This window comes from Sabethes cyaneus, chromosome 1, assembly GCF_943734655.1.
Source record: "Sabethes cyaneus chromosome 1, idSabCyanKW18_F2, whole genome shotgun sequence".
Taxonomy (NCBI): domain Eukaryota; kingdom Metazoa; phylum Arthropoda; class Insecta; order Diptera; family Culicidae; genus Sabethes; species Sabethes cyaneus.
In genome coordinates this window covers 36,147,463-36,291,641 of record NC_071353.1, presented here as the reverse complement: position 1 = coordinate 36,291,641, position 144,179 = coordinate 36,147,463, and the positions used below count along the sequence as shown (strand labels likewise).

Genomic DNA, 144,179 nt, shown 5'->3' with positions numbered 1-144,179 from the left:
GTGGTGCGGTCGCATACACACACGAACACGCAACAAAGCCGAGAAAATTTGGAGGCACGTCACCTGACAACCAGATCCACAAAGCCACAAAGAAGAATCTAAAAACCAACCACTGCACGGTTTGCTCCCCGCGATAGTGAAAGTGGTTAGAAACAACCTGGCATAAACTGGTACTGCCCTAGCCGACGATTCAGTGTTCCTTCAATCTCAGTTTTGGAGTGCGTGTCAGAAGTGCATTTACATAGGTATTTTCCCATTTAGCAGTATTTGTAAATGCACTATCTGGTACGACATTCCAGAATCAACAATCATCCTGAAGCTGCTGGAGAACAAACGATTCAAACTGTCCGACGATGTTTATTTCACAAAATAAAACACTTATTTTAAACTTTAATTTTTCAATAAAAGCAGATTGTTATTAATAAGTTCTTTTTTTTTTTACTGTAACAGTTCGTTTCAGATTGAAACGAACTGGTAACACTGATGACCTTCCCGTTTCTCCCATTGCAATCAAGAAACGTCAAACCTCGTTCTGCTGTAGCGTAGAATCTGTTTCGTATCTCCACCTGATGGCCGCTTAGAAACAATAAAATAGTTATTTTAATCACACCCAATCCCGAATCGCACCAAAATTAAAAACAGCTGAGACGTAGTTTTAGCACCCAATGATCTAATCTTTCGTCTTTCTTCGCTAGTCCCATTTGGTTTTCCCCCGAAATCCTCGTTCAATTTGGTTCTGATCCCGAAACCCCCTCCTCCGTCTTTATAAAAAATAAAACCACTAACGCTGCCAAAAAGGGAAATCATCGTAACCCCTACCAATCGCGGTGAAGGTGATCCAAAAAATATCCACAGCGTAATTTACCCCTTCCTTTCCGCTTCCCGGCCATTCCGTCGATCCCGAAGCCGGAAAGCCAAGTCGCGTGTCGCCTAGTTCCCTGCCGATCGCCAGGAGACGACCAGTCTTCTCAGTTTCAGCTCAACCGTTGTCAGCGCTAGAGAAATCCGCAAGGAAGCGAAAAGTGTGCACTTCCGTTCCGTTTGACGGTTCGATCCAAAGGGACCGCTTCCGTTTGCAACCGAGACGATTTTACCTAGCAGAAGGCAGTACGCTCTGGCAGTGTGGTTAGCTGGTTGTGTAGAAATTGCTTTAAGGGTGCGTCGTGGTCCAATTTCCGGGGCAGCCTTTCCGGGGCTTTTCGGGAAGGCGGACCACTGCCAGACGCGTTCGCGAGTTCACAGCCACTATCTGCCCTGCCGTCGCGATATGCCAGGTTCAGCGCATGAAGAAGTGGATAGTCCAGTAGTGTGATTTTCTTACGACGACGGCGAACGGAACTAGCTGAGCTGTGGAATTTGCGCCTAAAGGAAGGCTGTGACGTTACCGTGTGGCAAGAGTTTTGGTGCGTGCCGTTAGGGTGCGAATGACAGGTAAGCCGTAACGCAACTCGATAAATTCGTGTTTTTTCTAAGCCCATCTACTCAAGCCAAGTCATAGAATTGCCATGATTCGACGAAACTAACAACAAAAAAATTAAAACGTGATTGTTAGTGTGTAACTGACAGATAAATCAATGAAAATCAATGAAATTGAAAGAAAGCCCTTCTAGCAAAGCACGGTCAGTTTAACAAAAAAAAAAACAAGTAAGTATTTAAGTTTAACGCGAATGATTTTTGAACTGGACAAAAGTGACAGTTTACATTTTTGCATGTCGTTTGAAAGCTCCGGAAAATAACTACCTAAATGAGTACAAAGATGACATCAGTATTTTAAAATTAGATTGATCCAACCTATTGTATTTGTGTTGCTATATAAAAATCAGGACACTCGCATTATGCACAATCAATAAAATATAGGTACATATATCAGAAATTAATATCTGTAGTTTCCATGTGTCTGAGTGTAACTGCTATTGAATAGAAAAATTTCTAGGCTCAAACACACGTAGTTAATGTCACTATGATTCCAACAAGTCATTGGATGAGTGGGTGAATTGGCCGATATATCATAATTTGATATGATATTGATTCAAACAAATACTTGATTTTAAAGCAATCGTTAAAGCAAACATCAATTATTTCAAACGACTGGTTTGGCACGTGATAGTAAAAGTAGCGTACGCTTAAACCAAGCTTTAATTTATTAACAGGAACTACCAAAGTAGCGCAGAATCAATATAAAGCACGAAAACGGATATCACGTGAAATATATTTATGCCTACATTTACTTCCCCTGGAGTTCTTTAAGACAATGATAGCTTAAGCCGATCCCGAGTCAGGTGTTGGATGATATCTGAATCACATACAGGTGATGTAGCGTGTTTTCTTAAACAGTCTGATGTTTTATCAAGGACACACTCAATAGTATGTAGAACGTTTTTCAGGTGCGAAGAGAAAAAAAATGACAAATTATTAAAAAGCAACAAATGAAGAACTTGAAGTCAACAAATTAAAGTCCGATCAGATAAATACAGATCTTTGTGCATGCATAAATGGGTATCAACATCAATTACACAGGTCTGCATCAAAAAAACTGCAGACACATTCCAAGCGCATCTATCCCATGAGAGCAAATTTTGAAAGTAGTGATATTAAAAATATTTGTATGTAGTATGTTCAAACATACTATAAAGTTTACAAAAATCCTGAATTGTCATATTGTTTATTGACAATTCATTCTAAAATGCACCTTACAAGTGGGAGGTTAACAATATAGATTTTTTCATCATTTAGGCAAGGCTGCAATTAATTCTCTGTCAATAGTTTTAAGCCAAAATAATTTAAAACTGTATATCGTCAAAACATGTTTCATTACTAGGGTAACATTTTGTTCATACAGAGTTTTTTGGAAAAAGAATGCATTATCCAGATAAGCGGCCTTTAAAAACAGGTACTTTTATAATGGTGTCCCGTAACGAAAATTTTGCATTTATTTCCATATACCAGAGAGTTTAAATCCAAATTTTTTGAAACTATGGATTTTCTTTAATCATATATGTACAATCAAAATCGCACTGTGCTTGACTTTTGATAAGCATTTCTATGTAAAATAAAATAGGTGCTTCGAAATGGTGTCCCGTAACGTTTTGTTTAATGCAAAAAGTAATTGAATGAAAAAGCACTTATCACATCATGTTTCAACTAATCTTTATCGACGATAACAAATCTATTATTTTGATGACCGAATGCAAGTAAATATGTACTTACTATAAGTATGTATAAATATGATTACAATATAATAATATATTGTAATATCAAGGAATGTGCGGTAAAGACGGGCACCTCAAGATTAAAATTCAATATCTACACAAGTATCTCTGCTTGATATAGCCATACTACTAGTAAATTTTGTTCAAAACTTATACTTTAACATGAAAAACATTACCTAGTAATCATATTTTTTAGACATTGTACAGAAAAACGGACACATTATATGAAAGGTGGACACCGCAAAAAAAAGGTGTGATTGGTGATGAGTAATACCTAACGAGGTATGATACCAGTCATCGTATGTTCGAATTTCGACTGGATGGTGCTGCCAAAGTCAGTAGGATTTGGGCAGACGTTGCGCGTACGTTATTTTGGACATTTACGACAAAATCAAATAGAAGTGACCAAAATAAAGTACGCGTAAAGCCTAACCAAAATAGACAAATCAACCAAATTGTTTTGTTCTCTAATAACTAGCTGTAGAGTCTCTCGACAAAGGGTGGCTCCAGGCAAAGGGTGAACATGTGCATTCCATAACCTCTGTTTACTAACTTCTACCCCTACGTCCACGTGTTGCCGGCTGGGGTACGCAATCTCGGTTGCTGTAGGCTAACAGTGAAGGGGACAGAGTGGCTACCTCCCACCTTAAGATGGCAGCCACGTCAGTGAGATAGGGACCTGAGGCTAACAAACCACTGTACCCGAAAACAAAAAAAAGGTAATGAAAAAGAAAGAAAGTCTCTCGATAAAGAAGAAGGGTTAAGTCTTAAAGACATTTATACCTAACGCCGATTTCGACTTACTTGAATACTTTATCATTAAAATACTAGAATAGTCTAAAAACTTGGAATTCCGTTTCTGAAAGTTGTTTAGTCAGCTTTTTTAGCATTTATAGTGGCTTCGCTGAGCACACTAGCAAGAAAGCCTAGCCCAGAGAACATTTTTTAGCTTGCAAGATGCATAGTAAGTGTCGTACTTCGAACGGCATCATTTTCAGCTACTTTTTTAGCGTTTCTTTCTTGAAAGTTTTCATGACCCTTTTCAACTGTTTTATTTTTTCATATTTTATATAACTGTTTTATGACTGTAGAATAATTTGCAAGTTATCAACAAAGTTATTTTAAAGAATAGGCAAAATTAGACTTTTATAGCAAATTATGTTATAGTCAGAGGTGGGCACCGCTAATCAGCTAACCGCTAACATTTTAGCTAGCGAGTAGCTCGTTCGCTAGGTTTTAAATGTGCTAGCGCTTCTATTACCTTCCGATAAACATAAGTACTACTAAATAAACTACCAGCCACTAATTTTTGAAAATAATTTTTGGAAATAGTTCAACTAGCCATGAATGAACTATATTTGCTCGCGTCGCGAACAGCAGCGAGCGATTTTATCAATTTGTAAGAAACCGCACACTTATTTTTGTTATTATTTTCAAAAATTAGCGGCTAGTAGTTTATTTAGTGGCACTTTAACTTATCGGAAGCTAATGAAAGCGCTAACAGATTTGAAACCTAGCGAACGCACTACTCGCTGGCTAAAAGGTTAGCGGTTAGCTGATTAGCGGTGCCCACCTCTGGTTATAGTTATAGTTCGCAACATGAGTTGTTAATGTTGCATGAAATAGTAGAGTTGCTTAAAAACTTTTAAATTTATGCGTTATGATACGTTAACTGATACGTCTGAAGTAAAACAAAATACCTAATTTTCGAATATTTGCTAGGGTAGATGTACCAAATATGGTGGAGATATGTCGTCCGTTAAGACAAATTTACGTATAAATATCCAGTTATGAGTCAAAACGTCTATAAGTTTTCTAGTAATTTGGGATCAGTAGAAAAGGAATCAAGCTTAAGTTTTGAAGATTTTTCGATTATAGGTCTTAAAAACTTGATTTGAAAATATTATTGCAATGTCCCAAATATAGTAGCAGTGTTTCTGGCATTTCGTTATATGTGTACCAATTATAGTAATATACTAGAACATCAAAGACTAATTCGTGAAAATCAATTAATAATTGCAAATAAATTAAAAATGAGTAGCGAAAAATACATTACGACGTTTGTGTTAATTTTATTGCAAAAATAATTCATAGTTTACATAACGCATCTAAGGTGGAAGCGAAAGTAGCATTGCGACATGGAGCATTATCAAAAGCAGCTCGCATTGCCTAAAGCAGGAAGAAGTACGTAATTAGTGCACGCTGCCTCATATAGGGTTCGTAAATGACCTCTGGTGGGCGGATAGAAACCCGAGAATACGACACATGAAACCAGCCCTTCTTTTGTGTCCTGAAAATGAGTAACATATTTAGTAAGCATGGATAACGTTTCAGAACTTTTTGGGATCGGAAGGCTAATTATGATGAGAACTTTTATTAATCAGAGGTAACACCGCAATACGTGAGCACTAGAGATGGTCGGGTAGCGGAAAATTTGCCCGAAACCCCCACCTGTACCCGTACCCGCCGGGTTCGGGTATTGAAAAAAAAAATAATTTGCGGGTTCGGGTCAGGTACTGGTTCTTAATTTTAGTTTTTAAAACCGGGTACGGGTCGGGTCGGGTATCTCTATTGACCACATTTAACACTAAAGATGGTCGAAGACCCGGACCCGTACCTGCACCCGCCGGTTCCGGTCGGGTTCGGGTATAATAAAATTAACTTTCGGGTTCGGGTCGGGTACGGGCCTTCAAATTTTTTTCTTAATCGGGTACGGGTCGGGTTCGGGTATTCAAATTTTCATACCCGACCATCTCTAGTGTGCACCGTTTGCCTCACATAATTTTTCGACGGTTCTCTCGTGATCCCTACTGGTCCCAAATAGAATTCGTTACTTACAAGTGTCTTTATACTTGACCGATTGTTCCGGAATGGCGTAATCTGCTCATTTGACGTCAGGTACTCATTATCTTCAAACAGAAGGTGGGGGACAGCAAAATCCCGATCCAGCATACTGTTCAACCAGCCGATAATTTGCTGCTCCTCCATTTTTGACAGCACATTTCTCCTACATATAAACGATAGTAGACTTCGAAATCTCGAACTTGCGTAACTGAACTTGCGTTGCTTTCGCTGTGGACACATGTTGTAGAACGTAAATCAAATATTGTAGTTATGTGATAAGTAATATGTGACTAATTTTTGGTCATACCTGATATTTTAATAACAGCAAAAGCTAATGAAAGCAAATTTATTTTCAATCACACTCGGTAAACAACGCACTATGACCAAAAGTGACAGCGGAGAGAAATGGTGCTTTCGTATGCTACGATAATAGGCGTATACTACTAATAGCCTACTACGATGATAGGCGCATCGTAGTGAAATTTTACCAATCATGGTAATACAGAAAAATAGTTATTTTTGAATAAAGTCGTGTTATTTTTTTAATTTACAACGTTAAAAAGGTTATAACTAATTCCCCCATGTAGTTTGGTTTACGGAACATGTAGTTTAAATATCGAAAACATCTTAATTATGATTACGTGTACCTTAGCGAATTGCTAAGAATCAAGTCTTACATTAACACGAAATTTTCAAACTATGGTTTTTCACAGAAGAAACATATTTATCCTAAAAATAATTTAAGAAATTAGTACAGAAGAATTAGTTCTTGTTTTAAAACATATTTCAGGATCAAAAAAAGCATGTTATCCGTCCTAAAATTTTAAAAAACACTTTCGTATTACCATAATGGGTGCTACTACGATATTTGGTACTTCTACCCTATTTAATACCATTTTGGCGTGCAGCGCAAATAAAGCATACCTTTCGCAGTGAGACGAACCTTATTTACCGTTTTAAATTTTTTCAAATAAAATTTTTGAATTTTGTTGTTTTGGCCAAAATCATGCAAAATCTTACATAGGGGGAGGGGGCGATTAGTCAACAATGGGGAAAACTCGTTACATAATTAATGCACAGCCCCTACATTTTAATTACTAATATGTCAAAACCCTAAGATTAGGCAAGCATTTCATTATAATACTTCAGTGTAGTTCTCACATGGGTATTTCTCTTTACCTGGAAGTAAACTTTACCTTCCATATACTTCGTTACGTATGTCTTATTACCTGACTATCACACACCAAATCAGCACACTATTGTTACAAAATATAGTGAATTTAGACCAGATATAGAAAATATGACGGCCTGAACAGAAATCTAGAGAAAATAAACCATATAATGCAGTTTATTTTTTCCGTTACGGGACACCATTTGCAGAATACCGTTTGCCCAACAGCGCATGGTGTCCCGTAACGAAATGATTTTCATTATATCTTAAGAACTAAACACAAAACCTGAATATACTTTTACATTTTAAGTTTCAGGCTGCCTTCAGCTAAAAATTTTCGGAACATGTCGACTTTGAAAAACTTGAAACAGAGCAGAGTTTTGCAAAAGTTTGAATCATGTTCAGAATACGCATTTTCTGCGATGGTGTCCCGTAACGAAAAGTATTCCGCCACTATTCAATGATGCTTATTATAATAAATATTTCGCCCTCGTATTGAGAAAGTACTACTAAATAGCAGCTGAAAACACCTATTTTGAAAGATATTCGTCAGACTGTTGGTAAAATATGAACAAATTTGCTTCGAAAAAACGGTTGCTCATGGTGTCTCGTAACGCTGGAATGTGTCTGCATAGGATTTTTCAACTGATTCTTATAGATTTTTGTCCACTAAATTCAGAAAAAAATAATAAAAATTGTCCATCACGTCACGTTTTTATGCAATACTTGTTGAATAATCTTGAAAGTTGATTTTAGACATATAAAGCAGCAGAAATATCCCGGACGTAATTGACATTAAAAAATCAATTTTTACTTCAGAATTGTATTTACCAATTTATTAATGTTTGGAAAAAACCCATATATGAGCCGTTCCGAATTATAGTGGTCTATTGACCATTTTTGTCAAAAATGAGATTTTTGCATAAATCGCATCTTTATTGATAGATGTACTATATAAACACTAAAAATTACAAAATAGTAGGTTTCCAACCTGCTTTTTTTCATGATGAATTTTTGGTCCGGAACAGAATGACCATTCTGCTCCGCATTAAAGTGGTCTATGTGCATGGGACTTACTAGTGACAGAGATTGAGATAAAACTCCCTTAATTTGAGCATTAGGTAAAAGTAGTTAATAAGCGTAAATCGACTATTGTTTTTTTTTTTGGTGCCGATTGGACTCCCCCTCCCTCTATGGTAGAAGACCCCCACCCCCACCCCTAATCAGCAAAAGCCTTGTTTTCGTCAAATCCGCTAATTTTCGTTTGCTCATATCTCCGGAAATATTAAGTTTAGAAAGATACTATTTTCACATTTTCATAGAAAATTGCCCAAGGAATTCGAAAAAAGTAGTATTTTTTAGCACCAGTGCTGCCAAATATTTTTTAATTCGATTTGAAAACTAAAGTTCTATTTTTCTCTCAATGAATACATTTTAATCTCAAAAGTTTCGACTCCATCGTATTCCACAGATTTTTTTTACATTAGAATTACTTATCGTCACGAAGTATTCCTTGCCGATCCAGAGACAACGTTTTAAAGCAAGCGACCTCCAATTTCTTATGTTATTAGATAAAACCAAGGGCAAAATATTTTTTCAAGAAGCAGTGAGTCTCTATGCCCTGTTGTGAAAGTATGTATTCAATATGTAGTAACATTTTCCTGAGCAGTGTTGCCAGCTTTTTAGTTTAAATTTTGGAATTTGGAAACACTGTCAAATTTTTTTTTATTTTTATATAAAAAATCTGGCAAATACGATGGAGTTGGAATTTTTGAGATCAAATTGTATTCATTGAGAGAAAAATAGTTTTTAAATCGAATCGAAAAATATTTGGCAGCATTGATACTAAAAAATATTATTTTTTTCAAATTCATTGGGCAATTTTCTTTGAAAATGTGAGAATAGTGCCTTTCTAGACTTAATTACCCTTATTCTGCGAGGCGAGTGACATGACTATGTTGCAGTCACCGCGAATCAGGTGACAATTGTCACCTAGGTGACTCGCCTTGTCACTTAGGTGACAAGGGTTTCTTACCTAGGTGACACGATTGTCACTTAGGTGACTCGACTCGCCGTGGCGAGTCACGGCGAGTGACAATTGTCGTATTGAGTCATGTGACTCGCAGAATAAGGGTGAATGTTTTCGGAGATATAAGCAAAAGAAAATAAGTGGAATTGACAAAAAAGGCCCAAGTAACAATTTGGGTTTTATAACACTCTTATGATGGTTTATATGACTAATTTTGGCCTTAAAACCCGCAATAAGAGTGAAATAAAACTAACATACTTGAGACGGCTTTTGCATATAAAAACGGGGCATCAAACTTGGAATTCTGACCGAATTTGGTAAAAATCCAAGAAGGTCCATTACAATTTTTACTTTTTCTTGGTTACTTGATGTGGAATGACCCATTTTCAATTTATTCAATATTATTTTATATTTTAACATTATTTTCAATATAGTACAAGGAAAATTTGAATTGCAATTCAAACAAAAGTGTATGAGATAATTTTTCATTCAAACGAATATGAAATTACTCAGAGTAATGAAATGTACTGGTCCGCTTCAAGTTTACCCTCCATAGTCTATGAAAATAGTCTAGTTAAAGTATATAGATATAAAATCGTTTGGAAACTGTAATAAGATGTATTCTTACATAAATCTAAGTGTAACAGTGTAGTTATCTTTTTTCTTCACTTTATCGTCTATTTCATCTCTATCTCAATATTTTCCTGATTTTCATTCCGTTATCGAAACTTGACCTTCTGTTTTTACACGACAAACTTCGCAGCCAGCTGTTAGAGTACAGGACAATTGCAGGGCAAGTTGCTGCGACTATTGATTATTGACTCTAACAGCGCCTCCCAGCCGAGATTCGAATATACGACGATTAGTTTATTAGATCAGCATCGTACCTCGAGGCCAACTGAGAATGATCATCATTATCACCTCTGAAAAAATTATAACAAAAGGATTTTTATGACTCAAATTATAAAATTACTCTTACCTTCAAGATGGTATGGAAAATAATTAAGAATCTACACAATGGGCGGCGCTAGTGTCTTAGTAATAACTATAAGAAGCTGTTTTCTTTGGAAAGGGTGTTTAGGTTACAGTTGCTATTTAACTAGTTTAGAAATTAGTTAATATTTTACTATTTACCATTTATTTATTTATGTGACATAATTGCCTATTCAGTTCTTGCAAGTTTCGATTTAAAAGAATTAGTGAAAAAATGCAACAATTCGGCACCAACTTTTCAAAAGGGCCAATCTGCAAAGTGTAAACAAACCGAGTTAGGGTTATTTTTTGCTATGCTATTCCAGCAGAAAATAACTCTCACTCGGTTTGTTTACATTTTGCAGATTGACCCTTTTGAAAAGTTGGTACCGAATTTTCTATGATTATACAATTTTCATAAATCGTGCAAAATGTGTAGAAAGTAAACTGGGAATGTGTTCACGTGACTGAGACCAATAGATTAAGTGAGTTGGTAGGATTTTTCTGGCCTTCTTAGAAGTACCATTATTAGATGGTAGATGGATTTTTTACAGGCAGTTAACGCAGCTAGAGAAAAAAATTGAGTGTTGAAGTTAACTATTTCTCGTAGCCTTGTAGTAGTGAGACAATTCTGTACTATTTTGATATTATCTTAAAACTAGTAGTCATTGGAATGACCTTCCCGAAGACCGCAACTTTCTAGATAGTCAGCAGCGCAAGATACAGCCTGTATATGAATATTACATATACACTAGCGCCACGTAGTGAAACAATTCTGCGCTATTTTCCAAACCACCCTAAATCTGGTAGTCATTTGTATAACCTTCCCGAGGACCGCAACTTGCTAGACGGTCGGCAACTCAAGATACAGCCATTTACAAATCTTATGGAGATAGACCACTATGTTGCGGAACGTTTTGGGGATAACGGTGAAAATATATATGAAATCATAGTGATCTATGTACATTGGTGTGAATAAATCGTATATTTTGACAAAAGTTGGGATTTTTATGTATTCTCATGTTGAATCACTTTATACACTACACATTAGAACACTTGGTTTGGAGAAAATAATTGTATAGAATTTATTATAGAGTTTTTTAGACAATTGCGTCTCCTGTGTGAGACACTGCAGTTGAATATGCGTAAGTGAGCGTACGTGAGTACAGTAACCCTGTTTTGAAGAGAAAAAACCCGATTTAATCCACCTAGTGGTGAAAGAAACCTTTGTTATACGGTCTTACTTGCTATTTGAGAAAGAAATTTGGCAATTTCATACACAATAAATAAGATTTTTCTATCTTCGCTGAAGAGATAGAAGGTTCCTGACTTCAGCAAAATGTCTTGTTTTGAGATGCTCTAAAACTTTGCAGAACACATCAATGTGTTATATTGAAGCTGAAGAAAAATATTTTTCTTATCTCACTTTTAGAGGGATTGATCAAAATTTAAATTCTACCAGACGATAGAGCTTTCAATTTCAAGAAACTCTTCCAAAGGTTCGATAAACCTACAACAAAGTTTTCTCAATCAAAACTCTAGTGCGCACGTTTTTTTGGTTGCGGGCTATTGTGCGCGCGAGTAACCGTGTTACAAAAGTTGGCGCGGGTGTTCGAGGGTTAATATCTTTTGACCAGCAAAACCAATTCTTCTGAAATTTTTCAGATATATTTACAGCATTCAAACCTCTCATTTGATGCCGAAGTAATTTAAACTAGATAAATTATCTTAAATGTAATCGTTATAAATTATTTTAAATTTTATTGTGTTGTATACGATTGCTCATAACTTTCAAATTAAACGTCCAATCAAAAAACAAATCAACAGTGATCTATTAGGATATATTACCTTTCAAATGAGACTAATAGCGCATAAATCGGTTTGGTTATCTCTGAGAAACAGGCATTAATTATTACCTTGTCAAACGAGGTTTGTTAAGCAAAACTTTTAAACTACATGTTTGTTTTCAATCAAAATTCCTGAACAATTTAACGTTAACAAGAGCTTTCATTTGATACTAAGATCATTAAAATCGGTCATGTAGTTCCCGAGAAAATCGTGTCACGTAATTTTTACATTCTTACTCATAACTTTTAAACGAAATGTGGGACCTTGAAACAATTCAATAGTGATCTACTAGGCAATAATACCTTTCAAACAAAAGTAATAGCAAACAAATCGATTCAGCCATCTCCGAGAAACAGGCGAAAGAAAAAATAATCACATACATACATACATACATACACACGTACATTGCTCAGTTCGTCGAGCTCTATCGATTGGTACATGTGACTCGGCCCTCCGGACTTCGGATCAACTTCGTGTTTTTCGACCAATTTCTAAACCTTTGTTATATAGTATAACAAAGATAAAAATAGTAAAGATAAAATATTTCAGTTCAGTAGTATTTTTCCTGTATTTTATAAGTAAAAATTTAAGTAATTCACCTAAAATATCTCATGCATCTGAAAAAAAATTTTTTTGCAGACTTGTGTTATTTTAGTTGCTGTGATTTCTGGCTCTACTAATGTTCCTGAATTTTAAAGTACACCATAAACTATTTATGTTATTTAAAAGATTAGACCGAGAAATACTCCGGAGAAAACAGCAGGGTCTCAAATTTATGCATGCACAAATATCTGTATTTGTGGCTCTAGGCCCGATGCCATGAACTACAACGATTCTCAACGAAGAGTCATGCGACGTGAAGTTTCTAGATTTAAAGATTACTTAGATAACTAATCGATTGTAGATTCTGAATTTAAAAGTTTAGAAGAAGTAACATTAAATATTTACTGTAAAGCAATTTTTTAAGGTACTGGGTCGGGAAAAGCCGTCGAAATCTCCAATATCCAAAGTTTTAGCATTGCATTCACTCGATTCTGTCCAAATGGCTGATCAAAAATTTTCTCCAGGTTGTTTTTTTTGTAGTTGAAGCGAGCGGTATAGAGTGCGATAACAACCGTCTGCCCGGTGTAATGCAATCAGCACTTTCTCCAGAATCATAAAACAAATATAACACAGACTAACAAACGTAACACTTCGAACAAATTTTTTAGCAAAACGTCGATGATGAAATGATTATTCTAAATCTCGCAAAACCACTAGTAGCACCTGGTGCAGTCTTTGGGCTAGGCAAAATGGCTTTACTATAAATTTAGCTATGCTCGTATTTTATCTGCTAACAACGCCAGCGTATACAAACGACATTCTCGAGCAGCGACTGTTGTTTGAGTCTTGGATAGCGTGGAAATTTGAAAAGATAGTTTTTGTTGGTGATGAAACTACCCAAGCAGCATACTTTTGGCACTTGTAGTTCAAGAAACCTATTTACGACTGAAATTGGTTCTAAATCAGTTGCCACAACTGCTTTATAACAACTGTGCTAGTAGGGTATGCTCCAGTGATACGGCTGTTAGTCTGTGGTCAAAACTTAATCTAATCGGAACAAAGTTTGCGCAGAGTTTAACTCATAGCATAGCATAGCATAGTTTAGCTCATGGCCAAACAAATCAAATAAAGCAAAATTTATAATAAAGGGAGTATGTGAAACATAACTAAGAATACCTTATATTCACTGTATGAGAAAAATTCAACTAGAGATATCAATTTTTGTTTTTGATAAGCAGCATACATGTGGCGGTGGAAGCGATTATAGTTACTATATATATAGTTCGGCGGATAGAAAATCGGGAGCCAAATAAACGTCAAAAGCGGAGCCAAAAGCTTTTCAAAATCCAAAATGCAGGAGTAATGTTAAAAAAATACACTTTATTTTCATAGAACTAGTCATTTTCAACACCCGCCAGTGATTATTTTTCGTAAAAACCTGCACATTTCACCATAATTTCAAATTTAATTTCATAAATCAGGGATGCCAATTCGCCTGGTTTTCTATCCGCCGAACTATATATATAGTAACTATAGAAGCGATGCGTCCGAACTGCTAAAACATAATTACGTCTTTATCAATGTAAAGGGCTCCACATCAAATTGCACCACGGAAGAAACGCTGTAGAAAAGTACCTAATTGACCGATCCTTTTCAAACTTTCAGACAATAAAATATAACCCATTAGTCTTCGGCCAAGACAGTACAGACATATTTAATCTTAATTTTAACCCATTTCCTCCCAGCGTTGCGAAAACGCAACGAGCTTTCACTCGATTCTAGAGAAGGCCCAAATGAAGATATCAACTTCGACCCTGAGATACAAAGAAAGATTGGAAAAAAATCTAATCGACCTGTTTTTGCTCAAAGGTCAGTAACATAATTACAGCTGTGATAAAACAACAGGTTTTGCTATTTTTCAGACAGTTAAGGAAAAATGCTCATAAAACTCGATTTTATCTCTTTTAACGCCTGATCTATTAATCAGTGTTAGTAAGGATCGGTTGCTTGCCAAAAAAAACTTTATTTCATAATATTGATTATTTTCGTAATTTTAAGACAGGTTTTAAGCTTTGCGTTGCGAAAACGCAACGCTAGGAAGAAAGGATATTCAAAATTTGCAACGGGAACGTTTCTTTCGTTCGTTCGCTGCGGTGTTTCATTTGATATCGTTGCTTTTTAGTAAACAAATGAATGCAAATCTTAACCTTCACTTGTTCAAAATATCCCGGAAACATTATAAAAGTTTACATAACATAGAATTCGCAGCTACAAACACTGATGACAGATGGAGCAGCCGTCGCGATAAGAGCATAATAAAATCGTTATAGTAACTTTGCCTCCGAAATATCTGAAGGAATTGAGTGACAGCAACGACAGTATCATGGACCCAAATTTAATATTACAACCTTTCCGGAACCATTGTTGGTAGCCATTTAATCATCTTCGATGCCGTGCATTTGGCATTCAAACTGCATACTATGCGCCTACTGCAAAGATGGTCTCCAACCCAAATGCTTCGATATATTGCAAATTGCATCAAAAACGCGAAATGCAAAAATCTTGCAAACAGTTTACAAGTAAAATGCTAGCAGCGAGCTGTCAAATATTTATGTCAACTTATTGCAAGTGTCAATCCCAATAAATTGACATGAATAATTGACGGCTCACTGCTGAAATTTTGCTTGCAAAATGTTTGCAAGTTTCTTGCATTTCGCGTTTTTGATGCAATTTGCAATATATCATAAAACAGAACATGTAATACTCCTACTCGTTCATTTAATCTTTATTAATACTCAAAATCCCAAAGAAAATTTGTTTCCAAGTTTGATTTAATGATAGAAATGTTTGAAGTATTTATATGCACAATAATGAAGGTATGCAAAAACGGTATACCCTTAACGCCCAGCGTAGCGTTTTCGCAACGTAGCGTTGTGGGCAACAGGGTCAAAATTAAAAATACATGTCAGCGGCTTTTTCTTAGTTCCCCTAAAAGAGAATTTTCCTGAAAGTTTCAACTTTCTATCCCTGCTGGAAAAAGTGTGGAACTTAATGGGTTAAAATAATGTATATCTATTAGAGTGTCCCAAAATAGCACTATGTCAGAAAACCTGGGGGCTCACCCCTCAAATGATAGCTTAGGGTGTCACAACAAAACTTTTATATGACGTCAACATTGGTCGCCGCGATTTAGGGGTCGCACATTTGAATTTTATGAAAAAATGGCATTTTTCAGGAGTAAATTCAGAAAAATATTTTTAGAAATGTTAAAGTAGGTAAAAAAGGTAGGGTATTGTCGTTATCGTCGGTCCACTGTTATGGTCGGGCCATCTCGAATTTTACAGTGTTAGTAACTCATAATATCTATGAACAAGCATTGTAATACTTCTTACTGTGACAGCTAACTTTTAACAATATTCTGAGTTTCAATCGTTTATTCAAAACACGCGTACTGAATTCAGTGACTAAATCTGACAAAAAAAAAGTTTTGCAGGCGCAGTAAACTTTTCTTCGAAAAACGATTCATAAAATGCAATTTTCGAGATAAATGTTGAAAATGTATTAAGTGTGTTGTGCTTCACTCGAAGACTATAGAAATATATCCTCCAGTAAGGTGTTTGGTAAGGGTAAGGTGAAGTACTAGAAAAGCACTATTTGTAAAGGTCGGGCCACTTAAGTAGTCATGGTTGGGCCACCATAATTTTAAGCGCAGAAGCGCAATAATCGCTAGGGAATGTCAGTCACATAAAATGTGATGAAATAAAGCAAAGTTAATACGATAAAAACCTAGATTTTTGTTGTTTTTTTTTTTCATTGTAGTTGTACACTTCGGAAAAGGCGATTGTAGCAATGTTGATTTTACAAGATCGCCAAAGTTTCGCAAAAATGCAATTAAAAATAGAGTATTTGTACCTATATAAGCCGTTGTTCACGGAATTCACTCGTTTCATGTCTCTATATAGAAATTCAATACGTATGTCTTAGATTTTCTGCGGTAGCCCAACCTGTACAACATGGCCCGACTATGACAACATTTTTTGTCTTCACGTAAATACCTATAACTTTTTTATTTTTCAAGCAATCAGTTCAATACTTTCCAGAAATATACCTTATTCTTAGACCTTTATAACGATGTATTCAGATTTCTAAAATTCCTTTTGAAACGAAAGTTATGGGAGAATTCCAAAACGTGGCCCAACCACGACGACACTCCCCTACTTAACTATTTTTTTCACAATCATTGGGATCTGATACAATTATAAAAAAGTTATAGTGGCATGTCTGGAGTCATATTTGGTTACAAAAATTTATTGAATTTGCCAAAAATTTAAAATTTTCGAAATTTCATTTAAATAAACGTCAAAACAGGGTATCACTCTAATATCTATACCTATAAAAATGGATTTCTGTCTGTCTGCCCCTATGTTCCTTATCGAATCGAAAACTACTGAACCGATCGGCGTGAAAATTTGCATGTAGGGGTTGTTGGGGCCAGGGAAAAAAAGCAAAGCCATGGGTTTATACCGTCTATAGACATTACCCTTCTTTATCGACAGACTTCGCAGCCGGCTGTTAGAGTACAGGAAAATTACGGGGCCAGTGCAACAATCCTACTGACTCTAACTAGCAAGCACCGCCTAGCCGAGATTCGAACATACGACGACTGGCTTGTTAGACCAGCATCGTACCTCGAAGCTAGCTGGGCGGTTCCAGGGAAGGTTCCCTCGATGGCAAAAGACCCCTCTCTCCACTAAGAGGGGGGTTCTCATACAAATCTTTGTCTATAAAAATGGATTTCTGTCTGCCCTATGTTCCTTGTAGAATCGAAAACTACTGAACCGATCGTCGTGAAAATTTGCATGTAGGCGTTTTTGGTGCCAGGGAAGGTTCTTATGATGGTTAGAGAGCCCTTTCCCCACTAAGAGGGGGGGGCTCCCATACAAATGAAACACAAATTTCTGCATAACTCGATAACTAATCAAGCAAATGGAGCAAAATTTTACATGTGGGTGTTTTTGGCGACAAGAATTTTTTCTATGGTGAATTGAGACCCCTCCTCACTTTGGGAGGGGGGGCTCCTATACAAATGAAATACAAATTTCCTCATTACTCGAGAACTAATCAAGCAAATGGAACCAAATTTAGCATGTGGGTGTTTTTGAAAGCATTTTTTTTCTATGGTGAAATGAGACCCCCCCTCTCTTTAGGAGGGGAATAATGACCCCTCTACCTTTTAAGAGGGGGGGGGGCTTCCATACAAATGAAACACAATTTTTTTCATAACTCGAAAACTAATCAAGCAAATAGAACAAAATATGACATGTGGGTGTTTTTGGAGACAAAAATTTTTTCTATGGTGAATTGAACCCTCTCCCCGCTTCAGGAGGAAGGGCTCCTATACAAATGAAATACAAATTTCCTCATAACTCCAGAACTAATTAATCAAATGGAACCATATTTGGCATGTGGGTGTTTTTGTAGGCATGATTTTTTTCTATGATGAATTAGGACCCCTCTCCTAATCGTTTTTAGGATGGGGGGCTCCCTTACAAATAACATACAAATTTCCTTATAACTCGAGAAGTAATCAAGCAAATGGAACCAAATTTGGCATGTAGGGGGTTTTGAAGGCAGGAATTTTTTAATGATGGTTTGAGACCCCTCACCCCTGTGGTAGGGACTCTCATACAAATAAAACAGAATTTTTTGCGTAACTCAAAAACTAATCGGACTCGAGAAATTTTAGACTCTTTCATAAAACATTAATCAATAACAAGACCACCAAAAACTGTCAATAGTAACATTAGATAATTCAGTGCGAGACGGCCACAGGCCGCGAGTGTTGCCGGCGACCTGCCGTCGTAAGCGCCGGCCACTGCGGGGGGCAGTCCCCCGTAGAGATCACCTCTCACGCTATGTCCGAAGCCACTTATTATTTAACTTACATGCACCTCAGATTTCTCTTCACAGGATGTTAGTATTAAACAAAACAATTAATTTAGAGAAGGTCTTAAAATATTCTATCTTGGGTTTCTTGAAAAATTCAATTTTCATGGTTATTGAGGGGTCAACCCCTCTCAAGTGATCATATCCGTTGTACTCGACCATCTCCGATTTCAACCAAATTTGGTGTAATTGCTCATTCTGACCCCACATTCATTTTCCCAAAGTTTTGTACGGATTGTTCAATCCCCCTTGCGGTGACGCTTCTCTATTTTTCTCAGATTTTCGAAAATACTCATTTTTCACTGCTTGTCACTGCAAGGGGGATTGTTCAATCCATACCAAACTTTGAGAAATTAAATATTGGATTGGAATAGGCAATTATACCAAATTTGGTTGAAATTGGAGGTGGTCGATTACAACGGATATGATCTCTTGAGAGAGAATGACCCCTAAGTATCCTTGAAAATTGAATTTTTCAAAAAACCCAAGCTAGAATATTTTAAGACCTTCTCTAAATTAATTGTTATGATTAATACTAATATCCTGTGAAGAGAAATCTGAGATGCATGTAAGTTAAATTATTAGTACCTTCGGACATAGCGTGCCTCTATCTAGGTTTATTTGTTTTCCTAGATCTACTGACCTCTATTACTTTCCTTCAGTTGGGTCACCCCTGCGAAATGGTACTTTCTACGAAAAGATTTTCCGTGAAATGGTACATCCCGCGTAAGGTTTTTCGCGAAATGGTATTCTGCGAAACTCTATATTCCGCGTTATGGTCAACCGAGAATTGATGTTCCGCAAAATGGTATTCGGCGAAATGGTTTGTAATGATGGCGAATATTTAAATGCTATCCATTTTATTTTAACAGACTAAGCAATGGGTGGAGCTGTGTTCTATATTGCTGTGAGGAAAATTTATATATTAAAACACCCATGAATTCCCCAGAAACTTGCAAAACTCAAGATTGTGACAAAGGTCATCCGAGATTCACGATTTATGTACAACACAGTTTAATTTGTGACTATACGAAGTTTGTCGGGTCAGCTAGTTTTATATATGAATTTGATGACCAACTGCAGCAGACAAAATTAGACATGCTCTAAAGTCTCTTACTTTTATAAAAAAATAAATGGACATCTAGCACAGCTGTTAGGTACTAAGAATTATTCAGGATTTTCAAAATATTTCGAATGGATCGACAATAAATTTTAGGATTTCGGAAAGAATACTATTTCTAACCAATGGTTTTTTTATGCAGGTTTGAGAAAATCTTCAAAAGACAACATCTCCACGGTGTTGTGTAGGATTCACAAGGGACCAACATGCGCCTACCTACTAAAACTCTCCTGTTTAACTTTTCCTGAGTCCCTCTCGAATCTACCGTTAGATTTAACTTCGGGAGGGATGCGAAAAATCGACAGATTTCATACAAATTTCAAACATTTGACAATATTTTCTAAAAAAAGCCATGTAGCGATCCTCCAAGGAAAACCAGAATAATTTCGTGACCACGTGCTCTATATCTACGAGCGGTAGAAATTATGAAAATAGAAAAGAGTTTTGGGAAAATTCCAAAATTTGGTAAAAAAATATTGAAAGATTAAAAAGTTAGGGCTATTTTAGTAAATTTTGCGGAGATAAAATTGATGTAGACCTTAGAGGGGTTAAATAAGCCTAATAGTTGGACAATGACCGTTTGGCAGCTGTAAAATTTGACATCTTTTAACCAAACTAGCTGTCAATTGTATATGGCACTCAAATGTTTTTTGGTGAACGCACTCAAATTGCCGGGTATCAGAATAAAATAGGTCACATCAGTGGGGGTTCAGGGTAGCAAATAGACAAAAAGGATATGTTTTCTACTAGCGATCTGGGTTTGTACACTACACTTTAAGGGGATTTTGGGTACTTTCTGCCAAGTTTAAAGCACAGACAAACAGACATAACTCTTTCAAGAAAATCCAACAAATACATCGTCACGCACATTTTGGGTGCACTCTAGCACCATCTGTGATCAACGTGCGAAGAATGAAACAGTGAGTGTTATGTTTGTTTGTCTGTGTCTAAGGTAAGTCCAATCAGTTTGCAGATAATTTTTTTTTAAATGTGTACGCATTTGATTTTTACCGTTTGTACCCGACAAACACTTGAGATTTGATAGTAATTGTACTGTGTTTCAATAATTTCATGTGAGCCCTTTAGACACCCACTACTTCGCTTTCACATCCGTTTCGTGACGATAGAATGAATTGGATTTTTAGAGTTACCAAGCACAAAAAGTTGATAGTGCTTCCGAAAATATCGTCCTACTGCATAATTTGGCAGGCTTATCTGGTTTTAAAAGATTTATAGGAGCTTGGTAGACAGGGACTTCGGAAAAGTATAAATATTAAAGTTTAAAAGTATAAGCTCTTTATATATTTTTCCGTTTTGCTAACTGAAACTTTTCGTTATCTTGTTAAGTTACTTTGTCAAGTACATCCGGAAACATTCCTTTTAAAGAAGATCACATTTCACAACTAACATTTGAAAGGACCAATAAGCCTAACAAATCGTGTGAGAGTTATGTTTTGCTGGAACAGCATAGGAAAATGCACTCTCACTCGATTTGTTTTTCGTTAGGTTGATTGACCTATTTTCAAATGTTAGTCGAGATTTGCCTAGCATTGGAAAATTATGTCACACTAAATTCACACTGTCGTCTTCCTCTCCCAAAGGCCACTCAGTGTCCAATATGGTTTTTGTATCGAAAATCGAGATAGAATTCCGAAATCGCTCACCATCAGCACCACTTCGAGCATCCTGCTCGTTTAAACAGCAAACAACAGGATCTCGCACTTCAAAATAGCATAACTCCCGAAACACATTGAATCCGGCTTTCTGGGTGCGCAATCGAAGTCCGAATGTTCTGCAGTCATGCACACGCTGACAAGTTCCAACTCGGGTTATTTCTCCAACACGGCCGTAGTTAATTTCACACTGATCCCCAATTGCCTTTTCATTCAACGTGGGGAACACAAAGTCACGATTAAGCTCTTGTGCGACAATAGTTCTGACAATTACGCACATCACCAGAATAAAACTTACTTCTGTAGTAGACCACATCATCTCCGAGCAAAGTATTGTCGAAAAATGAAGAAACTGACGGAAGATCTTCTTTCGTAACCGAACACGATCGGGTACCGTAACAAAGTGCTGCTTCGAAAATGCAACATTTTCAAAGTAAATACTTGTTTCTAATGTAACCAAACTAACTCAGCACGTTGTACACCTTTACCAACAAGCTCATGATACTACGGTGTTAATTCCAGAACAGGTTTCGAATGAAGAAGGAATTCCCAGTGCTCTTCAACGCTCTACATCACGTCTTTTTTATTTGTAAACAAGTTTTCCCCATCGGCTAGTCATAATATCACTTCAACGCTTACCTCGTCATCATCTAATCGTTATTTGATCCCACATATTCTCGGTCTCACAGCTAGAACGATTTCCATACGATCGATTCGATCCAATCCAAATACCACGGGATGCGGGTGTAGACACCGGGAATGGCCGTACCGCAAACCTTGCCGAACGATGTGATGGCCACCAGATGGAAAATGCAACTTTCGCTGGTGTCACGTACCTGCAGCGCGCCACCGGAATCGCCCTGGCAGGTGTCACGCCCGCCAGCCGCGAACCCAGCACAGAGTTGACTCCCGACGATGCCCCGCGATAAAGTCGACTGACCGGCGAGGTCCCGATACAGCTGCTGGCACTGGCCGTTGCTGTACTGGTCGAGCATCACCTTCATCAGACGATTGATGTTGGCGCCGACTGATGGGAAAAGGAAACTCGGTTTTAGTACGTATTTAAAATATAATACCAAATTTGATAGGAATAACAATGTCTTTCTTTTTTAGGAATTGCTCCATAGCAGGGCATTTTGCATTGTGCATTAGGATGCTAACCTTCTCGCGACTTTCAGTTATAAGGAGTCACGCAATGAGCTCAAAGAAACGCATCAACATGTAATAAATATAAATTCATGTCACATCATATCATCATAATAAATAGCTAAATAGGATTTAAACTAAGTAACAGTGGGTCATCACCCAGACCCAATTGTTGTGGTTTAGATCCATTGTTAAAGTTTAACCAAGTATAAATTGATTTTATTAAGCTGAAAATAAGCACAACCTATACCATGGTATCGAAACACAGACTTGGTTATTTTTCGAAATAATACAATGAAGTCAATACTCACAACTCTCAGCCGCACCATACCCGATCGCAATTAGCTTCGATTCCGGCACTTCCGTCGACTGATACAAACAAGCCGGTCGAATTTCCGGACTCAACCGTACCGTGCCCGCCAGCTTGATGAGAGCAATGTCGTTATACTTATCCCGTACCGTATAATCCGGATGCTTGATGAACATTTCGATAGCGTAATCCTCCGGAGGAACCCCATCGCTAACAACGCCGTTCAACTGCAAACTACCCAACCGAACCAGAAAAGCGTCCCGAGTTCGACAATGAGCCGCCGTCAGTACGAAGTTTTCGCTAATAAGCGATCCTCCACAGTGGAAATCGATGCCGTCAGCTGAGTTATGTCTGCGATAACCAATCGCTGCCATGTGCGGAAATTCGCCCGGCTTAGCCGCTAGTCCTCCCACGATCAGCTTGTTGTCTTCGGTGCACGGTCTACCTCGCTTCTGAATCAATTCAGTGTCCGGTTTGAGCCAGCTCAGAATCTGAGTTGGTGTAGCTAATCGCGTGTATTCCTTGCATTCTGAAATAGATTAGCTTATGAAAATTTATGAAAGTTTAATTTCGTTTGTGTACTTTTAGCACTAATCCTTAGATCCGCTTCTTGTTTCTCCATCTTGTCCAAATGGTCCAGATAGTCGGACGGGCAGCACACCACGGCTTCTTGTGGATTGTAGGTACAAATGGTTATGCGGGCTCCCAATGATTCCAGCACCCGGCGGCAGTTACTGTAGCCAAGGCAAACGCCCGGGCCCTTCTGGAAGGAACAGGAATCACCCTCTGCGTAAACGAAAAGAGTATACTAATATGATCTTTATCGAATAGGTAAAAGGATCTTAATTCGGTTCAATGTCAATTTTGGTTTGACGACCTAATAAGAAGCTAAGGGTATGAATACATCGACTAGTTTTTCACTGTTTTCTAAAATAATAACTAACAAGAAAACACTCAACAAACATACAGCTCTAAAATGTTACTAAAGCTTGGAATCGGGAGGGGTATGAGTCAACAGATATCGGAACAATTAGGCGGTGATTTGGCGAAAACTTTCGATGCCGCCCGCTATATTATAACAATAATTTGCTTCCGGGAAGATTTTAGATCCTGCCGAAAGAAAGCAACCAAACCAGCCCCATAAATAGAACAATGTGGCCTAAATCCGTGATGAAATCGGATTTGTACAAGAAGAAGTGCTGCCACTACAGTAAGGATATACAGCAATAATAGTATGAAGTGAACGGGATGCAGTTTGTATAGAAAGACCCCAACCCGCCCAATCGTCTCCAGTTCAGGTCAGTTTAGAAACATTTTTTTTGCAACGAACGAGGCACGAAGTAAACGATGCCGAACTTGCATTTAAAACACGGGAGTAGCGTTTATTTGGGACCCGGACTAGACGAACCTAAATTTGAAAAAGTTATGTATGAGACACTCATAGAACTTATAATTATCTTTAAAATAGTTGAAATTAGTCTTGCTCTATCTGTTGTATTTACGGTGCATTCCCGGTTTACATTAAGTGCTACGCAAAATGAACTCTTTGTGCACCATCGGATGTGAACCGAAAGTGCACCGTAAGCACCTAAGATAGAGCAATTTCAGCAATTTTATAGATAACTAGATATAGATTATAGATATAGATAGACCCGACAAACTACGTATTGCCACAAATTGAACTGTGTTGCACATAATTCCTGAATCTCGGATGACCTTTCATATCGAGTTTTGCAAGTTTCTGAGGAGTTCATGGGTGTTTATACAATATTTTCCACACACTAAAATAGAAAACAACTCCCCCCATTGCTTAGCCTGATAAAATAAAGCGGATAGCATTTAAATATTCGCCATAATTACAAACCATTTCGCCGAATACCATTTTGCGGAACACCAATTCTCGGTTGACCATAACGCGGAATAAAAAGTTTAGCAGAATACCATTTCGCGAAAAACCTTACGCGGGATGTACCATTTCACGGAAAATCTTTTCCTAGAAAGTACCATTTCGCAGGGGTAACCCAACTGAAGGAAAGTAATAGAGGTCAGTAGATCTAGAAAAATAAATAAACCTAGATAGAGGTGATCTCTATGGGGGGCTGCCACCCTCTTCTGCACGTTTGGATTGGATTGGAAATCCTCGCGTCGTGGTAGGTTTGAAGAGACGTCATAAAAGTTTTACACCCCTATTCTGTACAGATCTTTATTGCATTCGACTTGTTTTGCCCATTTGATTTTGCTGCCCGAATAAAGAATACCATGCACTTCCGTTCGAAAAACTAATCCTAACTAAACTAATTTGAAATCGAATACTGCCGGCACGAGTTATTCCTTAATCGAATAGTTCAAAGAGGATAAAAAAAAGCGAATAATACCCATTAATCGTTCATAATCGTCCGATTAATCGAATTTTTAAGCAAAATATTCGAATATTTCTAGTCGAATGTCGAATACTACTAGCACGAATACTGAACTAATCGATTAGTGCGTACAACGTTTACCGATTAATCGGTAATCGAATAATTGAAAATTTCGGACATCACTGTTTACGACGATTAAACCTAGACCAATTTGATGTCTCTGCTTTGGGAGCACGCTAGAAAAAATTCAATGTCCCCTCGTCCCAACATCATTTCTTTCGACCGCGATTAAGCCTAGCCCCATTTAATGTCTGTGTTAGGAAAGTGTGCCCTAAAAAAGTGACAAACCTCTTCATTTCAACAGACCCCTTATTGTACGCCCGTGATTAAACCTATGCAAATTTGATGTGTGTGTTAGGAAAGTGCGCCAGAAAAAGTGATACGTTTTTCAACTTCTAGAAGACTTTGGGATCTTTTTTGCACTTACTCCTGGTGAAATTTCCTAACAAAAACCAGTATTTTTTGTTATTTTTGACGATTCTTGGCAAGAGTCAAAATCATTATGTGGGGCAAAACGCCAAAGCCCGTGAGCAAAACGCACCAAGCTTGCCCATCTAGACGTTAAATGCAACCAGCAAATTTACATATAATCACGTGTTGTACAAACTCCTAAAACTAGGCTGCCGAAATGGCGGAAGCGTTCGTTATAGAGTTTGTTACATACGTTACATCTCAACATAATTGGCAATAAAATTTAATCATCTACTTTTCTCCAACTGATGTGTGATGAAATATTGTAAGTTAAACAATGTACAATTAGGTTTAAGGCAAATTCTAAGTCCTATACAATACATAATATTGCAACATTTTTAATAAATAATCCGAAACAAAAGATGTACTGCAAATTAAAAAAATTTTAAAACTGTTCGATCCCGCTGTGGTGCACTCTACCCCTGTTTTGTATTTTGAAGTTTTTTGCAATTTATGTGAAAAACATGCCTAGTTAATGCCCTTTTTGTGATGAATCATTGAGTATGACAGTATATCAATTAGATAGACCGTGTTTATTATGAAATTTGCATACCGACTAGTGGTAAAAGCTTAAGAGAAAACCGTGATTTCTTACATGTGGAATGAGATCGCGAATAATCGCTTAATTTTATTGAATGTGGCAAATGTTTGCGGCTTTTACAGGCTACACAATTATGAACTAGCTTGTTTTACACCAAAATAAAATGCGCATTCATAATTTTACCAAATAGATTCCGTGTTTTTAAACAATTAATAGCATGGGCCATTCTTCTGTATACCTGAAGGTTCTGAAGGATGTTGTTGTCCCGTGGATGAAGAAGTTTGCTGCTGGCCGTCATTTCATCTTCCAACAAGACGGAGCACTTGCTCATAATGTCAACAAAACACAAATATGGCTTGCTGAAAATGCTCCGGAGTTTTGGGAGATGGAAATTTGGCCACCTAGCAATCCGGATATCAATCCTTTGGATTATTTAGTGTGTGGCGTTGTCGAGCGGAATACCAATAGGACGCCTCACACGACGCTTAGGTCGCTCAAAGCTAAGATCACTGAGGTATTGACATCTATGGATCGAAATATGATAAAACGTGCATGCGGCAGTTTCCGGAAGCATCTATCAACAGTCATTCAAAAGGAAGGCGATCTTTTTTTTTTGAATGAAATAATTTACAATTCCCATATGTTACGAAATAAAATAAACCACAAAACATTCCTTGCATATATGACTAACTGGTGTTAATTTTCTAAAACATGTCATTTACTGCAAAAATTCGTCACGCACCCTGTATGCATGCGCAAGGTTACCATTTCTTTAGAAGAGTAGAGTAGTGAAAAGAGAACGTATTGTGTTGTGAGAGGGACAATTTATTGTATTGTAATAAATGCTCTGAAATATTCCTATAAATTTGATACAAGAAGAAAAGTTTAAATTTCCCAAATGCCCGTGCTCTGTTTATCCGTTTCTTAGAGTTTGTAGTTCCACTAAGAGTTTCATGAGATCACAATCACATTTCTTCTGGTGATTGGCGATAATATCGCATTTTGAAAAGCTGTGTGTGACTTGTAGCACTAGTCAACCGCAGGTTACCGGTTGAAAAGGAATGTTAACTAGTTTAATGATCTTGTTCAAAACATAAAGCATTTGTCATTGGGCGCAAAATTTAAGAGTCAAGCAAAATGCTGCGACAAGGCGTCCATCAGCGTTCTTCTAACATTTTTTCTATGGGTTTACTGTCAAATTGATGCTGACTTGCTGACAGATGCGATGACGCAGCATACTGTTTGACCCTTTACGGTTGAACCGAAAATAGAAATAAATAATCTAGTTTATCATTTACCACTGGTTCACATTCGTCAATTTCCAGGAAAATAGTTGATATACAGTACCATATGGCACAATGAATTTTATTGTAACAGGTTGATTTGAAACATAATTGCCTTCCAACTAACATACAAACAACCAGTGATGCCAGATCTCCGGATTTAGGAATTTTCTACGGACCTACGGATCAAGTGCTCATATCTACGGATTTTCATAAACTTTGCGGAAAAGATTGAAAGTTTCATTTAGTGACAAAAAGTACATGTACGCTACATGCAATGAATAATATCCCGAAAAGCATAACTTTATTCTTTCTGAGGGACAGAAGCAAATAGTATACTTTTCTTTAATGAGAAGTGTATTAAAAATGGAAGATTTGCTTTATTGCTGTTAATAAAAACTAGCCTTTTTCGCTTTGACTGCAAATATTAATAGTAATACCGTGTACCCCCGTTGGTATAACCTTCTTTAATCTGAACATTTTTAATCTGTACCCAGGTGGTATGAATGCGTTCACATTAAAAACCGATCAAGCGTCACACACAATTGACGTTAAAGTTGACCGGTAAATTAAAAAAAAGCAAAAAATCTTAATGCGTTTCCTCTTGCTCAGGAGCTTTGGCAATAAAGCTCATATGCAACTTACCTCTCTCCAGCCCTCAAAATAGATCATTTTAGTCGAAACTGCCGAACCAATTTCGTCTTCTACAAACCGAACGTTTAGAATTCGCGCATGTTTGAAATGTTTTCAAAACGTTTGTTTTCGTCAAATCAAAACAACAAGCTCATAGGGTGTGCGTCTTGCGCGTATGTGAAAATGAATAGAGTTACCAAATATTCAGATTAAAAATGAACTCGCCCAATCTGAACGAGCTGTTTTTCATATTAGCGGGGGCTGAGTGTACTGATATTTTCCTGGTTGAAGTGCGGCAAAATGGCTAAATATTTTCATTTTTATTTTTTCCCACATTTTGGCAGCTTTGTAATTTGATTTCTGTAGTGCGATAGAACTTCAAAATCAAGCGAATAAGGTTTAATCAAGTAGATGGAATCCTTGTTCAATATGCATTAATGTTCAATATGCTCTTTTTACGTGACAAATAAATACTTATGGACCTTCAGAAAGCGATGAAAAGATGACTAAAATAAATCGAGAAGACACCGGCAAACGATAGCGGAATGTTGACGAAAATGTGAATAGAAGTCAATGGAACTGTGATAAAAAGATGGCAAAAATACGATAAAACGACGACAAAAAAAACTACAACAAAAAACACAACAGAAAATGGGAAAGAGACATTCAAAAACAAACAGTCAAACAGTCGGTAAAACATACAAAAAAATCTACAAAAAGATGGCGAATATATGTCGTCAAAAAGACGCCGAAATAACTACGAAAAAACAAGAAAAATTTTGTCTTGGCAACAAACAGGACGAGAGATAATAAAAAGATGACAATGAAAACGAAGAAAAGGCGGCAAAAGGTCATAAAACGAAAATACGATGGAAAGATGGCAAAAAAACCATGAAAAGACGATAAAAATATAACAGAGAAATGACAATGAGATGACGAATATGGAGAAAAGGCAATAAAGAGATTACAAAAAGACGGATAAATGGTTCCGAAAAAGCATGACGAACAGACAATGCACTGTCTGCGAACATACGATGAAAGAACGATGAAACTACAAAAAGATATGACGAAAAAGTGAAGACAAGTAGGCGAAAAGTTGAAAGACGACAAAAATACGGCTAAAAGACGCCAAAAACGTCACAAACAGCGACAAAATCGCCAAAAAAGCCATACAAAACCACGAAGACTGTAAATAGATGTTGCCTTTAGCTAAACATATTAGAGAAACAGTTAAAAGTCAGCAAAACAGTGACAGGCTATGGCAAAAAGTCACTAATGGCGATGCCATCAAACCAAAAACGCCACAAAAAGCAATAAAAAATGACAAACAAATCACTGAAAAGAGACAAAAAGGCTATGATAGAATACCAGATGTAAAAATAACGAAAAACGACTAACAAACGTTAAAAGACAACAAAAAAACGAAACTACACGGTGTAGTGCCAGTGGTTAGCATCCACGTCTCTCACGTCGAGGACTCGAGTTCAAATTCCAGTCCCACAGAAACCACGAATGACCCAAGCTGTTAAAGAGACAATAATTACATTAAAACAAACAAAAAACGACAAGAAGATGACAATAATGGCTGAAAAGTTGACGGAGTACACTTAGCAAAACAAAAAAAAACGAAAAATTAAAGACGAAATACAGAATAACCAAACGACGAAAAATGAAAGAATTCGGAAAAATAAAGGCTAAAGGCGAATGACGAAAGTGAAGATTATGCGTGCTTAAATAATATAGATGAAATTTGAAATGTATCATAAACTGATTCGATTCAAAAAAGTATCTATTTGTTTCAAATGCAATCAAGAATACCTAAAAATGTCACTTTTTAGCAAACTTCCATTTAAATCAAACGTTTCATTTAAAATTTGATTTAGTTTTATAAATTATAACCCTTTCCTCGGTGATTAAAACACAGATGGTAAAACTACGGATTTTTCTTCAGCAAAACCGGGCAATACTGCAAACAACGAGTTAAAATTACATCAAGTAGCAAACGTCCTCTGCACCTTAACAGTTGTTTTTGACACTCTGTTTATCAGTTATTTCACACTTTGGCACCAGTACAATCGCAAGTATGTAAACAACTACGTGCAACTAATTGTAAAGCAACAAATTCAATGCCCAAAGCCTATTTTCGGATCAGTAGCTAATTCGTCCTCACTTCAAAAATTGCTGCATCACGTCACATGCATGAATATTCCGTCAATGAGACCTCATATGGGACCTCAATTTTGAACAATTTCTTGCACCGCTTGCAGTATGTTTATAAAAAGGCGAAAGATAGGGTTGGTCGCACACTTTTCTATAAATGTTCACTTTCAGAACATCAATTTGGGCTAGGTTTATCGCAGTCCTAAGAAATCTTGTTGAAATGAGGACACTTATCACTCTTTCTGGCACACTTCTCTGACAAAGATATCAAATTGGTCTAGGATTATAGCGGTCCTAAGAAATTTTGTTAGCACGGGAGCACTTTATCACTTTTTCTTGCGTGCTTCCCAAGCACAAATATCAAATTAGTATAAGTTTAAACGCCGTAATTCGTAAAGAATATTCGACCTGTTGGGACGAGGGGGCTTCATCACCTTTTTTTAAAAAAAATAAAGCAATCAAAATCACAATAAGTTAAGTTTTGTATTTAACTGCCGTCCTTACCTGTGAAGCAAGGCGATCACGAAGAAAATGTATGGGGATGTTTGACCTTGAAACTTTTCGCTAATTTTCAATCATTCATAATTGAATAAGAAAATTATAATGGAAACCACACAATTGCTGCTTCTGTTACGAGTCGATCAGTATTTAAAGCATGAAAATCCATTCATAATTGGCAGAGCTATTAGCGTTCGAAATCTTTCATATTCTCGTGACGGTAACTAGAATCTAAATTATGGGCACTCTGCGGTAAGACGTAATCTTACGTTAAAATGTTCAAAAACTATAAATATTATTACTCTACAGCATTGACCAAGAGTTATTATAAACGTTATCAATAAACGTCATTAAATTAAACTTGGTACTTTAAACTGTTAGACAAATACCGTCAACACGATTTGTTTTAGCGTGGCCGTCAAGCAAACAGAAGCAAACGTCGTTGAGGCAACAACAATGTTGACAATTTACCACTCCTCTCTTTAAATGTAGATTGCACTATGCGTTCCATCAAAGTGTTAATAGGCACCAACTCAACCATCCTATGCATTATTGTGTACACCTACTCATTCTAAAAACTACTGACCTTCTAGAGCACGTGCACCAGAACATAAACAAAACAATGCGATCGCACATGTTACTGGAGACCACATCCTAAGTGCTTTCAGTTGATTTCACACCTTTCACAATTTTACTTGCCCGCAGCGAAACAAATCGCGCACCAGCTCGTTCCACAGTGAGCGAATCACTTCAAAATACTGCCAAATCTTGCTGCGGTTGATCCGGGAATCGGTAGAACATGTGCGAATTTTGTTTCACCAATACTACCATCACGACAGGCAGGTTTTTCGGATGTCACCATTCGTTCGTACCATGATTAGAATCATTCCTTATAGCCTCTACGGCACAACTGAGATTTTGATAATAAATTCTTTCCAGAAACTCAGAGAGTACGAGAGAGACAAACTCTATACCTATAAATTTGAGAAGAATCCACTCGTTTCGACAAAGATGTTTATTACCTGTTAAATCACACTGGATGGTGGCAATCAAACTACGTTAATTTACTTAAACCACTCGAAACTAGTTTGTGATCTATCATCGGAGCTGTCAGTATTCCCACTCTTCCTTACGTTTCCACAGCTCGGGCCAAACGGTTTCGACAATCCATGCCAGATAACGCGATACTCGGGTGTAAATCCCGTACTCAGCGGAACCACAAATTTTCCCGAAAGAAACTACGCCCACCACGTGGTACCGACATTTGCCTTCCTCAAACACCTGCAGCGGACCGCCGGAATCCCCCTGGCAAGCGTCCTGGTTGCCCTCGAATGAACCCGCACAAATCTGATGATCAATCAGCCGACTGCGACCGGGTCCACTGTTCATCTGAGCGCATTTTCTCCTATCCAGTAGAACGTCTAACGAAACTTTATTTAATTCGTTTGAAGTGCTTGAGCCTTAAAAATGCGCACAGTCGTTAGAAAAAGATTAATCTAGTTTTCTTGTTGATTTGCACGTACCAGAAGAAGTTTTACCCCATCCTGTAACTGTGGCACGTCTAATCTGTTCGGTACGTTCGGTCCCTAGACAAGCGGGCCGTACATCAAGCGTTATGTTTACATTACGTTCCAGCCGGAGTAAAGCAATATCGTTGTATTTCGTAACCGGGGAGTAACCTTTGTGTATGATTTGCTCCGCTATCGAATAATCCTGGCAGTCCGGATCATCTAATTCGGAAACCCCTAAGCGAGCAACATCCAATCTTCTAAAATTAAAAAAACCGATGTCGGTGTTATGGATTTGAACAGGATCAATTCACCCAAGTGATAGTTACTCATTAATGCAGTGAGCCGCTGTCAACACAAACCACTCACTGATCAGTGTTCCACCGCAGAGAAACTCGTACCGATTGCGATCACTTCCTCGGAAGACTCGGTAGCCCAAGGCAACCATGTGTGGAAATTCGTGCTTTTCAACCCTCCTGCCTCCGACCACGTATGGATTCTGCAGGGGACACTGAAGACTGTACACCTGCCGAACGGGTGAGTCCAAATCTAGCGTAATAATATCGTGCGAGGTAGAAACCATATTCATGTACTCATTCTGAGGCATTCTGAAAAGAGTTTTGTTTTGACAAAGCAAAAATGGAAACGAATTGGTGTTTACTAACTTTCGATTGCAATACGTCCAGCCACTTCATTGTCATCTGCCGCAGAACATTGCGCAATTACTACAATCAGGAATATTGAAAGCACACCTTTCATCGTTGCCGCTTGCTAGCTAAATGGCAATCGATATTTCTAATTACTGTTTTGAGTACAAATTTCACACTTGCGGTATAGAATGCAAAAATCCAATCATTTGCATCGCTGGCATTTGTTCATGACCCCAGAATTGCTTGCAACTTTGCATTACTTTCATGGGGTTGGTTCAATTGAAATCTATTTAGCAATTATCGGTTACAATATCATTTTTTTTAATACGTAGGGTACCGAAGGGTATTTTCAGCACGCTGCTAAATTCAGCCTACATTTTTGTTTTTTCGCTGCGCTTTCCAAAATACAGCAAAGTTTCGTTAATTGGTGGTTCGTTAATTGGGCGGTTCGTTAATTGGGTGTTCGCTAATTGGGCTATATGACAACTTGAATGTCAAAATTGTATGGAATTTTCGAGTTTAGAAATTTCTAACAACTGTCAGTCGGCCCAATTAGCGAATCAGCTGGAGTGCAATCGTGGCCCAATTAACGAATTCAGGCTGTATAAACTTTGTCGCCATAAAACAATACTGCAACGAATGTATCACTCATAGGCGTGTTATATCTATTTTCATTCGTAATCGACGAAAATTGCAAAAATCTTTTTGAACTATACCAAGAATCTTCCACACACCATAAAAATGCAGATGCAACATTTCAGCAAATTCTAGAGGGTTTTTCGAGGGGAATTTGAGTGTCTGTTCTGCCCTCTTTAAAGTCGAGAATTACGAATGAAAATGGATTTTCTATCATTTCTAAACCAAGATGACAGATATGTATGTGAAAAATAGTAAGTAATTATAAAAATAAAGGTTAACAAGGAAAGTTTTGCTCATTATGATAATTATTTCCGTTATTAAAAGCTTCCGAAAGCAACTCGTAATCTGTGCTAACATAATATATCTTATCGGTAGAGCCGAGTCGAGGATCGCGTGTTCGGGCCGAAGCTGATAATTAGTTCAGTCTTCTTATTCAGTTTTCAACTAAAAAGAAATCCTAATTTCATACATTTGACTGCATAAATAACTATCGATCAAACTGTTGATAATAATTAATCAAAATTAAAAGAAGTAATTGATTTAGAGTTTTAAATCAGGTACATAGCTGAATCTTTGCCGGAAATATGAAGTTCAAACCCAAGCAAGCATTTTATTCATTACCGCTGCTTATCTACCTTATCACTGTACACGATTACAAAAGCTTACAAGAAGTCATTCAAAATTTCATGATATCGCTGACTTCAATGTTAAATAAACACCGGAATATCATAGCATAAACATGGAAAACCCAATAGAAAAGATATTTTTAACGATTGGATTGGAGGGATTGTTTGTATTTATTGAGTCACAAGTGATCGCTTCCTTCGTCACGAGTACCAAGTTGGTTTTCGTGAGGATCGCTCTACGACGGATCAGACCTTTACCCTGCGTCAATTAGCAGAGAAGTGAAGATAGAATTAACAAAAGGGTGAATGTCGCAAGCGTAAACAAACCGGGTGATGATTGATTTTCCTATGCCGGTCCAGCAAAAAATAAATCTCACTCGTTTTGTTTATATTGGCATATTCGCACTATTGTTAATTCTATCTAAAATGTTTGTAGACTTTAAGGCAGCGTACGATTTATTCTTAGTAGAGTTCGAAAACAGACACTGAGGAAGCCTGCAAGTCGTAGGCGAAATACGTATCTGTCGTGAGTAAAATATACATAGTAGAATTAAATTGGATAAGTTTTCTTTTTTTTTTTAATTTTAGATACAGACAAAGTGATCTGTGGCAGATAATGCTAGAACATAGTTTCCCGACGAAACTGATAAAGGTGATTCGTGGAACGCTGGATGGGTCAAAATCATGCGTGAGAATAGCGGGTGAGACCACAGTCGCTTCCATGGCATTGGATGGACTAAAGCAAGGCAATGCACTCTCTGACCTGCCATCCAACATTGCCTGGGCAGGTGGAATACGAAAGGAAATAAAACGGTATTATTATCACGAAATCACACATGCTTCTTAGTGTGGCAGATAACGTCGATATAATCGGAATAAACCATAGAGCAGCGGAAGAGGCCTTTAGGCATTTTAAATGGGGAGAAACGAGATTGGGATTTGCCATACTTATTTACTCGCTGTCCCTCTGGATTAGACCTGCAATATAATGTTTCGCCAACTAACTCGGTCCATGGCTGTGCGTCTCCAATTTCTCGACTGTTCCACATTTTCCAGGTTCTGCTCCACTTTCTCTAACCATCGAGCTCGCTGCGCACCTCTGCGTCTGGTACCAACCGGATTCGAGGCGAAAACCATTATTGCACGGTTTTTGTCCAGCATACTTACAACATGTCCCGCCCATTGTAACCTTCCGGCTTTAGCTACTTTCTGGATACTGGGTTCGCCGATGAACTGCACCAGCTCGTGGCTCATCGTTCTCCTTCATACATCGTTCTCAATACACCGCCAAGGATAGTCCTAAGCACACGACGTTCAAAAACGGCCAGTGCTTTCAAGTCCCCATCGAGCATTGTCCACATTTTGTGCCCGTAGACTGTAGAGATGGTCGGGTAGCGGAAAATTTACCCGAAACCCGCACCCGTACCCGTACCCGCCGGGTTCGGGTCGGGTTCGGGTATTGAAAAAAAATAATTTGCGGGTTCGGGTCGGGTACGAGTTCTTAATTTTTGTTTTTGAAACTGGGTACGGGTCGGGTCAGGTATCTCTATTGACCACATTTAACACTAAAGATGGTCGGGTACCCGGGCCCGTCCCGTACCCGACGGGTTGCGGTCGGGTTCGGGTATCAAAAATGATAAATTTGCGGGTTCGGGTCGGGTACGGGTTTTTAATTTTTTTCTTGATCGGGTACGGGTCGGGTCCGGGTATTCAAATTTTCATACCCGACCATCTCTAGTAGACTGGTCTTATTAGCGTTTTGTATATGATACATTTAGTACGGGGGTGAAGCTTACCAGAAGCTTAGGGTCTTGTGAAGACCGTAGTAAGCACGACTTCCGGTAAGAATGCGTCTGCATATTTCTCTGCTACAGTTGTTAACCGACGTCATCAACGACCCGAGGTATACAAATTCGTCCACCACCTCGAACTCGTCCCCGTCGACTACGACGGGGTCGTCGTAGTCGCGATACGAGCTCGATCGCGCTCGGTTCCTCCTGCTAACAGATACTTGATTTTGAACGTATTTATCAGTAATCCAACCTTTACTGCTTCACGTTTCAGTTTGGTATACTGCTCTGTAACCGCCTGGAACGTACTTTCGACAATGTCCACGTCGTCAGCGAAACAGATAAATTGGCTAGACTTGTTGAAGATCGTGCCCCGCATGCTAAATAGAAGACAGGAAATACCATCGCCTTGTCGAAGTTCCCTGCATGTTTCAAACGGGGTTGATAGCGCGCCCGAAATCCCCACACAGCACCAAACACCATCGATCGTGACCTTAATCTGTCTAGTCAGCTTTCCGGGAAAGCCGTTTTCGTCCATAATTTTCCAAAGCTCTTTACGGTAGAAAGTATCGTAGGCGGCCTTGAAATCTATGAGTAGGTGGTGCGTAGTGACTTGGTATTCGCGACTCTTTTGAAGGATCTGTCGCAGCACAAAGATTTGGTCCGTTGTCGATCACCCGTCTACAAAACCGGTTTGATAACTTCTCACGAATCTATTTCCTAGCAGCGATAGACGGCTAAAGATGATCTGAGAAAGCACTTTGTAGGCGTTGTTGAGAATGGTGATCGCTCGATAGTTCTCACATTCCAACTTTTTTTAGGGAGGCCCACCAACACACCCCCACACCAAAGAACTCGCACATAGAGTCCCCTGATAATGGACTCCTCATTTGGCAATAAAAATGTAAATACGAAAACAGAACTAAATATAATGCAACAGACTAACAGACGTAGCACTTCGAACAAATTTTCTAACAAAACATCGTTTCAACAACACCCCTAAAACTTGGAAAAAACACTAGCATCACCTGGTGCAGTGTTCGCGCTGCACAGAGTAGCTCGCTATAAATTTTAGCAATGCTATAAATTTACTTGTATATTATATGGCAACAGCGCCAGCGCAAGCGAGTGGTGTTCTCTCGCAGCGCCTGTTGTTTGAGTCTTGACTCAAGTGAACATTTGAAATGATCGTTTTTATTGGCGATGGAATGAGGCTTCAGTGTTACGTCTGTTAGTCTGTGGTTAAAGAGAAGAGTATAATCGCGGTAGGTTGTAGATGATTTTGAGGCATCTATTTTGCAATGTTTGTAGTTTTTTTCAGCTTGGGTTTGCAAGCGTGTCTCCAGGCAAGAATTAGGTATTGCACATGGGAATGAATGCAGCCATGATAGAAGTTTAAGAGGGCATCTCTAGGCACAAACTTACTAACACGGTACATTAAGCCGCACAAGGATGAGACTTTCCTTTGGACATGTTCTATATGATCTCCCCAGGAGAGCGCGGGTCCAACACCGAGCCCAAGTATTTAAAATTCGATACCAATTCAATTCCTTGTTGCTCAAACGACGGGTTGCTATGTGTAGGGTAGGTATTTGTTTCCTTGATAAATGGAAAACCATGTATTTGGTCTTTGATAAGTTTATTGGGAGCAAATTTGCATTAACGGGAAATTGGCGGTCATTAACTTTTCGTCAGAGAGCCAAATTTCGGAAGTAGTTTTTGGGCCCAAAAGCGGCATTCTGTTTATGACAATGTAAATACTGCATTCTTCTTGCCTATCTGAACACAGCGAATATATTTTCATGAACAGAATTTTTGTTTGAAACAAAGAAACTGCTTTTGAAATCAGCAGAATCGATGACGACTAATTTCACCTTAAAGTATCTCATAAATACCTGTAAGCACAGAGAACAGACATTCTCTTGGTCTCAGGACGTGTGTAAAAGCTCTGCCGCCATTTTGTAAGTAAGTGGTAATGCTCCCGCTACGTGGCACTCGCATCACTGACAGAATGGGCTTTGATTGTTAATGATTGTCAACGCATATCAAAGCTTTCGTCAAATTTTCACTAAAGCATTTCGCAGTTGCTACAGCAACTAACATATTGTTTACCCAATATATCAAACTTAAAATTAAGTAAACATTTATCAAAAATAATAATGATTGAATGATTCCGAGAATCTGTGTTTCTGTTTCAGAAACGAACGTACCAGCTAGAGAAAGCGGAATTCTAGTTTCCGGTGATTCTGATTCACGTGCCATTGGCATACAGACCGAGAATAGGCCATGATTTAGCGGCCGACACCTCCGAGATCATTGAAACAATGCCAAACACTGCACCATCGGCGGACGTCGATGAAGTGGTAGGTTTTCCGATGCTCAAAGTTGAAAGGTTACTGCTAGTCACGCCGAGTCATGCTGCGTAAAACGATGGAATGGCACGATCCAATGTGGAAAAACTTTAAATCTAACAACAATTTGCTATACTTATGAAAATAAAAGAAAAAATTGAAATGCTGTTTCCAGCAGTTTCAAAATTTTTCCATTTTCAACCACGTTCAACAAATAACATAAACAGAATCGAGCAACAACCGTTGCTACAGTTATTGCCGTTAGAGTAGCCAGTATTTCGAATATATAGATAATGACAAGAATATATAATAAATATGGCAACAAGGATATTGAACAACTGTTGACTGGCAATGTTTTTGGATGACGCCATCGAATCGTATGCAATCTTCAACAAAAATATCAAATGATCAGTCATTTTATTCATAAATCAATCAAGTAAGAGAGATGTCGCTAGTGTCTTGTTCAAAAGTTTACACACCATTTGCATGATATTTTATATGAGCATAAATGTCTGTTCTCTGTGCTGTAAGTCACTGTTTATAGATGGCACAATAGATGCATCGTGGTTTGGATAGAATAAAGCAGTAACATCAGCAAACAACTTGTAACCCTTCTTGTATATTAGGCATATTACTCCCTCCTTCTACTCCTCCGGTTTCCCAGATCCAGAACAGGTAGCCAAGCTATCCGGGCCCATCTTGATAAGCTCCGCTTCGATGCCATCTTTGCCAGCTGCCTTGTTGTTCTTGAGTTGCTTGATGGCTTCGATCACTTCACTTATCACGGGGTTCGGCACATCACCATCATCCGCCGTACGGATGTAGTCATTCTCCCTGCAGTCTTGGCAGTCCGTCCCCGCGCCATTCGTGTACTTATTGTAGTACTGCTTCCATCTATCGATCATCTCACGTTCATCCGACAAGATCCCTCCGTCTTCATCTCGTCATGTTGCGGCTCGCGGCACGAAGCCTGTGCGAGATACGTTCAGTTTCCTGTAGAATTTATGCGTTTCCTGAGAACGATACGGCTGTTCCATATCCTCTCAGTCCATTTCTTCCAGGCGGCGCTGCTTATCCCGAAAAAAAGAGGTTTGCTGTCTTCGTTTCTGTCTATATCGTTCCACGTTTTGACGGGTCCGCTACTGCAGCATCGACGCCCGCGCTGCATTCTTCTTATCTAACATCCTCTGGCATTCCTCGTCGAACCAGTCGTTACGACGACTCCTCTCAGCGAACCCAATGACACCTTCCACTGCGCTTTTGATGACTACTTTAACGCTATCCCTGCAGTCCCCGAGAAGGGCTTCGTTTAGCTCTCCCTCACCCGGCAGAGCAATCTCAAGGCGTTACGCGTACTCAGTAGCGACGTCAAGTAACTTTAGTCGTTGCGCGTTGAGTCGTTGAGTTTGTACCGTAGCGGGCAACGGCACCGAATGTTGGTAAAATCTTTGGCGTATTTTAACCATCAAAAGGTAGTGATCAGAATCGATGTTTGCGCCACGATAGGTTCTAACGTCCATCAATCAAAACGTGGTACCGATATGGCTGTGCCGGAAGAAGGTACTGCGTATGGTCATGTTTTTGGAGGCGGCGAAGTCAATGAGTCGATGGCCGTTTTCGTTCGTAAGCGGGTGCGCGCTGAACTTACCGGTCTGAATTTCTCCTCCTGGCCAACCTGAGCGTTGAGGGTTCCGATGACGATTTTGAAGTCATGTCTTTATTATTTGTTTATTTATTTATAATCCATCTGACAATTTGTCTTAATGAATAGTGTATGATGTAATTATATAATACTAGCTGAGTGCCCGATCTTACTCGGGGAGCCTTTGTCTCACAGCCACTTGTACATCGGTTATTGTAACCGAAACGCTTATAATGCAAAAATACAACGCTTGTTCCTCTTTCGGACGTTCCTCCCCATTTGTCAGCTTCCCCTCTTTTGTCTACCCGGCCACCTGCACATCTGTTTTCTTTACGGAAATCTCTACAAAACCCTATAAAGAAAGAAAAATAAAGCCATTTTTCCTATTTGCACCTTCCGCTTTTAACAATGGCCACCCCACCCATAGGAAATGAATAGTTTTGTTATTGTACTTTTCTAAACACAGCTTTTTATTTATTTATTAGTTTAGTATTACATGCTATCCTAATAAAAAAAAGTAGAAGGTGTAACGGTGTTTTTCCATGGATACAACAAACCTGTCATTCCTTTCATCTCACTTCAAGACAAAACTTGTTTGTAAACAATGTTTTTAGTGTCATCACCAGGAGCAAGTATGCACAAATTATTGGCTGCGCCCACTCTGGAGCATGCCACATAAAGTTTACCATGGGAAAAACATGGAGTTCTCAGATAAACTCCACGCTGTTTGAATGACTGCCCCTGTGACTCAAACAGAGTCGGCCAATAACAATTAGCACTAATGATCGAACACTTTTTGTACAGGTCACTTTGCTTCGGTGCATAATTACACTTGACAAATCTATAGCTGCGAGCATTGCAGTTTAGTGTTTCGTATTCTGATTTTTGCTATTGTTTTGGTAAACTGTTACAGTCATATGGGCGTTACCCAAGTAACAACGGTAGCTGCATTGCAAGAGCAATGGCTGTTTACGGGTTGGTTTAAGGCGACCAAAGCTGCATAAAGTAAGCACTCAAATAGTGTTTAAATAAGCGACGTTTAAGCTACTTTAAGTTTTTCAAACCAGTTCTCTCCCAAAAGCTGATAAAAAAGCTTAATAACGGATTTTTCTGCTAAACAATCTGCTTCTAAACAGCCATAAATATCAAACCGTTTTACGGCTGCTTAAAAGTGTTAAAATGTAGAGTGGAAGCTTTCATTAGGTTCACAGCTTTCAAACTACTTTAAGTCTGCTTAAGGGTGTTAAAGTGGCTTTACAAACTTCTACCAAGTTTTCTTTCGGCTCACAGCACACATTCTGTCAGATCATAGAATTTCGCAATTCGGCTGACAGCAAAAGTTTATCAGTTATCGACATTATCGACTGCTTCCCGCTAGACGGGCTAGGCTTCAGGTGTAAAGATACACTCCCCAAGTAACAATTTCAGGCTGATCAAACGCTTTTATTGCTGATTTTATTCAACCTGTGGCTGATCTATGGTTTAGGTTTAGAAATGAAAACCTTTTTTCAGCTCTTAAACATCTAAATCTGGTGATTTTATCAAGCTTCAGGCTAATTAATAGCTGCTTTCGAAGCTGCAATGAAGCTTAATAGAAACTTTTTTGCACATTTAAATAGCCAATTTGCGCAATGCTGTCAATTCTATTTTTAGAACGAGAAATTGTTTTGCAATCTACTTTTCCAGTCGCTTAATCAACGCTTCATCAACCTTCATGCAGCTAAAAAAAACTATTTTTAAATTTAAAAAAATGGAGCGCGTCATTTTTATTTTGCCGTAAACGCGATTATATAATTTTTAGTTTCGAATAACTTTAATTCGTACAAGTAAAGCTAGCTAATTAAAAATGCATGTCTTTTTTCCGGGAATTGAACCCGCCATCTGTTGATCCATAAGCACTCACCGTATGATCCGCCCCATTTGCATCTGCAGAACAGACAGTGAGAATATCTTTACACCTGAAGCCTAGCCCGTCTAGCGTGAAGCAGTCGATAATGTCGATAACTGACAAACTTTTGCTGTCAGCCGAATTGCGAAATTTTATGATCTGACAGAATGTGTGCTGTGAGCCGAAAGAAAACTTGGTAGAAGTTTGTAAAGCCACTTTAACACCCTTAAGCAGACTTAAAGTAGTTTGAAAGCTGTGAACCTAATGAAAGCTTCCACTCTACATTTTAACACCTTTAAGCAGCCGTAAAACGGTTTGATGCTTATGGTTGTTTAGAAGCAGGTTGTTTGGCAGAAAAATTCGCTATTAAGGTTTTTTATCAGCTTCTGGGAGAGAACTGGTTTGAAAAACTTAAAGTAGCTTAAACATCGCTTATTTAAACACCATTTGAGTGCTTACTTTATGCAGCTTTGATCGCCTTAAACCAACCCGTAAACAGCCATTGCTCTTGCAATTCAGCTACCGTTGTTACTTGGGTCACTGTCTGTTCTGCAGATGCAAATGGGGCGGATCATACGGTGAGTGCTTATGGATCAAAAGATGACGGGTTCAATTCCCGGAAAAAAGACATGCATTTTTAATTAGCTAGTTTTACTTGTACGAATTAAAGTTATTCGAAACTAAAAATATCGCGTTGACGGCGAAGTAAAAATGACGTGTTCCGTTTTTTTAAATTTAAAAATAGGTTTTTTTTGGCTGCATAAAGGTTGATGAAGCGTTGATTAAGCGACTGGATAGGTAGATTGCAAAACTATTTCTCGTTCTAAAAATAGAGTTGACAGCATTGCGCAGAGTGGCTATTTAAAAGTGCAAAAAAGTTTCTATTAAGCTTCATTGCAGCTTCGAAAGCAGCTATTAATTAGCCGGAAGCTTGATAAAATCACCAGATTTAGATGTTTAAGAGCTGAAAAAAGGTTTTCATTTCTAAACCTAAACCATAGATCAGCCACAGGTTGAATAAAATCAGCTATAAAAGCGTTTGATCAGCCTGAAATTGTTACTTGGGTACTCCTCCCTTCTCGTCAGCAACCTCCGGTCATCAGCTCCCTCTTTTGTCCTACCGTTACTTATGGGAGAGCTGTCTAAACATTTCGTTCCCCCTGTTGTCAATGCCTTCAGTGCTGATTCTCTTATGTCAAGGAACATGTGTGCCAAGTTTGATGAAGAACGGTCAAACCATTTCGGAGTTATGGTCTCCCCCTCTATTAGGGATCCTCGCTCACCTATTAGGGATCCTCCCCCACCTTTTAGGGAACCTCCCCCCCCCCCCTTTTTGTTGACCCCCCAGTGCTGATTCTCTTATGTCAAGGAACATGTGTGCCAAGTTTGATGAAGAACGGTCAAGGCATTTCGGAGTTAAGGGTTCCCCCGCCCATTATGAACCCCCCCCTCTTTTGTCAGCCCTACAGTGCTGATTCTCTTATATCAAGGAACATGTGTGCCAAGTTTGGTGAAGATCGGTCAAGGCGTTCTGGAGCTATGGTGGAACATACAAACATACAAACATACTCACGCTCACTTTTATATATATAGATATAATCTTTTCACTCGGTTAGCAAATTGGGATGCAGACATTCCAAACTCGAACACAGATTCCACAGAAGTAATCAGGCGTACCATCGCAGCTTTAGGCTGGCTGGTAACCATAGCATGTTCGATAAAATCCTGGCTGCATTAATGATCGCTGTCCGAATGTTCTTTCTGATACCCGGAAATCCAGCTGGGATAAGAGATGTGGGCAATCGATGTCGTCAGCGAGCAGTTTAACAACGGAGGTGGCTTGCTGGATGTCGTAGTTGTAGTTGCATCACAGCTGTCGTATTCACGTTCAAGATGTGCGTAAAAAGCATCCTTATCGTCCTCGTTACTTCCTAGGTGTAGGCTACCCAAGTAACAACGGTAGCTGAATTGCAAGAGCAATGGCTGTTTACGGGTTGGTTTAAGGCGATCAAAGCTGCATAAAGTAAGCACTCAAATGGTGTTTAAATAAGCGATGTTTAAGCTACTTTAAGTTTTTCAAACCAGTTCTCTCCCAGAAGCTGATAAAAAACCTTAATAGCGAATTTTTCTGCCAAACAACCTGCTTCTAAACAACCATAAGCATCAAACCGTTTTACGGCTGCTTAAAGGTGTTAAAATGTAGAGTGGAAGCTTTCATTAGGTTCACAGCTTTCAAACTACTTTAAGTCTGCTTAAGGGTGTTAAAGTGGCTTTACAAACTTCTACCAAGTTTTCTTTCGGCTCACAGCACACATTCTGTCAGATCATAAAATTTCGCAATTCGGCTGACAGCAAAAGTTTGTCAGTTATCGACATTATCGACTGCTTCACGCTAGACGGGCTAGGCTTCAGGTGTAAAGATATTCTCACTGTCTGTTCTGCAGATGCAAATGGGGCGGATCATACGGTGAGTGCTTATGGATCAACAGATGGCGGGTTCAATTCCCGGAAAAAAGACATGCATTTTTAATTAGCTAGCTTTACTTGTACGAATTAAAGTTATTCGAAACTAAAAATTATATAATCGCGTTTACGGCAAAATAAAAATGACGCGCTCCATTTTTTTAAATTTAAAAATAGTTTTTTTTAGCTGCATGAAGGTTGATGAAGCGTTGATTAAGCGACTGGAAAAGTAGATTGCAAAACAATTTCTCGTTCTAAAAATAGAATTGACAGCATTGCGCAAATTGGCTATTTAAATGTGCAAAAAAGTTTCTATTAAGCTTCATTGCAGCTTCGAAAGCAGCTATTAATTAGCCTGAAGCTTGATAAAATCACCAGATTTAGATGTTTAAGAGCTGAAAAAAGGTTTTCATTTCTAAACCTAAACCATAGATCAGCCACAGGTTGAATAAAATCAGCAATAAAAGCGTTTGATCAGCCTGAAATTGTTACTTGGGTATGCACGTTGATAATGCTAATGTTAGGAAGAAACGACCTCTAATCCTGTTACCTGATCTCCACTAAGGTTGCTCGTATCCCGGCTGGTACCACGAGGAGGTAGGGATAGGAGTTGCTGAATAAGAGGCTAAGAACCACTATGATGTTTATTTCACGCATTATCCAGCCGTTTACCAACCTACCATGAATACCGCAGAAAAGAAATAATGGTTGCTGGCAGGAATGTGGGAGTGTGGGAGTAGAGCAGGATAGAGAACGATGTGAAGTCGTGGAGGAATTCATATATCTTGGTACGCTCATGACATGTGAAAACGATTTAAACCGCGAAGTAAAACAATGAATCGGGCTTTCTAAGGATTGTGTTGAAGTCCTGTAATTTACAAACTCACACCAAACTGGCGCTTTTCAGAACATTACTCCAGGCTACTTTACGAACATAAACACGGACATTAAAGAAAGCTGATCGACGAATTCTTGTGGTTTTTGAGCGCTATATTCTGCAATCATACTTGGTAGCAAAATAGAAAATGGACTGTGGCGCAGACGCATGCACATAAGGGATTAGAGAACGGCAGCCTAGGAGCGACAGTACTGGAGAATCATAATTCATTCCGTTCAGGATCGATAACGGACCACCACCACTTAAGAAATCACCACCAATTGTAGAAATCTTGATCTGATAGCTGCTGACAAACAGTCGATCTTGAGCCTTTGTCATTAATCTCTGTTCTCTGAATTATCAACTCTCAACGGTGTAAACATACAGAAGTGAATTAGACAATTTGCAGAAAACAGTTTATAACTTAAAAATCGAGGGGTGTCGGTTTTACCTACAGTGTCGGTTTTACCCGGATTACCCCTACGCACTGTCGAATAATTCGTCCTTCCCAAAATATTTCATCACCAAATTTCCATTTGGTAATTCCGCCCGACAATTTCAAAACAATCTCGCTCTCACTCTTGCAATGCAAAATACCAAATTTCTTTTCAATGCAGTATGACGAAACGAACGTTTGGCTTAGCGCTGGAAACTCCGCTCCTAATCGATAAACAGTATCATCATCGTTCGCTCAGTAGTCAGCCTCAGCAGTCGCATCGCATCCAGCCAGACTCAAGTGGACGACGAACGTCTCACATAGGAAGTTATAAGTTCAGTTATTCGCAGCCGCTCGGGAGAATAAGACGTTTTCTCTCCACATTCGTTGCCAGCCGTGCGCGATCGCGTGCAGTTTTCGTGTGATCATCCCCTAGTTGTCGCGATCGAGTTTACCGCGACGCCATTCACGGAACAGAATATTAATGCAGGCTTACCGATAGGAGGTGCTGCAAAACAAAGCGGCCGATAGTAACCAATTATCGGATAAAACAACAATCTACATCGGAAAGTGTAATGAAAACGGTGCTTAGCCAAGTTTGCGTCCTCGGATTGTTTGTGCTTTCGCTAGTGCATGGAAGTCATGCGGCCTTAAAAGGTGACGTTCGAAGCTAAAGGTCAGGGGTGGGTATTACTAGGATTGATACTATTTTAATCGAATAGCAGACTGAGCGATCTTTTACATTTTTGATACAAGTTCGAGTTAAAATCTGTTCTGTGAATATAACAACAAAACAAAAACAAAACGTGAACAGTGATTCTCTCGGTTTGTAATATCATCAAAAACAGGTTAGACAATGATGCAATTCGTTTTTGTTCCACTTTCTGCACCCTACTTTACGTAAAATGCAGTAGAAGGAAGTCGGTTAAAGGTTTCACGATGAGAATGTCGTCTTAGGTGCAACCAGTAGGAGCCGCATTTCAATTTCAGCCACTGATTTTGAGCTCCCCTGGGTTTCTCAGAACAATGTTGCTTCTATTAGAATATATTAACAATCAACAGACACTTAAGTGTTTAAATTGTTTTTTTACCGGCTATTCTGAACTGATAACCCAATACTTTGGTTATCAGTAATAAGTTTTAGCGTTACTTATTCTACTTTATTTTTTCGGCATTAATCCGGTTATTCAGTGACGAATTTAAGGTTTAAACACGCGTCATTGACTTCTGGGATTTCAAAAGCAGTTTTTATGCTCGAAATAATAATTATGTTGATGAAACTGTTTTTACTTCATTCTTTGCGCCTGTCGGAACACAATGATAAATTTTCGTGAACATATCATTTGTTTTGCTTATAAAAACTGCTTTTGAAATCCCAGAGACTAGAGACACTAGAGACAATTTACATAACTTAAACAAACAGATAACAATAGTTATTCCTATCAGGAAGTAGGGTTGCCAAGTGGTCGGTTTTTGGCCGGTCCGGCCGGTTTTTCACTTGCAAAGCCGGTTTTGCGACGTATGAAGCCGGATTTGTTCTTTTTGCCTGGCCTGTTAAGTTTTCTGATAAATGTATTAGCAATCCTGAACACTGGATCATTGAAGATAGCTAGTTTTGCAGTGATAATACCTTGCCTCTGGCGATAATATACATTAAATTGTCCACTAGCGCCAGAAGCAAGTACCTATAGTTGTCACTCAAAAACTAGCTATTTTCATGGGAAACTGTCAACCGACTCCCACTTGTTTTACACATTACAGGCATATTCTCTAATACGCTGCTACAACCCCCCCCCCCCCCCGTACTCCCGCATTTTTGGAAGGCAGGACCGAGCGGCCGGTTTTTGTCATTTTCAGACTTGGCAACCCTATCAGGAAGCCAATTTCAATTATGGCAGTTTTTTAGGCTATTCAAATTTTCCACGCCCCGCATTTATAATTAGTTAGGACATCTATGCGCGGGATAAAGGTGGCGTCCTTGAGATTATTTTCTAAAAAGCTGTCGTTGGGAAGCGCGATATGATAAGCTTTCGCAGGAATACGAGAACAGTATAGATGATAAAGATGATAATCAGGTTTTCATGCAGATGAGATGCAGTGAAGTCACACTCTTGACAGGGCCGGCACTAGCCAATTTATCGCTCCAAGCAAATCCTCACAATGGCGCCCCCAGCATTTAGTCATAAAAGTAAGGTAGGTTTATTCGGATAGATATTGCATTTATAACGAAGTCAAAATTACAAAATAGTTTATTTGACACTTTCTATACCTTTAGAATTAATTTTTGCGTCCCATCTAAACAATTTTACTTTTTATTCGTGACTAATCGCTCATAAACATAAAATATATTGTAAAAGTATTGCAATGAGCCGAATGCTTAGCATTTGTCAAAACATGTTTAAGCTTTCTGCAGGTATTTTAACGATTATTTTCCTGCTTCCAATGTCACAGAAAAAACTAAAAGCATTATCTGATGCTTCTTTAACTGTTCGAATCTAAATTTGAAGCATACAACATGTAGTAGTAAGTAAAGCCATTCTAATTTTCATCATTTTTAGGATGGATTTAATGAATACTCCAAAAGTTCTTGTGCTGATTTGACTAAAACACACTTACCTTCCGATCCGTGAACTTTGAAATCACTGAAAAGCGATTGTTAAAACATATTATTAAAATTATGCAACTGACTTTATTGCTTAAACTCGTCGTACCGTTTTAAAATCCGTCCATCAAAATTCTTCATCGTCCGAACTAAAAATCACAACAATGTTTACGAAGCTAACGCGCATGTATTTGCGTAGAACGGCATGACAAATGTTATTCTGCAAAATTTCTGCAGGTCAGGTAAGTTTTCTTGGCTGTAGAATAACGGCAATGCCTTGCGTGAGTTATTTTTATTTATAAACGACGGAAATTAAAACGATCAGTCAACATTTTCTTCTTCGTCGCACGAAAAAACGTAGGAAATTTGGCTGGTAGGACTTCTTTAGTGATAAAAAGCATTTAAATCGATTTCAGCTCACTTTCATTGATCGCGTATGATAGACAACAAACTAAAATATTAGGGAATAACTAATTTTGCATTGTGTGTCATAAAAATACTGATATTTTAAATAATTTGTGTTGGATAGGACGGGAATAGGAAATTACGACGAAGCAGTAACATACCCTTCATCTCACAATTTAAAAAATGTTTTCGTAAAATTGATAACAGTATCTAAAGCCTTCTACTCTAAATTTCAGAGTGAAATCGGTTTGTCATTTGAAAAAAAGTTTCTTCTTGTGGCAGGAGCGGATTTAATCCTCGAAAATAAGTGACGCATCAAAGTCTCAGTTAACCGCCATTTCTCTTGCATAATGGTCGGAGTTTCGAAACCCATTATCAGAATAACAAACCTTCAAAAACCAAAGAAGTTCGGTTCAGAATACCTGTTGCTTCAGAAACTTCGTCCTCATACCTTGCTGCTTCATCAACAGATGAATAATTTAATTTAATAGCGTCAATACAACCATTCTACCCCACTTGTCTGAGTATTTTAATTGTTAAGTTTTGTTGCAAGTAGGTTTTCATCAGAATAATCAAGGCTGTAATTTTGTAGCACTGCAACTCGGATTTTTTGTTGGCGGAGTACAGCCGGAAAGCGGAGCTTGCTGTACATACTATATTGATGTTGACCAGCACGGATTTTTCCCGAAAAGATCGGTAACCACGAATCTGATGCAGTTTATTTCCCGGTTCTCGCAAAGTTTGGATTCTAGCTTTCAAACTGATGCTATTTACTTGGATTTGAAAGCTGCATTCGATCGAGTAGATCATAGAATACTGCTTTGCAAAATGGAGCGACTAGGTGTATCTCTGACGCCGTATGCTGGTTTAGATCTTACTTGACTAACAGAAGCTTATGTGTCAAAATAGGATCAAGTATCTCTAATCGCTTCTCCAACCAATCTGGAGTTCCGCAAGGCAGTAACCTCGGCCCGCTACTCTTCTCGATTTTCATAAACGATGTCTCTTGTTTACTCCCACATCATTACCGACTCTTTTATGCTGACGATACAAAAATTTTTAAAGTTGTTACGTGCCTGAACGATTGTATGGAACTGCAGGAGTACTTGAATACGTTTGTGAACTGGTGTGCTACTAACCGCTTAACACTGAGCATAGAGAAGTGCAACGTAACTTCATTTCATAGAAAACGATCGCCCATTGAATACAACTACAACATTTCCAACCACTACCTTCTCCGCGTACAGTGTATAAAGGATTTGGGAGTTCTGTTGGACAAGGAACTTACGTTCAAGAACCACTATGACAACATTATCACGAGGGCCAACCGACAGCTGGGGTTCATCTTCAAGATTGCAGACGAGTTTCGTGACCCACTCTGCTTGAAATCGCTGTTCCGCTCACTTGTGAGATCAATCCTCGAAACTAATTTGGTTATTTGGTGCCCATATCATGCTAATTGGTCTCACACAATTGAAATGGTGCAGAAAAAATTCATCCGTTATGCTCTTCGACATCTCCCATGGCGTGATCCGCTCAATTTGCCATCGTACGAGAACCGCTCCCGACTTCTCGGTTTACAGCCGCTGGATCTTAGACGACGAATCGCACAAGCCGTGTTTGCTGCTAAACTTTTAACGAATCACATCGACTGCCCGGCGTTGTTAGAACAGCTGAACATATACGCTCCGGAACGTCCGCTACGCCAACGAAACTTCTTGCACATGGAGCCGCGGAATCATTTAGGGATTATTCATTAAGACGCAACTGTCAGATGAATTTTGTAAAATAAACATAAACATAAAACCGGGGCAATACAGTGGGCCGGTCACGTCGCGAGAATGTCGGACGATTATGCAGTAAAATCTGTTCTCTTCAAGATCTCCATCGGCATTGGGAATAGAGGGACTCAACATGCTAGATGGCTCGGCCAGATTGAAGCCGGTTTGCTTCTGTCGAGACGCTCAACGAATTGGCGACAAGCAGCCCAGGACCAAATACCGCGGAAAGTAACTCTAGATTTATCTCCCGGCTCTTTGCTGCTATAGAAGAAGGAGGAGAGTTTTATATTAACCGCTTATTTATTTAATGCTCCAGTTTTTTCAATGTAGTCGAAATGGCGCCCCCTCAATGTGGCGCTCCAAGCAACTGCTTGTTTTGCTTAAGGGAAGCGCCGGCCCTGACTCTTGTCACTGTTTTTCAAAAATGGAAACGAATGAAATCGCAGATATAGGAAAATCCGGAAACCTTGAAATGCGGTCAGGCATATATCAAAAAAATATTCAAAAAATATCTTTATCTATGCTTTATTACATACATATCTTGCACTTACCTAATAATCGCGAAGTAGGAAAGTAAACATTCTAAAATTGGTAAAATAATGCAAACGAAAAAACAGTTACTTTTGCACGAAACGCTAAGAGTCTGCGAACCAAGTAAAAATCTGAGTTCTCACTTATTTGCAGCGCCTGCTAATTTCTTGCAAGGGTGATTCAACGACGCATTTATGCTGGAACTCGGGCCTACTTTTCCCTCCTCAAGATGTAGATCGATTTTACATAACGTTTCGTAAATTGACTGATCGCATCAATTATATATTAATCCAGATATCATCATATCTTGCCATATTCACGAAAAAAACATCGCTGCCGTGATATTAATCGGGGTTATAACATTTCTTTTCCTCCCTAACGACGCGACGTGGTCGATGCCGTAATGGATCCATATTCAAACAGGAGGCTCAGGAGCCAATAGTTGCACAGATCTTCAGATTGCGGGCCCTATTCTCACAGTCACCTCACCTCACCTTACATCTCTCACGCGCCCTATTCTCACAGTCACCTCACCTCACCTAACGGCTCCCCGTTTGATTTGTACAGTCACCCAGGTGAGCTGGGTCACCTAGGTGACTGTGAGAAACGCAAATTGTCACCTCACCTGAAAAATTTAGGTGAGGTGACTGTGAGAATAGGGCCCTGCAAATCATCCCAAAAGGCTATCTGAATGATTCTCTTCTTTGGCAGAACAGCCTACATATTCCAGCAAAATCATAGTACAAACAGATATTGCAATAAAATAATAGGTAGAATAACTTCAAATGCTCAGAATTTGACAAATTTGATAGCAAAATATTCATGAAGATCCTTGTGAAGATCTATTTGGTCAATAATCGGCTTGTTTTAGCATTTTTTATTCAAATCTATCATCAAAATGTCCGTGGTATCATTTTCGATTTATCCAAATACGTTTCCATATCTCCACAACAAATCTAAAAGAATAAATTATCAAGCAATTCATTTTCTTTTTTCGCACAGAATACGACCCCTGCAAGCATTATGGCCGTCAGGGCATATGTCGTGGATACTCGTACTGTAGAAACCAGCTAGTGAACCAGCGGATTACCATTTGCAGTTACAACTCGCAGGAAGCGGTCGTATGCTGTCCAGAAGATGGCGGTGTCCGGATTGACGACGCTGGGGATCGCAATAATGGACAGCTTTCAACGCCATCAACCAATGCTCGTAAAGCCGTTCAAAGTGAGTCCTTGCCTTCATTTATATCATACAAGATCACTAAAGTTGTTAAATTTTTAGAATGTAACGAATACCGCAAATTGTCGTATAATCGGATTGCGGTCAGTACGTTAACTCTGACACCAACGGTGGTTAGCTTTGAAGTACCGAAGTGCGACAATATTGTTAAGCTGATCGTCGGCGGGAATGTGACGAAACCGGGTGAGTTTCCGCACATGGCTGCCATCGGTTGGCGCCGCGGGAATTACGATTCATTCGATTGCGGAGGATCGCTAATCAGTGATCGCTATGTACTGACGGCGGCCCATTGCTATCTAGAACTGGACGGTCAACTACCGTCCTTTGTGCGGTTAGGTGATCAAAATTTAGTTCGCCAAGATGACGGAGCTCATCCGAAGGATGTAGACATCTTGACGTTCACACGGCATCCGAACTTCAAACGCAGCCAAGGATTATATAACGATATAGCGTTAGTAGAGCTTGTAGAATCGGTAAAGTTCACAAACTTTATTCGGCCGGCCTGCTTGCACGATCGAGAACTAGTGTCTACCGACCAGGCAATTGCTACAGGCTTTGGTCTCACAGAAGATCGTAAGTTTATGCTTTAATTTATTATTATCCATTTAACATCTACCTAGCAGTTTTATTATTCCTTAACAGATGGTGACAAATCAGATGAACTGCTAAAGGTATCATTGAACATATACGACAACGAACTTTGTAGTCGAGGCTATCAGAACAGCCGACAACTTAAGAAAGGTGTAATGCAGAGTCAGTTGTGCGTTGGTAATATAAAAGGCGGCCGAGACACTTGTCAGGGTGACTCAGGGGGACCTTTGCAGATCACCAAGCAGGAAAATCATTGCGTTTTCTACATCATTGGCATAACGTCGTTCGGCCAGACGTGCGGTTCGACTGTGCCCGCCATATACACCAGGGTGGCCTCCTTCCTGGACTGGATAGAACCAATCGTTTGGGGGTAGGCGTCTGCTATCGTAATACGACAATAAATACGAAAGATCGAGAAGTTAAAATGGTTTTATTTCTTGTCCATGCAACTTTGAACTTTTGAAACGTGTAATGTGCACTTTTGTCATTGGTCGAACGAGCAAAACTTTTTATCCACCATTGAGTAGTAAGAAGATACCAAAACAAAAATTTTTGAGAATTTTATTCAGAAAAGAAAACTTTCCTTCTACTGACGACCATAAAACAACACAAAAACTCGAGGTAAAACGAAAAAGATGCTTGTACGTGTCAGTTTCACAAAATACAAATCTAATCTGTTCGCAAAAAGGTCTGAAATGTTCTGAGTTCCAATTGTCAAACGGATACAAATGAAAATTTCAGAGAGATAGTCAACGACACACCATATGCAATTAAACGCACGTATCGTAGCCGACATTGCGTTACTGAGGCACTCATTGTCGTGGTTACTGCATTACTGCGGTTATAAAAACTCTAATACTGTTGATCGATCTTGATAACTTGACGGTCACGGTTTCAATTAAAATTTGTTAAAAAGTAGTTTTATCTTTTATTATGGCCTGAAGATTAATTGACCGAGCAAAAAGCCAGGGGCTGTTTGCCTTAGAAAAAATTCAATTAAAGAATGACCAACGCGACTTGGTAGATCGCGAGTATTTGTCAGAAATCAAATAATTAAGCCAACAATGCGCGTTATTGAGTCCTTAGGCCTTCCTCTAATTCAGTTTCTGTAGTTTACCTTCCTTACAGAAAAGATTGCCAATGAATGCGCCAATGAAAAAATTCAACTGCGATGTAATTTGCAAAATACTTCACGAATGCTACGTGAGCAACTTACTTACTAGTTGGCCTTACGTCTTATAACCCTGCCCTGCATAACGTAATTCCTTTATCTAATTCGGTCCAGGGTAGCTGGTCTCCAGTTCCGCGGGCACCTAGCGCTCGCCAGATCTCGCTCCACCTGGTCTTGCCACCTCGCTCACTGTGCACCTCTTCGTCTTGTTCCTTCTTGATTCGATGCGAAACCCATTTTTGCAGGATTGTTTTCCGGCATTCCAGCTACATGTCTTGCCCAGCGTATCCGTCCAGCTTTAGCCATTTTCTGAATACTGGGCTTGCCGTATAACGCTTTATCACGTGTTTTATCACGCTTCAGGCTTGTTATTAGTCAAAGCTACAATAAACGTTAATGGAAGCTTCTTCGTGCTTCGAAATAGATGCTTAGTTAGCTTCGAGGTAAATTTTTCAGCTGTTAAACATCTAAATCTGGTGATTTTATCAAGCTTCGAGCTTGTTAACAGCTGCTTTTAAAGCTGTAATGAAGCTTAATAGAGGATTTTGCGCACGTTTAAACAGCCAGTTTACACAATGCTGTCAATTCTATTTTTAGGGCGAGTAATAGTTATGCAATATGGTTTTCTAGTCGCCTAATCAACGTCTCATCAACCTTTTTGTAGCCAAAAAAATCTATTTTTAAATTAAAAAAAATGGAACGCGATATTTTTATTTTGCCGTAAACATTGTCGAACGCGATATTTTTAATTTCGGATAACTTTAATTCGTATAAGTAAGCTAATTAAAAATGCATGTGTTTTTTCAGAAATTGAACCCGCTATCGTCTGGTCCACAAGCACTCATCGTATGATCCGCCCCATCTGCCTCTGCAGAACAGACAGTGGGAATATCTTTACACCTGAAAGCAGTCGATAATGTCGATAACTGACAAACTTTTGCTGTCAGCCGAAATTCTTTGATTTGACAGTATGTGTGCTGTGAGCCGAATGAAAACTTGATAGTAGTTTGTAAACCCACTTTAACACCTTTAAGCAGCCTTAAAGTAGTTTGAACGCTGTAAGCACGGGGCGAATCACTTTGAAGTGGTTTATTAAGTAATTTATCGAATATACTAAATAAATATACACATTTACATATACTTTTACCCGGGTGCTAAATATATTTACCGATATTGATGAATATTTTACGAAAGTTTCCACCTTTTTCAATAGGATCTTGAGCTATCAAGTCCCATTACAGTATGAGGGGAAGAGTTGTCATGATGAGGTGGACACATTTAACATAGTAAATATATTTATCACATATTGAATATTTATGCAGGAAGTGATTTACCCCGTGGCTGTGAGCCTCATGAAAGCCTCTACTGTACACTTTAACACCTTTAAGCAGCCGTAAAACGGTTTTATGTTTATGGCTGTTTAGAGGCGGATTGTTTAGCAGAAAAACTCGCTATTAAGCCTGTTTATTAGCCTTTGAGAGAGAACTGGCTTGAAGAACTTAAAGTAGTTTAAACATTGCTTGTTCAACCACCATTTAAGTGCCTTCTTTATGCAGCTTTGATCACCTTAAAGCAGCCAGTAAACAGCAATTGCTCTTGCAATTCAGCTACCGTTGTTATTTGGGTTATTTGTATGTTTATACGGAAACTGTAAAACAGCCTGTAGAGAGGACGATGGAATTCCTGATGTATAGCGTTTTCAAAATCCCCCTTAACAAAATAATCACAGCACAGCTCTTGGTCAAGCTTGTTTATTTTGGTTTATTTCACATCTGGCAACCCAACACCGCCCTAGCTGACACTGACATCTGGTGCCTGCCAAGGTTTGCATCAGGGGGGATCTATCGGTAAGGAATTGTGAAACTCACATGTGAAGGGGCAGGCAGGTGACCAGAATTTTCAATGCCGCTCTTGCTACTTTTTTTCTTATCGATTTGCTGCTCTTGCCTGCATATGTAGCTTTCGAAAAGTTTCTTAGTTTGTTTTATTTACGCTAAAAAGCAGATAAATGCATTATCGGGATCAAAACAATACAAACGACAATTGCGCTGCGTGTTTGGGTTTGAGTTTCTGTCAACTGCAGCAGACAAAAATAGAGTTGCGAGTCCCTTGGCTCGAAATCAATCACACGCCGTTTGGTCCATGACAGTACAAACGTCATGGACCAAACACCATCTGCGGTAACGCACACATGTATGGAATTTGACAGCAATAGATCCCCCCTGGTTTGCATTTTGCACAAATTCTGTCAGTCGGCCATCATCTGTCCGCTTGTGCAGTCTTGTGAAATACTTTTTGTTGTGCGTAAAAAAGTTCTGATTGATTAGCCGTGTTTCTAGTAAAACTAAAAATAACATTCTTAATTTGTTGTTTGCGGCATAGAACGGCATCAAGCCGGTCTGTAACCAAAAACACATTCGGACGGAAAATCAAAAACGAAAATCAGGTAAGCTGGATTAAAATAACAAAACGTTTTACATGAAAATATGAAAGTTTTTTCATTGTTCGGTGATCTAAGCCGCCAAATCGTTTGAAAACGTAAATCGCTGTGAAAAAGACAATTTTTGTTTGAGGACTCGCCATTTTTCGATTATTTCTCTAAGTTGGTCCATGACTCATCCTCGAACTTAAAATCAAATTGGCTTTTAAATTCTTATAAAAAGGATTATTTGGCGAATTCTATATACCTAACAGCCGTAAGAAAAATAAAAAGAAAATCTGAACAGGAAGTAAATATTAGCAAATACATTTAGATTTTTAAAGATATAAGTATAAGTTCAAAACACCGGTATCTCATCCCGGTGCAAATAAATCTTCAAGCATCAAAACAAACACACCTGAGTTTGGAGCATGCATCGTTCCTGAATGATCATGTTTGGCATTGCATAAAATAAATTGCTTCGCGACCTCTTCTCTTGTTTGTCTCCTGCTAAAACTCCAAACCAGCATCAGCAACAGATTGGAGTAGAAACTGTTGCATAGAACCGTGTCACACGCAATGTCTTTGCTTTGTTTTGATTCAAACATAACTGGCCGTGCAACACACAAAGCTTCCCGTTTGAGGGAATAACATTAATACATATCACCGTTAATGTTTTGTTTACATTCAATTTCAGCATCGCAAGAGTCCAAAACAGTGGCTACTAGAAGATACTGTGTGAAAATAGTAATACTGCCAAAAATGGTCGACTCTCAGGAATTGAAAGGCGAGTTTAACGGAGAAATTGAGTGAGTTTTTCATCATTTGTAAACAACCAGTGATTAATATAAACTTTCTTCTCCGCACAGTGTTCATAGCGACGAGGAAATGTTCCCTTTAACTGGAAACTCGGTAAGTTCCAGTCAAATAACTATACAAAGCTATCGGTTCTAATTTAATTTTTCCTTAAAACAGCAATATGAGTTGAAGGATTTAGATAGTCAAACAATGCAGTTATTCAACAGTCAAACATACGCAGATGATGCGAACCGGGTTCTAAATAACAACGACTTTGCCACACACTCCGAGGGCTTTGAGATTCCGGTGACATCAAAAAGCATTGACAACCTAGTTCCAGGCGAAACGATCGAGTTAGAAGTATACACAGCTCGTGTAAACAATAAACCAACATCGACAACGCTCGAGCATTTAAAGCTTTTTCCATCACTGGACGCAATGCTCTTGCCGTGGATCAACTTCCAGGTAAGCCTTCCAAGCGAATCCAGTGACAAAACCAGTTGGATGTTCTCGGGAAAATTGCGCAAACTTTTCGTCAAAATGGGAAACACATGCACATTTAACGTTTCCTTAGCAGCAGCCCCAGATACGGCCACATTCGTTCGAGCCATGGTTGTATGCTCAGCACCAGAGGATCTGCACCATCCGGTTAGCCGTTGTGATAATCACCGTTGTAGTGACAATCTAGACATAGGAGATGATATTAAAATGCATGTAGCACGATGCAAAAATGAGCAGGTTACCTATGTAGGTATCAAAGATGGGAAAGTTTTCGAAGAACGTTTGGCGGTTTTAGTTCCGATGGGACATTCTAACAAGGCAGGAATCACACTAGAATTCGTATGTCAGAATTCCTGTCGCACCATAAACCGTCGCGCTACCGCCTTGGTTTTTACACTAGAAAACGAGGCTGGTCAAATTCTAGGCCGGCAGACGTTTCAAATTAAGATCTGTACCAACATTAAGCGAGACAAGCTAAACGAAGAGAATGCGGCAATGGAAGAAAGCATACGAAAGCGCAAAGCGGCGCAACCTTTAAATATGAAGCGTGGCAAGAAACGGGTTCGCTACGGTTACAGTCAGCAGAACGGTGCAAATGTTCACATTAAAGAAGAACCGGGTACAAGAGGATACGATATCGATCCAGTAACGGTGCAAATCACACTGCCAAGTCGTCGGATGGCCAAACGCTTGGTCGAAAACGCGGTTGGTCTTGTCTCTGCGGCTATCGTTCGTTCCTCCAGCGAAACCGTTCGCAGTCAGCTGATGCAGTATGTGCATGACATTCGACGAAGCAAATGTAAGCACGGACAGGAATCCAGCGATTGGCTAGAGTGGGATACTGAGTAATTTTTCTTTTTGGATTTTAGCTAACTTCGGAATGGCCAACAGTCAGACTAGTGTGGATAGCGATTGACATGGGAGCCCCTCCGGTGCAAAATGTATGCATGTTGTTTTTTAAAAGTTTATTTATTAAGTTTAGCGTTTAACGTTTTACAAATTTACCTGATAACTACTTAATAGAGAACAAACCAGTGACTAAACATATATGGGACGTTTCTTTCAAATGATGACATACCGACTAGACTGGCATGTTTCCGTATATTTATATAGTGAAACAAAAACAACTCAAAGAGCGACGAACGTCCGTGATGGTTTGAATTGTCTATTTATTTTATACGACTCTACATAAGTATGTGCATGGAAGTAAAAAATTTGTCTTGATATGTGACAAAACTAAACCTACAGAAAATAGGTATCTATAAATAATGTTACTATTTTCCATCTAGCATCTCGATAACCTACCAAAGATAGGAAAACTGGTTTCCGCAAGCTCTTGTTGCATTTGTTATTGTTCTGATACTCTAGCATACCTACTAGTCTGTGCGTTTAGCCTAACCTTATTCGCGTAATCGAAAATAATGGTAATCAATGTACAGATGGTTTTGTCCTATCGTCTTTGGTACTTTGTGAATTGCGATGGAGGTAAAAAGTCTTCCCCTTTAAATTTGGATCGAAATCTGAACTATGCTAATCATAATCGGTAACAACGAAAAATTTGTTACCATTAAACCGATTTGGAAGTAAAAACAGCACGGCTTTGCCGGCTAGTAAAAGTAGTGCATAGAAAATAAAAATAAATGGCTTTGCGATGTTTTCCTTTTGTTCAAGAATTGCAATACTATTTCCATCTTTTCTATAAAGTTGACCTATCCAGGACAGAGCTTCTAAGATTTAACGATTAAGAAGTCTTTTGACACGTAAAATTACTCTAACTACATATATCTTTTTAAAATGCTTTTTCTATGTGCATCCTACATTTCGGGAGTTACTGATCATAGTTTGCGGATAGGGAGAATATTTGTACTGATCAATTTTGATTTTTAGTTTCAATTTTTTTTATACCTTGGAATTTCTCGATGGTTTTGGAGGAGGAGTCGGAGGTCTTTTTCGCTCGTCGTAGGCTCCAATCACGATTACGTTATTGTTTCGCGTTTCTACTACGTCGTAGGATGAGTTAATAACTACGGTGGTACTAGCCGCGGTATTCGGAACAGTTGGCAAAGGTTTACAACTGATGTAATGACCGCTAGCACCAGCTAACCGTCTGTGAAGAACACTATCATTAAGCGGAAGGTTACTGTAATCACTGTCACGGGTTTTCATTGGTAACGGTGGTGGAACCAGATCATCCTCCGACGTAGTAGATCCATTGGTTATTATCGAGTTGCGATTGCTGCTGCTCTCGGCAGAACCAAGCGAAGTAGTATCCACGCTTCCACCGGTAAGCGTCTTGATGCTAAGGGTGGGTGTTACAACACTCGGAGGTCGCGACAGGCGCTTCTCCTTTTCCACTTCTGAGCGAAGTGGTCGTTTTGGGTGAAGCTAGAACAAAATAAAAGGTTGTGAAATCATGAATATTGATCAAAGTCAACTACAATACTCAAAGCACGAAGTAGTAATTTTCCTAGATGTTATCATTCCACCCGGCAATATAGAACTAATTACATCAATCAAAGTAATTACTGCGACATTGCGCTGATCAACGCCGCCTACAAGGTGCTCTCCCAGATCTTTCTATGTCGTTTATCCCCAATAGCAAGAGAATTCGTAGGACCAGGATGGATTTATGAAGACCCGCGCTAATAACTACCAAATTTTCTCACCGAAAAATGGTTGGGGCTTGGTTGGTGATCGGCTGGATAATGCGTAACATCGGGGCCTCGCGTATTTCGAGGTATAACATGGACCCCATAATGGTCCTTAGCCTTTTATTCAGCAACTCCTATCTGTACCTTCTCGTCGTACCAACCGGAATACGAGCAACCTTAGCGGAGATCGGATAACCAACTTCGGTGGAAACTTAGGGCGACAAGGAAGAGGGCATGAGCATCTGTTCCCATGTTAGGAGCGGCCTCTAATGCGGCCTTGAAATCTCTCAACCAGCTGCGTGGTTATACTCCACACCAGCAGCGGCTCACGACAGCGTCTGATTAGGAGAGCACGGATGAATTAAGAAATTTGTTGTCTCGTCACTACAACTAGGACGACAGCCACATCACGAGGCTTGGTAGCGTAGCCTAATAAGGAAAACTATGTAATAATACAATGAACAATCAAGGAAATTCGACTTGGAACCTTTAGCATGGACAAAGGCGAGGTATCGAATTTGTACTCTCCAACAAATCCAGTACAAACGTTGGGAGTGCAACGTGCCCACGCATCATATTTTCCTGGATTTAGGGCAGCATACGATACAGTCGAGTGCGAACAGCTATGGCAGATAATGCACGAGAACGGTTTTTCGAACAAACTAACGTGGCTGATCGAAGCTAGCCTGGAGCAAGTGTAGAGTGAAGGCTTTAAAGAAAAGAACGGTCACCTCCCTCGGACAGTGACTATTAACGACGTTGAACTGGAAGTGGTTGATGAGTTAATATATTTGGGATATCTGATTACCGCCGACAGCAATACGAGTAAGAAGATTTAACAACGCATTCAAGCTGGAAGTCGAGCCTTCTTTTCCCTCACAAGATGCTTCGATCGAGGAACATATGCAGTCGCACAAAGCCGACGATGTACAAAACGCTAATCAGACCGGCAGCCTTCTACAGACTTCAGACTGTAGCTTTGCTTACAAAAGACAAGTGCATGGCATATTTGAACGAAAGGTGTTGCGGACTATTTTTGGCGGAGTGCAAACGGAAAGCGGAGAGTGTCACAGACGTATGACCACGAGCTGCAGGCACTTCTTGGATATGCTCCCATCGTACACCTGGCGAGAGTGGGGAAACTACGACAGGCCAGCCACGTCGCAAGGAAGTCGAACGACTTTGCAGTGAAATCTGTTCTCTTCAAGAACTCCACCGGCATGATGAAGAGAAACTTAACATGCTAGAAGGCTCGACCAAGTTGAAGCCGACTTGCGTGTGTCGAGACGCTCAACGAATTGGTGACGAGTATCCCAGGACTAGAAATACTCACTGTAAGAGATATGCGGAAACTAAAACCAACGATTTGGCATCAGTGTACAAAAACTGCCAGCACTTGCTGCGGAGCAAAATGCTGCCCTAGTAACCAGTAAGCACTAAACACTACTGTGTTACCTGACTCACCACTGCGAATATGCGTTGTGTTCGCGGGATCGTGTTGGTTCGAAAGGTTTCGAAAAATATCGCCCTTGTATCGAAAATATCGTTAATTTTGATCACTAAAAAGAACGTACTTCAACGTTATATTTCGAGTGCGAGTAGTACGCAATAATTGTATTGTGAAACTGAATGGTTATTTATGCAACTTTTTTACAAATTCAATGCTATAACAAAAGCACAACTTATAAAAAATCGTTTGTTATCGATATTAACTGCATTTGCGTTATAAATACTGCATATGCGTTATAAATACATACGTTTTATTTCAATAATACGCATATTCGCAGTGAGTCAGGTAAAACAGTAGTCCTTTGACAACTTTGTATAAGCATACAGAACTATGATTAAAAGCTTATTGTGCTTTGCAGCTGTACCTGGATTAATCCAGATTATTTTCTCTAATGCCAATGTATATGACAAAACAAAACAGCAACATTGCAGTTGTCACTCTTTCTCTTTCTCACTCACAGCATTCGCATTGTCGCACTTTTTGTGCCAGTCGCACTTTTAGACTGCGGTGTCCAGTAAGGTGCAAAATGCGGGATATTTATCTTTATATACTTCTGTAGAACTCACATAATGCTAAAAAGGCGAAATAGCGGGTTATTAAAATGCTACGCCACAAGCATTCAATAAACATTATTAGTGTTTGTTTGAGGCTTAATCGAAATGTAATTTTGTCTACATTATCGACGTATCGAAAAAGTATCGACGGCATATCGTTTGCTTGTTATGGAAAATAAAAAAAAATTCGGTCGGCATTTAAAAAACTAAAAAAGCAAGCGACACCAGGGATGCAGAATTATTTCCAATATACGGTTTTGGATTAATGCTTATGGTTACTTGGGTGTAGCAGTGTGACTTGATTGTTTTACACATGATCCGCTTCTGTTTTGTTTACATCAATTTTGCACAATAGAGCGATATATCTTTCAACTTAACCAGTGTAAAATGCATTGCAAAGCTTTATACACACTGTGTCCGAGTATAATATTCAAGGTGCGTGACAATAGCTTAAGTAGATTTCATAACTATTTCAATACTTGTTAATCAAACTTTTAAGCAAACAGTGTACGTGTTCGATTGGCTCCCTTTTGACAATTATTCTCGCTGCTCGATTAGCTCCCAAGATGGCTGCTTCCGCGTATCTCTCACCTCTGAGTATTTCTAGGTAAATTTAAAACGAGGAGGGAAAGGTAAGGTGTTATCATTTGCAAAATGCAAATTTTTCATTTCAATAAGAAAGATTATTTCTAGAATCTGTTTGCATCTTAAAAATGAGGTTATGTTGTTTACACTAAGTGTCGTTCGAACTGTAGGTTGCTATACTATGGTAAAGTAGTAACTTCTAGTGGTTACTACTTTACCATAGTATAGCAACCTACAGTTCGAACGACACTTAGTGTACTTAGCGGTGGATATCTATGCTACGGAATAGTAGCGACTGTGAAAACAGTGAATTATACTACCAGTGCGTAGTAGCTATTGAACACAGCGATCGTCTCGTCACGAACGATAAATTGAAGGCTACCAAAAGGTAGCGGCTGTGAAAAAACAGCGATTTTTGCTTCGAGCGAATTTTTCTATGCTATCAAACGGCTGTTAAGCAGCGTTTATTAGGCCAGTTTGGCGGCTTTAGAGCGTCACGGAACGCTACTGTACGGTAGCGGCTCTCGGAGCGATACTAGGCTATTCACAAATCGCGGCTCCAAGGCAGAATTGTATTTAAACGGTAAAATAATATCGAAATACAAAAAACAAAAATACATAGAGAACGTATTTTGCTGGATTACAGGTCTTCAAGCATGGAAAAGTGGGATGTCCCACCATTTAACTTCATTCAAGGCTTTACCGAGGAACGTAGTGCACAATGAATGAATAAAGTACAAATGCAACTCAGATTACATCGTTGGTGCTACTGGAGAAAAAGATAGGACCCGGAACCACAACATATTTCTCGCAAAGGCAGGACCAGATTTACAAGAAGTTTTTGCTTCATTACCGAGTGTTGATGTAGAACACAATCCCGAAAGTGGAGTTGATACATTCGCAGTGGGTATTAGTAAACTGGATTCCTATTTCGCTCCAAAGTAGCACGAGACCTTCGAGCGAAATTTCTTTTGGACGCTAAATCCAAACTCGGATTAAACTCTTGCCAAATTCATGCTTCGTTTCCAACAGCAAGCCAGTAAATGCAATTTCGGGAAAACTGCAGAAGTGGGCAGATCGATAAGCGTAATCGATAAAGTGATTCTGTTTGCGCCAAAAGAATTAAAAGAGCAGCTGTTACAAAAAGAGGCTCTCAACATAGATGAAGTGACAAACATGGTGAATTCTTATGAGTCCGTTAAGCATCAAACTCAGATGATTCATGAGCTAAATATCAATGTAAATAAGATCTGTAATTCGTCCACAAGGGAGTGCACGCGGTGTGGTCGCCAAGAACACTTTAGTAATGATGTTGCTTGTCCAGCAAGAAGTAGAGAATGCAACAAATACAAACGGATCGGGCATTTTGCTTACAAATGCCGGACGATAGTTCCAACGAAGAACAAGTTCGAGGACACATTCAAAAGTAGCAAGCGTGTGAAACCGGAGCGTATTCGGGATATCGCAACTCATCGAAATGAACATACGAAAAACAGACATTTCATTTTCAACATTAACGACGGTGACGAATTGCTATGGATGAAACTGTGCGGAGTATTGCTGGAGATGGAGACACTACAAAAGTTCAAATTAATGGACAAAGTAGTCAAATCCCCTTCTAAAAAAAAAATTGCTGGAGATGTTGGTTGATTCCGGGTACAAGAAAAACACGGTTAGAAGGCAACGCCGTTAACTGTGCTGGGACCTTTGAAACATTTGTAACGGTTAAAGATGCTGGATTTTATGTAATTCAAGTGGGACAACAATGTCTCCTTGGTAGAGAGACCGCCAAAGAAGTAGTCGTACTTTTTATTGGTCTTCCTAAGTAGTATTCACGGGGTAAGTTCAGTTAAGATAGAAGAGAAGCGGCCGTTCCCGAAGATTAAGCGCGTGGAAGTAGATATTCTGATAGATAAATACGTTACCCCAGTATGCCAGCACCCTTGGCGTCCTCACGTCGCATTGATGAAAAAGATTGAGGATAAGTTACCTCTCTGTTGGTTAATGATATAATAGAGCCAGTTGAAGGTAGTTGTCGGTGGGTTCTTCACTTTAAGTCGTTTATTTCTGTTTTGAAATATCGAAAAGGAGCTAACAGTATAGCTAATTCATTATCTCGTTTAATTGAACATAACGCGGTTGAGGAATTCGATACAGAGAACAAGTTCGTGGTATTGGCTGTGTTGGAGTTAGCTGCTATCGATGTACACCAATTACAAGAGTACTTAGTGATGTACTATACTACACCACATTCCGTTACTAGCCGGATACCAACAGAGCTCCTATACGGTAGGACATTCAAATCGACGATACCGGCACTGGAAGATATTGCAACTGACCCTCCACAAACAGAGATTGCGGATGAAGACTTAGAGTCAAAAAGGAAGGGAAAAGATCATGGAGACTTGCGGCGAAAAGCGAAGAGATCATCAATCGACGTAGGTGTTTCCGTGTTGATGCAGAATCTTCTACCAGGCAACAAGTTGCAGACAACAATCAACTCGAAGAGACTCGTAGTGGCATCAAGATCGGGGTTTTGTGTCATCGTAGAAGATCCTGAACCTGGACGTGCCCAGTGCTCTGAATATCAACTTACCTCCTCAGTTAACTCCACCATCGGTAACGAACTGGCGCCACTTTGGTTTGCGGTCGGCGTCGAGCAGACTGGTGAACAAACACTTGCCGGTCCACTCTGTAAAATGGCACTATCTCGGTCGCTACAGCTACTTCCCACCTCGCTTGTTACCGTGATGGGTGACGTATAAAACAGACTGTTGGAAACCGGTAGCGTTAACGAGTCACGGTCCACCTGAAGGCGTATAGAATTTATACTCGCTGTGGTTACCCAGATATTCCAGCTAAATTTCGCAACTTACCTTCCGGCTAGATCTTCGTTTGGTCAACGTCTTGTCCTTCTTGCTCTTCGAACCGGGAGAACTTCCAAGGGATGTTCTAAGCAAAACAAGGTTTAAAAAACACAAAATAAACAATACAAATCAACACAAATAATATGTAAAATTGGTAACAATAACGCAAAACTAACACATCCCGAAAATAATAGGAAAAAACTTATCCAAATCACCTCCGAAAGGCGATAGAAACTCAGAAAAACGTATATCAGTAGAAAAGTAACACTCTTATGTAGTTATAGGTACGAGAAACAAAAACGGTTAATGCTGTAAAAACGAAAATATATTCTGGGACATGATTTTCCCGTTCGAATGAAGAAACGAATGAGACGAAAGATCGAGTCTACTTCAGTAGAAACGGTCAACGTTATTGCGATGCAGACAAATGGCCAGGATGAAAAGGAAAAAGAGCAAACAGAAGCAGTTTAAGTAGATTTTGCGGTGGCAGGTTTCGTGATTGGAACACTTGACGTTCTCATAGTAAGCATCATTTATAATAAGGTGAAAATGTAATATTCACGTGAAATGTGTATGTGTTGTGAGAAGAAAAAACGTGTGAAAAGAACTATGAATTTTAATTATTGCGAGCCAGGTTTCAGTTCTATGGAAACGTTAGGCTTAATCCCACACACGTACATGGGTCACGTCAAGCACTCGACCAATAATTGTAATGGAAAAATGTAGATTACTCAAATTGCGCTTCAAACAGTGCAAACGTTCCTAAACTAATCAGCACTTAATTCTGGTCAGACTTCTTGCGAATGTTTTTACAGAGCTTGCAGCGATCTAATTGGCAGCGAGTTTCCCGTAGGCATCGTTACACAGGCGGAAGTCATTTGGAAGCGATCAAGCGTAAAAATACAAAAAGAAAAGATGCGTGGTTTAGCTTTCCCCTTAGGGAAACACAGATGACCGGCTTACAGCCGGCTGGCAAAGTTACAATAATACACACTGTCGAATTTTGCTGCCAAGCTTGGTCGAGATGTTGGATATCAGCTTGCCGGAGTTGGTTCCTAGCTTGACGCTGGACAGGCTCAACCGATCGAACTCGAAAAAGTCACTAGGGATGATGGTGAAATGGCGATGCGCAAAATTAATGTTAGATAAGGAAGAGAAACGCAAGCAAAGCGATTCAATTAATTCCTGGCATCAATAGATTACTATTTTCACTGTTGAGAGAGGCTTATTTGTATACATCAGTGATGCAAGCATAGGCGCAAAACAATGTACACGGGTTAGCTTCCAACACGCGTTTTAGACCTCGTGCTTGCATCATTTAATATTTGTTCTAATACGATTTGAGATATTTTACATAAATTTCACTGTAAAATTTATCGCGTATTCATACCTTGTTAGATTGACGGAGTTGAAATTCGTGGCAAAATTAGTCAATGTTGACTTGAATCCACCTGAACTGGTAGTCGTTGGGCGGCTGTTCTGACTTTTGGAAATTCCACTACTGTAAATCGAAAAAACAATCAAAAAAATAAACCCAAATTCCGCTACTGAGCAAAAGTATACTTACTCCGATGACCCGATACTGGTTTCCGACAGCCGACTCGAATCAATGCTAACCTGTGGCAGAGCCGAAATCTGTCTCCTCAGCGTCACTTCGCTATCCCGATCGATCTTAATATCCGTTGTTCGCTTACCATACTTCTCCTCCACGCTGGTCTGAATACTGGCAAAGCACTTCTCCAAGCGATCATGGAATGGCAGCAAGCTGGCCGGAGTTTTCATCTTGTGTACCAGAATAGCCACCTCAAGCAAAGGAATCTGCGAGGCAATCAAATCCTTCAGTCGTGCCACCAAATGATCATCGTCCGGATACCTGATCAAGTATTCCGGAGTGAGGAATGCGTCCTCGTAAATTGGAATGCCCCCATTGACAGCCGCATCCACTACACCGTTGATGATCGCACTTAGCGAATGAATAGGAATGTTCGGATCAGCTTGATGCTCAAGTACCAGCTCTCGTATACTTCGGTTTTTCGCTTCCACCGTCTCGATCGCCATCTCAATGGGAGAAATCTGCAACAAAAATAAACACATTAACTAACAACCGACAACAAACATTACATTTCAAATACTCACAATAACTGTTTCGGAAGACTTTACCGGAAACCATCTTAAAATTCCCGGTAGAGCATCCGAAGTCCTCAAAATCGTTCGCTCGTACGAAGTGTTAGCAATGTCATCACCGCTTCCGCTTGAATCACGAATTGGACGGGAGAACTGAAATTCGCAAACATTGTTCGATTGATAGAACCTTACAATGTTGGACGCAATATTTTTCTTATCCCTTCCTAGTCGAATATCACGACTGACGGAATCGACCTTAACGATCTGAATAAACTGACCCTCGCATTGATGAATTTCTAGGCCGGGATTCAAAGTCGGTACCAGTTCCGCCTGAGGATGTTGACTGAGAATACGCGTATTAAACGATCCAGCATCTTCATATTCATTGCCACGATATACGAATTCTTGATTGCGTAAAAACTGCGGAAACCCAGAGCCGTAGAAAGCGACCCGGTAATAGTTAGACTCGTAACGCTTCTCGCGTAAGATTTTTTCATAGAACTGTGACATCTTTTTGTAAAGGTCGGCAAGACTCAAATAATCGTAGATTTCGTTTTCGTACTGTTGAGCCAACTCTTTGCACATGTCAATTGCCGACTCCCACATTTTCCCACGATCGAACAGGTCGATAATATCCCGGTATAGCTTTTCCTTTAGGGCCCAATGAGTACTGCAGGATAAATGTCGGCTAGATTTCAATAAAGCAGACAGTGGAGAATCATCCCAGTAAAGCTCGTTGCTGTGCAGCTTCAGTGTATAGGCAGCTTCTGTGAAGTTGTCGAATTCCATATGAAGATCACACAGCTTATTTACATATCGAATGTACATTTCCTTGCGATTTACATCGGAATAAAACTGTAGCAAGCTAACTGTACATGCCATCCGATTTTCTTTACTTTCGTCATGAATTAGACACCGATATTCTAACAGCTTCTCCATCAAACGAGTTAATATGTTGACACACTTTATGCCTGGCAACTTTAGAGTATTGTGACTACTGCATGATTCGTGCATGATTTCATAAAATAGATCTTTAAACTCTTCATCCCCGTAGCCGCCCTCAATGTAGTGATCAAGCTTTTCAATAATTTCCTTCTCAAAATCCACGAAATTTCCTTTTATATGACTTGCGTTACGCTTTGTATCCCCATAGCTCTCCATTACATACTTCGAACTGTAGTACTCACACTGCATCATGTCAAAGAATATTGGAATAGAAGCTTTTCTCAACTCCAGCTCCGGAATCATGCTCATCTCCAGGATCGGACCAACTAGCTGTGGTACAAAGATAATTTTATGCTCTCCCAAATTAAACCACATTTTTCTGATTTCGAACGCAGTCTCCCTGCGAATATCTCGATAGTTGCTCAAGATCATCGACTGTTTCGTTCTGCTGAACAAATTAAGCTGCAACGCTGGTTGCGTTAGGAAGGTGATCGAGCACTGGAAATAGTTCGACCAAACCTGCTTCTCGAACGGCGAGAAGAACCATTCCATTATAACACCGGCAAAGTGTCTCAGACTTTCCAATATCACAGTATTCTGGTGCATGATCATATCCAGCCAATCCGCCGGAAACACTGGCTTCGACACCAACTCCTTGAACACCAACAAAATCTCCATCAAGAAATCCAGCAGATCGTAGCTCGTAAGGAAGCTTCTCACGTACGCCTGGTAGTGGCTCTCCGACATGCTACGGAAGATCCCAAGCATGATCGCGACCAGATTACCGACCAGCGGATTATCACGGTCCATCGCAATCGAACTCTGTATTACCGTGCGCAGCAGAATTTGCATGATCTCACGGATATCGTTCTCGGTTGAACCAATATCCTCTTCACTGTGGAACAATAGCTCCAACATGTTATTCATGATGTTAACGCACTCAGCCACCTGAGGATTTCGAAATTACAATTTAGTTATGTACCAGTAACAAACATGCTACCAGCATCAACAATGGCTACCGTAAATAATTTAAAAAATAAGCAATTGCTATGAATTTAAAACTTTCATTGTGGATGCCGTTTTTTTTTTTTGAAATTATAAAATTGCTGCACACTAAACCGCAAAAAAACGTTTTAATGATAAAATCAAATGCACACCGAAAAGCACTCGCCATTTTGTTTGCTTTGTGAGTATTGGTTTACAGCAGCGAATTTGCACACGCACACAAGCACACGACACTCGCCTCTCTGCATGCGTTCGCAGCGGGCGGCATATTGCAGCCTACTGCTAAGCCATATACTGATACACGCCTACCGAATCTATGCTTCACAAAACCCCTCCCCTATTTTGCTCTACGCGCCCAGATAAATACCTTCGTCTTGGCCGTGGTTTCACGCGTGTGCAGCTGTGACTTGCTCTCTCCAAGCACCTTGGCCGCCTTGATCAGATTCTTCTCCTGCTGCCGGATGTCGAACATAAAGTCACCCTGCTCGGTTCGGTTGTGGTTGTTGAGAGTTTGTTTGCAGGTTTAGTAAGTAAACACACAACGTATTCCGGTTGTTTAATTCGTTTGTTACACGCGACCATCGAAACATGGAGTTCATAGTTGCGGAGCACGCACAAGCAACCGGGAACAAAGGAAACAGGTTGGGATCGAAGGGTAAGGGGGGTAAGGAAGCGCGAAAGCCGATTTTAGAACAGCAGTGGATCATCGTTTATTGCGATATTGATTTTGATTATGATGAGGTGGGTAATATAAAATCCAATCACCAGAATAGTTCATTTCAAGTGAGCGACATCGTCATTATTGGAGAAAAGGACACGAAGTGCAGGATAATGGTTGGAATATTTTGTTTAATTAGGAAAAGTAAAAAAGATATACAACTGTTAAAATAATATTCTCTCCAGCAATTATATTATAAGCTAACACGGTTAGAATGGTCAACCCGAACACCAGAGTTAGTACAGAGAAAATAGATAGTTAGTATCAAAAAAGCATTTATTACCGAATAAAGGAAAGTGAAGACAATATGTTAAAGGTAAGCATTCCAAGTAACAATGAGCAACCTGAATGTAATGGCTAATTTATTAAGCCACTCATGACAACTGATGATATCATGTTTGTTAATGTAAAAGAAGGTGGCCCTTTTAACATTAAAAAAAGAAAGAATCAGAAAAATTCAAACTTTTAGTGATAATGAGACACACGTACTTGAAAACTTTTGAAATTTCCCGTGCTACGCTCAATTGCAGTTCAAAAAATGTTATTTGTGCGCGAAGATCACCGTTGCAGAAAGCTAATTAAAATTACCGTCACTTTTCGCTTCCCCGGCTAAATGCAAAGGGTCCTGAAAGTAACATTGTTCTCGCAATAAAGGTGTTTTAAATACTAAAGTGATTGTTATTATGTTAAGAAGTGCTGGTGTTTTATTTCACACTTTTTCCTCAAGAAGCCAGCATGATCAAAGATAATCATTACGGACCTATGCATAGACAAATTCGTGGGTATTCCCATAATAATTGATTTTAAAGGCGTATGACAACATTCACAAACTTAATAACGCAGATTTTAATGATCGATAACACCCTCGTCCCCCTACTCAGTTAACTTCGAAATACAGTGTAAACAAGTGTTCGAGAGGTATGGAATATAACCTTCATGGAATCATCTGGATACCGATTTGCGAAGTATACTCCAACACCGCGCATCGTCTGCGACTTTTGTTTTTGGATTGATAACTGCTAGCAGCATTGATGCAGCCTTTCTGTAGAGGAATGTCAGGGGGTATTATAGAAATTCATGTATTTTGCAAAAGAAATTGCCATAAAATGGTACAAATGCTGCATCTGATGATATAACAGCTTTATTCTGTCAGTAACGCCAACTCCAGCTGGTGTCACACCTGGGTGCACTGTGGCCAGGTGCAATTCAAAATTGTGCGCAAGTTTGGTTCAGTAAAATACTTGAATGAAATCCAACTATCAATGTTTGTAACTACCTTCATAGATTAAGGATGGAGAATACCACAATAGGCCAGCATTTAGTCGCAGTGGTGTCGTCTCCTGTAAACTGCCTTCAAAAAGTTGGATAAGGTCTCACTATAATTATTGATGAACACTTTACAGTAATGCAGTGTGAACTCCCATTTTTGTATGCATTCCAGTGACTTTAAAAACACTTCTGATATTCCTAAGTGTTTTTCCAATTCATTTCAATATAGCTCCGATGGAAAGAAACATTGCTTCCAAACAATAGATTTCTCGTCAGGACGAACATTTTCAATAATTTTGCTATCATAGAAAAAACTTAGAGTTTTAATCTAGTGTTGTTCCTCATTAAAATACCTCTCATCTAGTATTAACGGGAAATTAACAGTCATTAACTTTTCGTCGGAGAGCCCAATTTCGGAAGCAGTTTTTGGGCCCAAAAGCGGGGTTCTGTTTATAGAAATGTATTCACTGCATTTTTTTGCCAATCTGAACACAGCAAACATATTTTCATGATTAAAAAAAACTGCTTTCAAAATTTGCAGAATCGATTACGACTAATTTAGCCTTAAAATTATCAGAATTAGTTCACTGATTAAAAAGTCATGAATTTTTAGAGAAAGTTTGGCAATTTTGTCGATTTTGGTGACCACAGTAGCTCAAAAAGAGTCTACTTTAAGCGCCAACTTAAATAAAAAAATATACTTACAAAAGCAAATATTGATTGGCAGGTCTAGTTTTTGAATGTAAGCATATTTGAAATGCAATGCAAGACCTTTTGTAATATCAAAACCAAGCAGCGAACATAGCACTGGAACTGAATAATTAACATAATAAAATTTATAAGTAATTTGGTCGGTGTTAAGTAAAGCCGAACCAAGTCACCCAAATTGGCAGCACCCTCTCTGTAAACTTTTTAAAACCGAAAACCAATGCTTACTATTCAATTAATGAGGGAATTCCAAATCGCAGCATACGATTGGCAAGCCGGGTTTGTAAATTAACAACATATTTTCATGGCTAAAGTTTTTCCCATTACCTTATGGCGTATAGATACTCCCAACTATTGCTAGGAAACGCTAGTAATAGTTGGGAGTGTCTCTTTTGGCAGGTTTTTGCATGGAAAATAATAACCGTAAATATGAAAAGCAAGAATAGATTTGGTTTTCACAATTAAACTCTAAGTAAGAACGCTTAAAACGCTAGTTTTTTTTGCTTGTTTTAAAAATCTCATTAGTTTTTTAGACGTTACCCAAACCTTCAGTTGCCCAACATCGGAAGGACAAACATTTTATAAAATATTTCTAGCGGCCTAATAACAGAACGAAAAAAATAATCCAAACTGGTGCTTTTGAAACATAACAGGTTTTGGGTATCAAACGAGCAGGAAAAGACAAAAGACAGCCCACAACCAAGTAATGGATGAGAAAGGTGTTTCAATGATGGAAAAGGAAATGATTTTATTTACAATAACACTTGGGTGGTTCGTTTTTGATGATATTCGAACGATGGTCAAATGAAATGTAGTTTTGATCCGTATGTTGATGCGGTGCTATATTCCTACATTTTTTTCCTTAGCGATGAACATGATGTCGATGTGGAAATGATGATATGATCTTAGCGGTGGATATCGTCAAATGCACAGGACGAACGAAATGTAACACGGGGGTTGGCATTCAACGGCAGCGAATTAAACAGATCAGAGGGACGCAAGACACAGGCACACAGCATCAGCACGTGGCAAGACTGAGTAACGTAAAACAAACACATGTAGAAAGCAGATGAAATGTACACAAGACAAACAAAAAAGTTTTAGCGCTTGGAAGGTGCTGACGGTTGCTTCGAGCAATAAGTGCATTGCAGAAAAAACAATTAACAAACATTTATTCTCATGCAGCAATCCTTGACTGGGAGTAATCTCAAAAAGAAAGACTTACCTCCTCCTTACTCTCTAGCTTGTCCTTGATTTGCCGGCAAAACATCGGCAGCAGAATAGCCCTGCACTGAGGCAACTTGAACAGTTTGGAATCCACCACATCTTTAATACAAGTCATTTTGGATTGATTCAAACGACCGGTGGGAACATTAGAGATTATGTCCACTATCCGCTTGCTCAACTTTATAGGGTCGTAAACCTGCATCAGGTCCGAAGCGATGATGTGCAAATACTTCAGCAAAGCTCCCTGCGATTTCAAGAGATCGTTTTGATATTTGATCAACTCGGTGAACGATTCCAGCAAATCTTCCAGCATCGTCTCGAACAGTTCGCTGTCCTTGCCCTGGTTTAAGTCAGCAAACAAAATCCGTGATCGAATAATGAATTTCATAATGTACTGCAAATATTTCGTAGTTCGAAATAGCGTTTCATCGTTTTCATTCACAGCATAGATACTGATGCAGCTAGACCGTTCACTGCTTACGTTATTAATCGCATTTTTTATATGGGTTTGAACCACGTTGATAAGTTTTCTGCAAATAAAAGAACACTTAATTTAGGTAAAATCATCGGGACAGCCTTCTCCTTACTCATACGCCAATGTAGCCGAAAAACTCTCGTTTATGTACAGATCCAACACCGACTGGAAGTGTTGATATTTCAAGTCGTAAACAATTTCTATCAACCGCAGGAGACACCGAAACACCAGGTTGTCATACTTCGCTGGATCCTCGTTCAGCACCAGAATGTTGAACAGTGCGTCCAGAATGTCCTGCAAAAATTTTACCACCTCCTCGCCTTTCACGTTCATCAACGCATTCAGCGATTCTTCCATTTTTTCTTTACGCGACGACCAATTCAATAGACCCAAAATATCGACATTCTGAGTCAGTTTGGTACTGCACAGATTTGTTTCAATTGTGAAGCAATCTTTAGACGCAAGACTAAAACCGCTAACCGAAGGTTTTCCGCCACTAATGTTGGCCAGCTCATCAGCCAATGTTGGCAACTGAAGATAATTATACTGCGTTTCTGGATCGAACTTCTTATGATCAATCTTGTACACCAGCAAATGGTGCCTCTTATGCTGCAGTGTCGTTCCATCATCGTTCATCAGTTTCACATAGGATAACCCGAAGGGTTTCTCTGTTCTGTCCTTGGCCTCGTTGGAACTGCGATGCTTAAAAGTATATCTCAGATGGCACTGCTTAAACTCCTCGATTGGCACGTCAATCTTAAACGTTTCATTCCACTTGGGTTTATCGTCATGGTAATAGATCACTGATTTATATTCATTTAGAGTGCTTCCACCACCTCCGTAGCATATAACCCCGGGGATTGCTACCCCTTCCCTGTTACAGACCACAGCGGTTACCTCAATATTTTTGTCACTGCTTTTCGAGCCTTTAGAGAACTCACCGCCAACTAACGTAAGATACAGATCATTCCGAACATCGCCGGGGAAGATCACCTCCGGGAAGCCCATCTTGCGTGCAAATGCCACATTACCTAGCACCAAATGTGGATACTCTTCTTTCACCTGCTTTATATCGCCATGCAAAATATCCACACTAATCCAGATTGCCGAATCACTCTTATCACCCAAGTCTTTGTTCGTGATCAGTTTCCGCAACGTACTGTCTAGCGATTCCTTTTCACATGCAATGAACGGCATCTTTAGCTGGGTATCACTTTTGAAATCTTCCGACCGTTTAATTATCGGTTTCAAATCCAGCGTAGCTACACCGAATGGCCTTCGCATCTGCTGCTCATGTGCACCAGAGCTTCCAGCAACTGTCGCACATCCGCCCACCCCTGGACTGCCCGGGGCACTGATCTGACTCACTAATTGACCCTTGCTCTTGCCGCCACTAGCATTACCAGCCGAGTTGGCCATACTGCTCCGTCGCGAATCCGTATCTTTCCCGTCCATGGCACCCACACGCACAACATAAGCAACTAGAAAGATCCGATTTCTGCTCAAATCGTTTCCGCTTAGATCGGTAAACAACACTTTGATGTTGTTGAATTGGTCCAAATCAGCTGCCACTCCTTGGCGACTCCATTTGACCACATAATTCTCTGTGATCGCCTTCATGTCGTCGCCGTCATACAAGGTGAAAAGGATCTCCGTATCCTCGCACAACCGACACACGAAATTGTGCACAGAGAGCAACAGGTTGTGCGAGTGCCGATTCATCGATTCTACTATACGATTTTTATTAGTTGAAGTCTGCGAAAAGTCAAAAAATCTTTATACGGGTATGAAATAAGCATTTGCTATCTACTCACACTTGCCCGCTTGATGCGATCGACTGCATTCAGATGATGTTCATATAACTGCGTAGTCGAAGTTCGCTCAATGTCCAGTATATTGCCACTATCGTCCCGAACCACCATATCGAGCCGTAAAATTTTGTTTCCGGTGTCGATCTCCGAGGTTGCCTTCAGCTTGATGTCCTTCATCTCGTCCACCGGAAGATTACCGGACAGCAGTTGCGATCTTAGCCGTATCAATTCCAGCATTTTCAGTCGAATCGCCTTAAAATCCGGATGACTCTGCAGGTAAAACCGCCGGTACAGGTGTTGCCACTCGTTGAGAACGGTTGTGATTTCCTCGACAATCTCGCTTCGTACAATCGACAAGTGCTCGCTGCCAGCGGAACTGCTTTTGAGCGGACGAGCGTCGACGATGTGGACGTAACACTTGGGAAAAATGCCGCGAATGTGTGGAAAACTGCAAGAAAAGAGAAAATTAGTGACTTCATGGCAACATTTAACTTTAATTTTTTAGTATTTGAGTCTACGCCTCTAAACTGTGGATAGTTAAAAATTTTCTTCAGCTCAACAAAAGGTATTGCAAGATATTTCACAACACAATAGGGTCTCACCTTTTATTATACCCGTAGTACCAACTGGCAGCTTCCTGTAGAATGACCAGCGTATCACCCACGTCCAGCTCCAGTCTGTGCGCTTTGTCGGACTCATAGTAGTTTGCCTTGGCTGGAAGCAAAAAAAAACACGGTAGAGGGAGAATCGGATTAGATTGGATGTAATTCCATTTGTCCCCCTTTTAATCTCGTGCTCCGTAATCCGCCCGATAGGGCCCAGCAATGGCCATGTTTGTTATAGGAAGTAGTAGTCGACCCCACAGATTGCAATTTTTCTGCGAATCAACAATGATAGAAGGGCCACGGTGTTCTGTTATGGCAGAGCAGCATTCAACCGAATGGACAGGAACCTATTCATCAACCACACAGCCATTCTCACCCGCACTGATACCGACCCATCTGGTGGGGGAAAATGAACAGAGTGTTCTGATTGGAGCCATCCTCCAGCTTTTCCCATTCATTGGCCGTCCTTCGTACGGCTGTGCTATTTTCCATGATGGGGGATTAAATGTCACCAGTCACGGCACGGCATGATTTACTTAATTAACTTGGGCGAATAGAATGTACACACACACGGTCGGTCACTGTTATGAATAGGAAAAGAGAAATCAAATTGTCGTAGGTCGGATATTCTCACGGTCATAAGCTGGTTACAACGAAATATTACTGCTGGACGTATCCTACCAAAAATAATAAAAATATTTTTTTCTCCGTTGATAAGCGTATCAGCATTCGATGACATTTAGACACAGAACACTCTACTTAAGAAACAACTGTGATTTGTGGACATTTGATGTTGATGTAGCAGTAAACTTTTATATAAGATTAATGTTTTATATTGTACACTTAATGAAGGTTTTCTCCCTGAAGCTGTTTCATGCCACAAATAAACAACCGAATTTGAGGAAGCGGCTTTTAGACATTTTAAAAATGCTTTTCAGATGCATGTGAATAGCAGAGTTATTACAGCAGATGTTTTTTGCCTTTCTACTATATAAATATATAGTATAAAGGTATAGAAATCACTCGGAAAATCGGAAATGGAAAGAAGGTCCTGCGGGCCGAATGTCATATACCATTCGACTCAGTTTCGAAAACTGAGCATTTTCTGTGTGTGTGTGTATGTATGTGTGTGTGTGTGTGTGTGTGTGTGTATGTGACGCTTTTAATCTCACTCACTTTTCTCGGAGATGACTGGACCGATTTTAATGTTCTTAGTGTCAAATGAAAGGTCTAGGTGTCCCATTGGTCGCTATTGAATTTCATACTGATCGGACTTTTAGTTCAAAAGTTATGTATAAAAATATGAAAAATATGGGACTTCATTATCTCATAGGTCCCTTAACCGATTTGAACAAAATTGATTGCATATGAAAGAGGAGCCTTGCAAACCCTTAACTTCCAAATTTCATGACGATTGGGCTTGTAGTTTGAAAGTTACATAAAGAAATGTGAAAAAATAGTATTTAAAACATATTTTTGTAACATATAAGCATTAATTCAATGAAAAACATCACACATTTTATTATTATTTGAAAATTACTACTGAGATCTATCAAACGAAATCGAGTTATTTAAAATCGGACAGTTCATTCAAAAGTTATTCAAACTTTAACACTTAAGCACCTTATATTAAACCGTTAAAACGTGTGAATTCAAAACAAATGTTGATTATATTCAATGTGTGTGTATGTGTGTGTATGTGTGTGTATGTGATCCCAAGCAACAATGTGAGTTTGATTGTACTTTTATGGTGGTTTTCATGACCAATTTTGGTCTTGAATGTCATCATAAGAGTGTAATAAAACTCAAATTGTTACTTGGGATGACAATTTGCAATTTTTAAATTTGCATTGAAATTCAAGAAAAGATGTTTCTCACTTTTCTGAATCAATTGTCTGAAATTTTTGAAGCCTCTTAGTGGAATACGAAATTTGAAATTAAAGAAAAGAAAAAAACTTTTACCGACTAAATCCCACTATTTAATATTTATTCGCAACAGATACGTATACGCTTTGAAATAAGACGCTGTTGAAGCCTGCACGTCGTAGGCGAACTACGTATCTGTTGCAAATAAATATTAAATAATGGGATTCAATCGAAAAGCCTTTTCTTTTCTTTGATTTCAGATTTCAATTGTCATTTTGTTCACTTGCTGTTACTCACAATTGTACACGAAAAGCAAACAGCGAAGAAAAGCAGTTAATTTAAGCATGAAGGTATAGTGGTGTATAGGATTAAAAATGAGTTGATTTTTCCAAATAAATTTATACAAATTTCAAACAAATTTTGCGCATCAATAGATGCTCTTTCCAATCAATAAATACTAGAGCTTAGAAATGTTATATGAAAAATAGGAAGTAAACGTTGCACGGTAGTAATTTTGTAAGATTTGTTTTCGTTAATGACATTTTAAAGGACAGATGTCTTATGTCATGTATCATGTTTCAACAAATAAATCAAAAATGACAAGCACTGAAAATCATATCGATCATATTTCCCATTCTCAAGCATGTTTAAGGCGCAGTTTTTGCAACCCTCTTGTTTTCCTAACCCTCCAACATTGTAAAAACGATGCGATCAAGCTAATGACTATCTTTTCATTAAAGTACATTCAAAAAAAGCATAAGTTTTGATTTTCATGCAAAAATAATTATCTGAAGGAGCGCCAGCTAAGAAAAAGTTCAATTTCTCTTTTTCATATCTAATGCTCTATTCAGTTATTTTTTCTAATTCAGATATACTGCAAAACTGAAGCCAAGCAAACTAATAGTAAAATTTTGAGATTAATCATTTTGTTGTCGATATTCTTTGTCTTCAAAGGCGAAGTATAATAATAATTTTTCTGAACTCTTGTTTTTCAAAGATGCTAACTTTTGAACACATGGTATTAATTAATTATCAAAAAATCTGTTCTGAACACATATTTCATATTGTCAATTCAAAGCAAGTTTCCTATGTGGCTCTGAAGCCCGAAAGTTTAGGCCGACCGATTATAAAACTAAATAAGGCGTTACAAGTATTTACGCACACAAGGAAAGAAAATTTAATTATTCTACGCAATACGTTGTGAATTTTACTGGCAAATAAGGATTTTGAGGAATACGGAACGGATATTTAAAAATATAATCAAGTTAATTATACATAGATGTTCCTGAGAAATTAAATGATGATTATTGTGACAGTAGAAAGGCTAGGTCACGCCGCTAGGTGGATTAATTCGGGTTTTTTAATTTAGTCATTGCAATGGTAATTCTACAAATAACCGTGCGTATCCGTTTTCTTCACGATCAACGGAGAAACATTGTTTGTTACACGTTCTTTCATTGCTTAGAAAGCGATGGAGGCACCTTGCTCATTACGATTTCAGTGACAGTATGAGATTTTGAGTATGCAAGTTACGAATTTTCATGGGGACCAAATTTAAAGCAATATATTTTTCGACCATTTTAGGCACTTATCTTTGAATCGGTGGGGTTTTCATAGCATTTTTACCGTATATACAATTTTACAAATGCACGAGACAATCCGGCGATGAATTAAGTCAACTTGTAGGTATAATTTTCATACAAAATTGGCGAAATTTCTTGATCTGCCTTTACGGTTCATGATGATCCATGATGATTTGAAGCTTTTTTGTGTCGGAAGATTAGGAACGGTACGACCAGTATTTTGGTCTATTGTGATATTCTCCTCCTTTTGTCAAGGTATTTGAGGCACACAGAACAAGTGAAAGTGTTTGTTACAAATGAAAACAAATCGGCTTAAAAAATCAAAGTTTCTTATGACTGTTCGCAGATCGAAAAAAAATATTCCAAGAAATCACCATCCGAATTCATGATAGAAGCAGGAATAGCTGACAGCGACAAAATTAGATCTTCATCGACAAAGGGGTGACAGAGAACCAATCAATTTATGAGAAGTGTATCAGTATTTCGGCAATGATAATTGGATTTTTCAGCATGACGGGCGGACTTTTAGCTTTTTGACGAAAGCCTTCTAAGTCCCCAAATTTGAAGAGCGAACAGAACCCCACATAAATCTCTAGAATGTTTAGAAAATCTCACTCGAAGATTTGGGAGGAAATATGCATAATTGTTTAGATATTCAGCACCTCAAGTAGCTCAAAAAGTTTAAAAATTGGAATTTTTACGTGAGAGACGACGAGTGTGGAAGCCTTCCTTCTAAAAAGTACAAGAACAGTGAACTGCAAGCACTTTTAGCCGAAGGTGAAACTTAAACGCAACTACAACTCACGAATCACTTGAATGCGACTCAAGAAGCCATCTCCAAACGCTTGAAAACCGTGGGAAAGGTTCAGGTCGGAAGTCCCAAGGAACAATTCCGAGTTTTATTACGTTCGTATAGTGGTTTTCATGACCAATTTCATAAAACCGCTAGTAAAACTCTGAGCTCCACCAGAACTTTCGGATGATCGCTATAAAACTGCTTTCTGACCAAGTGGCCCACTCTTCAGAATGTTTCCATAACCTCTATAAGAATCAGATTATAAGCTCAAGTAGTCGCATCACACTCTGCAGAAAGCAGCAATAAAACCGATTAAGCTTTCGTTGCTTGATAGCCATCGCCATAATTTAATAAAGCTTTGCGTTTTTCGCTCTGGGAAAAGCTAAGTAAGTTCGCCAGCTTTGTCAACTTGAAACTACATCCGTGAGCAGCGAAGTTAAAGTTTTACTGTCAGATTATTCTGATCGATTTGATTTAGGTATAGCGACCATAATAGAATATCCCATAGAATATATAATAAATTTTAAACAATTTTGTTGGTTTGCAGCATGTGCGCATTTAATTTTATCGTGCATATTGATATAACAAGTGGATAAAATCAACGCGCTACTGAAATTTTGCAATTTTCGAAAACTGGTTGTTTTAACAAAATAAATATATTCAGTTAGTCAATCTCAATTTCTAGCAACATCATTTTAGTTGCTTCCTGTGACAGAAAAACCGATTGATAATAACTTTATTTTTGCAAAACACTTTGCTTTGATGATATTTTGTTTGTGAGCCTAGAATACTAGAAAATGGCAATATGGCTTCGCATAAAAAAATGATTTTAATTTTGAAGTTTGATATTCCGGAGGAAGTAAGCATGCAGAAAGTTTCAAAATTTGCCAAGAAATATATGATTTGGCAAGCGATCTGCTCATGTGGCAAACGGAGTGCTCCGTTCGTGACTACCGGGACGGTAAACGAACAGACCTAATTCAAGTAGTGTCTACAGAAGCGTCTGCTTCCTCTAACGAACACGAGGGCCCCACGATGTTCTGGCCGGATCTAGTTTCGTGCCACTATTCAAATAATGTCCTGGAATGGTACGAAGCCAACGGAGGCTTTCGTACCCAAGGACATGTAGAACCCCCCCCCCCCCCCCCTCATACTTCACCCTCGATTCTACCCACGGCCACGGGCGGGAGTGCGAGGCATCGCGACTAATTGGTATCAGTAGCTCGGGTTGCAATAACGAACGAGAGCAACGACCGTAGCAAAATACACACTCGCAAAAACTCGTTGCAGTGCATGAATAAATAAGGGCGAGAGTCTTAAAGGGACACTTGTGCTGGCGTGTTCGTTAGTGTGAGCTTCGCAACGCTGCTTGTGACATGTGACGCCAATGTAAGTCGCGAAGTAAGTGATTAAGAACATAAAATAGACCAACCTCGTATTTGGTCTTGACCTTTAATGAGGTCAGGCAAACAATTAATTTTTTATAACGATAACTTTTACAATCGACGGAGGCGACGGTAGAAGAAAGTAATGAAACAATGATGTTGATAGTGCCCAAACAGAATGGGACAAGGCGTGAAGTGGAAAGACCTTAAAATTAGGTAAGGGAGGGTCATTGTAGCAACGCTTAAGAAGTTGTGTACCGTTCCTCTGTACCCAAGCTGGAGATCCGCTGACCGAACTAACAAATAAATAAACTATTTCGAAACAAAAAAATAAATTTAAAAAATCAAAAAGGAACAATAATATGTTGAAAACATATTTTAACTAAGTTCCAAAGCCTGGAGAACTGGGAACTGTATTTTGAACGTAATTTGATCATATAATTTTGATTACATTTTCTTGTGATCAGAACTAAAAACGTCCTACACACTTAAAAAAAAGTACCGAGTTCGGCAAAATTTTGCCGAAATTTCAACAGCCGAAAGTTCGGCAAAAATGTCGATGGCGCAAATCGACGTTTACGGATCTTTAGTAACGTTTGGTAACATAAAAAATTTTGCCGAACGCTCGGCTGTTGAGATTTCGGCAAAATTTTGCCGTACTCGGTGCTTTTTTAGGGGTGTAAGTTGATTACACGTGCGAAAATATCGGTGAAAGTGTTCAGAGGAAACTTTAATAGTTCTTCCACAAAAGACTTGCAAAAGACAGGCTGAAAATCGGTCAATGTGCAACCCCTTAAGGAACGGCCCCATGTAGACTATAATCAGCAACCAAGTTGGTCTCAATATTTCATCCGAAAATGGCACAAATATTTGCCGCTTTCCGGCACATAACGTGTTGAGAATTATAAGTCATTCATTTTCCTTAAAAGTCGGCTTATTGTTTATACGTTCAAATGCGTCTCTTTGCGTCGGTGATGTCCTGTCTAATGCCAGAGCGCTTACATCGCAGTTGAAACACTATGAAGAAACTTTATTCTAAACTCAGTTCCACACAATATCAACATAGCATAGATGGAATACGATAGCAGACCAGTGACGATGATATGCAAATAATACCGAGCAAACCGTCCAAGTTCACGTATTTGCGTGCAATGAATGAATCATTCACTAGTTGCTCTGTTTTCTTGTTGATACTGTGTAACTAACCAATGTGAGTGGCCAATGCGATAAGCCTATTAAAATTATATTTTTGGCACACTATAGTGTCACATCCTCAAGTCCTGGACCTCTCCATTGTATTAAGAAACATAAGTGATTCGTTCTTCAAGGGTGTAAACTCTCAAGGGCAATTCGATTTCAATGGCCAGCTGATAGCGGAGTGCACCTTTCGTAGAACCTCATCGCTAGGTGTAATTTACATGATGCAAATTTCTGGGTGCGGGTTTTCCCACCCGTGTTTCGATTGGCATTAGTGCATCATTCTGCCGCGCACTACTACCATCACGGCCATCGCATCATCCATCGCCGGCGCAACCGCACAATAAAATCCCATTGGGGTTGAAGCAAACAGCTGACGAAGGGAACGTCCGCCAAATGCGAAACTGGCGAACAGCTCACACTGCCTTGTGTCTGATCGAAGGTGAAGAAACTCTCGCAAAGCACTCGGATAATCCAAACAATGGCCTCTTTAATGGCTCTATGCGGCCGGGTGTTCAGTAAAACTAAGCAAACATTAGCAGGAGCATTTATCCACCGATCGAAACGCTGCGCTCGTTGATGAACCGCAACTACGGGAATGCGATCGAACGGAGAGGGACGGGGCGTGAAACACATAAATCACGGATTGTTGCCTATTGTGCGCGGGTGCGATGGTTCCGCGCTTGACGTTGACATTCTGGCGCAATATCAACAAATTCGGTTCTGTCAGACCGTATTCCAAACGCGCATGCGAAAGCTGGATCTAATAAATTTTATGGCCAGTTTTTTATCGTAGCGTAACTTTATATCTTTACAATACTAGATGACTCAATAGCTAAGTGTGCTAATTTATTACCTGTTGACGGGGAAACTAGGCCAGGTAGAAGAATGTCCAAACTTTAAAAGTATCAACAGGCATTCACATTTTCCGGATCGTAAGATTCGAACTCAACTAGCACAAACTAAGAGGTATTTAAGTTTTTTATATGCACGATTCAAGGAAATGCATCAATTTTTTTTATTCTATATTTGAGAGGTTTTCAGCCTGCGGCTGGTTCGCCTCGGCATCAAGTTTAGGTCGACCAAACTATCATCGCAACACCCTTTATGACAGATGTTAAATCCAAAACACAACTAGCAATACGTATATTTCCGATTTTTGACACAGACCTGCCGAAAGTTTCTCTTTCCCGGTTTCCATAGCATGCCAGTAGCTTGACAGTGGATCAGTTTTATGATGTCAGCTCGTGAATATGGCACAAACGGTTGCGTCTGGTTTGGTTAAAGCAGAGTTTTTTAATGCTGACGCACTAGCGACACACAGCTGGTTTTCATATCAATTATTGCCTCACTTATGCTGTCGGCTTCAACTGATTTGCAACAAGTGGCAATAAAATGTTTGCTCTGTGCTGTGCGTTTGATTCTGTTGATGAATTATATTCTCCGTAATGGATCTCTTAGTACAAGAGTTTACTAATTTTGCTGAAATTTCGTTCATAGCTATATATAACGATGGACCACATACCAATGCTTATGAACATTCCAACTAACCGGCGATTCGTCCAATGACCTTCAACTGGCCTTGCTATAACCATCGTATAGACAATTTGTTCATTGTCGTACAAACCGGCAGTTTTAGCAAATGGGTAATCATTACCTGCTGAACCTTACTATTTGCGGCTTGGCAAAATCATTTCCGAACCATCATGCATGACTGCACGTACACGAAGAAATTCAATTTTCGCTTTCCTTTTGCAATTAAACTAGGTATAGATTTGTTTCTTCCGTTTTGGTAGAGCATTTGCTTGTCTAGCGTATAATCAAAGCAAGATGCTTATGCAATAACGTAGCATCGAACTTGAAATACTCGAGGAAGAAGACGTGTGGTTTCCGGTGTACACAAAAGTACACCAAAACGGAATTCTTGTTAACCGTTTTTGCACGCCATCCGTTTGTAACTTGAGTAAATTTTTGTCCTATTTATGATTATACTCCTTCCTTACCTTAGAAAATCTATTTCCAAAGCGACAAAAGTACTTTAGAAGCAAATTAAATAATTTCCGATGACGCAGTGAAATATCCCGATTACCTTTGATCCTGTGCATATCACATATATTCTAGAACCAAATTATTTACACGACACATTTCCAAACAAACCATAAATATTCTTTTACGAGAATCACCCACTGAAACATCAGCACACGATACCTCTGATGGCGTAAAGAATTAAATTAATTCATCCGTGCTTCGATAATAATTTACAATTCACGCTTTAGTTCCTCTGATTAGAGCTGACTTTATTATTATCAGAAGAAGCAGTCTACTGCATCATCATTAAAAGCTCCAATAGCAGGTACTCGAAGAAGCAACAATTCGTAGTCATTAGCGCTTAAGTAACTACCTTGTTATGAATTTAACCTCTATTGTCATGGAGTGGTATTGGCAACCGAGACGGTTCGCCTACTCAAGGGTCCGGCCGGGACCCAGGTAGCCACCATACGACTTCCACTGGCGGACGGGAACGAAGCCCTGAAAGCTGCTAGGCTAAAAGTGGGGTGGTTGGTATGCCCACTGAGCGTGCTCAAGCAGTCGGAAGCTTGTTTCCGGTGCTTTGAGCACGGACATAAAGCCTGGAACTGCAAGGGGCCAGATAGGAGCCAATTGTGCAGGAGATGTGGTAGTGCTGACCATAAAGCGAGGGACTGCGCGAAGCCTCCCAAGTGCCTGACCTGTACCGGTAAACGGGACGCAAAGTACGTAACGGGAGGTCCAAGGTGCCCGACCGGTCTGCCGGCGACTAAGCCACGTTCATAGTGCAAGTGACACAACTCAACCTGAGCCACTACAGCACGGCTCAGCAGCTGTTACAGCAAGCAGTTTCTGAGTCAGTAATGCACATTGCCATAATCTCGGACCTATATCGCGTCCCTGCCGAAAAATGCAACTGGGTCTCGAAAAGGTCCGGGTAGACGGCTATATGGACGACAAGCAGATTCCCAGTTCAGGAGGTTGTGTCAACTGCAGACGACGGCTTCGCGGTTGCCAAACTGGGTGGAGTGTTCTGCTGCAGCGGTTCGCTCCGCACGCTATGTCTAAAGGCACTTATTATTTAACTTACATGCACCTCAGATTTCTCTTCACAGGATGTTAGTATTAATCAAAACAATTAATTTAGAGCAGGTCTTAAAATATTCTATCTTGGGTTTTTTGAAAAATTCAATTTTCAAGGTTATTTTGGGGTCATTCCCTCTCAAGTGATCATATCCGTTGTAGTTGACCACATCCGATTTCAACCAAATTTGGTATAATTGCTCATTCCGACCCCACCTTCATTTTCCCAAAGTTTTGTACGGGTTGATCAATTCCCCTTGCAGTGACGCTTCTCCTTTTTTCCCAGATTTTCGAAAATACTCATTTTTCACTGCATGTCACTGCAAGGGGGATTGTTCAATCCATACAAAACTTAGAGAAATTAAATGTGGGGTCGGAATAGGCAATTACACCGAATTTGGTTGAAATCGGAGGTGGTCGATTACAACGAATATGATCTCTTGAGAGGGGATGACCCCTAAATAACCTTGAACATTGAATTTTTCAAAAAACCCAAGATAGAATATTTTAAGACTTTCTCTAAATTAATTGTTTTGATTAATACTAACATCCTGTGAAGAAAAATCTGAGGTGCATGTGAGTTAACTAATAAGTACCTTCGGACATAGCGTGCTCCGCCGAGTTGGTCTATCGAGCAGTTTACGCGGATGGTAAGCCGAGTATCAGTGGTGCTGACTGGTTTAAGGCCGGTGGTTGTGGCGGGCGACTTTAACGCTTGGGCGGTAGAGTGGGGAAGTCGTCGCACGAACCATAGAGGTCGGATTCTGCTTGACGCTCTGGCAAAGCTTAACGTAGATCTGGCCAACGTCGGCAACACAAGTATCTTCAGCAAGAACGGTGCGGATTCTATCATCGACGTGGCTTTCGGCAGTCCTGGTCTGATAGGAGACTGGAAGGTAGACAATGGCTACACTCACTGTGACCATTAGACGGTCCGCTATGGTGTCGATCAGATAACGAGGCGGCAGGCGGCGAGTAGAGCCGACACTCCAACCACCCGTGGATGGAAGACATCATACTTTGATCCCGAAGTATTTGTGGAAGCGATCCGATGAGAGTGCGGTGATCGCGGTATACCCGATCCGAACGCTGATCATTTGATTGAGGTACTGTCGTGAGCGTGTGACGCTACCATGCCTAGGAAAAGCCGACCTAGGTATGGGAGGTCACCGGTTTACTGGTGGACAGCTGAAATTGCGAAATTCCGCGGAGCGAATGTCGATTAGCACTTGTTGCTACACGCGCAGCGCTTAAGAGTGGGATAAAAGCTAGTAAACGAGCCTGCTCTGAAAGGTTATGTGGTAGTGCCAATGCGAACCCGTGAGGTGATGCCTACAGAGTCGTAATGGCAAAGACCAAGGGCGCGATGGCGTTCGCAGAGCGATCGCCAGAGATGTTGGAGCGGATCATCGAGGGCCTGTTTCGGCGCCACGAGCCAAGGACTTGGCCTCAGGCCGCTGAATCGTCCCACGGCCGACGTTCCAGTCTCTCATACCATAGCGTAGGATGGTCGGCCTCCGTGCTGAACATCCAATGTAACGTGGGCGACGGCGGTTTAGAGGTCGAGGAGGAAGCGACGGTTACGAACGAGGAACTTATTGAGATCGCTAAATCCCTAAAGGTGAGCAAGGCACCGGGACTAGACGGAATCCCGAATTTGACCATTAAAGCGGCTATTTTGGAGGCTCCCGAATTATTCGGAGCAGTAATAAGTAGATGCCTGGAAGATGGCCACTTCCCGGACAGATGGAAGCGACAGAACCTGGTCCTATTGCCGAAGCCGGGAAAACCTGGGTGTCCCCTCGTCATATAGGCCGATCTGTCTGCTCTGTACTGCCGGCAAGGTGCTAGAGAGGGTTATCCTTAACAGACTCGTACAGTACACTGAGGGTGCAAACGGTCTGTCAAGGAACCAATTCGGCTTCTGAAAAGGCACATCTACGGTGGATGCCATCTTGTCTGTCACTAAGACAGTCAAGGTGGCAATCCAGCGCAAGAGGACGCTCGACGTGATAAATGCGTTCAATAGCGATAGTTGGTACTCCATAGCTAATTCGCTTCAGAATGTCCAAGTGCCGGTGCCGCTGTACAAGATTCTGGAAAATTATTTCCAGGATCGTGTGCTATGCTACAACACGGAGGAGGGTCAGAAGTGCGTTCCAATCCTCGCAGGAGTTCCGCAAGGTTCCATACTGGGCCCGGTGTTGTGGAACGTCATGTATAATGGGGTGTTGAAGCTGAAGTTCCCGGTAGGGGTTGTGATTATCGACTTTGCGGATGAAATCACCTTGCAAGTCTACTGTGAATCTATCAGAGAGGTGGAGTTGACGGCTACCCACTCTATAAGCATTGTCGAAGATTAGATGCGCTCCAGGAAACTGGAGCGAGCGCTTCATAAAACGGAGGTCATCGTGGTTAACAACCGCAAGGTAGTGCAGCAAGCAAATATCAGCGTCGGGGACTGTACTATTTCGTCAACGCGGTCCTTAAAACTCCTGGGAGTCATGGTCGACGACAAAGTTAAGTTCGGGAGCCACGTCGACTATGCCTGCAAGAAGGCTTCCACAGCTATTTCGGCATCGTCTCGTATGATGTCTAATAGCTCTGCGGTACATGGCAGCAGGCGGAGGCTTTTAGCCAACGTGGTCCAGTCCATACTTAGCTATCGCGGACCGGTGTGGTCATCGGCGTTAGGAACCAAAAGCTTCCTAGGTAAGCTGGAAAGTACCTATCGTCTCATATGCTTGAGAGTGGCGTGTGCGTATCGTACAGTTTTATATGACGCAATCTGCGTCTTAGCGGGTCTGATGCCTATTGGCATCATCATCAGTGAGGACGTGGAGTGCTTCAACCAACGTGGAACTAGAGGCATACAGAGTACCACAAGATCGGCCTCGATGACCACATGGCAGCGGGCATGGTCTGATTCCACAAAGCGCCGGTGGACACACCGACTTATTCCGGAACTATCCGGATGGGTTGACAGGCGCCACGGCGAAGTCAACTTCCACCTGACACAGATTTTGTCAGGGCATGGTTGTTTTAGACAGTATCTGCACATGTTCGGCATGCGGAGTCCCCCGCGTGTCCCGAATGCGTGGATGTAGAAGAAACTCCAGAGCATGTTTTCTTTATATGCCCTCGTTTCGTAGGCACGAGAAGCAACATGCAGGCAGTGAGCGGACAGGACACTACTCCGGATAACTTAGTCCAAAAGATGTGTTCTAGCTCGGACGTCTGGGGAGCAGTCAATGCGGCTGCTACCCATATTGTACTTGAGCTACAAAACCGCTGGAGAGCCGATCTACGGCGAGTAAATAGCCTAACTACCATCTAGTTATCTAAGAGGGTGTGTTAAGCACAATAGCCCCTCCCAGAAGTAATACCGATGACCCTTTGGGTTAAAACCACTCTAAAAAAAGTAATACCGATAAGGTGGTACCAGGGAGGTTGAGGCTGGAGACTCGAGTAGGGTTTTAGTGGGTCTGCATCCTCACGCCCCATTAGGGGGATCGGGATACCAAACCCCACTCCCTGAGTTGTCTTCTCAGGTGTCTGATAGTACCGTATCTTCTAAGGTGCAGAGCAGATTTCCCTACTCGTTAAAAAAAACCTCTATTGTCACAAAGTGAAGCAAAACACGCAGTCTCAAAAAATGTTCGTAGATTGTTTCCTTGTCGTTACTTACAACGCGATGGTTTACATTCACACATAAAAGTGTAGTGAACTCAAAGATACTATTTACAGCTGAAAGGATGCTGTACGCTGATCGCATCACCGAGCATGCAGAGCATTCATGAAATGTGAGTAGATCATAAACTTATAGTGTTGGTATTTTTTGCCAGAAATTTGTCGATCAATACTCTTAAAACAATGACAGCTGCTATCAATTTTTATATGTAGCTTAAATAGTAAGGTTATGAATTTACACAGGTATGAATTTTTATTAGCTAATATTTTAGTCAAAAAATATCTCTATTCAACACTTCGAATGCCTTTTAGGTGTGAAGCAATTACCTAACGTCGACAATCAAAAATGCATTAAGCTTAACGCTCGAAGTACTACGCAGAAACCTTCCAATTCGAAGGCATGTCTTAATTATATATCATCGGGTTGGGAACCATCGTGTAACAGTATATACGTACATACTTTCACCAAAGAAAGTGTTACATTAGCTCAATTAAATTACGACAGTCAGTGGCCGGGTCATGCGTGCCAGGCTGATCATCAGCTGACAGAAAGTGAATGGTTGAAAACCAAGAGGATCTCGTTTCTGAGACGACCATTTGATCTCTTTCGTTCGATCCCAACATATTTCCAACGGCTCCAAACCCAAAGTTCGCCAGCGCAGCGCACATGCCTCGTATGAGTGTAGCGGCAACTTTTTCCCGTTCCTTCCACCGTTGCCAGCCGAAATGGAAGACTGTAGCAACGTGTGAATTTGTACCTATTTAGACATCAAATATTTTAACAAGCTGCTGTCGGTGCGGTTGCAGATGCAGTTGCTGAACCCGATTCTGCTGGATGGAAAAATGAAGAAAACGCAAAGCCAAACAGTGCACTGCTCTCGTGTTGTTAATCGCGTTTGACAACAAGGGAGATGAGCTAACAACCAACAAGTGACTGCCGCAGATGATCGCGTGCGACATCACGCTTGCCCTGCTGCTGGGTAAACAAGATGGCCTGGTGGAATGGAACGCACTATCGCAGCAGAGGAAGTTGTAATTATATGTACATATATGTATAACGAAGATTGCATAGTGGCAATTATTAAGTATACAATTTCGAGCGTTCAAACATAAATTTATGTCAATGAACAATGATGATGGTTACCAGAGAAATATAAATTAAACTATTATAACAGTAGAATTTAAAGTTTTTCAAAACTTATTAATCAGAAAGAATTTAATTTTTGCAAGCACTATAATTGCCCACTTTATATTTATTATTATTAGTCACGTTTTACAAAATATGAAACGAACGTAATCCAGCTAGTCAGAAAGAACGCCTAGTTTCACTAAATCAAGATTAACTTTGAGACTGTATAATATTGGGAAAACAACTGAGCCAAACGACTTTATTATCAAATATTATCCGCAGTAAGTTCATGTTTGTTAGTCTTTTTTTTTTTGTTTCAGCACGTTAAACATCTTCTACTGTACAAGTCAGGTAATGAAGGAAAAGTTAATGTTGATTAATTTGTTGTAACTAATGTTGATTAATTTATTTTAACTAGTATTTCTTTATTGCGTTTGTTATAATTTTACATTTTACGTTTAATTTACTTTCTGTTACGTGGACTAAAGATTCGCTTTTTGTACTCCATGTAGGGGCACGGGGGGTAACATCGATACCCTAAAGGAACTGATCATTTTGTATGATATTAGAGCAAATAATGCTAATTCATTTTTACAGAATCATTGTACATACAGTTTGCTGAAGACTGTCGAGGGATTACATCTCTTTGTGCTTACTCGAAGATTCTGGAAACAATTGATCTTGTCTTTTACGCGAAAAACTACATATCCACCTCACAGCAAATTTACTCGATTTTACTTTTTTGTGCTTGCGGACTATGGACCAGCAAGATCAGGTTGACGTCGTTTATACTGACTTGAAGGCATCATTTGACCGAATCGATCATGGTATTCTATTAGCTAAGCTGGATAAGCTGGGAGCTTCGGCAAGTTTTGTAACATGGCTTGCCTCTTATCTACAAAACCGCAAAATGGCTGTGAAATTACGTGCATGTATACCTCACTGATTTGGAAATGGTTCAGGAGTTTGACTTTCACGGTCGCACTCTAGGACCTTTACTGTTTTCTCTGTTTATAAATGACTTATCTCGACTACTACCACCTCGCACACGCTTATTTTATGCTGATGACACTGACCTCCCAGTTGGCTTCGAGGTATGACGCTTGCCTAATAAGCCAGTCGTCGTATGTTCGTATCTCGACTGGGAGAGGCTCTTAGAGTCAATAGGATCGTAGCAACTGGCCCTGCAATTGTCCTGCACTCTAACAGCTGGCTGCGAAGTCTGTCATATAAATCAACAGAAGGTCAAGTTTCGTTCGCAGGTTCGGAATGTAGCACCTAGGCTTTGCTTTTTTTACACTGAATGTCTATTGATGGTGATGAACTGGAAGTGGTTGATGAGTTCGTATATATGGGATCTCTGGTCACCGCCGACAATAATACGAGTAAGGAGATCCAACGACGCACTCAAGCTGAACATCGAGCCTACTTTTCCCTCCACAAGATGCTTCAATCTGGGAGCATGCGCCGCCGCACAAAGCTGTCGATGACAAAACGCTAATCAGACCGGTAGTCCTTTACCTACTTGAGACAGTAACTTTGCTTACGGAGGACATACGTGCACTAGCCGTATTTGAACGAAAGGTGTTGCGGACTATTTCTGGCGGAATACAAACGGAAAGCGGAGAGTGGCGGAGGCGTATGAATCACGAGCCACAGACACTGCTTGGAGAGATTCCCATCGTACACCTGGCGAAAGTTGAGAGACTACAGTGGGCCGGCCACGTCGTAAGGATGCCGGGGGGGGCTCCGTAGCCGCAAGGTTACCGAGTCTGCTTTGACAAGCGAGTGGTCGTGGGTTCGAATCTTAGTAGAATCAAGCCATTCTCGATGTCAAGTGACTTTAGCATGGGTTTATTCTCAGGCCCCTCCATTTACCCTTCCTTCGTGCTGAATTCTATATTTACCCTCTGAAGCCTCTTAACAGTGCAAATGTCCCTCCTATAGTTAAGTGTACTGGTCAGAGGTACGAATGAGTCCTCGCCAGGGACGGCTATAATATGGGATAGTGCTGGCAGCGAGGAATAAGTGGGTAAAGTAGATTAAGCTTTGAAGGAAGGGTAAACCCCAATACACGCAAGCACGCATAAAATTTAATAAGCATATCGCTCACTCAATAGCGATTATAGCAAAAAGAAATGCAGTGCAGGTCATACAGCAAACACCCGGGCGATATTACAATAGATCAACTATACTGGTCGCAGTAATGAGTCCACACATGGAAAAAAAAAAAAAAAAAAAAAGGATGCCGGACGACTGTGCAGTGAAATCCGTTCTCTTCAAGAACCCCACCGGCACCAGGAATAGAGGGCCCAACGTGCTAGATGACTCGACCAGGTTAAAACCGACTTGCGTATGTCGCGACGCACAACGAATTGGCGACGAGTAGCCCAGGACCGACTACAATGGAGAGCAATTCTTGATACGGCAAGAGCCGCCCCGGCTCTCGGCTGCTAAAGTAGTAAGTAGTAAGTAAGTAGTAAGATACTGACTAAAATTTACACGACCATTCGTAGCGAAATGGACTACCTGAGACTGCAACATAAGCTAACCAGCATGTTTGCGGAATGGTGCGATTGTAACTATATGACGATTAGCATCCCCAAATGTTCAGTTATTGGTTATTACTTCTCCCGCAAAAAGTAAACATTGATTCATGACTACTACATCTACGACATAGCCTCCCAGTTGGCCTCGAAGTAAGATGCTGGTCTAATAAGCCAGTCGTCGTATGTTCCAATCTCGGCTGAGAGAGGCTGAGAGAGGCTGTTAGAGTCAATAGGATCGTAGCACTGACCCCGCACTGTCCTGTATTCTAACAGCTGGTTGCGAAGTCTGACGTATAAAAACAGAAGGTCAAATTTCGATAACGGGCGATCAATACTTGAAACAAGCTATGTTGTATGGGAATGGGATCCGCAATTTGGGTTGTGGTCTAGACGGATTGAGAGCACCCAAAAATCCTTTGTCCGGAGTGTATGCCGCACATTATTTAGGCCGTATGAATAAAACAGTTTGCTTTGCTTTTTCCATGTAAATCTTATGGGAGAGTTTGCTCTAACTCTTTTATTCATACGGCTTTTTTTTTCCATGTTGGGTATTTTTATCACTGCGACCATTTGTTTGATCTATTGTGATAATTCATACGGCTTATTAGTGGGGAGAAATCTGGCCAATTTTCGACCTTATCAGAACCGTTGCTTGTTGATTGGTGTCAATTGGCTGGAACAGAACAGAAGGAAAGGCATCATAGCCACAACGACACATAAAACTATACTTTTTTTAGCTTCAATTGCATTGCCCTTCCAGATCTCAACGACACCGCCAACAGTTTCGTTTCTGCGAGTAGGAACACTGCGTACCAATCATGGTCTACAGAAAGGCTGAAGCCTTTGAGGAAAGTTTGAGTTGCACAGTTGGTCTGACCGTTCACAATAAAAATGATGAACTCATATAATCGTCATTTTCCAGTTATTTTCCGACGAAAAACGCAGTCCGCAGGGTCGAAAAACTACTCAAAATCTGGGTTTGTACATTTTAAGGGCAGTTTGAATAGTTTTAACCAAGCTTTAGCTAAATCCAACCAATTTACGGGTAAACTCATTTAAGAGTGTAAGTCATATAGATCGACTCGACTCAATTACTGTCGACTAAAGAATCTGACTAAAGAAGTGACAGGTAACTCATTTTCGGTTCGTCGAAACCAAGTGCGCATGAATCTCGATGAAACCTTCTGAATCTTTTGCTCGAAAACTTGCGGAGTATCAGTCGATGAACGCGACTGAAAATAATGACTGCAAGCAAACGGCAACAAATATCATCGTATTATCACGAAATCGATCAGTGCTGCCTAACGAAAACACCAGGCAATCAAATTTGTATCGTACAGTTCATAAAATCGCCTAAATGTTGAACTCGAAAAAAAATTGTTCGAACTTTTCCTAGCAACTTTGAACAGAGTCACGCACAACAATCATCGTTGAGCAAATCAGGTTTGATGATGACAGGAGGCCGCGAGTAACTGAGCTCCAATGTCTTTTCTTTAGTCAGATTCTTTACTGTCGACTATCGAGTACAGAGAGAACGGGCAGTCGATGTACGATCAAAACAAAAGAAACTCACTCGTCATTTGCTGACAGTTGATTCACCAGCTTTTTCACTGTCGACTAAGTCGAGTTACTCCACAAAATCATGTCTACTACATTTCAAAACATGAAACTAAAGTGCTACGGTAGCTTTGTTACTAATGCACTCAAAGCAATCATCGTAATGATGAATACAAGTTGAGGACTTATTTCTCGCTAATGAAGACAGACATTTGAATATTTTTTTGATGATAGTCTTTCCAATAGTCCACACGATTGTGCGAAACGTGCTTTTCGAGCCATAAATGCTGATGCAATAGGCGAAGGAAACGGAAACGAAGGAAACGCTAGAAAAAAGTAATGAAATTAGAGATGTGAATAGTATCTTTAGAGCAGAACAAGGCAGGAAGGAGCAGGGATAGACAATTAGATGATAGCAGGATCATTTGCAGTATCATTATTAACTTGGCCAAGTACAACGACGATAATACATCCACAGAAATTTCGTGTCAGTTTGCTAAATTGCCGCGTGATCTCTTAGTAAAATGCGGCTAGCAATACAAATGTTTTTTCTTTTCATTTAAATTCATTTTTAACCCAGGGGGTTGGGTGTAAGTATTCGCCATTTTTTTTGCTTACATTTTTCATTTACAGCAGAAATCAATCTAAACCTCATCACGAGAGCGTCAAAACCAAATGACCAAATGACTGATTATTACAAGCCTCTTATCCAAATTAAGACTGAGATCGCACAGTTACATGTGCGCATTGTATCTATTTCTATTAAACCCCAACGGTACCCACAGTCCCACATGGGGACCACAACGTGCGATCTCTATATGTTACCACATTGCCACGGCTGCTCCGCTGAACCGAATCGAACTAGAACGTGAATGACCACACGAGCTTATATTTATGACGCCGCCGGTCGCTGTTGTTGGATCGGCACCAACTACAACAACAACAACAGCACTTTTCGGTACGCACCACAGCAAGAAGGAAGAGGTAACAAAATTGCACCGTACTCTCAAGGTGCACGATAATTTATACAGTGACCTACGATCGTTGAAGCGCATCAGCAATAATGGATATTAATAATCGACCAAACAGGTCAAGGCCAACCGATTACGACCTCGAGAGCAGACACTGTCTGCGGACGCTGTCAATCAACTATCAGACCGTTCGATGATTAAGGTTTTATTTGCGAGTAACTCGAAACTTAAAAATTTCCGGCACATAATAGGGTAACGGGTAACAGCAGCCAGGGGTTTCGCCGGGGCACCAGTTTTCGCCAGCCTCACTGGTGCCGGTTCACAAGGGATACAATAATTAGCATAACATACTCAATAGTTTAAACATAGTTTTGTACTGAACCAATCTAATACGACTCCAAGGTTATGAAATGGGGAAGGCAACTAGGAAAAGGCGCCCAAAATATCTCTAGCCATCCCAAACCGCAACCTAGCGCCTCCACGTGGTCATACCTGGACATACTTCAATTTGTATAATTGAGCAGTCAAGCTAGGAGGTGCGGAGTCGTGCGGTTTTCAGTTCCTAACCTTACAAATATAGTTTTAGGCAACCATTAAACCACACGACTTCATTTTCAAATATTATATGATTTAAACTAATATTTTTGGCAAATTAATCTATTTTCAGAGAGCGAAATAAGGCGCTATATCCTTGGCCAATTGCAGCCTGGCTTCTGGTCTAAATGCCATTAGTTCATCCCGAGGGTCCGGAGTAACACTTAACCTTTATTAGCAAAGATACTCCCAACGTCTGTAAATAAATCATTATCTATGTATATGGGAAGCGTTTGGTACGGGAGGTCCACGCTTTCACCCTTCCCCTTGATTTCAAGGAGTTTAATGAAATTAAGTATTTTTTCTGGTTCCAGTTGATTCCTTGGCATTCTCTCTGCGGTACATGCGGCACAGTTGGTCTGGCCGTTGACAAGAAAAATGATTGATTCAAGTAATCGTCATTTTCCAGGATGCCTTCAAGAATTGGTTGCGTTAGTGTGCGATTAGATTAGATTAGATTAGAGAACCAATCTAATACGACTCCAAGCCCTCAAAGGTTACATAACTTAAATTTGCATTATTTTTAGTTGGTGTCGTCAGATTGGAATCACTTGAACGTGATCGACTTTTCGCTAATGGCGAATTTCAATGAACCGTTCCTAAGCACATCACGGATGCGATTGTTTCTCAACGAAAATTCATTTCGCTTTCAATATACAATTGAAAATTGTATCTATTTTTCAGAAAGAATATAAATATAAATGAATTTTCAGATTAGAACAAGATGCAACGCAAGCGGTGCTTTTGGGGGTGACGAAAACTGGAGCACAAAAATGACGAAAACTGGGCCTTGGGGGTCGAAAACTGGGGCATCAACGTGCATAACAAATTTTATATTTATAACGACTTTTTCAAATATTTGGTCTTAATTTTTACGCTGAAAACGTAGCCAAAATATTTCTGTATAATGTAGGCTAAACATTACTCATCTATATAGAACTATAAGGCAATAAATCTTGGTATTCTTGTTTGCTGTCTGAAAAAGTGGCGATTTCTGATGCTGTTACCCTATAATGGGTGAGAATAGCTTATTTTTTCCTAGCTTTGACACTGAAGATAAATGTACGAATAAAAGTTGGACAAATCCGCTCCATAAGATAGCCATTAAGCATCGGCAAGTGTGTTACTGGGCGCAGCAGAAAGACATTTCAGTGCCAAGAATTTTCTTTTTCAATACGTGTTTGTCCTATTTACTTCTAGAGGAAAATATCGCCGCTGTTGAGGCAGTCGAAAATAAACATTTTACCGTCTGTAGTCCTTCTAGATTAGTGTAACAACTTTTGTTGGAGTAAAGCAAAGCAAATCCTAGGTGCTATATTCCGTTTTCGAAACTTGACCTTCGGTTTTTATTGGACAGACTATGCAATCAGCTGTTAGAATACTGGACAATTGCGACGCTAGTGCTACGATCCTGTTAACTGTGACAGCCTCTCTCAGCTTAGGAGTATTTTTAGGAGTATCTTTCCCAAAAAAAATCCATTTTTGATACCCTACACGTTAACAACGTAGAAATTTAATATTCGTTTTCGTTTTTGGCGAATTGATGAATATTATATTTATATCAAAACACTAAAACACTTTTTATAGACAAAAGCAGAGCAATTCACTATCATCCTAATCTACTTAACCAGGTCAGAACACTGTTATTGCTATCGCTATACAGACATATCGTTCCAATGCTATTTCTCGTTTCTATCTTTCGGCGTTCCATGCAAATTTTAAAATTCTTAACCAAATGTATGAACATAAAAATATTTATAAATGAAAAAATAACGTTCGTCGTTAGGTTTTTTTAACAGGATAAGTTATACGATAAGAAACCATTTTGTGTAGTAAGAATGAAAAATAAACATAAACATCACATTTTTGATGGCACACACCAATCCAAAATCCTTCTTTTTGCTTCGCTTGCAAAAGTGTCCAGTTCCTCGGTATTAATAAAATGGTGACATATCACTGCAAAAGCATGAAAAGCATACCCCCCTTCAGGACACAAATAAATCCACCAACCCCCCCCCCCCCCCCGCTACCCCCCACAATGAATGGATGAGCAACCGGAAAATGAATGCTCTTCATAGCTTTCATCTCCAATTACCAAGGCGACAAATTGTTTTATTGTTCCCGGCGCTCGCCGCTAAAGTATCTAAACAACAATCTTCTCGTTCACTTTCGTTTGTGTTGAATGAGATTAATTTTTCCGTTTTCCCAGAAGCTTCTCAGACAATGGAGCATGAAATGGTAACCGGCTTGAAGCGTGAAGAAGAAAGTGGTTGCAAATTGACGAGTCAAGGCCGTATTCGAGATGGTTGTGTTTTTTTTGGTTGGTTGGAAAAGAAAAAGATCATACGTATTTAGTTTTGCATTACAATGTTTAGTTTCAATGATGTTGATATTTACAAAGAAATGCGAATCGACTATTGATCGAAATCTGGTTAGTTTCGAAAGGTAGAAGTTAAAGTATTAGTGGCAGTGGTTGTAAAAGTACGATTCTACTATTTTATATCCCAAACGTGGGAAGCAAAGCTGTACTCCTAATCATATTCACTGCTACTGATATCATCATTCCTGTTGATATTGGGTTTTCTATCCCCCATAGGGCCAATTCCTTTTCCTATGGAATTCCTCAACATTCGTATGAACCAGGGGTTTCTCATTTGTACCGCTAATGCTGTTCATCGATAAATCAATCCAATATCAATATTACATTAGAAAACATGTTTAATTAAAGCTGCTAGTCCTTGAAATAATGAATCACATGGAACCTGATCTATGATAAATCAACTCAACAGCAACCGCAATTCGATAACATTTATGTGGTCTTGCCAGACGTCCAGCAAATCCTTTCTTCTGCTAATCAGTTTTACTAAATGTATTATATTGCAGAACTCAAAACGTTTTTAATCGCAGCGATACTTTCAACATTTTCCATCAACTATCCACGCTCCCGTCTGGCAAATGTTCTGTAAACCATACATGGCATGCAGTTTTCGAGCACTCCACTCCAAGTAAACACTCCACAAATCCGTTAACATTCCTCTCTGACCTGCAGTGCGTGCGTCCGATTGCAATCAAGTTCCGGTTTGAATGCTTCTTTGCACTTGCACTTTCTTCACAAGCAATGTAATAAAACCGCTCAAGGGGCAATGCCGTTGCCGGGAAATGTTTGCTTCACAGCCAGCAGCCAGTTGACTTTTATATGAAACATGCAACGCGCAACATGACTTTTTTCGCTAGAGTACGTCGCTCTACTTTAGGAAAAAAAAAGTGCACAGCACAGTTCTGCATCCGTATCACAGTTTCTGCCTTTCTGCACCGAGCATAGAATCATTTACCCCAGGCAAAAGTGTTTATAATTTCAACCGACGACTGACTGACTGTTCATTACCATCCATCACTCCCAGTGAGTGCGCATACAATGCAGTGCAAACTAATCGGAACGTCACACAATGTCAAGCAGTCGGTGCTAATGACTGAACCGTCTTTTGTCTGGAAATATGACGTTTACACAACTAAAAATATGCCACGGTTGAGCGACGCAGCTAATCTCGAGTTGTGCCACAGAGTAATGACTTTAAACCGTGCAGCGATCATAAGAAGACCAACGGTAAGAAATTGTACTTCGACAAGCTCACGTGTTTTATTTTAGTGGTTGAAATAACGAGAGTCATTATTGCAAGCTAGAGATTGTAAATATTTTTGCAGTCGCTTCGTATGCGCTAATTTCACGACAAAGTGCGCATTTTAAATTTTGCGATCAAGTTCAAAGTCCAACATCCAATGATAGGTACATACAGGTAATGTTATTGACGCAGTTTACGTTGTTGAATTGAAAAATTGCATAGACAAAAACTTTTTCAATTGCATATTTGTAGTAAACAAACAGCACCCGTTCAAGTTTGAAATACGATCAACTTCATAACTACAGAAGATAACACGCAACTGTAGTTTCGTGAATCGTCCGGTCGTAATTATCATCTTCAGACTAAAACAAGCATGGAATCAAGGACAACCCCTCCACGGAATGTTCTTTATCAGCACTCGGCGCAGCAGTACCTGTCGGTGATTCAAATCTTACATCATACACGACTGCTACATAGCAGAAGGAAGCTGTTTGCACAGTGACTCCCCTCTCGTCTGATACAGGTTTCTATTTCGTATTTTGTTTTCGCATGAGTTACCTGTGTTGAAGTTTCGTAAGCTCCATGAAATCAACTCGCTATAATCTCTGGTGCGATAAAACAACAGAAATGAAGTTCAAATTTTAATTTAATTTCATTCACTATGATTCTATTTGCAATCTTTTACAAATTAAATTACTCCAGCCGTCAATTCAAGCATTTTTTGGCATGCCCACAGAACGCTCCCTCAATCGACTTTCAGGTAAGCCTATGTTTATATAACTTGACAAGCAGATTATCGTCGCGACAGTCATCATTAAATCTGTCGGCTTGGTTTGAGCAATCGGCAGGCAGGGCGACTAAATGCTCAACACTTCAAGCATGTACTCGTAAGAGAAGATTACGAGTTAGTACACAGGCAAATTCGAGTGAACGCAAAACGCCTGTATACGTATACTACTCTGGACGACTGCGGAGCATCAAGTCGATTCGCGAGCGCAATCGAAATGTGACAGCAGTAATATCAATAACAACAACAATACAGTAGAAACGCGCGACTTGTTTACTGCGTAATCGAACTTGCCTTGATGGAACGATGAACACAGTCACATTACACATACTAGCGAGCCCAAAACCCAAGCAAGAGGAAGATACATACGTAGTGTTGTACTTTTGCTCCTATAAGTGGCAATTTTTGCCCTTTATTTCTGATTTCCAGTTGCAGCTTTTAATGGTGTGAATAATGGATCTAGCTAATGACCTCTATTAAAAAATATTTATGATTGTCTTTGTTTTGGTAATCTACAGCCTATATGAATCAACCTTTCTGTAATTTGACAGCTAACATAACAAAAACATTTTTATAAATTAACGGGTGTGGTCTATCTCTACCAGCGATGGTTGGCTGGCTTTCAGTTTCAAACCCTGTGATAACATTGAACATTCTGATAAATGTTTGTAATTTTACCAAACGCTTTTCCTTGTGCGGTGTATTCTAATCCTAATAGAAGTCGTATCGGTGATGGTGATACGATAAAAAAGGGCGGCGGCCATCATAGTCTCGTCTAAACGTAATCAAATCAAACCCTTCAAGCATTGTTGAACAATTAAACCAGAGATGACAATGGTTAAAGACATATTTGTATGCGCTTTTTTTCGTAAGGTTTGGGATTTTATATAAAGGGTGTTGCGATCGAAATTTGGTCGAACAAGAACGCGTCTAAATTGATTAAACTTTCTATTAAATCCTTGTCCCGTTTGTTCACCGCAAACGCCAGAATTTCAACACAATACAAGTCAACTGGGTACAGATGTACCCACTTGGTAATTCCAAACCCGTCCTCTAATCGTACGCAAACTCAAAAAACAGTGATCGGCCGTAGTAGCAGCAAGCCAAGATGTTTATGTTTATTCCAGATGTTCACCCACGTGAATTTCATTATTGATTTTCCCGGTATCGCTTTTCAAGCCACATTTTTCTTAGTGAACTTCAACAGTTTCATATACTTGAAAATCTCTGCAACCTTTTTCCTTTCGGCTGCCATATAATACACATGTCTAGGTAGTTGCTCGAAGTCTGTCGTTTCGTCGCCCATCACCACGTAAGCCAAATTCGTCAGTATCGTCGTGTTTAGCTTGCTGGATCGTGTTTTGGCCGTCTGGTTTTAGTTATCGCTGTTTGGAGTCATTACCTTCTTAAAAGTCCTAGATTGAGAGTTCGCAAGGAAGTTTGCACGAATTCTGCGTGGAGGCACCGGTCACTCTTTCTGTCGTCGCTGCGGGTCTCAGCTTTCGATTTCACTGTGCGATCCAGGCGTCCATTGCGTTGGCGATAATTAGCGATAGAGGCATCATTCTGCACGCCACACACCTACAAAACGAGCGATGTTCGTAACCAAATTTTGATCGTACCGCCTAGAGTGACTATATACAGAGTGGCGACAATGTCAAAATTGGAATGATAATTATCTGTCAGTGTCATTCCAATCGAGCAGACGACCTATCCAACGCGCGTGCAGGAAAGAGAAAGAAAAACCTTGGAAAAACCGCATTGCATACATTTGGGATGACTTGTCGCCACTCTGTATATAGTCACTCTAGTACCGCCCTTTAGCTACGTTTATCGATTTTGGTCGTTTGTCAATGATAACCGAAAACAAAATGGCCTCCCATCTAGTATGTTTACTAGACACTTATCTAACGTGTTTAGTTCGTCTTCGGCTCCTTCTTCTAAAATTGATGAAGTAATGTATAATGTTCTAGAAAATAGTTAGAATTTCGCCCTCTCAAGTTTTCTGCCACTGATATTAATACTGACCTTTCGACATTGAAAACATGTTTAAGCGTGGGTCCTGATGGAGTTCATTCAACTGTACTCAAATGCACTGAAGCACTACCCGAACGAACCAAAAAGTTTCGCACAGATTTTCTGGAATTCCTTGCAAAGGAGTCAAGTATAGGAATTCTGCATAAGATTCGTACAGAATGGCTTGCTTATAGACCCGGGATTGTTGCATGAAAATCTAAAAGGAGAGTCTGCAGGGTATCTTTATAACTCGATAAAAGGAATCCCCTTTACTATGAAATAGGAATCGGGATTCTGAAACAGGAATCCAGCAGGTTTTAATAAAGGTATTCAAACCATTGCATAAGATTTGCAATATGTGTCTTGGACAAAACATGTTCCCGAAGTTTACATCTCAACAAAACAACATGTTTTTTTGCTTGAAAGGTCAATTAATACGAACCTACTACAGTTCTGTTCATTTTGCCCTTGCGATAGAAGACGCAACTCTATACAAACACAGCTACAATATATAAAAATCTTAAAACTATAGACACAGTATATACATATCTTAAAACTTCCTTTAATCGCAAAACCATAAAAGCAAAGCTCAGGTGCTACATTCCGAAATTGGATTTATTCGTTGACTTCAAAGCCGCATATGGTACCATCGACCGGAAAAAGCTATGGAAAATCATGGCCGAGAACAGCTTCCCCTGAAAGCTCTTCAAACTAATTAAATCTACGATGGATGGTATACAGTGCTGTATTCTGATTTCGGGTGGATTGTCAAGTTCATTCGAATCACACAGAGGGCTTCGTCAAGGTGATGGTCTCTCATGCCTGCTGTTCAACATCGCAGTAAACCACAAATCGTATATCAATGTATGGAAATCATCTTAAATATCTTTAAATAAAATCGAAGTCGTACACAAAGCTCATTAAATCGCACCCTAGATTATATTCAATCTTACAAAATGATGACAACTGATTCACCTATGATTTTCACCACAGAGTTGTATAACATTATGGACCTAATCATGTTGAGTCGGATCTCATCGTATACAACTGCTTATGAATGTTAATATTTCACACATAATCTGTAGTACGTATATCACTTCCAAAATAGTACGCATATGTTGGATTCGAGCAACTAATGCGATTTTTCTAGATATATATCAGTACATATTTATCATTTATCACTTTGATATACGTACGAAAATGTTAGCGGGGATAGCGCTACAAGGTGTTATGGACCGAGCGACTATCAACACGCGGGCACGATCTTCAACAAACCTAGTCAATTCGTCTGCTTTGCCGATGACATGGATATTATCGGCCGAACATCTGTGGCGGTAGCTGAACAGAACACAGCAGACTAAAGCGTGAAGCAGAAAAGATTCTGTTAAAGGTAAATACGTCGGAAACAAAGTACATGCTGACTAGCAGAACCGAGATCGACCGACGCCGCTTGGGCAGTAGAATAATGATCGACGCCAATGAGTTTGAGGTAGTGAACAAATTTGTTTACGTATTGGATCACTGGTAACGGTGGACTAAGTCCCCGTACAAAGTGCACCCTGTACAAGACGCTTATTAGACCGGTTGTTCTCTACGAGCCCAGTTAGCTTCGAGGTACGATGCTGGTCTAACAAGCTAGTCGTCGTATGTTCGAATCTCGGCTAGGCGGGGCTTGCTAGTTAGAATCAATAGGATCGTTGCACTGGCCCCGTAATTTTCCTGTACTCTAACAGCCGGCTGCGAAGTCTGTCGATAAAGAAGGGTAATGTCTAAAGACGGTATAAACCCATGGCTTTTTTGTTCTCTACGAGCATGAAACATGGACAATGCTAGAGGACCTGCGTGTGCTCGGAGTTTTCGAACGATGAGTGTTAAGAAACATCTTCGGCGGTGTACAGGAGAACGGACTATGAAGACGGAGAAAGAACCATGAACTCGCACAGCTCTATGGCGAACCCAGTATCCAAAAGGTGGCAAAAGCTGGAAGGACACGATGGGCAGGGCATGTTGCAAGAATGCCAGACAACTACCCTGCAAAGATGGTGTTCACCTTAAATACAGTAGAGTAGGAACAAGATGGCCAGGAGCGCAGCGAGCAAGATGGTTAAACCAGGTTAATGGAGAAACCTTACTCAACAGGCTTTGTCTTAAGACGGCAAGCCACTTAAGTTAGTTTTTTATACGATAGACTTCGCACCCAGTTCAAAGAGCATAGGGCGGGGCTAGTGGTAGGATCCAATTGAATCTTACAGTCTCTCCCAGTCGTGAGTTGAACATGCAACATTTGGCTCATACCGTATCTCAATGCCAACTGGGAGGCTTTTGATTGTATGGACCACCACCAAATTCTGCTTCAGAAACTAAATTGTTCAGGCCAAAACTTCCAACGGCTGCTGGTTTCAGACTTACCTAACCGATTGACAACTCTCAGATAAATTAAGCTCTACTAAGTCGTACTGCTTCGGCAATCAATCTGAAGTTTCACAAGGGAGCAAACTGGGATCATAACTATTGATTTTATTTTTAATGATGTTTGTTCTGTGATCCCACCGGGCTGCAAGCTACTATGCGCTGATGGTTTAGAGATATCTCGCGATCTCTTAAGGATTGCAAGCAATTGCAAGACTGAAAGCAAAGCCTTGGGTATAACTGTCATTAAGACAGCACCTTTCTTTATCGATAGACTTCGCAGTCTTAAAGACGTTTATTCCCCAGGTGTTGTTTTTTTATATAAAAAATTTCTAATTAAGACAAATTCCAAGCATTTTAAGAGGACTAGATTTGAAGGCAACTGGTATGATAAACTCGGTCATTTAGACCTTGGGTTGATTTCGAGTATTTTGACTGATTTTAATACCTGTATAATACTCACGATAAATTATGCCCAGCTTGACTCTAAAGCTGAAGTCACGTTCTGCCGTGACCTTTAGTGGCCGTAGGACAGATCGGATGCTGTGTGGCTAGTAATATTTAAAGAAAGCGATTCCAGCCTATAGAAGTAAATATACCGAACAACATGTAGCTTTTAGTCCTTCAACAAACCAGACCAGATATCCGCTGCAGTGTGAAAATCATGAAAGTCAAATACCAACTAAAATTCATTAGACAGGAAAATCAAGTTGGAGAAATCTAGCGGACGAAGCCGGTCAGTGGTACTAGTTTACCTACTACCACTAACGAACTATATTGCACATTGTCACACCGTGTCTACGTTCCGCTTGAGTGTTGTGTTCCGTCAGAGAACCGATCGTTACGTTACGAGGGAAGACGGCTGTATTAAAGTCAAACTCACGGTCAACGCAGCAATTTAACGTGAGTAAATGAGTGATTTAATTGTTTGTGTACGACGCTGCATATAAACAGCGACATAAGACTGGCAGGAGCACAGGCAAGCATTACAAAGCGTGTGTACTTATATTTTAATAGCCTTCAATACAAATTGTCGTTGTAAAACATGAATTTCAGCAAAGGTATGCCTCCACAATCCAAAAAAGTTCCATTCCAGTAGCACCAATCTACGCTTGGACTAGCTTACTCAGCGTCAAACCCTTTGAAGTTAATCACGTGCGCTGTACAGCAGTCTGATGGCTGCCAATTTAATTTTTCCAAATGAGCAAAGCTGGTGCAAGAACCCAAGTATCGCGGTGCATGGCCCCATTTTATTTCTGTATTTTGCTTCTCAAAGAAAAACTGCAGCGATGCTTCAAGCGAGAATTCGAACAAGGCGATAACAAGTCGTCCGACTTGTAGGTAGATATATCACCAAACTCGGCCATTTGACACCGGAGTGACACACTTCGCTAGGCTATATTTTAACCGATGGTTCTCTACCACCATAGTGACACATAGTAAAATCCCCCACTTATCCACATTCTACTTATGCACTAGCAGCACAACCTCTTCTCGTGCACTTGCAGCAACTGTAACTTGTTGCTGTTCATCATCTATTCATGACTGGAAACCCTTTCCGGCAGGAAAGTTGTCTAGATGGAACGAAATAAGTATGCCATCTCAGGAAAAAAAAAGAAAAACAGAAATTTAATATTCAGGTTATTAGACTTCACCGACGTTCGCCCGTTCTAGAACTCATTATAAAGCCCGCCCAGAGCGACCCACATTTCTGTTCATTACCGGCACCGTGTCGCTCGGTTCCGACAAATGTTTCCTTGATCCGTTCGATTTCACTTTTATCAGCTCGCATTGATTGAACGTTCAATTGTTTCCGTTTTTATTTCTATGTTTCTAGCAGTTTCATGTTCCTTGATAGATTGATCAAATATCGCTATCGTTGAAATATAGAACGTGAAGAAAGAAACTGTCCGAAGCTTAGTTACAAATTTGCAGTTAGGGACGGTTGGGAGAATATTTCCAGAACGTGTTTATGAATAAAACTCTTTGGAATGAATATACTGCATTGTATATTTGATATGAGCAAAATCAAACCTTCATCCAGTCCAAACACATGCTGGGGTCGGTGGGAGAGTATCGCCTCGTGCCACTATATTAATCAAACTAAAAGAATCCATCCTACTGTTGTCTGCAAGCGTGCTCGCCTGAACGCCCAAGCTTACACCGTACATTTACTTCGGTCCAGTAAACCACAAGGCAAATAGGAGGGGCAGTTAGCATGCGTGCAATTTGAATTATATCTCCCACCCTGAATAATACTTTCCGCAAATGTATAGTAAAATGCAATGCACATGGTGTTTAGGTGGCAACTCGTCTTAAAATGCGAAAAAAAAATCCACTTCAAATTAATAACTGGGGTTTCTATCATTGAGTGTTAGTAATCTAAATTTTTGCTGCATGATTCTGTTTTCTTGTCGAATGACCTATGTAAATCACATTACGCAGGAAACAATCGAAACCGATGTCAGATTCGTTCATCGCAGAATTCCGGTATGAGAAATCGTAGCTGTTCAGATACCATTTGCTATCAAAAACTAATAACGAACTAGCTCATTATACTGATTCAGCAATTTTGTCCGAATGCCGCAACGTAAAAGTAACGTAATGAAGGCTTTCACTCAGCTTTAAACTGAGCAGAAAAACGAATTTAGTATAAATCAAGCATACATTAGTATGTACGTCGTTTTCTGCACAAACACATCATTATACGTGTATCGCTGATTAACCAAATAGGGATTAAAATGAGATTAAACTCACTGTTATTTAAGAGATGATTCAAAAAAAATATTATTGTAGAAATTGAAATGAACTGCAATCCAGTTACGTTTATGAGTGTAGTGAAAGGTTTATTACACACTTTCTAGATAAGATTAAAGTCAGAGAATATTAGAGAAATGTATCCGAATAGCATTAATTATCAGTCGATCTCGACGATCCACAGGGTGCGTGACGAATTTTTGCAGTAAATTTCATAGACTAATCTCAAGATTTTAGTCTTGACCTTGGAATGAGGTCATACATATATTAATATTTTTTTTTTTTTTTGAAACGATGGTTCTAACAATTGATGAAGGGACGGTAGGGGAAAGAAATGGAAAATTTTTGGTGAAGGAGGAGGGGGAAGAGCGGAAAGGAAGGGGGGGGGGGGTATTGGTAGCTATGCTTGACAAGTAGTCATTTTGACTCCTACCTTTTGTCCAATGCTGGAAGGTGCATGAGTCGAATCAAGCTGTAATCTGAGATTACAACCGGATTCGAACTCACAACACCTGGAGGGACTAATCTCAAGATTTTAGTCTTGACCTTGGAATGAGGTCATACATATATTAATATTTTTTTTTTTTTTTTGAAACGATGGTTCTAACAATTGATGAACACCTGGAGGGTGTTGTGAGTTCGAATCCGGTTGTAATCTCAGATTACAGCTTGATTCGACTCATGCACCTTCCAGCATTGGACAAAAGGTAGGAGTCAAAATGACTACTTGTCAAGCATAGCTACCAATACCCCCCCCCTTCCTTTCCGCTCTTCCCCCTCCTCCTTCACCAAAAATTTTCCATTTCTTTCCCCTACCGTCCCTTCATCAATTGTTAGAACCATCGTTTCAAAAAAAAAAAAATAGTAAATTTCAAATAACAATTTCTCATGCTTGCGAAACAATATTTAGATATATTCAGATGTAAACAAACAGCACCGACAAACAGACATAACTCTTGGAAGAAAAATTATCGTACCTCACATTTAGCCTGATCACCAGCACCATCTATGATAGACATCCCCAAATATCAAATAGCAACAGGAGTATCCCTCGAAGTAGCAAGTATTTTTTATGGGGAATTCCCCTTCTTTCGTCAAAAAGCGCCACTGTGACCAAAACGGAGACATTTCCAACTAAGCCCAAATTTGAAATGACGGTTTAATCGGTACGAAGAATGGAAAACGAGTGTTAGGTCTGTTTGTCTGTGTAAACAGTGTTGAGTAAACTGAAAGATGTCGGAACAAGAAAATAATCGTTCAGCCGTCGTCGTTTTATTACGCGCCGGAGCAAGCGTAAAGAAGATAGTTCGTTCGATAAAAGTGTCGGAAAGTACAGTGTAATACTGTAAAGAAGGCTTTTTTTAACGAGTAGGGAAATCTGCTCAGCACCTTAGAAGATACTGTACTATCAGACACCTAAAAAGACAACTCAGGGAGTGGGGTTTGGTATCCCGACCCCCATAAAGGGGCGTGAGGATTCAGACCCAGTAAAACCCTACTCGAGTCTCCAGCCTCAATCCCCCCTGGCACCACCTTATCGGTATTACTTCAAGGAGGGGCTATTGTGCTTAACACACACTCTTAGATAACTACTGGACTATGGTAGTTAGGCTAATTACACGCCGTTGATCGGCTCTCCAGCGGTTTTGTAGCTCAAGTACAATCTAGGTAGCAGCCGAATTGACCGCTCCACAGACGTCCGATCTAGAACACATCCTTTGGACTAAGTCATCCGGAGTAGTGTCCTGTCCGCTCACTGCCTGCATGTTGGTTCTCGCGCCCACGAAACGAGGGCATATAAAGAAAACATGTTCTGCAGTTTTTTCTACATCCACGCATACGGGACAAGCGGGGGACTCCGCATGCCCGAACTTGTGCAGATACTGCCTAAAACAACCATGCCCTAATAGCATCTGTGTCAGGTGGAAGTTGACTTCACCGTGGCGCCTGTCGAGCCACCCGGATACTTCGCACTCCGTCCTCGAGCACTCCTTCCGCTATGGCCTTGTATGCGAAACTCTTCTTGGTGGCATCCTTCTTTAACTCGAGGATCATACCACGCTCCGCACGTCCGCACCCAGATCCCTGAGTAGGGCATCTTCTCTCATAGCCTTCAGAACCTCCGAGTAATTCGACCCGTCTATTTTCAGGATAAGAGTGTAGCCTTTCTTTGCTCGCTTCCTTGCCGGTTTAGGTTGAGCTGTTTTTTTAGTGCAGCCTCCTCTGCCTTTCCTCTTGGACTTAACCTCGATCCACGGGCCACCCGTCTTGGGAATCCAAATATATGAAAAAATCGAATTCATGTGCAGTCCAAATCCAAAGTACTTGTTACAACGTCTGTCACTGTTAACACACGAATTAGTAAGGGAATAAGAAATGTGCTTCACGGGAGTTCGCACCAATACGGACCGATCAATTTCACAATCCGACAGATCCTCCTAAATTCATGTATATTCAGCATCACCAAGCCCATCGATGGCGCTTTGAAGACAACATACAACACAGTGGATCAAGATCAGCTATAAGATATTATCCATTTTTAAGTACCGTGGTGAACCTCACATAATTCAGTTTGAGTCTAAGTCCCCCAGTCAACACTGCTATTTCCAAATCTCCATCATAGTGAATCTAGATTATCACAACAAAAAAGTGCTTTTTCGTAAAAGTTATAGAAAACTTGCTTGAGTACCACTGATGTGCTCTCAATGATGGGAGGCAACTCAAACGAGTTACTGCTATTTACGATAATAACTCTCCTAAATCCTATGCCAAGGGCTATCGCCCTTAAGCCCCAAACACAATGCATACGGATTTCACTACGTTGCGGCAAATTGACAGTTTTTCCATGGGTTTTCTGTCAAATTTCCGCAACGTAGTAAAATCCGCATGCATTGTGTCTGGGCCTTTAGCCAGAAGGTTTGCATGACATAGTCTACCATAGATCAAATCTTCTCAATGTGATAGATTTGTGATGAACAACGTGTCCGAACACCACATTTTCATCGACTTTAACACAACAAGAGAGACTTATGATTGAGATTTATCAACTTTACCACCCAACACTCTCCGTTGTTAAATAACCTTCAATAGCGACGCCAACCTCGGTTAAATCTCGTCCGGAAGTCTTCTGGGAAAAAAGCGATACCTGGAGCATGAGGAGAACTATGCAGAGTTGGAGTAGTTGCATCATTCACAAAAAAACTGCGAAAGTTCTACCGGAAATTGAAGGCATGTCGCAAAAGCATGACAGTAGATTGGTGGGCGATCGTGAGATGACCGAAAGCTGAACTTCAACCCTTCAGTGAACAGAAATGGCATCCGGGCAAGACAACCACGATGGCGACAAACGTGAAAGAGGTGTCAGAGCCTTAACGATAGACGAAGATAAAGACGCCATCAATCAACTCAAGAACAGTAAATCGGCTAAGAAGCGGAATCATCATTCGACGGCTCTCACGAATTGTGAACAGATTTGCGGGGGAAGTTATCAGTGAAGAATGGTCAACGAAGTACGAAAGCCTAGCGCTGCGCCAGATCCTCTAAAAATACCATGGACTCCTCTCCCATCTGTTCATCAATTTCAAAGCTACATATAATAAGCCCGAGGCTAAATAAAGCTTGAAGCAGAGTAGATTGAGACGAACATAAATATGTCCAAAGCAATGAACTACTACAGCAGTGTTGTATTGTAATGATTAACGGCGATGAGTTCGAGGTAGTCGACGAATTTATCTACCTTGGCTCACCGGTAACAACCCGCCGCGAAGCTAAAATCCTCTCGTTCTTCTGGACCGGATGGTATTCCGTCTGTTCTGCTGAAACAGTGTATCAACGCCTTGGCTGCTCCGATGAGCCACCTGTTCAGTTTATCAATCAGTACAGGTGTCTTTCCAACAATATGGAAATCGGCATATATGTTTCCTGTTCATAAAAAGAGGAATAGGAGAAATGTGAATAACTATCGCGGCATCTCTGCACTAAACTCAATATCAAAACTGTTCGAGCTTGTTGTGTATGCACCTGTATTTGCATTCTTTAAGCAATATGTCGTAGACGATCAACACGGCTTTATGCCCCAGCGGTTCACGACCACCAATCTTCTAACTCTTACGTCCGACGTGATAAAAAGTTTTGACGACCGGTCGCAGACGGACGTTATTTACACGGACCTTTCCGCTGCTTTCGACAAATTGAACCATCGAATCGCCATCGCCAAACTGGACAAACTCGGAATCGGAGGCTCGTTGCTACGATGGTTTAATTCCTACCTCTCCGATCGCCGTTAGCATCGACGGGTTCACCTCCAGACCTTTCACTGCTAGCTCTGGAATTGCACAAGGTAGCCATCTCGGACCTTTGGTTTTCCTCATCTACTTCAACGAAGTCAACTTCCTGCTTAAATGCAGGCGACTCTCTTTTACCGACGATCTGAAGCTGTATGCTAAAGTCGATAGTCCGTCCGACGCCGCGTTCCTGCAAGAGCAGCTGCTGATTTTTGCAAAATGGTGCACAGACAACCGCATGCTGCTAAATTCCGACAAATGTGAAATAATTACATTCTCAAGGAAATTGAACCCTCTCGTTTTCGACTACATTCTATCAGACGTGCCTCTACGCCGCGAAAATTGTGTTAAGGACTTGGGAATACTGCTTGACTCTAAGCTGCGACACATCGCATATATTGTTGATAAGGCCTGCAGGAATCTGGGATTTATCATGCGGATCGCCAAGAACTTCAACGACATCTACTGCCTCAAAGCTCTCTGCTGTGCTCTTGTCCGGTCCAACCTTGAGTACTGCGCTCCTGTGTGGAGTCCGTACTACCAAAATGGAGTTGACCGAATCGAGTCAGTGCAGCGCCGATTCATACGTTTTGCACTTCGAAGATTGGCCTGGGACGACCCCTTTCAGCTACCCAGCTAGTGGATTGCCCATGTCTACTCGCGAACCTCAACATATACGCCCAAAGTCGTGTTCTACGCAACGGTCCATTTCTGCGTGTACCGCATCGGCGAATCAACTATAGCACATTTAGTACAATCATCGGTCTGCAACGCCGTTTCAATCGATTTACACATAGCTTCGACTTAAACGTCAGCCGCGTGGTACTGAAAACTCGGTTCCTGGCACTAGCACGTAGATTCTAGTTTAAGTGTATCAGTAGGGCCTGTTGATATTTTTATACAAATAAACAAATAAACAACGAATAATAACACCAGCCATGAGATTCGGAGACGTACTGCCAGCGGAAGTCATTGCTTATTATAGAGTTCACAAGCAATTGCGGTCGAACAGACTAAGCCTCCGTACAAAGTGTACTTGTACAAGACACTTATTGGACTACTGCTAAGCACGATCTTCGGTGGCGTACAGGAAAACGGAATTCGATGAGGCGGAGAACTTTTGCTACTCTACGACGAACCCAGTATTCAAAAAGTGGGAATGGCTTTTTTCAACAATGTCGGACAATTACCCTGCAAAAATGTTTGCTTCGAAAGCAGTAGGAATAAGACGATCAGAACCACAACGAGCAGGAGGGTTAGATCAGATGGAGGGAGATTGGAGGAATTACATAAATTAAAAACATCTCGAAGACGACTAAGACAAGGGAATTTCTGTTCAACATCATCCTTAAAAGTGATTTTGTCGGAGATACCTCAACTTCTAGGTCTTAAGGGGAAAGCTAGTCCAAGCGCACTTTGAATTAATATGTCAAAAACAAAATTCATGCGTGCAAGACACTCCAAGTAAAATAACATCAATTTTCTATCACTAGGAATCATATACGACGAAGAACTCGTAGTGGGTGAGCAATTGGTGTATTGGTGGATTACTTGTGACCGCCGACCAGTAAGGGCGTCTTCAATTTGGAATTTGTGCGAACTTACGTAACTTTCCTATTTTCCAGAGGAAGAAAGCCAACAAGCCAATGTTTCGGATCGCCTCGAATGGAAACAAAATCGATGCAGGATGTAAGCTCAGCACAGCGACATTCTTTAAGCCTCCGGGGCCTGATTTTAGATAGAATAATGATTACATTTGATCTAGAGTCTAGATTAGTCTAGAATAAATTTATTTACCGAAGTAATTTCGGCGAACAACAGCAAGAATTTCACGTAAAGAAGAAAACGTTTATTAATTTACTTACTCTCCGGGTCACTTACCGTAGTTCGGAACCGCTTCTGTAACAGTTCAAACCGGTGTGAACAAACTCTTACCGTTCATGAAGCACATGCTTACTGGCTCTATGGTGCTCGTACATTCATTTTTTATTTGCTGAGAGAAATCCACTCCATGCCGAATGCTCGAACCAGTTGCCGGTGGCCGACTGCCCTGGTCCGGCAAATGCATTATGAAACCGTCGGTCGGCGCCAAAAAGCGGTCGAAACGAAGGTGGTTGATGCGATTTTTGGTATTTTCTTTGTTTGTTGTTTTTTTTGCTGATAAAGCACGCTAAAATCTCTAAACAGATAAGTTCATGAAGACAATACGTACTTGAACTTCATTTGTATTAGATTTTCCCTACTGCACTAACACAAATACCACACAGTTTGTCATCCAAAATCAACTAACCACAAAACTGGAGTGTCACCCTCGTCAGCAATTTCTTTGGAACCTATCGCCGGCAGCCGCCGTTTCGTCTTTCAATAATTATTCAATTGACCGTAAATTCGTAGACCCATTGAATGATTCACGCCACCCTGTCGACTCATGCGACTTATTATGGCCTCTAAAGTTCAGTACGATCAATCGGTCAATTAATCGAAAGTCAACCGCAATCCAAGTGGAGTAAAATTGGATAAAGACGAATCGATAGAAAAAAAAGGGAAACCATTTCGCAGAGCACCCACTAGTTGACGAGTGGCAGACCCAGTTCCCACCGGTCGTAGTATGAGTGCGTCAATCGACTGTTGATTGCTAACGATTAACATTCGGAAGATGTTTGCTTATCGGTGCAACTGAATGTTTGTTGGTATTGCTAGGTAAATACATATAATCACGTATCGAAGAAGTCGTAGGGTGAGTGGTTCGATATGTTATCTTATCTGGAGGCCAACAACATACAACTGATTTCAGGAGAACTTGCATGAACCACACTGCAAATTGAATTGTTGTTTGATTATAAACAGTAAAAACGAGTTGGTATTTAAAAAAAGTATATTTCAATGTTGAAAAATAATCAAGCATCCAGACATAACAAAGACTAACGTTTTAATTAGTATGTATTTGACAACTACGAGGTAATTCCATGCAATTGAACAACATGTCAATTTATAATAAAAAGTTACCTTGGAGCGTCTTAGTAGAATCTCAAATACGAGTAAAAAAAATTTCTACTTAATTCAATTATTTTGCAATACAGTGGACTTAAATGGAAAAAAATTCTTGTACTCATATCTCAGATTGTTAAAATGTCGCTTTATTACCATTCGACACCTACAAAACCGCATCGAACTATGGCTCAATATGACGGTCTTACCGAACAAACAGAAGCAAAACAATCGACACGCCTTTTTGCCAACCAAGTCCGGTTGACATATGCTATTTAGTACGAAAACGGATTCCGAACTTTCACGTGAGATATTGCCGTGCCGGTTGCTGTGCCATTTGGACAGAATCACAACCCGTTTTGTGTACGCCTGCGAAACGCGACCATCAAGCAAGACCATCGTCAAGCCGACTTCAACCGTCAGACAGAGACAGCGATCTGTTGAATAATACCGAAGATGACAGAGTTTGAACTTTCTGCTGTGTGATAGCGAAAATGTTACTTTGGCCGACAAAAAATAATATAAGTACCGTAAAACGGGACAATATTGATCAGTTCAGAAAAGTTGGTTATTTCAATTATTTATGCGAATGGTCCATTTGAGCAATGTTACCCTGGTGATCAATGTTACCCCGTTTTACGGTATGTACATATTTACGTTGCATGTTAACATGTTGTTTTTGATATCAACCTAGGAGAAAACATTCGAAGTTGGGTTTTTACTATGATGGCTGGGTCTTTGGCATTGTTTGTGATTTATGTTTGTGTAGACAGCAAAGGGTTTGTGTATTTTCAGATTGTATTCAGCTACACACAAACATAAGCAGAATATGATCTGTTACAGCTTAGTCGGATATGCAAGCTTTTGACAGCGTTTTGTAAACAGTTTTGTTCGGTCTATTTTTTTCGCAGTTTAAAACAAACGTGGTTTCAAATCTCTCATGCTAGGGAAGAAAGGAAAAATAATTCTGCACAGTCACCTCGAAATCCCTCAGTGTTAACTCGGTAGCTAGCAAAACTGCAGGATTTTCCTAAATGTGTGCACGCGTGATTGAAAAGTACAAGTAAACTCTCACAACTGTCTGCAAAGTGCAGACCAAGCAACGGAGTGTAACCCTTGATCGTAAACTGCAGTTTAAGGTCAATCGAAAAGTCAAGGCTGATCCCAACCCAACGAATCTGACTCCGGGAAGGCTACAAAGGACGGACTGAGAGCTGAAGGGCCCACTGGGCATATCAGATTAGATTATCCGCTCATTTAATATTACTCTGTATCTGTAGTGCCATATTGAACAGCAAGTATAAAAGACCGTCACGTTGACAAAGCCCCAGCGGGGTTCGAATAAGCTCCACAATCCACCCGAAATCCGCATGCAGTGTACCATTCAGCGTAGCCTTAATTGATTTGATCAGCTTTCCGGAAGAGCCATTGTCAACCTCAATTTTCCTCAGCTCTCATACGCCGGTTGATGGTATCATACGCAGCTTTGAAGCCACTGAAATAATTGTGGTGGAAACTATATTCATGGTTTCTTAGCGGATCTGCAGCAGCATAAATATTTTATCCGTCAGTGATCGTCCTCTAACGAAACCGGGGGACCAGTCCCAGTAACAATTCCAAAGCCACTTTTTTTTTAATTTTATAAAGGTTTTATTGCGGTATTAATCATTACCTCTGGTTTTATTGTGGTATTGCGAAATACCAAGAGGATACGAGTCCAAACACACTTATAGCAAGCTAGAAAACCATAATAAAACTGTTAATAAAGCAAATTTATTGTGGTTGCTTATATTACCACGTTAAGGTGAAATTAGTCGTCATCGATTCTGCCAATTTCAAAAGCAGTTTTTTTGTTTGAAACAAAAATTCTGTTCATGAACATATGTTCGCTGTGTTTATGTGAGGCCATATTGCCATATTCTAATATTTTGTTTTAGCTCTCAAACAAAAAATCATCAAAGCAAAGTGTTTTGCAGAAAGAAAGTTATTATCAATCGGTTTTTATGTTACCGGAAGCAATTAAAATGATTTAGCTAGAAATTAAGATTATCTAACTGGATATATTTATTTTATTAAAACAACCAGTTTTCGTAAATTGCAAAATTTCAGTAACGCGTTGATTTTATCAACCTATCATATCAACATGCATGATAAAATATAATGCGTACATGCAACAAACGAACTAAGACTGCCAAAAATTCATTATTTATTCTATGGAATATTTTATTATGGTCGCTATAAACCAAATCGTTCAAAATGATCTGTCAGTAAAACTTTAACTTTTCTGCTCACGGATATATTTTCAATTTGACAAAGCTGGCGAACTGATATTTAATAGCTTTTACCAGAGCGAATAGCGAAAAGCGGTGGCTGTCAAGCAGCGAAAGCTTAATTGGTTTTATTGTTGCTTTCAGCAGAGCGTGATCCCAGATAACACAAGATCGTAATAGAGAGTTCACATTAAATCGTTTTCATGTCAATTTAACATTGGAATAGCATAATGATTAGAGTATGTCAAAACAAAGTTAAAATAAGTTGTTTTGCAGTCGGGCGTGTCCTCATATACAACTCATGACTGTGAATTATAAAGCAGTATAGATTGTAATATTTAGTTATATCTCAATCATATATTCAGGAGTATTAAGTTGCGTGTTATAAAAACCACTGTATAAAATGCAAGATAGAATTAATAATAATCGTCAAAATTTTCGCACGTATATTGCCTCCACTTTGGTACATATATGCTCTTATCTGACCTTAAATAAAACTTTTTCGTTCAGATATGATGTCGTATTTCTCAGTTACAATCGAGATATACAAACCAAATGGTTTACTGGGATACGACTATTTGAGTTTATAACCTGATTCTTATAGAGGTTATGAAAACATTCTGAAGAATGAGCCACTAGGTCAGAAAGCAGTTTTATAGCGGTCATCAGAAAGTTCTGGTGTAGCTCATGGTTTTATTAGCGGTTTTATGAAATAGGTCATGAAAACCACTATACGAACGTAGTAAAACTTGGAATTGTTACTTGGGATGTGCATGCAGCACTGAGGTTCTCACAGTCCAGCTTGTTCCCTTTCTTGTAGTTTGGGTAGGTAACTGCATCCCTCCAGGCTTCCGGTAGCTGTTCTGTATCCAAAATTTTTACAATCTGCTTGTGCAGACAAGTGACCAGTTCTCCCAAGCCATCTTAATAAGCTCCTGAATCATCGTTCTCAGGTGAATTATATTTTTCGTCAGCTGCTTGATGATCTTCTTAACACGTCGGTCGCACTGTCGAAATTACTTTTCCCGCCGCCATGACTCTCTGCTTGGGCGCAATTAAGGTGTTTCACGAAAGGCTTCTTTCTTTCGGTCACCTTACAAGTCCATTGAGATACTGTTATTCATATCCTCACAGCTGCCCCAACTCCACATACTTCTGCTCTTCCAGGCAGCGCTTCCGGAAACTTTGGGTTCACTGCATCTTCTTCTGTCTGTGTCTTTGCACGTTCTGACGAGTGCTACTGTACATCATTATCGTCAACGCGGTATTTTCCTCCTTTAACACACTGCTACATTCATTCAAATTTATAGATGAATACTTGTGAATTTTCATATACCAAATAAGATGATTCAATAAATTTACGTTTAAATTCGCAGAATGCAAATCGAGGGCCTGCCGGTCATATTCCTGCTTGCCTAACAAAAAAGGTTGCCTAATTGATCTAACAGCATAAACGACCAAAATTTGGTCAGTTTAAACTTGACGCATTTCCTATATTCGAAAACCTGAACACTCCTCATTTTACACGTGCTGTATAGAATAATACTTCTATTTTAATTTTGACATTTGCTCCTCAGTTATTGAAACGACATCCAAGCAACGCAACAAAAATTAACTCGTGAAATGCGAAAATCCAAACTACTCGCACTTCAAGCAGACGAAATAATTCGAATTAGATATCAGGGATTACCTACGAATAGCCGAAACACAAATAGCTGAATCACGAATGGCCGAAACACAAATGGCCGAAATAAAAAATGGCACAATATACCTAATGGCCGAATTGCGAATGGCCGAATCACAAAAGGCCGAAACACGAATGGCCGAACTTCATATTTGGCCGAAAATATTGACGGCCTTCAACCTGCACAAATGATGGGTACACGCTGTCCTTACCAGCTGCCGCTCATTCGGACTTAACTAAGGGATAATCCCTACTAGTCAGTAAACCTAGGAAAATGCATGCACCTAAATAGTAGTGGGTCCCCGGCGCGCACTCGCGGCCTGCGGCCGTCTCGCCCTGAATCATCTAGGAAACATTTGCTACTGACACGGTAAATAGGTCTCGCATTTGCGCTTAAGGGAAGAAAGAACTTTCAATCATCTATATCCTTACTATAGGGTTGTGTTGCTTATTTTGTTTTTTCTTTGATTAAAGTTAATATTTAACTGCTTGCCAATTCATGTTTTTATTGAATAGTTATTAAGGCATTCTGAAAAAATTCGGCTATTCGTGATTCGGCCTTCTGGGACTGTTCGGCCATTTGGATTTCGGCCATTTGTGTTTCGGCCATTCAGTACCAGTCCGATATTAGTCACATCAACAGTCACCAACATAACAGAAATGAAAGGTAACCGACAGCCAGAAAACCTGAATTGGAGGAAAATCAAAAACCGGAAGCTACAATTGTGTATCAAGTTAAAAAAACAGGCTGTCAGGCTGTTGTCTTATAAGAAGATAGTGACTGCAAATCGCGACGATAAACAAAATAGGATGGCCAAAACACGATCCCGGAAGTTGTACAGGACCATGCTGACGAAGTCCGATTACATGGTAATTACATTACCATTACAAGGTGAAAACTACATCAAGACAGACTTTAAAGAGCTTTCTGGACAGAAATTTTATACAGCAACCAAGAGAGGAAAACTAACAGATATTTTCAAGCATATGAAAAGTATCTGGTTTGACAGGCCATCTGTATCTGTGGCTTGAAATCTATGGCGCTTTCATTGTAACCGGAACTGTCAACCAGTCAATTTATGTGAATGAGTGTCTGGAAAAAGGTTTGTTGTCTTTCCTGAGCCAAAATGATTGTTCCGTGATGTTTTGGCCATTCGACAAATATTAGAGTCATCGTCAGACAGAACCTGAAGCAGACCCAAAATCATTTAATGGCAAGAGTTAAACGAAGGCCCTGTAATTCGGACTTAGTTAACTGAAAGCATAACTGAATTTTATACTAACTAAACATTCAAAAGAAAAAAAATTGAATCTTTAAAATAAAAATTTTCTTTATTTTTACACAGCTTATTGTTTGACCAAAATTTGATAGTGACGCTCTTCAAATGTAAGCGAACTGAAGGGGTTCACTTGTGTGATACTTACGAAAATGATTTTCCAACATAAGAAAAAGAAAATGTTCTAGGAGTAGAAGTTGTAAACGAAGCTTACGATTGAAGACATAATTGTTTAACAGACTTTTCTTAGTAGTTTATGGAAAACCTTTTCCAAGTGATATTTTTCTTGGATTAGTAAGACTAGCCTAAAATGTAAATAAAAAAATATTTTTTCAGTGACAAATCCGAAAACTTCCTCTGGAATTGTACGGGGACAATAGGAAACCACTAATATTTCAAAAATTGTTTTCCTGTATTAGTTGATTGGTGATTAACAATGCCAGTGTACAAAATTGTATGGAATTCCGGAACCGTTTATCCCGTTGAAAAATGCCTCTTTTCCACTTTCAACCCAAAAATCTACTGTCAAGCAATTTGCCACATCCGTGGCATAACACTTTTTTTAAACCTCATAAAACCTATCCTGGATGAATAACAACGTAACCGTAAACCATACATCCGGAAACGACATTTACCGGTAAAAGAGAACAGAAAATAAACAGCCAAAATATGCGCAGTAATTAAATGTCCAACTTCAAAACAACGGTGCTAACGGAAGTATCAAGGACAAAGTGCATCGTTATATGGAAAATCCATACCGAAAGCCATAATTTTTGTGTACCGTAGATTTACATCGATAGGAATAAAAGTGCAAATTCAACGAGTTTTTTCTACTTGCTGGAACAAAAGCAAGCGTCAAGTAACGGGGAACATGACGCAACTATTGATGAACGAGCGTACTTACGATAGCAGCTTGTTAATGGTTTTACCATTAAACGTCTAAGAACACTTCTATTTTGTATTTGTATTTATTTACTTTATTTTAGTTTACGTTTAGTTTCGTCGAATATCAACGGAGTTCTAAGTATGAAACATCCATCGCACAAAGGTATCAAATCACGAGTATCGTTATCAAACAATAAAAATCTCATGTTGAAATCTTCATAACTTCAAATTATAATCAATCAATCTAATGTATACCCAGCCAGTTTGATCCTGGTGTTTGTTAGAGCAAATCTCAAGCGCACATCTTGTCTTGTATTAATATTTACTATGTATATTTCTGTATACCGAGTATATCTTTATACAAAATGAATATTAAATCGGCCAGGCCCACTGAGCAACATTTGCCGCAGAGATGATTCTTAAAATGTATCAAGACAAGATTAAATATGATTTGATCAATTTTAATAACTTCGAATTAAAACGCACGAAATTCAATCTTTCGCTCAAATAACGCTTCCCAGTGCCAATTGTTGAACTTATTCCTCCGACTACAAATGACAAATAACTAATCGTTTAGAACCCCAGCGTCAAAATCCTTGAGAAAGTTCCTTCCTCTCTGTTCACAGGATTTGAGTTATGCATAAGAACAAACAGTAAAGGGAGAAAAAAAACCGAAAACACAGCTGCTTCCAGTATTTCGAGTGCAGAACTGTGTAAACGATAGAAAGTTGATAATTAGTTTCAACCCCCGCACGTCTCTGCTGGCGGTCTTTGATTTCTGAAAAGGACCCAGATCCTGTTCGTTGTTGTATACTATACTGCACCAAACACGTCAAGGTAATTTTGGGTTACTTTGCGTCGGGGCTGAACAAAAACGGACTGGAGGCTGACGAAGTGTAGGAAAATCAGCGAGGAGAGACCGTTCAGTGGCGAACAACGTTTCATTTCACACGAACATGAAAATCTAACGAAAGAGGTAATGCGTCTATTTATAGGCCTTTTTTGACTTCATCAAAACAGTCGCTATATAAGTACCGTAGATGGAGTAAACCATCCGGATTTCGCTTGTTTGCGGTCATCGGCTTATCGCATTTTGTTATAGAAACTGTAAATTACAAAGGCAGGCGTCAGGAGTCCCGTCCTCTTATTTTTGCTCTTAAATTTTGCATAGCTGTCGTAAGAAAAATTTCTGTACCAAAACAGGAGAATGACCCTTTTGTCGCCTGCGTAATCTACACTCTCTGTAGCAAGCCGTTTCCGATCCAGTGAAGTCGAAGTCGATTATCATCCACCGTTGATGATGACGAAAATCCGGAACCGATTGAAAAGCTTTTCTTCAATCTAATGGCTGTCAAAGCAAACAACCATTTGGTGACGAAGACTATACAGAATACATATGCGATACAGCCGATGTAAAGATTTTACCGATGTAGATTTTTCGCTGGGGTTTCCAGGAACTACATCACAATAATTTGTGCCGATAAATTGACTGTCTAGTTATAATTTATACGATTTTGAAGAAAATAACTAAATTTAACATTAAATAAAAAGACTTCTTTTTATCTTTTCATTTAATTTTAGGTTTCGTATTCTACTAAGACGCTCCAAAAACTTCACTTAAATTTAACAATTAGGGTAAGGGATCTAGTTTACCACAATAGATCAAAATAATGGTCGCAGTGGTCAAATCTTCCGACAAAAAAAAGGGATCTAGTTTTTCGACCCTGTGCTAGTTTTAGCACCAGTGCTTAAATATTCATCAAATAAGTCTCTATAACGGTATTTTTTACAATTTTCGGAGGGAACAGTAGGAGAAAGACTTTCTGCTACCGTTCCCTCCGAAAATTGTAAAAAATACCATTATACCGTCCTTTACTCTACTTTATCAACTTAATTCTCATTTCGCTTAACCAATCATCCAATTTTTCTTCTAGCTGCCTAGAACCGGGCTAGCTCATGCTATATCAAGAACTTGTTGTCACAAAGTACTCAATCCTCGCCGTCGTACTACTCGTTGCCAATTCGTTGAGCGTTTCGACCGTTTCGACACACGTAACTCGGCTTCAACCTGGTTAAGTCATCTAACACGTTGGTACATTCTATGCCTGGTGCCGGTGGGTGCTTTTAAAGAGAACAGATTTCACGACACAATCGTACGGCAATCTTGAGACGTGGTCGGCCGACCGTAGCCTCCCAACTTTTACCAGGTACACGATGACAATATCTCCAAGTAGTGCGTGCAGCTCGTGGTTCATACGCCACTCTCTGCTTTCCGTTTGTACTCAACCACAAATAGTTCCCAACACCTTTCGTTGAAATACGCAAGTTCACGAATGTCTTCCGTAAGCAAAGTTACAGAACTACGCTAATATTGCGTAGCCCGCACTCGTGTGGTCCAAGTTTCTCACACGCGCGTTATTGTGCTTATAAGCACACTTGCATGAGCATTCTCTTTTATATTCCCTTACTTATTTTGTCATGCACTGCGATGAGTTATTTCCCGAATGTGTACATAGCTATCAACCACGTTCGTCGCTCTCGCTCGTTATTACAACCCAGCAGCTGATACTGCATCGCTAGCTAGGACCCACACTCTTAGCCGTGTAAGTAAGCGAGAGTCTAAGATGAAGGAGAAAGAGCATGTTCACGAGCCTCTGACGTTGGCTTGCGTCGTAAGCGGGCTGTGCAGGAAGACGCTGAGACTGTGCACTCACGAGTCTGTAGGTAGCAGAATGTGTGCATAGACAGCACCAGCCCTTGTTTATAGTACGCATTTGTCAATGGAATAAGCGTTGTATGCTATGCTCCTCACATTTGCTTACGTAGAAGAGGGCATCGTATGCTTCTCGCTTGATTTACAACATTGGGACTACCGGTCTAATTAGCGTCTTGTACATCAGATTCATTAGAGTCTCGAAAGCTCAAAAACTCTGGCAGAATTGACTCCTGGAATATTGGTATTGAATTGAAAAGAACACAAGCAAGTTTAGGAAGTTCTGGATAGAGTTAGCGTAGCTTAGACTGATTGCACATATCAATGGTTGCACTCAGTGATTGACCCGAATCAGTGAAATTGCACAATGAATCAAATGAATGGGGTTGGGAGTGACCGATCATTCTCGCTGTGCAAAATTCAGTGACTCGATATTTGAAGGATCAATAACTTCGGCGGCCACGTCCTTGCAATGCGGGTGGGTCTTGAAAGCTCTGGATACTAATTAAACTGAGACACTCTGTATACAGTATCCAACGCCCCCAGGTTTTATTCCTGATTTAAGTAGTTCCCTTTCCCAGCTGTAGAAATCAGTGGTCAGTGGTAAATGCAAGACGCCAAAAAATCGGAATCCTCCAGTATTTGACAGAAATTCGTGTAAAAGATGGCCAACCGCACTACCATCTAAAACTCCTAGAGATTTCGTACTGAAGAACTGGCTCATAGTATTCTAAACTTAGTTACTAAATGCAGAAAACATATTACTAAATATAAATAATTCGAAAAACGTCTGGAACCAATGTCTCTAATCAAGAAAATTGGTCCAGAAAAACTTGGTCAATCTCAACTGAGTTCCTACGGGAACTCATTGAAAAAAAATATGATTGCAGTTTAACTTGCCGGTAACAACTCTGTCATACAGAACCGAGTCCACACAAAACTGACCACATCGAATAGCTTTTCCAAACTGATAAATCTTAATGAAAAAGATCTTAGTCCATTTACCGGTCTTATAGCTGCACACACTTCGATCAGATACTACCTTTAAAAGCAATGTAGAATGCTCGACCTCGAAACATTATTCAGGCGAGGAACGAGGTTTCTCGATTAACGTACGCTAACGACCTAACCTAACGTACCTACACTAACGAGACCTAATCTGTGCCGGCAGCCAAGGTAATTAGTTTATATAAATAAAACATTAAAATCACAAATTGTTTTGCAACTCAGTTTCCTAATGTTTGGTTATCCGAAACGCAGGAATTCAACTGGAAAATTGAATTTTCGTTTCACTATTTCTGATGAAACTTCAAATATAATATATTAATCAAAGTTCAATGGAATCAGGCTTGTTAACATATTCTACCCTGCTGAAGCCTTGTCAGATTTCGTCATCAAAGCGGACTTGACTTGTGTATATTGATACTTTAAATCATTTTTGTAATCAAAATCGATTCAACTGTATTCCTTTGCATGTTTTTCGTTTTAACCTCTGTCCCACTCTTGATTGAAGAAAAAAAAGAGAAGAGAAAAGAGGAATATTACACTTTCGTTGAGGAAAAAGTAAAAAGGACTGTGTCTTGGCACACAAATGCATGCTTGGCGTAGAACTACAAATGTAGGTACAGTTTCTCTACTTAATGTTGGTACTATACAACTTTCTGCAGATTTCGTATAAAGATACCAAGTTTAAGCATTAAAGATACATTAACAATCTTTGAATTCTACTCTTTTAATGCTTTAAATAACGGTACACAATTCGCCCAGCTTCAAATCTACGTCCGTGGCTCATAACCTTAGAAATTGTGGTTTTCGGTCATTACCTAATTTTGTGGCCGTCGCGCACTTCCAGTGACTAGTCTGGAACATATCTTACTGCGACTAGTGGAACATATCCCTACCGAGTGCCAAGAATACGAAATTATTAGCAAAAATATATATTTGCGCACTTTTCCAAATCGGTTTATTTTCATATTGTTCTAAGTTCTAAGCGACAAAAATAATATTGGTCCAGTTAAAACAAAGAACTGAATATTTTTTTCGTAAATAGAAAATCACAGAAATTAGCTACTAAAGATAAGGTCTGCATCTAATTGTCGTCTGTGCCTGGGAAGTAAGGCGATCACCCTGAAAACGTATGGGAAAATTTGACCTTGCAACTTGTCGTTGGTTTTGTAATTGTAACAACCAATGTTATACTAATTACCATACAATGACTACATCTTTTGTTAATCGATTGGTATACAAACCATTGAAAACCGTTCAGGACCGGCCTGGTTATGTTTAAAATATTTCATTACCCAGGTAACCAATAAGCATTAGTATAAGCAGTAAATCAATCGCTTATTAGCATCCCTGGCGTTTTATACTGCAGGTTGCTGTTTATCAGCATTTTGACTGTATAACTGTTGTAAATTGGCATCCAAAATTCTATTTAAATTCTTTTTGTCGGTAACTAGCTGCAAATAAGCATTGTCAGCACTATAAGAGGGCTAGCTATAAGTAGCATTTGAGGCAACTTAAATGCTTATTGGCTTGCATTTAAATTGCATTGGAAATGCTTATTGGTTACCTGGGTATTTCCTGACGCTCGCCTGAATCTAAATTTTGGAATGACATCCTGCGGTAAGACGTAGTCCTACGTCAAAAAAAATGCAGAAAAGCAAAACTGTAGGAAAGAGGAAGCATTTCCTATTTACTACTTGTTACTAATTCAATTAATTAAGAGAAAAAGTATTGTCTTTCATAATTTTCATACTCTAGTTCGACACTTAGCAAAAGAAAATTAATCAATATTGAAATTTACTTGCATGATGCTATACAATTCTCAAGTACAATTCTTCAAGTGAGATGGATGCAAGGGTAGTCACTTCAACTCCAATGAAAAGAAAAAGTTATAAAATAACTTATATTTAAGCATAACTAAGCTATCAAATTAATATGCTGCTTCCAACGTTCGATTGGGTGCACCATGTTGGTTACTCTCCCTTGAATGCGGACCATTTTTCATTACGAATGTAGATGAAGCCTACGTAAACGGCGCGGTGTAGCTGCATAACAGATTGCATGCTTGTAGTAGTTCGCAGATGATTACACGTGAGTCAGACGCGTTTCTAAGAAGCTAAGTAGCTGTCCTCGAGCGCTGTTATAGCTGGCTGAAGTGGCTGCTCGAATCGAACGAATCTCGATGGCAACAGGCTGAATCACTTGTAAGAGAAATGAATGGTTTTGAACTTTAATTCTTGTCTGGCAGTGTCCTAAGCACTGGAAGAAAATGAAGATCCGTAAATAAAATTATGTTTTTTTTTGCAAGTGTATTGTTCCACGTACGTACAATTTGCAACCAAAATTAAAGTGCAGTCATTTTCAGTTACAGTACGATTTCGAATTTGGCAACTAATGCGTGTCAACCATATTGCCAAAATCAAAATCGAATCTTTTTTGATATAGAACTTAATTAAAATATTTGATGCTGCCAAAAACGAATAATTTTGGTGTCCAAATCGATCCGTGTCTAAATCGAACTATAAAAAAGCAAAGCCTAGTTGCTACATTCCGTTATCGAAACTTGACCTTCTGTTTTTTTTTATACGACAGATTCGCAGCCGGCTGTTGAAGTACAGGACAATTGCAGTGTTAGTTGCTACGATCCTATTGACTCCAACAGCCTCTCCCAGTCGAGATTCGAACATACGACGGCTGACTTATTAGGCCAGCATCATACCTTGAGGCTAACTGGGCGGCGAGGTATAACAAAATCAAATCCCGCTGTATTATCATTAGTCAATCAAATCGAAAAAATTCTCCAAGGACGACATAACTCCATTCACACTTCCATTCACACTCAAACCTGTGGATTTCATTCGTTTGCTCCTGCGGGAATGCTGACTGTAACAAAGCTTCCGTTGAACGCAACTTTACGTTATCGCACGTATAATTTCTACTTTGCCATTTCCTGTTATGTTCGTCAAACGTGCATAGTTTTATAAAACGGCTATGATTAGTTCACTTTTTTCGGTGCTACATATTTTTCACGAATTTTTTTTTAACATAGTATATATCACAATACATGACTAAAGGTAGGTACAAAACGCCAATATTTTTCTAGCATTTTTCTTTAAATAAATTATATTTGAATTACAATGAATTACTAATCGATTGCTTTTTACAGGCTATTGCTCGGACCTTTTCAAGGCACAACAGAATTTTATTAAACTGTTTGAAAAGATGACAACGTTACTCATCATTTCAAGGCGAAAGTTGTGAGTGCATTTGTACCTACTTGAACTGTTTCGGGTTCAATAAAATTAACATGAAAAGTGAAAATTCAAACTAGAGCTGAACGAACTGCATAGTAAAAGGTAGTTTCCCTGCAAATTATTACGCTATCAGAGCCAATGCGAGATTGATTGAATAACCAGAGGTTACATACTGTGTCGTAAAAAAGATCCTTATGAAATAGCCGAAAATCAATAGCAATCAAATAGACATTTAACGGCCCGATTTGTTTTTTTCGATAGCCGCCCGGACAGTGAAATGTAGCTTCAAAAATAAGCACAAAAAGTCACACACGTCGCTTTTCGCTCGTTTGCTTCCATTAACATTTTCGTCACCAACACACAGCGCTGGATTAGCGATTCTTCAGCTTCCTTCATCTTTTCATCTGCTCAGTTAAGCACACTAAATTTTACGCTCTGAACCGAGCCTTGTTTGCCTTATTATTCAACCATTGGCGATTGATGAGCACGGGATAGAAGGTAAAACATAAGCAACCCCTCATTCTTACCGATGGCAAGCATTTTCGTATCGCCAACACTTTTCCACACCGTCATTTTTAACTGATTTTCCACACTTTTGTCTCACAATTAATAGAGCACGAATATGATCGCCAATGAAAAATCCGGCTTATCAACCCATCAATGCGACGCACCCAGCGCGAGAACGATATCTAAATTTATTGGAAGGTTTTTCTTGCCTCCCTTTGAATGTATTTCCTTTTCTTATTTTGACTCAAACTTTACTGTTTATTCTTTACACATATTTTTCGTTGCACAAACTCACGCGCGCTTCAAACGTACACACCCGCATATACCATGCCGCACGAGTGGGGGTGCTGTAGAAGTTAGATCAGCGCGACTACGCCCGGCCGTCTTCTTTTTAGCCCATTCGACAGCGAATGGGTGAGGGAGGAAAAACGGGAAAACACACACTAACACAAACGCACAGCACTAGGCGCATCGGATAGCAGCCGACAACAAAAATCCGCAACCGTACGGTACCAACGCAGCACATCGAATGTTTACACTTTTGCTGCCGTCGCTAGCACGGAGTTCGCTCGGCTCAGCTCGCCAGATTAAAAGCTTCGGTTTCCGATAAAAGCTTGCAATCCCGCAGACATTTTTTATTTCAGCGTAGACAGAAACCTTCACACCCAGAGGCGCTGTTTGTGAAAGGAAATTTCTAGCATACCATTCACCAACTACGTAATCATTTGAACCAAGAGCTCCCATAATCATTTCGCCGTACGATTTTCTTTTGATTTTTCTGCCGGATTCCATACGATAGATTTCTGCCGAAGATGTCGAACCGGTTGTTAAACCGATTAGATTTTTTCGAAGACTGCAAAACTCAACACTAGGCATAGTATAAGCACAGGCAAACAGACATAACTCTTGGAAGAAAAATCGACAAAAACTATCGTACCTCAAATTTAGCCTGAACACTAGCACCATCTATGATCGACATTCCCAAATATCAAATAGCAATATGGGTATCCCTCGAAGTAGCAAGTATTTTTTATGGGGAATTCTCCTTCTTTCGTCAAAAAGCGCCACTTTGACCAAAACGGAGACATTCCCAACTAAGCCCAAATTTGAAATGACGGTTTAATCGGTACGATGAATGGAAAACGAGTGTTATGTCTGTTTGTCTGTGGTATAAGGCTCGAAGTAATCGGTTTTTTGTGTGTTAAATCTGTCGGTAGCGCCCTCTAGCAATAGTTTGCAAAACGCATCAAAAAATATCCATGTACCTTTATCAATATTTCTTTGTGCTGGAGTTACATAGCAGCGATGCATCGCGGAAACGCACGCATGGCCAAAACAATGCTTATATACGCCTTAGACGCCGTTCAAATATTACATAACGCAGCAGGGGGTGGGGTATGTTGAATTTCTGTTACAAATTGTTATGGAATTTTTTGGAGGAAGGGGCTTTGAGCAATAATGTTACGCGTAACTTTATAAATAAAAACATTGAAAGAATAAACTGTTAACAAAATAAATACAAAATTACCTAAATACTAATTACCCGACATTTATAAGCTAAATTGCTATAAGCTACTATGTCGCAATCATCGGTATAGCGATCGAGCATATATACAGCTGTAAAAGTTACGCGTTACGAGTATGGGTGGGGGTGCAAGAAGCAAATGTCACAAATTGTTACAAGGGGGTGGGGGGCTCGTAAAAATGGCATTGTTGGCGTTACGTAATATTTGAACGGCTCCTTACTGGAAACCCCTTGGCGTACTGCACGGTACTGCTAGGCAGCCATGTTTATGCAGTCAACATCTAACCATTTGCGTAAATGAGACAGCATGACACTGTTATACGTTCTGTTCGTTTCACTCTGCAAAGCCAGTATGCTGGCAGACGGGTATTATTTTGAAATCTTTGCCAGATTTTTGCAAATAATACCCACGCCGGCAGTTGGCTACTGGCAAACACATAGAGTAAGGATAGGGTTGCCAGTCCCTTGGCGTACTGCTTAAGAAATCGTAAAAAAATCGAGCATTTCTTGTTCTATTTTTTTACCCATTTCTTTCCATGCAGCGTACCCCGCTTCAATCCTCCCTGGGGTCAAGATTATTTGAAGATAGAATTAACAAAACAAACCGTAAACAAACAAACGGTAAACAAACCGAGTGAGGGTTGATTTTCCTGGTGGTCCAGCAAAAAATAACTCTCACCCGTTTTGTTTACATTTGCGACATTCGCCCTTTTGTTAATTCTATCTAGATTTTTCTGTGTATATCGTGCAAGAACGTGTCAGCGTGTATCCAGATTTCCTTTAAAAAATATCTGGCATCTCTGCTAAACGATTGACGTTTACTTCAGACCAAAAATCGTGCATTCATTTTTCAATTTTTCCAACGTAGAAGTTAAAGTGCTGCACTGCAAGTTAAAATTTTTTGAAAAATCGAAGAAATTAATCACTCATACGAAAAACTGATGGAAATTCTTTGTACATAAGTGACAGTTTTTGTGCATAAGCGATTTTATTATATAAACACAGTGAATTGCTTAAGTTTAGGATCAAAAATTACGTGTATAGTTTTCGCTTTCGTCGCACTGCCGAGCGCAGTTTTCTTTCCAGTCGCAAATCCAGGTTATGTTGGCGCGTTTTTGTTTTTGTGCTGAAACTTTACAGCTACTGAGTCTATTTACGAAACGAGAAGTTTAAGATCCACGGTAGTTTTTAGTTTTAAAAATGTTTGGCGCTAAGCCAACTGGATTCGGACAAGCAAGCACGGCCGGCGGGTTTGGAACATTCGGAACAAATACGGCAACCGCTAGCCCTTTCGGTCAAACCAACACGTTCGGGAAACCTGCAACCGCAGGAGCTTTCGGTGCGACCCCAGCTTTTGGACAAAATGCGAATACTTCTTTATTTGGCCAAACGCAGCCAGCGACTGGACTGTTCGGAGCTAGCACCAGTGCTGCGCCTGCTTTCGGAGCTCCTGCGACAACCCAATCAGGGTTTGGAAGTGAGTAATTAATGTGACGTCATCATTATTACTAAACGACGCAATTGCAGTTTTGTGCATGAAAATTCATGTCATATTTTTATTGTTTCAGCTTTCGGCCAACCCCAACAACAACCAACATCTTTATTTGGAACACAAAATAACACCACTGCTAATACTTCGCTATTTGGTACTAACAATAACAACTCGGCTTTCGGAGCAGCAAAGCCTGCCGGGTTTGGGGGATTTGGTCAAACTGCACCACAAGCTTCTTTGTTCGGACAAGCCAGTACTAGTCAGACTACAACAGGAGGATTTTTTGGACAGAATGCTCAAAGCGGAGGTTTGTTTGGTGCGCCGAAAACTGCTTTTGGCGCGACAGCCCCAGTTGGTGCTGGCAATGGAACCGCGGTGGTTAAATACCAGCAAACTCCGTCGACGGATACTCTTGTCAAAAATGGACAGACAAATACAGTTCAAACAAAGCAGCACTGCATAACTTTCATGAAAGAATATGAAAATAAGTCCGTTGAAGAACTTCGCTATGAGGATTACGCAGCGAACCGGAAAGGTCCACAAGCGGGATCAGCCCCAGGAGGATTTTTCGGTGCAACAACTGTCGCAACACCGTTTGGTGCAACTGCGACGCAACCTCAGTCGTTGTTTGGACAGGCTACAACATCTCAACCTAGCACAGGATTGTTCGGTACTACAACTAATACTTTTGGACAAACAACTGCTCCTGCCTTCGGAGCTAACCAAAATACTGGATTTGCAAAACCGTTCGGAAGTGCCACCACTAGCAGTGGATTTGGCTTTGGACAAACTAATACCAATACAATTGGTGGATTAGGAGCAAACAAGCCAGCCTTTGGTGCCACCACTGGTCTATTTGGTCAATCTGCCGCTCCAGCTGCGAATACATTTGGGCAACCGTCTACTTTCGGCGGATTTGGAACGCAGAATCAACCACAGCAAGCTGGAAGTTTGTTTTCGGGGACTGCAACTAGCACTGCCCCGGGTACGAGTGCATTCGGTGGCTTGGGTACTCAGACAACACAAACTGGCTTTGGATTCGGCTCGAACACTTCCACAATTAGCGCTGGAGGAGGATTGTTTGGTGCGAAACCGGCAACCAATACTTTCGGAACATTAGGTAGTAGTTTTGGACAGAACACGACCTCGACGGCGCCAGCGTTTGGTGGATTTGGGACGAACACAAGTACAGCAGGATCGCTATTCGCTAATTCCTTCAACAAGCCAGCAGCTCCGGCATTTGGTTTAAATACAGCCACATCAACGAGTACATTTGGAGGCGGATTGAACTTTGGTACTGGATCCGGTTCGCTTTTCGGCAATACTGCCAACAAGCCTGGAACACTTGGAGCTGGTGGTGGACTGTTTGGAAACACATCTACTCTTGGAGGAGGTACGGGTGCTTTCGGAACTCTAGGTACCAACAGCTTCGTTACAGGTCTAGGGACGAACACAGGCTTGGGTAATCTTGGTCAGCCTGCCCAGACAGCAGTACCAATTCATCAACAGATTCTAGCCATGGTTACATCTCCGTATGGTGATAATCCTATCTTCAAAAATATCAAACCGCTTGCAGGAGCGACTGAGGATTCGCTGAAACCAACCAACCCGTCTGCACAGAAAGCTATTCTTGAAGGGTCCAATCAGCAATTTAAAGTGTCGCCAAAAGTTACCGGAAATGGTGTCAAAGTGAAGCCAGTCGGGTCGGCAACGTTATCGAAAAAATCGCTTTTCGAAGGTTTAGAAGAATACGACAGCACATTAGAAGAGTCGTTTACACTTAAACCGAACGCGAAACGCTTGATCATAAAGCCTAAATCTACCACTCCAACAATCACTATCCAAAATCGTACATCCCTGGCTCCTGCTAACAACCAATCTAAAGAAGATGCAACAAGGAGAGAATCTTTCCAAAACCAGATACCGGTAGAAGCTCAAAATGGTTCCAACAGCCAAGACACAAGCCGTCGCGTATCGTGGTTACAGTCAAACGCCCTGGACAAAGTTCGTCAGATTAATCGCATGTCCGATTCGGTACTGGACAGCACGATTAAAGAGTTTGCCCCGGTTGGCGGGTTGCAACCATCCTCTACTGCGTTAGCCAACAAGGAAGCTTCGGCAGTTGATTCGTCTGGAAGCTCGCCTGCAGCAGTTGCTGCCATACCCAGCGCCCAGGACGGCGCACAATCTGCGGTTGTGCCACAGGAAAACACAAATTCGCCAATCAATATCAACGACTCGTCACTGATGTCATCGTCCAATCGTTCCTTCCTTAACGAAACCGTTAGTGCTAGTGGTGTCGGCGATGTGTCGGTAGTTTCCGGAAATGAAACTTTAGAGGATGCCGAACCGCATCCGACAGGAATAGTTCTGCGCAGACCGGGGTATGTTTGTTTTTAAGCCCGTTTGTTTGTCCAAAACCCGATTACTGACCGATAAAAAGTAATCGGGTTTTGGATTGTTTGGATTTCTAGCTGAACTCTTTGAAAGTGCGGAATCGTTAATAAAATAATGGTGCGCCGTAGACATCGAAGTGATTGTCCACTTTTGAAAATTTCAGTTTTAAATGCTGGCGTCTATAATACCTAATTTAGATGTTGTTTTTATGTTTTTCGAAGCGCAATCAATCCAAATACTTACATAAACATTTTCAAAAGTTTTACCTCATCCGACTTAAATGCCAGCATCTTACAAATGATCATTTTTGAGAACGAATTCAACATCGCGTTGGTTTTCTAATTTCTATTTCTTTTGTAGGTACTACACAATTCCCTCGTTGGACGATATTCTGCAGTTGATGGATGAGGAAGGTCAATGTGTGGTGCCCAACTTCACCATTGGTCGCAAGGGCTATGGAAACGTATATTTCAACGAGCCGATCGACGTAGCCAACCTAAATCTGGACGAGATCGTGCATTTTCGGCATAAGGAGGTTATTATCTATCCAGACGATGAAAATAAACCGCCGGTGGGCGAAGGTCTGAATCGTAAGGCTCAAATAACTCTAGACCAGGTTTGGCCCCATGACAAAGCGCTGCATGAACCGATCAAAGATCCGCATCGGTTGGCACTGATGGATTACGAAGGAAAATTGCGCAGGGTTTGCGACAAGCATGATACGCGCTTCCTGGAGTACAGACCGGATACTGGCAGCTGGGTATTCAAGGTGGATCACTTTTCTAAATACGGATTAAGTGATAGTGATGAAGATGAAACACCGGGTGATCCGAAGAAGGTGAAAATGATGGCTGCCAGCGAGCTAAAACAGCAACCAAAGGAAACTGGAGCCTTACCGAAACAGCCAAAAGGATCTAGCTTGATAAATCGTGATAAATCTTCAATGCAACAAAAAGATTTCGATTTTCCGCTCATGAATAACGATAGTATGGCACCGACAAGTCCCACTGCCGCGTTAGCCTTGGGAATGGGAACCGACTCACATAAACTGCAACTCATGAAGGCATCCTTCTTTGTGGAGGATGATTTTGACCGCCGGTCAGTACTGTCGGAAATCACCGATGGAGGGCGAGACAGTCCAGATCAAACTGTTCCCAATAAGCCTTTCATAGGACTTGGTCGAACTCTGACTAGCAGTCTATATCTGAGAAAAGCTGAATCGCCCACAATATTGGAGGACGATTGCATGCAACTAGACGAATTCGATCAACCAGCGCCAATTTTCACAACTTCGACCAGCAAAAATTTACATGAACAAATGTACCAAGCACGGAGAAAAGATACTGCAACTGAAATCCCAAGGCCAATCGGTCCACGATCATTACCGTTGATCCTCAAACCGCGTGTAGAGTTGGTACACTCGAATGATGTGGTTATTCCGCTCAAACGATCAATTTTGAATCGCTTTCTGGGTAACAAAACTGATTTGGCCTTTTTCCATGGGCGCAAGTTTAAAGTAGGCTGGAGCTTCCCAACATCATTGGTACAACTTAATACCAGTGAAAATTGTTCCCAACTGAAAAAAAGGCAGCTCCTTCCCATTGCTGATTTACATGGCTTCTTCCGAGGGCGGTCCACGCAGGATTACTCTCCGGCAGTTTTACAGATGCTACAAATCCGCTCATCGGAAGAATTGGTTGACTTCCAAAAGACAGTTGAAGATCACCTCAAGATAGAGTTGAAATACGACGAAGTTCGAAAAACAAATAGCAGTGATTGCCCGTACTACGTAGCTGGTGGCAAGCATGCTGGTTTGGCTGATCATTTCGAAACTGCTAAAATGATTGCGGATGGGGCTGATGGAGATCACGAAACGATCTGCGTTGAAGTTTGGTCCCTCTGTGCTGCTCTTTGGGGTGCTCGAGAGGAACTGGAGGATGTTGATGAGAACGCCCATTTGAGCGTCATGTTTCGACGAGACCTATTCTCCGAATGGATTGAAACAGTCGTAACAGAGACTTCGTCGAAGGAACTAGCTGCTGCTCTACAAGGAAAAAAACAGGACTATTTGGATCAATTGCTGGAACTCATCTACACCCACAAAATATTGGACGCTTGCGAACTAGCCTTTGAAAATGACGATATAAACCTTTCAATGTTACTGGCGCAGATTTCCGGAGGACCGACGGTTCGCCAACTAATTCAACACCAGCTTAGCTCGTGGCAGGACGTCGAGGCAGATAGTTTTATTGATGTTCGCCGGTTGAAACTGTTCATGTTGATCGCTGGTCTCCCGCTATTATCGTCCACTCACGGCACTATTAATATATTCGAACAGCTGCACTGGTTAAAATCCCTGGCTCTTCACCTTTGGTACTTGTGCTCTCCAACTGCTTCAATTACCGATGCGCTGATCTACTATGAATCATCGTTTCAAGCCAACGAATTTTTCGCTCTGCCACCTACTCCGAGCTACGCCTCGAGGACACTAATCAACAGTTCGAAACCTATTCATGATATTCGGTTCCACTTGCTGAAGCTTTACTCTAAAAGGTCACACCCACTGGAAGCTTTGCTGAACCCAGCCACGCACACACCCGACCCGCTGGATTATCGTCTTTCTTGGTTTCTGATGCAAACATTGGAAACACTTGGTTATCGTCACTGCTCCGAGTTATCGCGTAGTCAGCTTCATTTATCTTTTGCGAATCAGCTGGAAAATCACGGCATGTGGCACTGGGCTATCTATGTGTTGTTGCATCTAAACGACCAATCTAGACGAGAATTGAGCATACAGGATCTGCTTTACCGGCACATTGAACTGTCTACCGAAGAAGACTACCTTGAGCGAGAACTTTTTGTCATCGGCGATCTGGGTATTCCGGAGAAGTGGATCTTCTGGGCTAAAGCCGTGCGAGCTGGAGCACAATTTGACTATCACCAACAGGCCTGTTTCCTGCTTAAGGCCAAGCAATGGTCGAAGGCACATGAAGTTATCATGGAACACATTGCACCGGATTGTGTGATTAACGGTAAGTTAAATAAATGCATACGAGCTTTGGGAAATTAATCTTATTTTTGCCATGCAGATGATGTTCCGTATCTAAAGTCATTACTTAATGAATTCGAAGATGTAAAACAAATTTCTAATTGGTCTACCAAGGGGCAAATTTTGCGGGACTTCATAGACCTCAATGAAAAGGTAATGTAGTGTTTAACGATGTGGACAGAGCTCGTCATTATTTGTAATTTTCTACCTCTTTTTTTAGTTTGATCTTATCCGAGATGCTATTGACGACGATGTAGCCGAAGCGCGGTTAGAGGAACTGAAACCAAAATTGTCGGACCTGTGCTCGGTAATCAAGATGTTCCCCTGTCCGACACCAAAGCATCGTCTGTGTCAAAGTGAAATTGCCCAACGTTTAGCTTATCTAATCCGGTCGTTCTTCAGCCAAGACCCACGGATAAACAGCTGTGCTTTGATGCGCAGCGCCCTTGAAAAGCTTCCGCTACCGCAAGAATATGCTCTAGAGGAACTGAGGCATATGCTGAACGCCTTTCTGACAGAGGACCTCCGGAAGCAGGTCTAATAAAAAAGGTAAGCGTATAGCTGTGTGCAGGGTTGTCCTGCTCTTTGTGCACTGATTTTATTTGTTTAACTGTTGTACCGCCTCAGTCAAGCAAAATTAGAAAAAGTTATATGAAAGGGGCATTTAAAAATTTAGCTTGGCTAAGGTGGTACGGTCAAATTAGTAAAATTAAGTAAAATCAGAGCACACTTTATTGTCGCGAACAGGTTGGAACAGGTCTATTTATTACTATGCTATTTTAGGTGCATCGTAAACGTGCAGAGTGAAGCAACAGTTTGATTTAATATGAATTCCCATTAAAGATGCAGCACTACTTGATAAACAGTGTATTCAGAAATATAGAAAACAATATCCGTAAATGTTAATAGTTGCGTTTAATTAATCGTATTATGCCTGAAAGACAACTAATGCTATACTAATATCGCAGTGAACTATGCAAATGCACTATATTTGTAAGGTTTTCAATTATGTTTATGTTGAAAATAGTGGTCATGAAATATAGTATATTAAGAAGGATATCGGTATTTTTGGTTAAGCTGGCAAATGACGACTACCTTTGTATTATTCCACTCAAAATGGCTTCAACACAACTCCCAGCTTATGTAGTTCTTGTTACTAACACCACTGTCAGTTCTCATTCAGTTTTTATAAATTTAATAAGATTTTTTCAAGAACATGACCGCATTGTTGACGTAGCAAGTTATATTGAAGTTTTCGTTATAAAACATTGAAGAAGAAATTTATTTCATAAAGTGATTAGATTATTTTTAGATGAAAGGCAGTGGCAAAAAAAAAGGAAATTGGATCCCTAATACATGACAAATTGACTTTTAGACAGTTACATACCAAATTACATTCTTGGAATACGCTTCGCAATTTTCAGATTCGATCAATTCTGTCTCGCCTGTAACATTTCTTTGAATATTTCGATATTCAAGTGGCACGATAATACAATCAAGACACTTTCTGGTACACTCCGGTTCCGGACAACAGACATTCAAGCAAAAGGTACCCACTTGGATAAAACTTTCAGATTAGTTGGGAAAGTATAGTGACGATGTCTCTAAAGGCGCATGAAATTCTATAATATACTCACAACAACCATCTTCTGGCGCTAGTGTAATCTGTTGTCAGTGAGCAAATCATAGAACCTAGAAAAGAACTGTTTAAATGGGACATAATTGTGCTGGAGTCGCTAGTATATTAGTCGATTCCTATTTGAAATTTTATCCAAGAATTTCAGTAAAATTTGTTCCTGAACGGATGTCTGTTCTCTGTGACTGGGTTATCCCGGACAAGCCACGACATCTTATCGGCCTATTATTCACGGTTTGGCTCATCATACATAACTAATATAATGTAAAGCGGAGAAATTGTATTGTATTGTATTCCTTTTTTTATAATCAAAACTATCAAACTACATTTTATGTGATTATGCCATATCTTCGATGGGCTAGCTACTAAACACGAATTCCTCTCTTGCCAAAATGAAAAATTAGGATGGCATAAGAAATCGTGGAGAAAATGACTTCAAAGATTTCAACTTAATTTTCAAAAACTATTAAAAACTTCACTTTATTCTTCATCAAGCATCATAAGCAGCGCTGACACCGATCGAAAAGTAAGCTTTCCAACTAGCTGTTGTTTCGTTCCATCCGAGGATGTTTTGTTCTGTTTCCAGATCTAACAATCGCGAAAGCTCGAAAATTGTTTCACACTATAGTAAGGTTGTGTACAGTTATAGCATCCGTGCTTGGAAAATTGAGAAATCGTGGAGAAAATTACTCCGAAGATTTCAAAAACGAAGAAAAATAATTTACTTTTCATTAACGGGAAATTAGCAGTCGTTAACTTTTCGTCGGAGAGCCCAAATTCGGAAGCAGTTTTTGGGCCCAAAAGCAGGATTCTGCTTATAAAAATGTAAATACTGCATTCTTCTTGCCAATCTGATCACAGTGAATATATTTTCATGAACAGAATTTTTGTTTCAAACAAAAAAAACATTAATATTTTTTGAAACGATGGTTCTACAATTGATGAAGGGACGGTAGGGAAAGAAATGAAATTTTTTTGGTGAAGGTGGGGACCAGTGCTGTTAATATTCATCAGCATAACGTTCAAACTTCTGGATTATCAGTCTACCTTGCATTGAAAATCTGCTTGCTTTGATCAAACGTACATAATAACTATATACAGCAAGCATGAACTTCATGCATGAGAATATAGAATATCAGCGCCCTGTGATATTCACCCTTATTCTGCGAGGCGAGTGACGTGACTATTTGGAGTCACCGCGAATCAGGTGACATTTGTCACCTAGGTGACTCGCTTTGTCACCTAGGTGACACGGTCTGTCACTTAGGTGACAGGGGTTTCTTACCTAGGTGACTCGGCTGTCACCTAGGTGACTCGACTCGCCGTGGCGAGTCACGGCGAGTGACAATTGTCGTATTGAGTCACGTGACTCGCAGAATAAGGGCAATTGTAACAAACTGATATTCACTTTTGAGCAGTGAAAATCAATAAAAAAAATTATGTTGTTATTTAGCATCTATTGCGTTCAGCTGTTGGACATAAGATTTTTCTTTTCATTTACTGCATTTAAAATTGTTTTTTTCCTGAAGTGAATATCACCTTCTGGGTTTGAAAATCACTTTCTGCTGTTCTATTTTCACGATATACTGAACTTGTATACTATGATGAAAATCACTGTGCAGTTGTACATACGAAACTCAGAGGCATAAAAAACAATGTATGCTAAGAAAAAATATTTTCTGTTTCGTTTGAAATTCGGTGATAGTTAAAGGCCCTGATGGGGACTACTTGTCAAGCATAGCTACCAATACCCCCCCCCCCCCTTCCTTTCCGCTCTTCCCCACCTTCACCAAAAAAATTTCATTTCTTTCCCTACCGTCCCTTCATCAATTGTAGAACCATCGTTTCAAAAAATATTAATATATATGTATGACCGCATTTCAAGGTCAAGACTAAAAACTTGAAAAAAAAAACATGCTTTTGAAATTGGCAGAATCGATGACGACTAATTTCACCTTAAGCGAACGTTTGTCTGCTGCTTCACTGACAATGCTCAAACTGATGTCTGTGCTAGTAAAAACATTTAGCCTTTTTACTTACGTAACAACTATAGCTGAATTACAAGAGCAATTGCTGTCCACAAATTGTTTTAAGGCGATTAAAGCTGCATAAAATAAGCACTTAAATGGTGTTTGAACAAGTGATGTTTAAGCTTTTCAAACCAGCTTTCCTCCAAAGCTTAAAAAAGCTTCATAGCGGATTTTTCTGCTGAACCGTCATAAACATCAAGCCGTTTTACGGCTGCTCAACGATGTTAAAGTGGCTTTATAAACCAGTAGAGGTTTTCATTAACGTATGCAATAAAAATGTACTTTTTCGTATGGTGATAAAAAAAACTAAGACAGCTAATTGAATTTGACAAATTTCCCATGGAAGATAATTATATTAGCTTACCTGCAAAAAAAGTCTACACCTTTATCTTGGATTTATCAGTCGAACTCTAACCGTGATGGCGAAAACAGTGAAGCTACTCCATTCAGAAGTGTACGCGTTCAAAGAACGGTACCCGCGCGTCGAAAACGGACATCGTGCGGTACTTTGTGGGCGCCGGATACGCCCGTTCCGGCATCTACAACATCTTGGCACTATTGTACAACAATCAGAACATCGACAGAAAGCCCGGTTTCGGACGGCAGACTACCCTGAGCGACAAGAAGCTCCAAAGGATGCTGAAGAGGAAGACCGGGGGAAAAGTGGCTACATCGCTGCGTGCACTTGGCCGAGAGGCCGGTGCAACCGGTCAAACAGTAAAAAAGTACCTGGCGAACATAGACATACAAGTCAGGAAGCGGCAGTCCCGTCCACTGGTCTCGGAACTGCAGGCAATGACGCAGCGGTAGCAGCTGAATAAGATGGTCATGACGATTTTCCCGGCGAATCGCATGTGGCGATGGTGATGAACGACGACACCAATCACACCCTGGAAGGCAGCGACTGGCAGGGCACTTTGGATTTTGCTTCCCCCACGAAGGAAGTGAGCTCCGAGGTGAAGTTCATTTCACACGCCAGGTTCCCCAAGAAGATGCTGCTGTGGTTGATAATTAGCGAGAAGGGAATGTCAAAGCAGCTCTGCTTTCGCTCCGGACTGGCCATAAACGGGGAAATTTTTAGTACAAGGTGCCTGCCGGAAGTTGCGTCGTTCATCAAGAAATACCGTAAGGGCGAAGACACGGTGTCTGGCCGGATCTGGCGACGGCCCACAATTTGGGAGCGATCGTTGGAGAAGATAGAGCGGCTGAATATCGAAGTCGGCGAACCCACCCAACGTCCCCCAGCTTCGTCCCATCGAGAATTTCTGGGCAAACCTGAAGCGTAAGATCTACTCCAACAATTTTGTCACGAAAACTGAGGAGGAATTGATAAATAAAACGAAGAAAGAACTCAAAAATATTTTCATTCAGTCTGTTCCGCAGATGCAGATGGGGCGGATCATACAGTGAGTGCTTATGGATCAAAAGATGGCGAATCAATAGAGGTTTTCCGTCAGATCATACCCCTCCTTTTCTTATTTTTTCTCAAAAGTACTCCCAATACGAGTGACAATGGTGCAAAAATATATTTTTTTCGTTGACTCTAGAATTTATTACGATTTTTTAAACAATGCAAATTGCAAGAATGTTGAGTTTCTTTTCACCAAATCACGAATGTTGAGTTTTAAAAAATTCGTTTCGGCTGCACTGTTTATCAAAATTTTCAGATTTTCTGGCAGCATTGCATAATAGTTTTTGACATATGTGTATCAGCGGTAGAGTGAAAAGGATAAAACGAATGAAAAGCTAATGATTACCTTCTTTTTCATTTCGTTTGTTGCTTGCCACAAGAGTAAAGAGTGGCACAAATGGTTTCGAAGTGGTGAAAATAGAGGACACTGGTACAAAAAGGCATGTAAGACATCCGAGAAGTGACCGGTTGAAATATACGTATTTTAGTTTTTCATTTTTACAGTAGTTAGAGGCTTTAATAAAGAAAGTTTTATATGGGTATCATTTCTAAGAGTCAAAACCGAACATTTAGTGAAAAAAAAATTTTTGACGGAAAACCTCTATTCCCGAAAGAACACGACATGTATTTTTAATTTAGCTTGCATATACGAATAAAAATTATTCGAAATTAAAAATATAGCATATTGACGGCATAGCAAAATAAATATGACTGATCCATAAGCACTCACTGTATGATCCGCCCCATCTGCATCTGCAGAATAGACAGTGAAAATATCTTTACACTTGAAGCAGTCGATAACTGACATATATTTTTACTGCGACATTCTATGATCTGACAGTATGTGTGCTGTGAGCCAAGTGAAAGCTTGGTAGTAGTTTGAAAACTGTGAGCTTAGTGAAAGCTTTTACTGGTTTATAAAGCCATTTTAACACCGTTAAGCAGCCGTAAAACGGTTTGATGTTTATGGCTGTTTA

The 144,179-nt window shown here is 40.0% G+C and overlaps 6 protein-coding genes across 7 annotated transcripts; 3 read left to right on the top strand and 3 right to left on the bottom strand.

Annotated features, from left to right (window-relative positions):
• Positions 1–22,044: 22,044 nt before the first annotated feature.
• On the bottom strand, positions 22,045–25,785 carry LOC128745561 (serine protease snake-like). The gene is made up of 4 exons (XM_053842635.1): positions 25,773–25,785; positions 23,394–23,597; positions 22,813–23,340; positions 22,045–22,382 (listed from the first exon to the last, which is right to left on the bottom strand). The coding sequence occupies exons 1-4, from the start codon at positions 25,783–25,785 to the stop codon at positions 22,045–22,047; spliced, it is 1,083 nt and encodes a 360-aa protein (XP_053698610.1).
• A 6,142-nt stretch (positions 25,786–31,927) lies between these two features.
• Positions 31,928–32,932, bottom strand: LOC128745560 (serine protease snake-like). The gene is made up of 3 exons (XM_053842634.1): positions 32,655–32,932; positions 32,341–32,585; positions 31,928–32,277 (listed from the first exon to the last, which is right to left on the bottom strand). The coding sequence occupies exons 1-3, from the start codon at positions 32,930–32,932 to the stop codon at positions 31,928–31,930; spliced, it is 873 nt and encodes a 290-aa protein (XP_053698609.1).
• A 13,111-nt stretch (positions 32,933–46,043) lies between these two features.
• Positions 46,044–53,331, top strand: LOC128744080 (venom protease-like). The gene is made up of 4 exons (XM_053840848.1): positions 46,044–46,344; positions 52,009–52,230; positions 52,288–52,818; positions 52,888–53,331. The coding sequence occupies exons 1-4, from the start codon at positions 46,263–46,265 to the stop codon at positions 53,208–53,210; spliced, it is 1,158 nt and encodes a 385-aa protein (XP_053696823.1). The 5' UTR covers positions 46,044–46,262; the 3' UTR covers positions 53,211–53,331.
• Positions 53,332–56,275: 2,944 nt separating this feature from the next.
• LOC128733051 (cellular tumor antigen p53-like) lies at positions 56,276–58,754 on the top strand. The gene is made up of 5 exons (XM_053826624.1): positions 56,276–56,453; positions 57,124–57,235; positions 57,296–57,338; positions 57,402–58,524; positions 58,595–58,754. The coding sequence occupies exons 2-5, from the start codon at positions 57,189–57,191 to the stop codon at positions 58,639–58,641; spliced, it is 1,260 nt and encodes a 419-aa protein (XP_053682599.1). The 5' UTR covers positions 56,276–56,453; positions 57,124–57,188; the 3' UTR covers positions 58,642–58,754.
• Positions 58,750–130,165, bottom strand: LOC128733034 (dedicator of cytokinesis protein 1). 2 transcript variants are annotated; one of them, XM_053826582.1, is made up of 12 exons: positions 129,683–130,165; positions 76,777–76,888; positions 76,178–76,622; positions 74,476–76,118; positions 73,887–74,418; positions 70,334–70,447; positions 68,029–69,909; positions 67,460–67,965; positions 67,283–67,393; positions 65,902–65,977; positions 65,622–65,834; positions 58,751–60,110 (listed from the first exon to the last, which is right to left on the bottom strand). In XM_053826582.1, exons 1-12 carry the CDS (start codon positions 129,726–129,728, stop codon positions 59,625–59,627), a joined length of 6,165 nt encoding a protein of 2,054 aa, XP_053682557.1. In that variant the 5' UTR covers positions 129,729–130,165; the 3' UTR covers positions 58,751–59,624. The 2 variants fall into 2 exon arrangements, with proteins under 2 accessions (XP_053682558.1, XP_053682557.1); XM_053826583.1 differs by lacking the exon at positions 70,334–70,447 and having other exon boundaries at positions 58,750–60,110.
• Positions 130,166–132,063: 1,898 nt separating this feature from the next.
• Positions 132,064–139,175, top strand: LOC128733036 (nuclear pore complex protein Nup98-Nup96). The gene is made up of 6 exons (XM_053826584.1): positions 132,064–132,664; positions 132,756–135,063; positions 135,437–138,108; positions 138,166–138,278; positions 138,346–138,674; positions 138,909–139,175. Exons 1-5 carry the CDS (start codon positions 132,388–132,390, stop codon positions 138,664–138,666), a joined length of 5,691 nt encoding a protein of 1,896 aa, XP_053682559.1. The 5' UTR covers positions 132,064–132,387; the 3' UTR covers positions 138,667–138,674; positions 138,909–139,175.
• The last annotated feature ends 5,004 nt before the right edge of the window (positions 139,176–144,179 follow it).

Coding starts and splice junctions, on each gene's coding strand:
- LOC128745561 (XM_053842635.1), bottom strand. Junction 23,341..23,393: donor TCTAAGGATTAGTGCTAAAA/GTACACAAACGA, acceptor AATCTATTTCAG/AATGCAAGGAATACACGCGA. Junction 22,383..22,812: donor GTATGGTGCGGCTGAGAGTT/GTGAGTATTGAC, acceptor TTTTCCCATCAG/TCGGCGCCAACATCAATCGT.
- LOC128745560 (XM_053842634.1), bottom strand. CDS start 32,932: ATGCCTCAGAATGAGTACATGAATATGGTTTCTACCTCGCACGATATT. Junction 32,586..32,654: donor GCGGCTCACTGCATTAATGA/GTAACTATCACT, acceptor TTTTAATTTTAG/AAGATTGGATGTTGCTCGCT. Junction 32,278..32,340: donor ATGGGGTAAAACTTCTTCTG/GTACGTGCAAAT, acceptor CGCATTTTTAAG/GCTCAAGCACTTCAAACGAA.
- LOC128744080 (XM_053840848.1), top strand. CDS start 46,263: ATGAAAACGGTGCTTAGCCAAGTTTGCGTCCTCGGATTGTTTGTGCTT. Junction 52,231..52,287: donor TGCTCGTAAAGCCGTTCAAA/GTGAGTCCTTGC, acceptor TTAAATTTTTAG/AATGTAACGAATACCGCAAA. Junction 52,819..52,887: donor CTTTGGTCTCACAGAAGATC/GTAAGTTTATGC, acceptor ATTCCTTAACAG/ATGGTGACAAATCAGATGAA.
- LOC128733051 (XM_053826624.1), top strand. CDS start 57,189: ATGGTCGACTCTCAGGAATTGAAAGGCGAGTTTAACGGAGAAATTGA. Junction 57,236..57,295: donor GAGTTTAACGGAGAAATTGA/GTGAGTTTTTCA, acceptor TTCTCCGCACAG/TGTTCATAGCGACGAGGAAA. Junction 57,339..57,401: donor TCCCTTTAACTGGAAACTCG/GTAAGTTCCAGT, acceptor TCCTTAAAACAG/CAATATGAGTTGAAGGATTT.
- LOC128733034 (XM_053826582.1), bottom strand. CDS start 129,728: ATGACGGTGTGGAAAAGTGTTGGCGATACGAAAATGCTTGCCATCG. Junction 76,119..76,177: donor ATCGCATCAAGCGGGCAAGT/GTGAGTAGATAG, acceptor GACTTTTCGCAG/ACTTCAACTAATAAAAATCG. Junction 69,910..70,333: donor AAACCACGGCCAAGACGAAG/GTATTTATCTGG, acceptor CGAAATCCTCAG/GTGGCTGAGTGCGTTAACAT.
- LOC128733036 (XM_053826584.1), top strand. CDS start 132,388: ATGTTTGGCGCTAAGCCAACTGGATTCGGACAAGCAAGCACGGCCGGC. Junction 132,665..132,755: donor AACCCAATCAGGGTTTGGAA/GTGAGTAATTAA, acceptor TTATTGTTTCAG/CTTTCGGCCAACCCCAACAA. Junction 138,279..138,345: donor TCATAGACCTCAATGAAAAG/GTAATGTAGTGT, acceptor CTCTTTTTTTAG/TTTGATCTTATCCGAGATGC.